Source organism: Lynx canadensis, chromosome D2 (genome assembly GCF_007474595.2).
Source record: "Lynx canadensis isolate LIC74 chromosome D2, mLynCan4.pri.v2, whole genome shotgun sequence".
NCBI classification, from domain to species: domain Eukaryota; kingdom Metazoa; phylum Chordata; class Mammalia; order Carnivora; family Felidae; genus Lynx; species Lynx canadensis.
In genome coordinates, this window is record NC_044313.2 from 79,962,279 (window position 1) to 80,079,335 (window position 117,057).

Below are 117,057 nucleotides of genomic sequence, written 5' to 3' on the forward strand. Positions count from 1 at the left end.
ACAGTACAAGTTGATGAAGTAGCCCCAAGAGTTCCCCAAACAGAAGGGACACAGAGCCACAGGGCCCATAACCATATAAGCGCCGTCTCCATGGGAACAGTGGGGTAGCTGATGGCATGAGGACTCACCCACAGGTACTCACTGAAAGTAGAGGGCCAGTACCCAAATGCAGCTGGGTTACCTTCAGCTCTGAAAGGACTTGAGCAGAGGCCCCGTGAACCCCTAAACGTCAGCTGCTGGTGCTCCCCTCTAGGAGATGGCCCCACTTCGAGGAGACTCTCCTGGGAATAAAAATCCATAGAAGGTAGGACGGGAGATAAAAGAGAAGGTCCAGATGAAAATGGGGGCTGGGACTGAATCAGGAGAGCTCACGAAGTGCAAAGGACAGCACTTCTGACCAACCCCCCAACCCTGTATACCCTGCGACCGCAGCCAAGGTGCAGGAAAATGAATTAGCAGATTATAGGAAGATCCCACACATAAGTGCACAAGCTCCCATGTGAGGTCCGTGCTGCTGGTCTGAAGGCTACACTTTAAAGTGGTAACATGATCACTGAGAGATCAACTTTTGTGTTCAGGTCCTCAGATTGGGAAATATTTTCTAGCAATGCCTGTATGGAACAGGATTCTGACATAAAACCACCCAGTAGTCACGTGGTGTGTGCTCTAACCCACATTGTTCTTGCAATGGGAATGAATCCAAGAGGCACGTTTATATGATGGAGTGGGGCAGAGATCATTGACGGGGCGTAACCTATGCAACTTGCAGTAAATTCTCACCTTTGGCACCTCCCACCCCCTTAGAATGCTGCATCACAGATATCTGGTAAAGCATCTGCCCGCTGCCGCCGCTGAGGTGTGCTCAAAGAACCTGGCTTTATGGACCAGAGGGTAAGTCATGGGAGTGAGGCTAAAGAGTCCATGTGAATGGCTGCTTTCCTGAACGAAGCAATGGAAGGGAAAATAGTACGCAGTGAATGATCATTCCCATTATTTTGGAACTGAAATGACCTAGAATCTCCAACAGGGTCTGACTTGCTTGAAATACTACAGATACATGGAGCGCCCGGTGGCTCGGTCGGTTAGGTGTCCGACTTTGGCTCAGGTTGTGATCGCACCGTTCGTGAGTTCGAGCCCTGCACTGGGCTCTGTGCTGACAGCTCAGAGCCTGGAGCCTGCTTCCGATTCTGTGTCTCCCTCTCTCTCTGCCCCTCCCCTGCTCACACTGTGTCTCTCTCAAAAATAAGCAAATTGAAATACCACAAATACAATTTTAAGGGATGGTCTGTGATGCAACAACTAACCCGCCCTTCGGAAAGCCTTCTCCACTAGGTGCGTGGTGCAGTCAGCTGAGCCTGGGGAGATGGAAGGAACCCATCTGTCTTGGGAAAGGTCATCTGAAAGGCTCTGATGACATTTTGTCTCCCTTGGGCTCAGCAGTTAGAGCCAACGGCTTCAGAGAAGGATAGAGGGAGGCAGCATTTTCATTGCACTGGTGAGCAGAATTCAGAGATTTATGTGGTATACAGAGTGCATGACTCAAACAATCTGCACACCAAAGTGCCCCAGATGACCTTGGTCGAAATTCCATTCTTACCACTGATAGAACGAACACATCTGAATAGAGCTTCAAGTATTAAAACAAAAAACACGACGAAACAAAAAACCAGGCACTTTCATGCTCGACCTCATTTCTGCATCCGCAAAATGGATTTCACGCTGACTTCACAGTCCGCAACAGAGATTAAGCGGAATAACAGTAAAATACCTTCTAAAGTACGCGGTAGGGGTAGGTATTTCCCTTACCCGATGGTGACTATCAGTTTACACACTATTTTGTAGGAACCTCGTTAACACCAGGTACATTGGGAATTATCTAATCTCTCATTATATTATGGCTCTGTACCAGGAGATGATTTTTCGCTGAAGGCGAGCCTTGGCGGATCCGTTTGGGCAAATACTAACAAATACGTGCACCCCGATCTACAACAGTGCTTGTAAAATACTGAGGAACCAGAGCTTTTAGACCTGTCAAAGTAAACAGTTCTTTGAAGCTCTTGGAGGCAAGTCTCCCAGCTAGGCTTCTGTTTTTTCAAGAACGAGGTTGCTGACAGCCAGACTTGAAAAGCAAGTACAACTTAATCTCCTCCCTCCAGCAGGTGATGAGGCAAAAATCAGCACTACCTGTTTGGAAAAGCTGCACGGGGCTGTCTGTGCCAGCCCATTTCCCTCTCAGACAGGCCTGAAGACTTGGCAACCAGGCTAACACAGAATCCCCGCGGCTTCCGGCTCCTTATAGGCACCTGGGAGTCTCAGGCACTGGTCTCAGCGAGGAAGAGGCCCCAGGGCATTGCTTCTATCTGTCCCAAGCAACTCAATCTGTCCTCAGACTCTTTTCCAGGCATCTTAGTAGTCAAACGGCCAAAAAACCTCTGAAAGCCAATTGTTTTTTTCCCCACCAGGGAGAGAACTCAGGTAGGGGAAGGAGACTACAAAACCTTTAACTGTCTAAAAATAGTCAAGTCAGGAAACCGGGCTCTCCTCGTGATCCCCCCAAGGCAAAGAGTGACAGAATGTCAGGGAGCCGACACTGCAGACAAGAAAGAGCAGTCTCCTGTCCGCGCCATCTTGGGAAGGCAAGGGAAAGAGCAGACATCAGGAAGAGAACTAATGGTCTGCCAGGGGAAGAGGGACTATGGCTAGGGCACTGCCAGTGTTCTTGCCATCTCCACGAAGACTGTGTCTCACCAATTAAAAAGAGCTTTCTCATCTGGAGGTATACAAAGACATACACCACCATCTGTAGAATCTGTATCAAAACTGGATTTTTTTTTTAGAAACAGAGTATCTGTTGAAAAAGTCTCCAAAAGCACCCATACTGTTAACGTTTGGTCAAAAGACAATCAGAACCGGGGCGCCTGGGTGGCGCAGTCGGTTAAGCGTCCGACTTCAGCCAGGTCACGATCTCGCGGTCCGTGGGTTCGAGCCCCGTGTCAGGCTCTGGGCTGATGGCTCGGAGCCTGGAGCCTGTTTCCGATTCTGTGTCTCTCTCTCGGCCCCTCCCCCGTTCATGCTCTGTCTCTCTCTGTCCCAAAAATAAATAAAAAACGTTGAAAAAGAAATTTAAAAAAAAAAAGACAATCAGAACCAAGGTCGGCAGCATGAACTCTAAAGAAAAAAGCAGGTAGTATCCATAGATTTCCACCCCAGCTTGATTTTCCATGTTAGCTATTTCAGAAATCCTGTACAATAGTCTCATGGAATTTTCTCATGATACTAGGAGTATTATTGAATTTGGAAGGCTATCATTTTAGTGAACAAACATTTGTTCTCCCAGTACATCAAACAAAAGCGTGAACACGAACTGCTGGAGTCTAAATAATGGTTCAAAATCCGGGAAGAGATGGAAGGTGTTGAGTTGAGACTAGTTTTAGAATAAGATGAAGAATCCCTCTATCTTACAATGTATTACTTCAGTAATGACCAAACAGTTTGGTTTTTTTAGGTAAACTCTACAACTTGGAGATCAAGAGTCACATACTCCACCTCATACTGAGCCACAAGTTCCCCATACGGCTACAGCTCTAAAAATTAATGTCCTCCCAGGTTGCTAGGTAGGATGCTCAAACTACAAATCTTTTCATTGGAACAACATGACTTTTTTTTTTTTTTTTTGCTGTGGCATTTTCTCAAAAATACTATTACACACACACACACACACACACACACACACACACACACACACACACTAAAAGATAGCTTAACAGGATGTGAACGTGCTTAAGAGTGGCCAGAGCGGCTGGGTGAGTGGAGGGAAATGCTAAGGGAGTGGGAAGAATGGTTAGGAGGGAACGCAGTAATCTGGGAAGTAAGTTCCAGACAGCTACATGTAGGCAAATTGTATGGTAATGCAAATATTTATTTTCAGCTTCCATTTGGCAGAAGACAGTCCGAATTCCAAGGATCATTAATGAACCACATGAAATACCCATCTTAGAGAAATATATTCTGAAAACTTACACTTACATCTTCTGGTTTGGTCGTATGTGTGGCTCCCAGATATTTAAGGGCATGCATGCATCAGTTCTGCAGGTGATAAGAGGAAAGCAACCAAGGGAAGATACAAAAGTTGGTTGTGCCTGGAAAAAAACAGCTCTTATTTCTTTACAAGTTCAGTGCTGCCTTCAGTGTTAAGATGACGATCAGGATTATATGCAAAAATAGTATCAAGTGAATGATGACGGGTTGGAGAGCAGAAACCTCAAAATGATAACATGACTATAAAAAACAGTAAGTACAACGCACACATACATCAAGTTGTAGATTAGACAGAAAAATGGCTCATGGCCACAGCCTGTTATGAATCGACCAAAATGTCAGAACCAGCAGTCAGTAAATTTTGGCTTAACTCAGTGATTTGGTCACCTATTATGAATGAACTTGTTAGCCAAAGATCATTTTTCGATGTTCAACTTTTTTACATATCCCATCCTGGAGAAGACCGCTGGATTTTACCATAAAATCTTCAGTTTCAGGCATATCCTAAATGGGAATGATAGCACCAGAATAAACACGATCTCTGTAGCATTAGCTAAACTGGACCACACTTACCTTCCAGCCTGAAGAATTCACTGTTAAGATGACTATATGGTCCTTTTAGCAATAAAATTAAACGACTCTTAACACATGAGACCTTTAAACTTTCAGGAGAAAGTCTGTAAATCAAAAATTCTTTAGTCGATGTGTCAGACACCAAGTAAATGTTAAGGGCTTGTAGGATAAGCCCCTTGGAAGAACTACGTCCATTCTATTTTATATACTTATATTCTGAGTCTAGTGTACATACATATAATGCGTACTCAAGTAGTGATGTATTGACAATATTAATTTGTGACAAATAATCAGGATCGAGGAAAATCTTCAAGAGAAGACACGGCAGTTAAAGTAAATCCCTCATTCAAGAATGAGATGTACCACATGTCCTTTCACAGAAAATTGAGTCCCCGCAACAATACTGCAAGTTTCCAAGAGTCATGCGGCAAGGGAATGGTGAGAATACTAAATTTTATGCTGGTTACCCCGAGGCACAGAACACAAAAAAGACCTTAACTGTCCTTATTTGGATCTACAAACAGGATGATGGACATGAACGCTGGTTATAGTATTCTCTTCTTTGCCCATTTACCAAAAAAAAAAAAAAAAAAAAAAAGAGAGAGAGAGAGAACACCAGACCTTTGCAGGGACAATCAGAGGCATATTGGTGCACCAGCAGTATTTACCAGCTAATCACCTATTTCATGAACGTAATTCATTTGAGGATCAATCATCAACAGATGGTCTATGCAACTTCTTTTATAATTTCAGTATATAGTTGTGATGCTTCTTATCTAGATTTTTAAGAAAATGCATTTCCATTTCTCTTAAAGAAGTGGAAATTTACTTGAGGAAATTTCTATCAGAATAAAACTGCCTTATATTGCCTGATTTAGTCAAAGCTGCTTGAAACTCCAACTTTTTACCATCATTTACTGCCTGTATCAACACAGCAGAAAAGACCTGATAATAAAGTCACAAGAATTCTGTTTATTATTATAGCAAACACTTTCACAGCATCTGACAAAACTCAGAAGTATCTGAGAAATGGGTTCAGATCTATGAAACTAAGCCAGCCAGGATGAAATCTTTATGGGGGGTGGGGAGGGGAAGGGGGAGAATGGAAAAGCAATAAATAACCAAAAGATACATTTCACATAGAGGCAAAATATAAAAAGAGGCAAAGTGATAGAATGAAAAAACAAACAAACCAAACTGCTAAGCAACCGACTAAGAAACTTTGATTCTTTCGTCTTACTCGCTGCTAATGGTCCCCTTTGTCCCTCCACCGTTACAAATGCAGAGCAGCTAAGGTAGTAATGAAAGAATGACCTCGCAAGACTCACCAGGAGGTCAAAAGGAATTACTGAAAAAGTGTTCAGATACTTTATAAAATATCTATTTTATTATACTCTGTCTTCCTTCGGTGAAGGTGTCCTTTGAAAATCACACTCTATTTCTTAATATCATTTCAAATCCTTAACTAGAGAGGCTAGCTTCTTTCAGAGTGACGCTCCCGGGGCTCCGCCTGTTTTCCGCGGCACACGGATGACAGCAGAGCCGTGCCACCTGCGGGAAAGCGAAGGGCAGCACAACCGTGAAGTTACGATCATCCCTGGGGCAGACGCTGTGACTCCAGCACCCTCAAGGATCACTGTGAAATCATATTCTGTGTCAGTGTGGGAGTTCTTCTACAAACAGGAAGAATCTAATTTCTGTCAACACGTGCAGTGCCGGCTATTTTTCCCAACAGACTTTTCCCCCGTAAGACAGCTGCCCCAGGAGAACCGCTGCTTACACATCCCTGTCCAGATTCAAAAAGAAACTCGACGTCTTTCTGTGAAAAGACAGCAATACACAAGTACTGGGAAAGCTTCCTGCAACCGCGGCTTGCCCAGCCACCCCAAGCGTGGGGTCGCTCCCTGACGGACGGAAGATCCTGTCCGGTGACTCATAGCTCATCAGACGTGTTGTTCACCTTTGGTAATTCACACTCGTCACTGGCACGACAGCTCTGGAGGAGGTCCCTGTAGTGCTCCTTGAGATCCTCATACAGGGAAGCAGTTTCCTGGGAGTGAGCCAATGGCAACACCTTTTCATTCAATAGCATCTGCACCCGGAACTCTTCTTTGGGAGTCTTCGCATTCTTACAATGGTAAAGCACAAACATGAGGTTCGAGGCATAGGGCACAATGTGGCCACTTCGGAACTTCCGATGCATCTGTTCCTTGTAATTGTAAGCTGTCAGGGGCTCCTTGTCTTTGAAGTAGCCCATGAGGGAGAGCAGTGGAAGAAGGGTCTCCGCGTGACCAAACTGCAGGACGACTGGAGAGGAAACTGGCTGAGACCTTGAAAGACAAATGGAGAAAAAATATGTGTATGTATTCATGTCGTGGAGGTAATATCTACAGTAGTGAGAAGGAGCACACAACGTTCTCACCTTTTCAAATCTTTATGTACAGACGCCAACAATACGGCTAAGGTTCTGTGTGGCTGAGAACTGAATGTTTTACACTCAGGGTTAAGTTCCCAGTTCAGGATCGCTGTGGTATTGCAAATCCATCTAAAACACTGCACACACGCTATTCTTTATATAGAGAGAAGAGAGTCTTTACTAGGAGATTAACGACCTCGAAGCAGATGTGGATTTCAAAAGCGTATGGCCCTTCCGTGAAGGAAACTGAGCACACTGGCCCTTAGTAAACACTGATTACTCCACGGAGGGCTTCTGAACGAACCTCAGGCGCTACCGTATCTATATCTGGGAAATGGGGACAAGCAATACTCAGTCAAGGTCTTGGCTAAAACCTGTCTGAACAGTGAATGGTAACTCATGTACTCCTTCAATGTTTTATAAGATCTGCCTTGGGCACTACATTGGGAGAGAACCGCAAAGGGTAGAGAGACAACCTGTTCCAGCCGCCCTGCTGTGTTTGTGGCTGGAGTGGAGTCTGCACAGGGCCAGCAATACAACAGCTTTCCACACCATGAGCTAGGTCACCTTTTTTTACTGCAAGTTTTCTATGTATGCCTTCTATGCCTTTTTTTGGTAAAGGCTTTTTTTTTTTTTTTTTTTAATATATATACAGCAGCAAATGACTTAGTTTTCCCCCAACTGTAATAGAAAGAATATAACTTTGCTCTTAAACAAAATCTGTAAATCTGCTCAAACACACTGAGCCATCTAATCGATTAGCCTGCCAGCCCCACACCACATTACACACTTGGAGCACCTGGGTTTCCCAGTGGACAGCAGCATTTGAGCAGGTTTGGACCTTCATGATTCCCCACAAATTCAGACGGAACTAGAGAGCAGATCCCAAACCCAACGAAAACATTTACAAATAACAGTAGGGAAAGGTTTTCTCAGTGAATCACCAACAGCCTCAGACGTGAACATGATCAGTGTCCGTGTGGAAAAGCGTGTTGAAAGAGCTCACATCTGGTCGTGGGTGCTAAGAGAAGTCACACCTGCAGGATGCAGAGAGAGCTCACACCTGGTGGGTGCAGAGAGAGCTCACACCTGGAGGGTGCAGAGAGAGCTCACTCCTGGAGGGTGCAGAAAGAACTCATACCTGGTAGGTACTGAGAGAGCTCACACCTGGTGAGTACTGAGAGCGCTCACACCTGGTAGGTACTGAGAGAGCTCACACTTGGCGGGTGCAGAGAGGACCACGACAGACTTCTCCCAGGGCTGGAGAAATCTAGCCACCGGGAACTCTCGAAACAGCCACTCCAAGGCCCCATTCTAGCCCAGAGGCTGCACACACTAGAAGCTGCTGGGAGGGAGTCAAGACTGAGTCGGACAGGGACAGCAAAGACCAAAAAAAGCGCCAGTCGGATCAAGGTCAGGGCAGCAAACCAGAACCAGGAGATCTCAGAAAGCAACCTGCCATTTTCTGAACAGCACACACATATAGTACCAAAGAAGGGAGACCCAGGAGGTTAAAGAAGCAACCTGACGTGAGCCGCCTTCTAAATATTCAGAGAAACTAAATGCACATTAAAATGAGCGATAGAAAAGTAAATAGAAGAATAAGGAGCAGAAAAACATCCCTACAAAAAATAAAAGTATACAGTACTAGAAATACTCAAAAAATACATAGAAACTGTAACATACTATTTCTCAATTATCCACTATTCTGAGATTAATATTCTCTAAAAGGGAATAAGCACTTCAAGAAGAGGGAGGTGGGGGGGGTTTACTCCCTCTTCTTAATTGGTGTATTTTTTAATTCAGTCATCTAAAATATTTAAAATCTGTATTTATTTCCAAGAAGCATCCCCTTGGGCCCAAAGTTACAAAGCACTATCATTTAGACCATAGTTATATTTGGTTTCATCTGCATAACTAGTTTTGAATTTTGCATTATTTGTCAGTCTTTAAAGATTGGGTGGATCTCAGATTCTTAAAAATCCACACATTTTTGGCTCCTCTTGAAAACCTAAAAGACCTGACAACATATACTCCCATAAGGCAATAATTAGCTGAGCAGGAATAAGGTTACTCCGGAGAGGACATATATACCCACTGCCCAGGACATCTATCACTGCACACTGTCTAACCAAGATGGATTCATTCATTACTTACCTGGTGCCTTTATACATTTGAATAAATGCAAGCCAAAGCTAATACCACTGTCATAATGTAAATATAATGGAACTTAATAGTAATACATAATAAAGTAAGTTATGTAAAAATATAGTTGACCCTTGAACAATGCAGGACTTAGGGGCACCAAACCTCTGTGCTGTCGAAAATCTGTGTACCGGAGCACCTGGGTGGCTCAGTCGGTTAAGCATCCGACTTCCGCTCAGGTCATGATCTCGCGGTTTGTGAGTTCGAGCCCCGCGTCAGGCTCTGTGCTGACAGCTCAGCGCCTGCAGCCTGCTTTGGATTCTGTGTCGCCTTCTCTCCCTGCGCCTCCCCCACTTGTGCTCTGTCTCTATCAAAAATAAATAAATGTATTAAAATAAATTAAAAAAAATCTGTGTACCACTTTTTAACTTCCAAAAACTTATCTACTAGCTTCCTGTTGATTGGAAGCCTTTTCGATGATAACATAAACAGTTAACTGTTTATCATAGACTACTGATTGACTGTATATAATACATTGACTGGAAGCTTTTCTGATAACATAAACAGTTGATTGCTGTTTTTTATAATATACTATTGACTGTATATAATACATGTAACACATTTTGCATGTTACAGTGTATACATACATAATGCAATATATTACATATTTTGTATGTTATATGCATTACACGCTGTATTCTCACAGTAAAGAAAATGTTAAGAAAGTCCTAAGAAAGAGAAATTACATTCACAGTACTACACTGTATTTATTGAAAACAAACAAACAAACAAACAAAAAACAACGCCCATATAAGTGAACCCACCCAGTTTAAATCTGTTGTTGTTTGAGGGTCACCTGCTCTGGTTTACGTTTTAAGTCATCTAGTACAAGGAAGCAACTGCAAAGCCAGGACAGGCTCTCATCCTGATGCTCCATTGCCGTTATCTACAGGATCCATCAGGATGGGAAGAGGTCAGGAAGGATCGCAGCAATACCTCCAGAGTCCTGCAGAAAGACCAGTCAGCAACTCTCCTCTCTTCCCCACTGAGGAACTCCAACAAATGTAAGACAATATACGATACAAAATTTTCTAGTTTCAACAAATTACAGCAATATTATCAATGAACTATTTTACATTCTTTTTCTCTATCAAGTCTTTGAAATGCAGTGTGTACTTCATGCTCACAGCACCTCTCCATACAGACCAGCCCCATTTTCAAGTGCCGAATGAACGAGCACGTGTGGCTCGTGACTACTGCGTGGAACTGTATACAGCATACCCACATAGGAGTATATGACAGACAGTGGTGACGACAGCCCCATATACTTGGACTCAAAAGTCAATCAGATAAAGAGAAAATGGAAAGAAAGGTATGAGACAAATAAGCACATGTACAAAAAAATGCGTGCTAGGGAAAGGGAAGAAACCAACACGGCTATGTACAAATCATGAGTCCAAAGTCGCAGTAATGACACCCAAGCTACAGAAAAAAATAAATTTAGGTTGTGACCCACATGTAAGTTTTAAACCTGAAGGCTCTTTACGTAGAAAGAGCAATCAAACTTCGTTTTCTGTTTTGACTTGCTTTACTGTCAGTTATATGTGAAAATCAGCTATTTTTTAGAAGAAAGTTGAGGAAAACTATGCTTTGAAAATACTCAGGAATTTTATGGGAAATCAAGTTAGTTTATATATTAGATTTACACAGGGAGCTCTGTTAACAAAAATTAATGTCTTCTGCCATTTGATACATCTAAATTAAAAAAAAATGTTTTACATTTATCGCAGCATTATTTATAGTGGCCAAGATAAGGAAGCAGCCCAAGCGTCCATTCACAGATGAATGGATAAAGAGGTGTTCTATACGTGTGGTATATACACACTATGGAATATCACTCAGCCATAAAAAAGGACCCATTTGCAACAATGTGGATGGACCTAGAGGGTATTATGTTAAATGAAATTTAAGAAACAAATGAACAAACAGGAAATAAAAGAGACAAAAAACCCCAGACTCTGGAATACAGACAACAAACTGGTGGTTGCCAGGGGGGAGGTACGCATGTGATAGATAAAGCAGATTAAGAGGTACAAACTTCCAGTTACAAAATAAATAGGTCACAGAGATGAAAAGTACAGCATAGAGAACATAATCGGTAAGGTAACGCTGTTGGGTGACAGATGGTGGCTATACTTATGGTGACCACTGAATAAGGTACAGAACTGTTGAATTATTACATTGTACCTGGAACGAATATAACACGGTATATTAATCATACTTCAATAAAAAAGTATTCCAGGCAAATAGTTAATTCACCAATAGTTAAATTCACCAATACAATAATAATAACTTGAGACAAGGATAACTACTAATTATGGGGCGAAAACTAACATAGCCTTCCCCAAAACAGTCTTAAACACGGAAAACACTAATTTGCTTGGAAATCCAAATGTGTATGTAGGAAATAAGGAACTTACAATTATTTGCAGGTTGTATTTTCTACAATAACCAGATAAAAATATTTTAAGCTTATAGGGGTGACAGGTCTGATCACTCGCTGCCAAGTGCCAGGTACCATGCTAGGTGTTTTTTGCTGTTTGTGCTTATCTGTTTTTAGAAGGGGAGGAAAAAATAAGAAAGGTTATAAAGATGAGAGAACAAAAAATCCGAATAAAACATGTTCCTGGCTCTTGCAGATTAGCACTCGTGTAAGTGTTAAGGGAACTGAACAAAGGGAAGCAAACCCTCCTGGCTGGGGAAGAGCTGGGTGAACTTAGAGGAGACGGTGTCTCAGCAGGGTCACAAATACATTCCTAGTAAGTCTTACAACAGAAATGCTGCCCACTGTGGCTCAGTAAAGGGTCACGGCTGGTTTACCCTACGACGTGGATATTATCATCGCCCGTTAACAGACGAAAAAACTGGGGTTAACTTACTTATCTAAGTGATCTCCTAACTCACTAGAAAAACACTAGCTATTGATTTGTTTCATCCACACCTGAAAAGAAGGATCGTTTCATGGGCTATATGTAAATCAGTCATAAATGTGTGTGCACAAATCTTTATTGAGCATACAAGACACTTAATTGGTTTGGTTTATGGCTTTTCAAAAATGTCAAGAAAGCAGACTATCAAAAATCTGGCTTAGAGAAATTTTATCCCATAGAGAAAAAGCTTATTAAATAGAAAAGAATGCCTTAGGATATTTTATAAAATATATTATCAACATGAACATAAAATTGAAACCCTGAAGTGGCCTAAAAATTCTTGAAGCACTTCCAAGTTTTACACAATTTTAAAAATCTCTTTCTTGATTTTGGCATTAAAAAATTTCAGGGGCACCAGCGTGGCTCAGTCGGTTAAGTGGCCAACTTCGGCTCAGGTCATGACGTTGCAGTTTGTGAGTTCAAATCCCATGTCAGGCTCTGGGTCAACAACTCAGAGCCTGGAGCCTTCTTCGGATTCCATGTCTCCTTCTCTCTGACCCCTTCCTGACTTGTGTTCTCTCTCTCACTCAAAAATAAATAAACATTTAAAAAAAAAGAAAAGAATTCAGAGCTCACTAAATGTCTAGGTTGGGTTAAGGTAAAAAGAATTTAACACACTCTTTTTTTTTTTTTAATTTTTTTTTTTTCAACGTTTATTTATTTTTGGGACAGAGAGAGACAGAGCATGAACGGGGGAGGGGCAGAGAGAGAGGGAAACACAGAATCGGAAACAGGCTCCAGGCTCTGAGCCATCAGCCCAGAGCCCGACGCGGGGCTCGAACCCACGGACCGCGACATCGTGACCTGGCTGAAGTCGGACGCTTAACCGACTGCGCCACCCAGGCGCCCCTAACACACTCTTAAATAAGGTAAGAAATCTAAAAGAATGTTAAGTATTTTTTGTACTAACTCAAAAGTAGTTCCATTAAATTATAGTTCACAATATAAATCACTTCAGTTTCCAACATAATTGTTTTTCTTCACTATTTTATGTTTTCCTAGCCAAATTCATCTTCGTAATCCTTAATGGTTCCAGTGTTAAAATTAAATGTAATAATGTAATCTTCTTCAAGACTCCCCAAGAAAGTAGAAGTAAAACATCTAACTTATAATTACGAGGTATAAAATTCCAAAGAATAAAGCCAATAATTTTTCAGCCATTTTATACTCTCTCGTATAAATCAGGGATCTCCTTATAGTTAAGAACGTCAGAATGCTTTTTTTCTTTTCTTACAATGATTAAGCAACACGTAAATTGATTTTTACTTTACTGTTTGAAACTCAACTGCCAAAATATCAAACTCTAGGTATATATTTTTTTAATGTTTATGTATTATTTTGAGAGAGAGAGAGAGCGCGACAGAGCCCGATGCAGGGCTTGAACCCACGAACCGTGAGATCATGACCTGAGCCAAAGTTCACAAGGCAAAGTGATACCCCCCAAATTGGAGACACAGACGGCGGGCACCGGGGCATGCTGAGAAAACCCCAACTGTTAGTGACGAATGGCTAGGGGCTCAATATGGGTGAGTCAGAGTTAAAAACATCGAGGGACCCTGGGGAGCACCCACACTTAGTGAGTGTTACCTCCAGGAACCCAGCCTGTGGACAAGTCAGAGTTAAAAACATCGAGGGACCCTGGGGAGCACCCACACTTAGTGAGTGTTACCTCCAGGAACCCAGCCAGGTCCTCACAGTGAATTCCTTCTTGTTTCTGGCAGGGGGAGGGGAAAGGAACCATTCTGAAAGACACGGAGCTTTCTATTCCTCTTAACAAGGCCTACCCTCAGAAGAAACTGTTCTACCAGAGTCTAACTTACCTAGGGGCAGGGAAATACCCGATTCTAGCCACCTCCACCCGTCCTGTGCCACCTAAGGATGGGGAAGTGAGAAGCACTGGTGCCGTTCACAGCCTGAGCCACAGACTCATCAAAAGGCTGAGACCCCATCTCAGGTCTACAGGACTCTACACCTCACCACCACATTACTAAGGGCTTATCTACCACAGGTCTTTGTATCCAGTGCGTCATGCCCACTGTAAACAAAAAAATTACAAGGTATACTAAAAGGCAGAAACATAGTTTAAGGAGACTGAAAAAACATCAGAGCCAGAATCAGGTATGTCAGATAAGGGTGGAATTACCAGGAATTTTTAACTATGATTAATATGTAAGGGCTTCACAGGCGCCTGGGTGGCTCAGTTGGTTGAGCATCTGACTCTTGATTTCAGCTCAGGTCATGATCTCATGGTTCATGGGATCGAGTCCCACGTCACATGAGCATGGGGCCTAAGATATTCTCTCTCTCTCTCTCTCTCTCTCTCTCTCTCTCTCTCTCTCTCTCTCTCCTTCTGCCCCTCTCCCCAGCTTGTGCATCCACCTCTCCCAGGATAAAAAAGAAAAACAACAACTAATATTAACATGCAAAAATGGATGGATAATGTACGTAGGGAGATGGAAATTCTAAGAAAGAATCAAAAAAGTACTAGACAGGGGCGCCTGGGTGGCGCAGTCGGTTAAGCGTCCGACTTCAGCCAGGTCACAATCTCGCGGTCCGTGAGTTTGAGCCCCGCGTCAGGCTCTGGGCTCCTGGAGCCTGCTTCCGATTCTGCGTCTCCCTCTCTCTCTGCCCCTCCCCCATTCATGCTCTGTCTCTCTCTGTCCCAAAAATAAATAAACGTTGAAAAAAAAATATATATATATTAAAAAAAAAAAGTACTAGACATTAAAAGCATGGTACAGAAGCGAGGAATGTGTCTGTAACCTGGACACAGATAGAATCTCCAAGTTGGGGCATAACAACAGAAACTTCCCAAACTGAACAGTACAGAGAATAAAGACTGGGAAAAGCAGAACAGAATATGCAAGAACTGTGGGGCCATCACAAAAGGTTTAATTAACATGTGTAATGGGAATACCAGAAGGAGATGAGAAAGACAGAAAATGATGCAATATTTAAAGCAATACTGACTGAGAATTTCCCCAAACCACAGATCCAGGAAGCTCAAATGCCAAGCAAATAAAAACAAAAAACCACAAAAAAACCACCCACTGTACCCGGGCATACCATATTCAAACTTCATAATATCAAAGATAAAGAAAAAAAATCTTCAAAGAAGTCATGCAAGCAAGACAATGAAGTATTTCTGTATTGAGAGAAAAAGCCCACCGACATAGAATTTTGTACCATGCAAAATCATCCTTCCAAAGTGACAGAGAAATAACGGCTCTCTCAGACAAAAATTGAGGAAATTTGTTGCCAGTGGACACGTCTCACGAGACATGTTAAAAGAAGTTCTTCAGAGAAAGGGAAATAGTTGTAGGTCAGAAACTCAGCTCTACATAAAGGAAAACAGTGAAGATGAATAAGTGAAGGTAAAATAAAAATGTTTATGATTTAAAAAAAAATTTTTTTAACACTTCTTTATTTTTTGAGAGACAGAGTGTGAGAGAGAGAGGGGCAGAGAAAGAGGGGAGACACAGATTCCAAAGCAGGCTCGGGGCTCCGAGGTGTCAGCACAGACCCTGACGTGGGGCTGGAACTCACAAACCGACAGATCATGACCTAAGCTGAAGTCGGACACTTAACCCACTGAGCTACTGTATTTTTTTATTCTTAACTGACCTAAAGATAATAATTTGCTCAAAATAGTAATAGCAATAACGCACTTGATTATATATGCGTGTTCATGCGCGCGCACACACACACACACACACACACACACACACGTATGTGTATGTGCAAGTAAAATGAATGGCAGCAATGACGCAAGGGACAAGAAAGAAGACTGGGAACAGTTTGTTACAAGGTGCGTGCACTACCCCTGAAGTGCTAACAGTGTTATCTGAAAGCAGACTGAGGTTAGTTGTGCAGGCATATGGCAAATTCTAGGGCGACCACCAAGAAAAGAAATACAGCTGATATGCTACGAAAGAAGAGGAAATGGAACGATACAAAATCCTCAACTGAAACCACAGAAGTTAGAAAAAGTGTGGAAGATAAAATCGGAACAAAGAACAAGGGCAAGAAACAGCTAACAGTAACAAATATGGTAGATATTAATCCAACTGTATTAATAATCACTGAAAAAGTCAACGGACAAAATATACCAACTAAAAGACAGAGATTGTCAGAGTGGACCAAGCACAAAACCCAACTACATGTTACCTACACGAAACCCACTTTCAATGCAGATTAAAAGTAAACTAACAGAGACAGATATAGCACGCTAATGAACACTGATCAAAAGAAAGCAGGAGTAGCTATATAAATTCAGACAGAGCCAAATGCAGAGCAAGGAAAGTTATTAAGGATAAACGGGGCATTGCATATTGATGAAGGGGTTACTACTCCAAGCAGACAGAATATTCCTTAATGTGTATGTAGGTATGTGCCTAACAGAACAAAATGCATGAGGCAAAAACTGACAGAACTACAAGAATAAACAGATAAACTCTCCTTATAGTTGGAGACTTTAACAATCCTCTACCAGAAATGGACCAATCCAGCAGGCTAAAAAGTCAGTAAAGAGAAATTAAGCTCAACAAGACCATGAATCACCTGGATTTAACTGACATCTGTAGAGGACTTCATCCAACAATAGCAGATTATACATTCTCCTCAACTTCACATGGAAGATTCACTAAGAGACCACATTTTGTGACACAAATCACATCTTAAAAAATTTAGAAGAACAGAAATTGTGTGACATTCGTTCAATGGAATGAAACTAGAAATCACTGACAGGACAACTGGAGAACCCCCAAATACTTGGAGGTTACACACCACACTTCTAAATAACACATGGGTCAAAGAAGAACTCTCAAAAGAAACTTAACTCCAAAGAAATTTGAAAACATTTTGAATGGAATGAAAATGAAAACACAACTTATCAAAAATTTGTGGGATGCAGTGAATACAGTACTTATAGGGAATTTTATAGCACTTAATGCCTATATTAGAAAAGAAGAAAGATCTAAAATCAACTATCTAAGCTTCCATTTCAGGAATGTAGAAAAAGAAAAGCAAATCAAATCCAAAGTAAGCAGAAGAAAATAAAATTAAAAATACGAGCAAAAATCAGTGAAATTTAAAACAGAGAAATCTTTAGAAAAAAAGGAACAATATCAAAAGCTAGTTCTTTGAAAAGATCAATAAAATCAATAAGTCTCTAGCCAGGCTAACTAAAGAGAAGGCACAAATTATTAATATCAGAAAGGAAAGAAATGAGATCACCAAAGATCCCATGAACATTAAACAGATAATAAAGGAATATTATGAACTCCATACCTGCTAAGTCTGATAACCTAGATAAAATGGACCAATTCCATGAGACACAATCTGCCAAAACACAAGAATAGATGATCCAAGTAAGCCTATATCTACTAAAAACTTGAATCAGTAATTAATAACCTCCCAAAAGGATTCCTTCCAGAAGGATTCACCGGTGAACTCTACCAAACCTTCAAGGAAGAAATTCTACCAATTTTCTACAAGCACTTCCAGAAAACAGAAGCAAAGAGAAAGAACTCCTAACTCATTCTGAGACCAGTATTACCCTAATACCAAAGTCAGGCAAAGATACCCCTAGAAAACACAACCAATCAATATACATGAAGACAGAAGCACACAAAAATCCTAAGCAAAATATTAACAAGTTGAATCCAACCAACAATGTATAAAAAGAATTATACACCCCAACCAAGTAGGATTTATCTCAGGTGTCAAGGCTGGCTCAATATTCAAAAGTCATGCGAACAATCACATCAACAGGCTAAAAAAGAAAAATCATGTTATCAAGAGCTTCAGAAAAACCATGTGACAAAATTTAGCACTCAGTCATGATCAAAATTCTCAGCAAACTAGGAACAGAGGAACTTCCTCCACTGGATAAAGAACATATGCAAAGAGCTACACTTAACATCATACTTAATGCAAAGCTTTCTTGCTAAGATCAGGTACAAGGAAGGCAAAGATGTCTCTTCTCACCACTAGTTTTCAACATCATACTGGAAGTCTTAGCTAACACTCCAAGACAAGAAAAAAGGGTATACCTATTAGGAAGGAAGAAATAAAACTGGCTTTGTTTGCAGATGACATGATTGTCTATGTAGAAAATCCAAAAAATCAACAAAAAACTCCTGGAACTAATAAGTATGTATAGCAAGTTTGCAGGCTACAAGGTTAATACATAAAAGCCAACCGCTTGTCTATATGCCAACAATAAACAAGTGGAAATTTAAAATTAAAAACACATTGTTGTTACATTAGTACCATCACAATGAAATACTTAGGTATAAAATAAAATATGTCTATGATCTATATAAGAAAAAGTACCAAACTCTTATGAAAGAATCAAAGAGGACTCAATACTGTCAAAATGTCAGTTCTTCCCAATTTGATCTATGGATTCAATACAATCCTAATAAAAATCCCAGCAAGTGATTTTGTAGATAACAACAACTGATTCTAAAGTTTACACGGAGAAGCAAAACAATATGGATGAGCCAAAACAACACTGAAGGAGAAAAAGAAAGTTGCAGGATCGACACTACTTGATTTCAAGACTTACAGTAATTTTACAGTAATCAACATAGTGTGGTCCTGGCGAAAGACAAACAGACCAATAGAAAGGAACAGAGAGCCCAGAAATAGACCCCTATTAATAGAGTCAACCGGTCTTTGACAAAGTAAAAGCTAAAGCTAATACAAAGTAAAGCAAAGCTAATACAACAGAGCAAAGACAATCTTTTCAACAAATGGTGCTGGAAGACCGGATGTGAAAAAAATTGCACCTAGACACAGACCTTGTACCCTTCACAAAAATTAACTCAGAAGGATCACAGACCTAAATGTAAAACTCAATACTATAAAACTCCTGGAAGATAACGTAGGAGAAAAACCTAGATGACCTTGGTATTGCAAGGACTTTTTAAATGTAACACCAAAGGCGTGACCCATTTAAGATAAAATTAATAATCTGGGCTTCATTAAAAGTAAGAATTTCTGCTCTACTAAAGACAATGTCAAGAGAATAAAAAGACAAGTCACAGACTGTGAGAAAATATTTACAAGAGACATATCTGATAAAGGAATTATCTAAAATATACAAAAAACTCGTAAGACACAACAATACAAAAAAACAACCAACCCTCTAAATTTAAAATAGACCCAAGACCGGGCAGGTCTTTAAAATGGGCCAAAGGCCTGAACAGAAAACCTGAGCAAAGAAGATAAACGGATGGCAACTAAGCATATGAAAAGGTGCTCAACATTATACATCATTAGGGAATTGCAAATTAAAACAATGAGACAGCACTCCACTATCAGCAGAAGTCCAGAACACTGACAATGCCAAAGGCTGACAACAGAAACTCTCATTCACTGCTGGTGGGAAAGCAAACGGACAGAGCCACTGTGCAAGTCAGTTTGGAGGTTTTCTCACAAAACTAAACATATTCTCATCATACAATCCAGCAATTGTGCTGCCTGGTATTTATGCAAATGAACTAAAGAGTTGTGTCCACACAAAAACCTGAACGTGGATGTTTACAGCAGTTTTATTCATAATTGTCAAAACTTGAAGCAACCAAGAAGGCCTGTTGGTAGGTAAAGGGGTAACTAAACTGTGGTGCATCCAGAAAATGACATACTACTCAGTTCTAAGAAGAAATGCGATATCAAGCCATCAAAAGACACAGAGGAAACTTCGATGCATATTACTAAGTAAAAGAAACTATTCTGAAAAGGCTAACTATCGTACAATTCCAAATATGTGACATTCTGGAAAAGGCAAAACTATGAAGACAGTATAAAGATCAGTAGTTGCCAGGGTTTGGGGGAAGGGAGGGATGAACAGGCAAAGCACAGAGGGTTTTGAAGGCAGTAAAACTATCGTGTAGGATATTACAACGGTGGGTAGATGTTGGTGTGTATCTGTCCAAACCCAGAGAACGTAGAACGCCAAGAGTGAGCGCTAACGTAAGCGTGGACTTTGGTGACCATGAGGTGTGTCAGTGTAGGGTAATCAAGTGTAGCGAAGGTCCCGCTGTGGTGTGGTGTGTGTTGGGGTGGGGGAGGGAATTTATGGGAACTCTGTACTTTCTGCCCGGTCTTGCTGTGAACCTAACACTGCTCTAAAAAATTAAGTTCGTTAATTAAAAAAACAAAGGAACAAAAACCACTACCACGAGAATACGGGTGACCAAAAAAAGAGTATATTCTCCCTCCAGAGAGCTAATACAATTCCCCTTTAAACAGCTGCTCATGCGTATACGTGTTTGCCCCCCTTTTAAGACTTACTCACATCTCAGTTTTCTTTGACAAAGTTAAGCAGCATTAATGTTAAATGGAAAACATATTGTATTTCTATCTTAAATTACATCCACGCACTAAAAGTAGGGACTTCGATATCTTCAATCAGTGGAGACTAAAGAGCTGTGGAGTTTGTGTGGACATACGCACAAAGGGTTTTTTGTTTGTTTTTCTAGCTCTAAAGATGACAGAGCAAATACCTAAGAGTGTTTATTTATGGCCCTATTTTTATCAGAAGCCGTTAAAGATATGTACCAGGTTCTCTAAAGTAAATCAATAATTTCTCTGAAGTTAAGTGGTTCTATTTCAAGAACACCCCACTCTTTGCTCTGTCTCCTAACAGAAAATAAATCTCAGAAATGCTCTGGGCCGTCCACTAGGAACTGATTTACATCCAGTGAGGCCCGCCTGCTACTGAAAGAACCAAATCCCCAGCTTCTCCTTGAATACACCAGAGTCCTGAGGCGGCGGGAGAACTTTGGTGGGTTTCATTCCCAAGCTTCTTCAAAGCAAAGCTGGCCTATGATTAAGCCCGAAATATTGGCAACGGGAAATGGGTAGGACGTGTGTGTGTCTGAATGAGGAAGTAAGGGAGTGTGCGTGTGTGTTGGCGTGGGGGGTCAGAACACGAGGAATGAGAGACTATAATGTGCGGGAGGATAAAAGGGGAAAGAATGTGGGGGGAAACACCACTTCTCAGTTTATTCGATTCCTAATTTAAGACCACGGCACATAATTTTTTTCACTGGACCGTTGAAGGCAATCCAAAGACACTACATCCCACTCTCTCTCTGGTTCCGTGTGGCCTTCTCTGTCGTGACCATCCCAGGAACAAGGTTGGGAGGTTCAGGGTGTCCCCACGGGAGGTACCACGTTCTCATCTGTAACAAAAGAACGCAGTCTTCTGGCGGAAAGACGTCAGTGTTGTTAGAGCAGGAGCCGCCGGGCCCTCGGTACCGAGGCACGGATTCGATACCTACTGAAGCCGTAAGCTTCTGGGGACACACGACCACTGAGAATCTGACCCACGGACTGGGACTTCATCCCTGAGAAACACACGAACCCACGGAACTGGGAGTACAGCCTTGGGAGCCGAGACTCCCCGCGCTGCGTGTCACGGTCTGACATCCTGAGGGACAGCGGGGCAGGTCCGGCCCGCACCTGTTTGTGCTTCCTGCACCACGTGGGCTCCGGGGAAGCCTAGTAATCTTACCCTAATGAGGCCTGTATTTCAAATGTCTGAGCCGATGAAATCTTTCTGTATTTTCCGTATTCTGATCCATCAACCAACACAGATTTCTTTTCTTTTTAACGTTTATTTATTTTGCGAGAAAGACAGCACACGAGTGGGGGAGGGGCAGAGCGAGAGGACGACAGAGAATCCAGTCCCAAGCAGGGTCCACACTGTCTGCGCAGAGACCGAACTCACGACGGTGAGATCACCACCTGAGCCGAAATCGAGAGTCAGGCGCCTGACTGAGCCACCCAGGTGTCCCCAACACAGAGTTCTATGATCCATTGGTCACGTTTGTCAAGTTCACGTCTATCCCTGACTTGTAACAACTATACTTTAGAATTCTTAGAACAGTCTCCCAAACAACAAGGATACAAAGACGTGAAATAGGATACCAGTAACTCTGTTCTCTTCTTTTGATAAAAATGCATTTTTATCAAATGCATTTTGGAATGTTACATTTTCCAAAACGTGACAAAACCACTTTTAAAAAAGAGGCACATTTTAGCTTTAAGAAGGAAAAAACATCATAGAAAATGTAAACTATTAATACAAATATAAGGAAACAAATCAATATTCTCTATTAACAAATACAGAGAACCACAGAAATAAGAAAAAGGCAAGCAGATTACCTAACTCTACCTAGCGAGGTAAGAATGTAGTTCTCCAAATTAACAGCCCCCTTTTACGTACACAAGTTGGTAAGGAGATTTTACTAAATCTTCAATAAAAAACAAAATTGAATTTGAAGTCTCAAATTACGTTGTTACACGAGGGTTGATGACTATGTATGTTCAATGTACGCAAAACACCTCAAGAAAGTACTTAAAAGTCACACAAAGAAGGTCAATCATAAAAACAACTGATAACTGCAGGTTTTTCCTCTACACGTACTCAGCTCAGATCTTCCCAAACTCTTAATTCATGTTTCACTGTCAACCAATATGACACCGAGTACGTTTTTAATTGCGATCCAGGAATTCAAACCCAGCTTCACACAACTCAGACAATTCCCATACTTACGTAAGGACACCAACGTTAAGTGCCAGACACAGGAGATGCTCTGGGAAAAAAATTACCAGGGAAAAGAGATATTTTTTAAGTCTGTTTATACATCTGACTGAAACATCAGCCCCGTGAGACATCTGGGGAAGCATCAGTATGACTGAGAGCTTAGCACAAATGTAGAACTAAAACAGCTTGAGCATAAAGTTTTTTTCTCAGGCAAAAATACAACTGAAATAACCCACTTTCAGCCAAGACGGAGCGACAGGGACCAGATTTACCTGAAGCCTGAAAATCTACATGGGGCAGTGGTTCTGAGGCGCTCAGCACGAGGCAGAGGAGGAGCGCGAAAAGCTAAGTGGCTCCCCCAGCTGCACTGTTTCCAGGCAGCAGCACGGGGAAGGGGAGCCCGGGCGGAGCGTGACCGCCTTCCCGTGTGGATGAGACAGGACCCAGGGCTCAGGGAGGCCACACTGGCCGGAATTCACAGGACCGAGTTCCAGAGAAGAGAGACCAGCACCTCGACGTTGCAGCTGGCACCGATCCGCACACAGTTGAGAAAACCATCCAAATCCAGGGAAAAACACTGGGAAGGAACAGGTGAAACCATTCCCAAAGCTAGCCCAGGGCCAGGAGTAGTCTGTTTCCCATAATGCAGACTAGGAAAACCTCCCAACGTACACGGACCAAACACACGCTCGGGGGCACCTGCCTCCATAGCAGGGCACCATCAGCCCAAAAAGGACATTTTTACAAAAACAAAAAGGCAAACCCCAGACTAGGAGAATATATCTGTAGGGCATAAATCTGAGAAATGTACCCAGAATATGTACAAAGAACTCTGACAACGATAAAAGATGAGAAACAACCCGCTTCCAAAACGGCAAAAGATGGGAAGACACTTCGGCAGATTACACTAGGGTGGTAAATGAGCACCTGGAAGGGAGGTGCACATCAACAGTCTTTAGGGAAATGCAAACACTACAATGAGGAGCTGCGCCCATCAGAACTGCACAAATTACAAAGACCTACCACACCAAGCGTCAGCCAGAATGTAGAGTGAGTCAGCTCTCACCGGTGGACAGGAAGAGTTTGGCTGATTCTCAAGAAAGGGAAACGTTCACCGACAGGGGACTCAGCTATTCTATGACTAGGTGTCACCCGGCAGGAAAGAAGGCACAGGTCCACAGCAGGACAACCGAAGTTCACAGCAGCTTCACGTGGAATAGCCTTGAACGGGAAACCACCTAACATCCACCGCAGGGGGAATGGATCGGCGAACTGGCGTGTGTCCGTATGATGGAATACCATTCAGCTTTAAAAAGGACTGACTGGGGCGCCTGGGTGGCTCAGTTGGTTAAGCGGCCGACTTCGGCTCAGGTCATGATCTCGTGGTCCGCGAGTTCGAGCCCCGCGTCGGGCCCTGTGCTGATAGCTCAGAGCCTGGAGCCTGTTTCAGATTCTGTGTCTCCCCTCTCTCTGACCCTCCCCCGTTCATGTTCTGTCTCTCTCTGTCTCAAAAATAAGCGTTAAAAAAAAAAAAAAAACACAAAAACAAAAAGGACTGACTGCCTAACAACCCCTAACAACGTGGGTGAATCTCCTAACCATTATGCTAGAAGTCAAATCAAAAAATGTATACAGTAGATGGTTCCATTATCTAAAATCTAGAAAAAATAGGTCACTCTAGAGAGTGACAGAAAACAGATCAGCGGCTGGCCTGGGGATGGGGGCAGGTGGAAAGAGTCACAAAGAAATCTTTGCACAGGATGGATATTCCGTTATCTTGCTTTCGCTGACGGTTTCACATATATGTACGTATGTAAAAACTCAGCAAATTGTATACTTTAAATATGTACCACTTAACTTTACATCAATGATAGGTCAATAAAATCTTTTAAAGAAATTAAAACGAGTATTAAGGGTGGATACACTGAGGTTACTGAAAGAAGTCTTCAGTGACCAACCTCAAGGACTCGTCCCATAAAGCCTTTACCAAATTCCAAAGTTCAAATTCATTCTCCTTGAGCGCTTTTTTAAAAACCGGTTTCAGGGGCGCCTGGGTGGCGCAGTCGGTTAAGCGTCCGACTTCAGCCAGGTCACGATCTCGCGCTCCGTGAGTTCGAGCCCCGCGTCGGGCTCTGGGCTGATGGCTCAGAGCCTGGAGCCTGTTTCCGATTCTGTGTCTCCCTCTCTCTCTGCCCCTCCCCCGTTCATGCTCTGTCTCTCTCTGTCCCAAAAATAAATAAACGTTGAAAAAAAAAAAATTAAAAACCGGTTTCAGTGCTGTTATATAAATATCCTCCAAACTAGGACATGAGCTCCCTGAGACAGTAACTTAGATGTACACCCTCTACCGCCTGCATAATACACGGGAGTCAGGCGGGCGGACGCTGAGGCCAGGCAAGCACTTAGAAGCAGTTGCTGAAATCTAAGAGAAAGATACTGGCCTGAACTGAGGGCGGAGCGGTGGGGTAAAAAACGTGGAAGGAACAGATCTAAATCTGGAAGCAAAACCAAAAAACCCCACAAAACGACAAATACAGAACGAACACGGTGAGTAGAGGTAGAAGGTGAGGGAGGCAGAGTCCAGAATGAGGCAGTTTGCGGCTGGGACGCCTGCATGACGGAAGCCCGGACTAAAAGAGGGACAACGGACGGGAGAGAAAGAGAGGACTGCAGACACTCCTGTGATGCGTACCGACCACCAACTGTATGTGCCCCGTGCTCGTTCTAGGCACCGAGGAGCGGACACCGAGATAAAGTTCCAGACACCACACACCTATGCTCTACGGAGAGTCCAAATTTTTTTCCCAAAACCAGATGGACATTGGCACAGCCAGACTAGTTACATTTTAATCTTTATTTGTCCAGTTTCTTTCGACAGGCAGCACTCCCAGAGTTTGCTGGAACATCCACCTGGACTCCATGGAACCCTGACTGCAGAAAGGGAGCAGAAAGACCGGCACACACGTCCTGAGGACTTAGAATCTGCACACATTTCCAAGAACTTTAAAAGACAAGCCCCCCTCCCTAATTCCCACGGGCCAAATGACCCAAACAGCTATTTAAAATCACCCGTTGGGACACCGGGGTGGGCCAGTCGGTTAAGTGTCTGACTTCAGCTCAGGTCATGATCTCATGGTTGTTGAGTTCAAGCCCCAAGTTGGGCTCTGTGCTGACAGCTCAGAGCCTGGAGCCTGCGTTGGATTCTGTGTGTGTGTGTGTGTCTACCCCTCCCCCACTTGTGCAGGCTCTCCATGTCTCTCCCTCTCTTGGAAATAATAAATGAATAAACTTTAAAAAATTATAAAAACTAAATAAAAATAAAATCACTTGTTGCCACGTGAATTTCAATGCTGCCATCTTATGTTAAAATATGGAACTACACAACGTTAAAAAGCCATACCCTTGTTCAACGGCAAAATCTGAAAATATCAAGATTTGAGAGTCAGTGAAAAAGTAGACAAAGTTAGTAAGTTTAATGAGAGTAACAAATATTGACAGCAGTCAATTTCAGCGTCTGAGATTATCCATGATGAAATCAAAGCTCTCATGAGGCTAAGCAATTACAGTCCAGAATATAAACCTTATTTTAAAAAAGAAGTGACTTATTGAATTACCCCGATCTAAAAAGATAAAAATATATCAACAGAGATAATGGGGAATGGGTACAGTAGAATAAAATCCATATAGTCTCATCCCTTTAGTAAATCCAGTCTTTTTTTTTAATTTTTTTAATGTTTGAGAGAGAGAGAGAGAAAGAGAACAGGGGAAGGGCAGAGAGAAAGAGAGACACAGAATCTGAAGCAGGCTCCAGGCGCTGAGCTGTCAGCACAGAGCCTGATATGGGGCTCGAACTCACCAACCATGAGATCATGACCTGAGCCAACAGAGGATGCCTAATTGAGTCACCCAGGCACCCCTCCGCAACCTGCTTTTCTAATCACAGCTGCTTAAAAGGCAAAAGCTGCTTAAATTTGCTTAAATAGTGAATGTACTTGTTTTAACTTTAATCCCATCACTGTGGTGATGGTTCAAGGAGGAAAATAAAAGTCAAGATCCTAATAAGAGTAAAGGACCCTGAGCTTGAAGGGCAGCTATACGCAGCCAAAATGCGGACCCTCGCCAATTAACATTGTTTGTAATCTCCAGTTTTTCTGTGAAGTAAAACCAGGCTCCTAAAATTATGTTGAAGAAGTATTCATAAACTCGGAAGCCGATCTCTGATTGACCGTGAACATAAAGAGGGAACAGCCTGCCTACGCAGTAGTACACGGAACGCAAACGTAGCCTGGGGGCTCCACCATGAAGTGAGAGACATCTCCCTCAGACAACAGGATGACAAAATACTGCTCATAAACATACACACAGACTCTAAACACAAATACAAAAAAGATTTTAAGAGTCGCAAAGAAGAAAGGTTAATGTTCTGATAGAATGGGTCAGAAAAATCTATTGAAGTCTCATCCTACCACTGTGTGTGTGATATTAATGTTGAGGGAGGCTGTGTATGCGGAGGGGAAGGTAGTTGGGAACTCTAGAACTCCCACTCCAAACTGGTGTGAACTTAAAACTGCTCTAAGACACAAAATCTATTAATTTTTTAAAACGCTATTATTCTCTTTGCTGAGCATATGTTGGTTTTCTGTAGAAGTATTCTTTTTTTTTTAACTGATAACCAATTTATTAAAAGGCCGATTTAAGCATCTGCAATGGTGACTTCCACCTCAACTCCTGGCTCAATACTGACGGAAGTAATCTGCTTAACAATCTCAGATGGACTGTGCAAATCGATGAGCCGCTTGTGGATCCTCATCTGAAAACGATCCCAAGTCTTAGAACCTTCACCACAAGGAGTTTTTCTTGTAGTGATTCTCAGAGTCTTGGTGGGCATCCGAACCGGTCCTTTTACTTTGAGATTCTTTTCCTTGGTGCCTCTGATCAAGTCGGCACACGCCTTCTCCAAAGATTTTGCGTCGCGGCTGGTTAGAGTGATTCTAAGTCGGTGAATCGCCACCTCCGGTTCCACGGGGGTCTTCCCGGTGTCTTTAAAAGCCATGGCTGCGGCTTCCTGACCGACTCGTTCCTCGGCGAGAGCGAACAGCGGTGAGTCAGGAGCAGGCGCGGGAGCCTCCAAAGCACCGCTCCGGCTGCGACCGCGTCTTCCTCAAAGAGAGCTGGAGAAGCATTCTTAAATGTAGCACTGCTCCTAAAATCCTATCAATCTGCTTTTTTGGACAGAAATATGATAGAAGTCTCTAAATATACCTTCTTCCCTCTATTTAAGAAGATTTAATTTTTTTAGCTGTTTTTTAAAATTTTTATTTAAAAAAAATTTTTTTTTAAATTTACATCCAAATGGGGCGCGTGGGTGGCGCAGTCGGTTAAGCGTCCGACTTCAGCCAGGTCACGATCTCGCGGTCCGTGAGTTTGAGCCCCGCGTCGGGCTCTGGGCTGATGGCTCGGAGCCTGGAGCCTGTTTCCGATTCTGTGTCTCCCTCTCTCTCTGCCCCTCCCCCGTTTGTGCTCTGTCTCTCTCTGTCCCAAAAATAAATAAACGTTGAAAAAAAAAAATTTAAAATTTACATCCAAGTTAGTGAGCATATAGTGCAATGATTTCAGGATTCGATTCCAGTGATTCATCCTCTACATGTAACACCTAGCGCTCTCCTCAGCAAGTGTCCTCCTTAATGTCCCTTGCCCACTTAGCCCATCCCCCCCACCCACAACCCCTCCAGCAACCCTCAGCTGGTTCTCTATATTTAAGAGTCTCTTATGTTTTGTCTCCCTCCCTGTTTTTATATTATTTTTGTTTCCCTTCCCTTATGTTTATCTGTTTTGTGTCTTAAATTCCATATATGAGTGAAGTCATATATTTGTTTTTCTCTAATTTCACTTAGCATAATACACTCTACATTGTTGCAAACAGCAGAATTTCATTCTTTTTGATTGTCGAGTAGTACTCCATCACACACACACACACACACACACACACACACACACTACATCTTCATTCATTCATTCATTCATTCATCGATGGACTTTTGGGCTCTTTCCATACTTTGGCTATTGTCGATAGTGCTGCTATAAACATGGGGGTGCATGTGCCCCTTCGAAACAGCACTCCTGTACCCTTTGCATAAATACCCAGTAGTGCAATTGCTGGGTCATAGGGTAGTTCTATTTTTAATTTTTTGAGGAACCTTCATACTGTTTTCCAGAGTGGCTGCCCCAGTTGGTATTCCCATAAACAGTACAAAAGAGATCCTCTTTCTCCGCATCCTTGCCAACACCTCTTGTTGCCTGAGTTGTTAACGTTAGCCATTCTGTCAGGTGTGAGGTGGTATCTCATTGTGGTTTGAATTTGTTTTTCCCTGATGATGAGTGACGTTGAGCATTTTTCATGGGTCTGCAAGCCATCTGGATGTCTTCTTTAGAAAAGTGTCTCTTCATGTCTTTTGCCCATTTCTTCACTGGATTATTTGGTTTTTGGGTGCTGAGTTTGATAAGTTCTTTATAGATTTTGGATACTAACCCTTTATCTGGTATGTCATTTGCAAATATCTTCTCCCATTCCATCGGTTGCCTTCTAGTTTTGCTGATTGTTTCCTTTGCTGTGCTGAAGCTTTTTATTTTGATGAGGTCTCAATAGTTCATTTTTTGCTTTTGTTTCCCTTGCCTCTGGAGGCATGTTGAGTAAGAAATTGCTGCGGCTGAGGTCAAAGAGGTTGTTGCCTGCTTTCTCCTCTAGGGTTTTGATGGTTTCCTGTCTTACATTTAGGTCTTTCATCCATTTTGAGTTTATTTTTGTGGTGTAAGAAAAGTGGTCTAGTTTCATTCTTCGACATGTTGCTGTCCATTTCTCCCAGCACCATTTGCTAAAGAGACTTTTTTCCATTGGATACTCTTTCCTGCTTTGTCAAAGATGAGTTGGCCATACATCTGTGGGTCCAATTCTGGGTTCTCTATTCTATTCCATTGGTCTATGTGTCTGTTTTATGCCAGTACCATACTGTTTTGATGATTACAGTGTTGTAGTAGAGGCTAAAGTCTGGGATTGTGATGCCTCCTGCTTTGGTTTTCTTTTTCAATATTACTTTGGCTATTTGGGGTCGTTTGTGGTTCCATACAAATTTTAGGATTGTTTGTCTGGCTTTAAGAATGCTGGTGCAATTTTGATTGGGATTGCATTGAATGTATAGATTGTTTTGGGTAGTATTGACATTTTAACAATATTTATTCTTCCAATCCATGAGCATGGAATGTTTTTCCATTTCTTTGTGTCTTCTTCAATTCCTTCATAAGTTTTCTATAGTTTTCAACATATAGATCTTTTACATCTATGATTAGGGTTAGTCCTAGGTATTTAATGGTTTTTGGTGCAATTGTAAACAAGATCAATTCCTTGATTTCACTTTCTGCTGCTTCACTATTGATGTATAGAAATGCAACTGATTTCTGTGCATTGATTTTATATCCTGTGACTTTGCTGAATTCATGGATTAGTTCTAGCAGTTTTTTGGTGGAATCTTTTGGGTTTTCCAAATAGAGAATCATGTCATCTGTGAAGGGTGAAAGTTTGACTTCCTCCTTGCTGATTTGGATACCTTTTATTCTTTTGTGTTGTCTGATTGCTGAGGCTAGGACTTCCAATAGTCTGTTGAGTTAACAGTGGTTACAGTGGACATCCCTGTCCTGACCTTAGAGGGAAGGCTCTCAGTTTTTCCCCATTGAGGATATATCAGCAGTGTGTCTTTCGTTGAGGTACGATCCTTCTATCCCTACTTTCTTGAGGGTTTTTATGAAGAAAGGATGCTGTATTTTTTCAAGTGCTTTCTCTGCATCTATTGAGAGGATCATGTGGTTCTTGTCCTTTCTTTTATTGATGTGATGAATCACATTGGTTGTTTTGCGGATATTGAACCAGCCCTGCATCCCAGGTATAAATCCCACTTGATCATGGTGAATAATTCTTTTAAGGCATCATTGGATCCAATTGGCTAGTATCTTGCTGAGGACTTTTGCATCCATGTTCATCAGACAAACTGGTCTATAATTCTCCTTTTTAGTGGGGTCTTTGTCTGGTTTTGGAATCAAGGTAATTTTGGCAAGACAATTTAATCTTGATTCAGCTACGTAAATACTTTTTTTTTTTTAATTTTTTTTTCAACGTTTATTTATTTTTGGGACAGAGAGAGACAGAGCATGAACGGGGGAGGGGCAGAGAGAGAGGGAGACACAGAATCGGAAACAGGCTCCAGACTCTGAGCCATCAGCCCAGAGCCTGACGCGGGGCTCGAACTCACGGACCGCGAGATCGTGACCTGGCTGAAGTCGGATGCTTAACCGACTGAGCCACCCAGGCGCCCCCGTAAATACTTTTTAAAAATCTGATCAGTCTTTTAGTATAGAGATAACCGGTCCCTGAAAAGCACCTGCCAGTTTCTTCACAATTACTGCTGTCTCTCCTTCCTCAGATAGAAAGGGAGGCAGTGGCCAACATGATCAGCTGTCATACAAGCTCAAACTCTCCTTCCTTTGACTGTTTATACCGTTTCACAATCTCACATGAACAGTTACACCATTAACCCGTGAATTTGATACACATTTCTATTTTTTCTAGATTGTAAGTCACAAGTGCAATGAGTCTGTCTTACTCATCATTGTTTGCTGGTCCTGAAACACTGCCTGACATGTATCATAGGCGTTTTAATTCACAAATAATTCACAACTCCGCAAATAAAGGAGTAATCATCCAAAAGAGGGTAAGAATTCCTTCATCTTGCTGACGGAAACATCATATTATACGAAGTGCTTTGAAGACATTATCTCATTTCATTATCACAACAACCCTGTCAGTCAGCAGACGCAGCCCCCTTTCAGAAGTGAGGAATCTGCAACATCAATAAAGCAGAATCAGGACTCCCATGAAATCCAAGTACCTGCCTACAGCATCACACTGCCTCTGTATTACCGCACCTGATCCCAGGAGCCATGCACGACAATTAGCCTCATTAGCTTCTGAGTACAGAGTTGGCTACTACCTAACGTAATGATTCCTCAATTAGTTCCATTTTTCCGTCTGTATTTCATCTGTGGGTAAGATAAACAAATTGTAAGAAAATAAGCTAAAAACTGGAATTTCACTTTAAGATAAAAACAAAACAAGGAAAACCTCCCAGCAGGTCATCTGGATCACTGTAAACAGGGCAACCTCAACTTGGAACGCTTTGTCTACAGACCACACCCAGGAACCAGCGCGTGTCAGAGATTGCCTACATGGCTACAGTTTCAATACTCTTTAACAACTCCCGAGAGTCAAACTTCATGACTCCCTAGAAATTCCATTCTGGGCATATACCCGAGCCAAATGAAAACGGGACCACACAAAAGTCTGTACGCAAATGCTCACGGAAGCATTACGCACGAGAGCAAAAATGTGGATGGGACCCAGATATCAATTAATGAACAAAATATGGTATATTCACACGACAGAATACTATTCAGCCATAAAAAGAACGAAATACTGACACACGCTACAACACAGATGAACCTGAGAACGTTATGCTAAGTCAAAGAAGCCGGTCACAAAGAACACATATTACATGATTCCACTTATATGAAATGTCCAGAAAACCCGAATCCATAGAGAAAGAAAGTAGATTAGGGGCTGCCTGCTGCTCAGAGCGTTTGGGTAAATGGGGAGAGACTGCTAATGGGCATACGGTTTCTCTCTCAGGGAGTGAAAATGATCTAAAATTAAACAGTGGCGACGGCTGCACAACTCTTGAATATACTAAAAGCCACAGAACTGCACAATGTAAATGGATGAACTACACGATATAGAAACTATTTCTCAAACCTGTTTTTAAAAAGTAACTCTGGGGCGCCTGGGTGGCGCAGTCGGTTGGGCGTCCGACTTCAGCCAGGTCACGATCTCGCGGTCCGTGAGTTCGAGCCCCACGTCAGGCTCTGGGCGGATGGCTCGGAGCCTGGAGCCTGTTTCCGATTCTGTGTCTCCCTCTCTCTCTGCCCCTCCCCCGTTCGTGCTCTGTCTCTCTCTGTCCCAAAAATAAATAAACGTTGAAAAAAAAAAAAAAAGTAACTCTGGCAGGCGATTGTGATAGTAGGGACGGCTATGGGGAAGGGAATGTTGGGAAGTCTCTTTAGCTTCCGCTCAATCTTGCTGTGAACCAAAATGGGCTCTAAAAAACAAAACTATTTAAAACAAAAACCGGCCTGTCCTGTCTATAGTAATCCAGATCATCTCATGGAACTGCAAGAGCCCTGATTTTTTGTTTTGACTCCTCAATTATTTTAGTGTATTTTATCAAGGCAGGGAGGCGAACTGATAATTAAAACACATTTCAAGCAATTACATGTCATAAGCATTTTGGAGTCATCCTGTCAAAATTTCTAAGGAAAGATTCGATTTTTCTGAGTTGCTAAATTCATTAAAAATTATTTCCACTTCTACCAAAAGACTATTTCATTCTTTCCCCCTCCTTTTTCCAACAGGCTTCTTTCAGTTAGCATCATATCTTAGAAGCCATTCATTTTGCTGCATCTGTCAGTAATTCATTCCTTTTCATTGCTGAGTAGTATTCCATCACACGGACATAAGACCTGCATTTATTCATTTATCAGCTGGTGGACAAAGGAATTGTTTACAGTTTTTACCTACTATGAAAAATACTGCAATAAACAGTCACATAAAAGTCTGTGCAGACATGTATTTTCATTTCTATTGGGTACTTTTGGACTAAATTTGCTAAATCATGGTAGATTTATGTTTAACTTTTTAAGAAGCCGCCAAACTTTTCCCAAGTGGCTGTATTAAATTTTACATTCCCACCCATAATGTGTAAAGCTTCTAGTTCCTACACATCTTGCCAACATTTAGGACAGTCTTTTTTCTTTTTAACTTAAATTTTAGCCAGTGAGTATGAAAAACACCCGGGCTTCCCCTCCTGTGTTTCTCCTCTACTCTCACACTACATACTCCTACCACTTCTGATACCAAACATGTGGGGCTTTTTCCCCACACCCAGCGATTCTGTGATAGCAGCCAGGTATCCTACAACTTAACTCAACTCTGACACCGTGTACCTGGAGCCAGTGTCAGATTCCACTCAGGACTCGGTCCCACGAGACTGCTCCTCCCTCCCCTTCCAGGCACCAACTGCAAGTATGAGTGTTAGTCCCAGGTTACACACAGCTTCTATCCAACTGGGCTACAAATCAAAGGATTTGTAGGCTTATTAACTTGCCAGAGCAGCTCACAAAACTCAGGAAAACACATTACCAGTTTATTATAAAAGGATACGATAAAGGATACAGGTGAATGTCCACATGGAAGCAATGGGTAGGGCCAGGTTTGTGGGATGGGGCACGGAGCTTCCACGCCCTCTTGAGGCATGGACTACATAATAGTTCACTCTCTCGGCACATCTACTTGTTCATCAACCCAGGAGCTCCCGAAACCACAAACGTTTTTTTGGATTTTTATGACATCTTCATCGCACAAGCATGATTCATCATTAACTCCATTTCCAATCCTCCTTCCTTCTCAAGAGAATGGGGCTCAGGGCTGAAAATTGCAAGCTTCTACTTACTCAAGGCTTGGTCTTTCAACGCTCATCCTGGAGCTGTCCAGGGTGCCACCCAAAGTTGCCTCAGAACAAAAGATACGCCTATCACCCAGGAAATTCCACGGGTTTCAGGAGCCCTATGTCAAGAACTTGGGGAAGAGACATATACATATATATATATTTTCAAATCATTTCAAAACCAGTTTGGGAATATACTGGTGGTATTTCACTGTGGTTTTAACATCTAATGATGTTAAAAGCATCTTTTCTTGTACTTATTTGCCATCCACATATCTTCTTAACTGTCCATTCAAATCTTATGCTCTTTTTAAAAATTAGTTTGTCTCCTTATTGGGAGGTAACATCTCTATGTATTCTGGATTCAAATCCTTAAACATATATGTATATTTTGCAAATATTTTCTCCAAGTCTATAGCTTATCTTCTCATTTTGCAAATAGTATTTTTAGAAGCATAAACATTTTTAAAAAAATTTTTTTAATGTTTATTTTTGAGACAGAGAGAGACAGAACATGAGCTGGGGAGGGGCAGAGAGAGGGAGACACAGAATCCGAAGCAGGCTCCAGGCTCTGAGCTATCAGCACACAGCCCGACGCAGGGCTTGAACTCGTCAACCGTGAGATCATGACCTGAGCCAAAGTCGGATGCTCAACCAACTGAGCCACCCAGGCACCCCAAGAAGCACAAAAATTTTTAATTTTGAGGAGGTCCATTTCATCAATTTTGCTGTAGATTGAGCTTTTTGGGCTTTTTAGCTATGAAATATTGACCTAATCCAAGATCACAAAGATTCACTTCCATGTTTTCTTCTAGGAGTTTCACAGTTTTATCTCTTGTATAGTGTCAAGTAAGGGCCTAAGTGTCATTTTAAACACATGGTTATCCAACTGTTCCAGCACCAACTGCTGAAGACTATCCTTTTTTCCAATGCATGACCTTGGCATCTTTGTTGCAACTTGACCATATAAGGGTTTATTTATGAGTTTATTTATTGACTTGATTCTATTCCATTGGTCTTTTTGTCTATGGCTATAGATTTATAGTAAGTTTTGAAGTGAAATATTTTTAAGTTTTTATTGTTCTTTTTTCTTTCAAAATTGTTTAAGCTCCTCAAGCTTCTTTGCATTTCTGTATACATTTTAGAATAAGCCTCTCAATTTCTACAAAGAGACCTACGGACTGTGACAGGGACTGCATTCAGTCTACAAATGATCAATCTATCTTCCAATCCATAAAGATAGTATATCTCTTCATTTATCTGGGTCATCTTTAATTCACTCTGTAATGTAATATTCATTTTGAAACATGAAGATAAACTTAACCTTAAAGTCTGGCATCAAATTATAATAGCAAATCTTACAAAAAATTATTCAAGAATCTTTCTGACACAATTTCAAGATTCCCAAAACACGTTCAACAATGAGACAGAAACAATGAACAAATAGAAAAGATCCGTTATCTTATGAAGTCTATGGGTTATAAACCACTCATAAAACTAAGTAGGAAAAAGTTCATGCTTACCTCAAAGATAGAACTTGCCTTGACTATTTTGCCCCACAAAAATCATTTGGTAGCAGAAACTAAATACTCAATTGAGTTTTCTCCCTAACTCCCATCAAACCCAAGAAAACTTCATGAACTGGAGCTACACACACACACACACACACACACACACAAATTCTCTCTCTACATGTATATATGAAAAACTTAATATTGCAAACACAAACACACAATCTTCCATCTTTCTGTCTCCATCTTTATAGCATTTTTGTCTCTAATTATGAATGCATAAGCTTTCATGGAAGCATATTTGTCAAATAAAATGGGGTTTAGACTCTATCAGGTTTAAATTATGAGAAGTTTTAAAAAAAAAACTTGAAAAGTATGATTAACAAAAGATTTTCCATGAGAGAGTCTTACTCAAAAACATTTTGCAATTCCTACCACAAGCCATGTACAATTAATTACACTATTTCATAACAGCAAAAAATAGAAACTACCAATGTCCACTGACAAAAGAGAGCATAAACTGTGGTATTTAGTTACTGAATATCACATATCATTGAATCTTGTACTATAGTAAAAATGTTTATTTTTTTAAGTTTATTTATTTTGAGAGAGAGAAAGAGAGAGAGAGAGAGAAGGCATACACACACGCAAAGGAGAAAGAGGATCCCAAGCAGACTTTGTGCTGTCACTGCAGAGCCTGATGTGGGGCTCAAACCCGCAAACCATGAGATCATGACCTGAGCAGAAATCAAAAGTCAGATGCTTAACCGACTGAGTCACCTAGGCGCCACATAAAATTGTTTATTTTCTGACTTTATAGTATAGGTAACAATATGATGAACACTATAAATGTAATGCTGGGGGTGGGGGGGGGGGCGGTGGGGAAGTCCCAGAAGACAACAGGCATATGACTCTAAGCAAAACCAAACATATTGTTTGCACACATACATTTACAATAAAAACTACTTTTAAAGAGGCAAAGCATTGATATACAGCAAATTCAGAACAGTGGTTATAGGGGACATGGAGTAGAGGGAACACAAGGAGGCAGGAAAAGGGAAGCACTGCAAATGTGAATTATTAGTAACGTTCTAGATCTTGGGTTGAACAAAGGGTGTATGTATCTCATAACTCACATATGTCATCTCATTCTTTTGTATGTCTAGTTATTATTTTTTAAAAACACAAGCAAAACCTATTAAAAAAATTTTTTTAATCTTTATTTTTGAGAGACAGAGAGACAGAGCACAGGTGGGGGACGGAACATAGAGAGGGGGAGACACAGAAACCGAAGCAGGCTCCAGGTTCTGAGCTGTGATCACAGAGGCCAGCACGGGGCTCAAACCCACGAATTGTGAGATCATGACGTGAGCCGAAGTCGGATGCTCTACCGACAGAGACAGCTACGGGGCCCAAAACTATTTTTTGAAATCACCCATTATAAAACATTTTCCAGAAGTTCAGTTGAGCATTTAAGAAGACACATTAAAAAAAATTAAGTTTTTACCTTTGTTTCTGTTCAATTGCTTTGTCCAAGTGTTGGAAGATATCCTGAAACAGGGTGCAGCTGGACCGACTATTAATAGTGTACCCGTATCCTCTTTTCCAATATTGCTTCAGATCATTTAAATATTCTAATACCTAAAAACGAAAATTTCAAAAATCGTTATTACATTTTTTTAACGTTAACAGATTCCCCGATTTAACAGTGATTCCCAGAAAAGATTACGTTGTTTAACTGCCATTCTACACAAAGTATGTCGAGTTTATATTTGCCATTTTAAGTCCATGACACATACAGATTTACGATGACTCAAAAACTCAAACCGTGGGAGTGTAGAGGAGGGCATGCAAGAGCAAGTGAGGAGCACTGATGCCATAACCCAGCACCCAGGACACCGCAGGACAGAGGGTTAAAGACATGCTCACTTCCCCTTTCTGCGAAAATTAAAGTGATAGCAAATATACATACAGAAAAAAGAAAAAAGGATACACATAGAAGGTTATTTATTATAGCACAGAAAGATGCCAACAGCAGATTAGGAACTTTTAAGAACTTTATGAAGATAGAAACCAGACAGAAGACAAGTTACTTTGGTTCGTGTGTCAGTACGGCAAAATCAGTAACGAAATTTGATCAAGAATATAGAAAAGGAATGTATACTGGCATAGTTGTTCTAAAGGGCAAGTCGGCAAACTCCATAAAAGCATACATCCCTATGACCCATTTAATTCCATTTCTTAGGAAGTTTTATTCACAGAGGAACACAAGAGAGAATGTGTAAGAATGTCTTAACACCAGCAGTGCTTATCGAATGGAAAAAAGATTCCTGGAAATACTGACATTTCATTAGTAGGCAGATGGTTGACTAAACTAGGGTATACACATACTATGGAACACTATGCAGTTATTTAAAACTTCTGTATTGTAGGGGCGCCTGGGTGGCGCAGTCGGTTAAGCGTCCGACTTCAGCCAGGTCACGATCTCACGGTCCGTGAGTTCGAGCCCCGCGTCAGGCTCTGGGCTGATGGCTCGGAGCCTGGAGCCTGTTTCCGATTCTGTGTCTCCCTCTCTCTCTGCCCCTCCCCCGTTCATGCTCTGTCTCTGTCTGTCCCAAAAATAAATAAAAACGTTGAAAAAAAAAAATTTAAAAAAAACTTCTGTATTGTAGATCTTCGTGCACTGATGTGGAAGGATCTCCAGGATGTACTGAATGAGAAGGGCAGGTTGAGAATAATAAATACAGTATAATACCTTGTATTACCAAGACATACATACCTACATGTATACATTATGCTGTTTATAGTTCTAAGAATGACATAGATTATCAACAGCAGCACAGAAAAGGGTTAAAAGGTCCATATTAAACTGACAGCAATGACTGATCGCTATGGAGAGAGGTCCTGGATTAGAATTGGTGATTAAGGCAGGCTTTCTCTGAATGTTAGACTCTGCACTCACGTATTTGATCAGATAAACACCAAAACTAGAGAACTAAAATGTGCAATTAAAAGAGACACAAGAGAAGCCTCTGTAGTAATTATAAGTTATTCTTCTCTGAAAAAGCCCCCAGAGAAAACTAGTAGTAGTTTTATTGTAACTTTAAGAGCAAGAGCCAGGGTAAGGCATTGCCATAATCCAAAAACAAAACTAAAGAGATATTAAAAAGGCAATTAAATCAAGAAGTTAGCAAAAAGGACAAAGTAAACATTTTTTTAAAAGGAAGGAATTAACATTAAAAGAATTAAAGTTCTGTCAAATCCATTCAAGAAAATAAAACAAAAACTGTCAGAAATAAAAAAGGAGATATGACTAAAGATTTTTAAAAAATCATACATGCACACTACTGAAACTTTATCTCAAAAAGATTTGAAAACGTAAATGAAATAAGTGGTTTTTCTAGGAAAATACAAATTACCCAAACTGACTCAGAAAAATCTGATCATACAAAATAGAGACAAAGGTCTACCTAAAACATACCAGGTATATTTGTTTTCTTTTCTTTTTAAATAATTTTTGTTAAGTTTACTTATTTACCTCGAAAGAGAGAGAGAGAATCCCAAGCAGGCTCTGCACGGTCAGCGCAGAGCGGGATACAGGGCCTGAACTCACGAACTACGAGATCCTGACCTGAGGTGAAGTCCAGAGTCGGATGCTTAACCAACCGACTGGGCCACCCTGGTGCCCCCAGGTATATATGGTTTTAAATAGGAGCTCTACGAAACCTTCAAGAAGGGTTAGTTCCTAATATTTAAATTATTCCAAGGTACAGGGAAAGATGGAAAGCTTCTGAACTCATTTTAGGAAGCTACTAGAAGCCTGTACCCAAACCTGAACAAATAAAGCCCTAAGGAAAGGGGTGAGGAAAGAAAATCCGGACCCTGCACTGCAATTCCTGTGCCCTCCACTGTGTCTCCTAGTCACTGCTACGGACACAAATTCCCCCTCACGTTCTAAACCCATCGAAGGAAAAGAATGGGCCCAGGCCAGTAGTACCACCCACAAAGGAGAGCCACTGCCATAAACCAGCCTCACTACAAACAGGCTTTAATGAATCTGAAATAAAACATCACCAAATAAAATTCAACAGCATACGGAAAGAAATGCCATATGCCAGGATGGACTACCTGATACCAAGCATGTCCTCCGGACCAAAAAACAAAATATGTAAAATAAATATTTTCAGTCATTGAGTAATCAGCACTGAACTGTGATCGCTGAGAGAAGAGAAACCAACCCAGCAAACCCTACAATTTGTTCCAGGTTTGTGCCCGGAGTCACAGGGAAAGGAATGTCAGGCAGAATCCTGCTGAGCAGAGGAGGGAGAACAGACTCTTAAGGGGCTGGAAGTAGCAGGGCAGAGTATCAGAAAGGAGGAAGCTGCCCAGAAGAGAGCTCCAGAAATCTGGGGGTCCCCTTGAGTCTGTCACTGAATGTTGTGGGCGTTACAAGCTGAATTCCAGAGCTATCACAAAAGTGGGAGCTCATCAGGTTCCAAGCAGCCTAAGTAAGAGACTTTCAGGGCACACTCAGACATCCACAGCTTCAACACAGACCCCAGAAACGTCACACTTTAACAGCAGAAGCATGTTTACAAGATTTGGTTTTGAGTTTTGTTAAGTTCAGATCTAGGGCATGAAACTCAGAAATAAACGTCAAAAGGATCAAGCTGACCCACAAGTAACTAAACTGTAAACTAAAACAAAATTCAAAACTCTTTAAAGTTATATGACAAGGGGCTCCTGGGTGGCTCAGTCTGTTGAGCATTCGACTTCACCTCGGGTCATGATCTCCCGGTCTGGTCCGTGGGTCATGGCCCTGCTTGGGGCTCTGTGCCGATAGCTCAGAGCCTGGAGCCTGCTTCGGTTTCTGTGTCTCTGCCTCTCTCTGCCCCTCCCCTGTTCATGCTCTGTGTCCCCAAAATAAATAAATGTTTAAAAAAACCCTGCTACAGATGAAACAGCCAGATGAAAACTGTGAGTAAATAAAGTATCATGAATTCCAAAGGCTTAAGAAAATAAAAAAGTCAAAAGCAAAAAAAAAAAAAAAAAAGATATGAAAAGAAGCATAATCACAGAAACAAGTTAGAACAACATCAAAAATAGTTTGGCATCACTATCTAGTAAATTTCAAGTTCTCTACGCCCTGTAATCCAGCAATTCTACCACACAGACAGAACTTCAGAAACGTGTGTGTGTATGCCCCAATTCACGTACAGAAGAATGTTCGTAATAGCCCCAAACTGAGAACAACCCAAATGTCTACCAACAAAATAATGGATTAAAAAAAACCTGTGGTAATTCATATAGTGGAATACAATACAACAATGAAAATAAGTGAACTATAGCTACATGCAGCATCTATAGGTGAAACTTAAAAACATGTTAAATAATAACTAGATAGACAAAAAAAGGTGGGTGATTTCATTATATAAACTGTTACTTGTGAAAAAAATGACATCAGTAAATATTAAATTAGTGTAATGATGAAAATCCAAGCACACAAGTAAAAATAGTGGGGAAATAATCTCAGATACAGAGGGGAAAATTTTTGTTTAAAAAATTGCAAGAGGGGCACCCGGGTGGCTCAGTCGGTTAAGCGTCCAACTTCAGCTCAGGTCATGATCTCGTGGTTTGTGGGTTCAAGACCCACGCTGGGCTGTGCTGACTGCTCAGAGCCTAGAGCCTGCTTCAGATTCTGTGTCTCTCCCTCTCTCTGCCCCTCTCCCGCTTGCACAGTCCTCTCTCAAAAATAAACATTAAAAAAAATTTTTTTTAATTGCAAGAAAAGTTTGCCAACCTCTGCAAATAAATCTGAAAACCTGAATGATTTTTATAAGAAAATATTAAATACCAAAACTGACTCCAGAAGAGACAGAAAATCAAGATATGCTCATTACGGTATAAAATATATACAAAGTTGCAAAAAGCTATCCCACAGAAAAATACCTATTTCATATGTCATCTATTTTTTTGAAAACTGCCATTAAATCAACTTTCTCCTTTATGAATCACTATCATATATGTATATATATATATATATATATATACATATATACACACACACATATATATAACTATTACAGCCATGTTCTTGTTTCTTAGATGCATACCCAAGTATTTAAGGGTGAAGTGCTTTGATGTCTGCCAAGATTATATGTGGTAGACAGAATAAATGGCTGCCCAAAGATGTTTCCATCCTAATCCCTAGACTCTATGAATATGTTATCTTGCATGATGAGAAGGAATTTGCAAGTGTGATTCGGGTAAGGATGTTAAAATGAGAAAGCTACCCTGGGCTATTTAGGTTGGCCAATGTCATCGCAAACATCCTTAGGATAAATATTTAGCGAGGACAGTCAGAGCAGAAGATTAGCCACAGAAGCAGAGGTCAGAGTGATGGGGGAAAATGTAGGTAGCCTCTAGAGACTGGAAAAGGCAAGGGACAGATCGTCCTCTTGAGCCTCCAGAAAGAACACGGTGCTGATATCCTGATTTTAGGCCTGTTAAGATTCATTTTGAACTTCTGACTTCTAGAACTGTAGGATAATAAATGTGTATTGTTTTAAAACCACTAAGTCTGCAGTAATTCATTATGGCAGCAACAGGAAACTCCCATATATGGAGAAAAGGAAATGTGGCAAAAAAAAAAAAGGTTAACAACCAGTGAATATAGGTGAAGAATGTGAATGTTTATTGTATTATTCTCACAACTTCTGTCAGCTTCAAATTTATCAAAGTTGCAGAAAAAAAAAAAAAAACTCTTCACAAGCAATAAACAGATATAAGGATAACCCTAAAAAAACAAAACAAAACAGGAAAAGCCAAGTAGTACAGAATCTTAGAATTACAGGGGTGTTCCTGAGTAATCCAACAGTTGCATCCTTTAACAGATAGGGAAATCAAGGCATAGGAAGAGGAAGTGTAACTTTACCCAGATCATGACCTCCAGGGTTTCTGGAGCATGTGACACTACATCTCCCAGAAGAGACGGAGGCACAAAAAGCAAGAGCAAATATTTAAGAGGAGAGGGACTCGGGAAGGGACAGGGAAGGAGGTAAGCAGGTGGAGAGAAGATGAGTCAGTGGAGGCCAGGCCGGTTAGGCTCTGAGGCACATCGGCACCACTGGCGGGGAGGGGCGGGGGGCGGGGTTTGGAGCTGCGGGAGCCTGCACCTCAACCGGAAGCCGCCAGGCCTGGGAAGGGAGCAGGGGGACACAGCACCTCCTAACGGGAGAAGGATGGCCAGCAGAGGCATGTGGGCACCTGCCTAATAGTCCACCAGCTGTAGTAACTAGTAGCTGTAGTTGTTCTGCTAAAAGGTAAATTTCCCTTTGACAACACTCATCAATCATTTGTACAGCACTGAAAATTACTGCTTTATCAACTTTTTGCCCTAGAGCAGTCTGGGTAGGGAGAAAAAGGAGGTATCTTGACACAGGTGAATGGGGACCAGAAGTTTCAGTTTATACCTATACTGGGCATAATTAATTAATTTTATGGTCAAGAAATTTCTTTTAAAATTTCTTGTTTTTAAGTTTATCCATTTCCAGAGAGACAGAGAGAGCAAGTGGGGAAGGAGGAGGAGGAGGGGGAGGGAAAGAGAGGTGGGAGGGCGGGGAGAGAGAGAATGAATGAATGAATCCCAAGCAGGCTCTGCACTGTCAGCACAGAATCTGACACAGGCTCAAACTCACGAAATGCAAGACCATGACCTGAGCCAAAACCAAGAGTCGGATGCTTAACCGACTGAGCCACCCAAGCACCCCAGTGGTCAAGAAGTTTCTAAGTGATGAGTTTTTGAACAGTTACAGGAGAGGAGCAGACAGGGAGGAAATGGAACGCACCCGTTACCCCTGGTGCTGTGTCCTAGAACAGCCACCCACCCAGGGCCCTCTCCTCTGTTTCCCACTCACCTGCTCTTTCCCGCGTGAGCACACTAACACATCACATCACCCTTCATCTGGCTGCTGGTCGCTTTGGTCTTTGAGTAACAGAACAAAGCATTTGTTTACCCTCAAATGTACATTAGCTCTCAGCTTAAGAGCCTGCTTCTATCTGGCAAGTAGTACCCTTCTTTTCAAAATTTGAGGCTAATAATGGATTTCTGCGTGGAGTACTGAACGCTTTGTGTGTATGTAGGAGACGATGAAAGTTTCAGACGTCCACGTTCCTGAATGATCTATACAGACACCAGCACTCTACCGGCTGGTGCTATTCTCAGTGCTGTGAAAACAATGAACTCTCCTACCCACCTCTCTGGCTCCCAACATTCCAGAATTGACCAGAATTCACCAGAGGCCTGTCTGCCCTTCTCTTTCTAGAGTCTGAAAGTCCACAGAAAGGCAACATGAATGAAGAGAAAAAGAAGGAAATAGGAAGCAGACAGACAGAAACCATAGACGAATTACTGCCATGGAACTCAATTTGTCACAAAAACTGTTATAAAAGAAAACTTGGATTTTAACAGCTCTGTAGTCCTTTCCAGCAGTAAAATCTGATGACAGGCAAAATAGATTTTTAACCGGATGGACCCAGAAATCACATCACCATGGAAGAATGTTTTCCAAAGTTTTCTGAACCTGAACTATTTATAAGTGTGTGGGCCGTATCTGAACAATTCATCTCTTTATGCAAGGAACATTACAAGTAATCAAAGGCAGTTCATGTTCCCTACTCTGCTTATTTTTTGAAAAGCTGCTTCAAGTAACAACAACAACGATAAAAATCATGCAAAAAAAGCAAATAAACTACAAAAGTAATACTTACCTTTGCATCATCTATGTCAAAAACATCACACCAAGGAGATTTAACACCTTTAATTGCCAGGTCAAATGAACAGGTAAAAAAAGCTACCTGAATTAAATCTGGGGGGGAAAAAGAAAGGTAAAATTTGTGAGTTACTGTTTTCTGTAATCTTCCAAAGGCTGAATGTCTACAGAATGTCACGGGCAGCCAGTCAGAGGACCTGGGCACGTCTAGCATGGAGAAAACACAACTCCGCTTCTTCCTGGCCATCACAGACGACTCACTGTGTACTATCCCTAACATAAGGAACTGTCAGGAAGAAACCACGAGGAGGTACAAATTTCAGTCCAATGAAAATAAGATGCTTTCTCTCTACAAAACGGTAACTTTTTCAGGTTTTAAAAGTAAGGTGTTTGTTAAGAGCATATTTGCTTAACGAACCCAACAAGAAGTTTAATCCAAGAACTTGTTAAACAGAACTTGCTTTTGTTCGTTTTAGAGGGCTGGAGGAGGGGACATAAAGTTATAAGCTTTCAGTCCTCATCTTGAAAATCAGCAGTAAGTTCTGAACAGTTCTCTTCGTTACACAATTCACACTGTAACTGTTACGAAGGAGTAGAGAGAGGATATAAAAAGGGAGAAAACGCAGAAGGCGGTGAGGAAAGAACGGGCAAAGTGGATCAGGTCAGGAGGAAGGTGAGACAAAGGTCAAGAAGGAGAGAAACAAGCAGGGAACTCACACACTGGAGAGAGGGGGGGCTAACAGCATCCGTTTTTCAAACTTGGCTGCTCACTCAGGCAGATTTCCGAGCAAGGTACCTGGATTTTTACACTGCTAACTAGCCGATTACATTTAGATGCACCTGGAATTTGACAAGAAGGAAGAAGGCAACAAGTCCCCGGGCCATGAAAGGTGGCTATGCCAGTACCAGATGAGAGCAGTGCTCTCCGGTCACGGCAAAATGGGTGACACTCAGTGTCAGAGAGAGAGAAAGAAAGTCCGCTGAGAGACTGCCTCCTACGTTTTACTTTTATTCTTTAATTTCAGAGTCTTTCCGCATTCCCAAGAAACCAGTTTTGATTTTAAAGAACTTCCCTAAAGCAGCACATAGTACAAAAAGAATATTTAATTGAGAATACACGTAGAAGTCACTTAAAACCTTTCTTATGTAAACAAAAGGGTTTCTATTCCTAATACCTAACATACCATAGTGACTCCTAAGTGCCAAGGACCTTTGATGAAAGAGCCGGACTCATTCACACCCAGAGTTCCAGTTCTGAAACTGCGAAAGTCAATCCTAATGATCTATTCTTCCACTAGAAGGGAGTCGACAGAAAAATCTCACCAAAAAACACTTACGATGATGACAGGCTATGGAACCTAACTCTGCCACTAATCATCCTGAGCAAGTGACTCTAACCTCTCAGGTCTCAATCTCCCCACCCGCAAAACAGAAATGTGAGGAAGTCTCTCAGGAGTTACAGCTCTGACCCATCTACTATGACCACGCTGATCTCTTGGTCAGTTTTGTGGAACCACAAAAATATTTCAGATGGATCAGAGATTTAAATGTTAAAAAGCTAGGGGCGCCTGGCTGGCTCAATCAGTTAAGTGTCCGACTCTTGATTTCGGGTCAGGCCACAATCTCATTGTTCGTGGGATTGAGCCCCACATCGGGCTCTATGCTGACAGCGTGGAACCTGCTTGGGGTTCTGTCTCTCTCTCTGTCTCTCTGTCTCTTTCTCTCTCTGCCCCTCTCTGGCTTGTGCTCACACACGCTCACTCTCTCTCTCTCTCTTTCAAAAATAAATAGGGGCGCCTGGGTGGCGCAGTCAGTTAAGCGTCCGACTTCAGCCAGGTCACGATCTCGCGGTCCGTGAGTTCGAGCCCCGCATCGGGCTCTGGGCTGATGGCTCAGAGCCTGGAGCCTGTTTCCGATTCTGTGTCTCCCTCTCTCTGCCCCTCCCCCGTTCATGCTCTGTCTCTCTCTGTCCCAAAAATAAATAAACGTTGAAAAAAAAAAATTAAAAAATAAAAAAAAAAAAAAAATAAAAATTAAAAAAATAAAACATTAAAAAACTAAAATAAAACAAAGGAGAACATAGGAAAACATAATAATCTTGGGTTAAGGAGGATTCCTAGGCAAAATACAACACTGAACAGCCATAACAAAAAGACATACATGGCTACGTCAAAGATGTAAAGTGTATAATCAAAGGCACCATAAACACAGTTAAAAAGTGTGCAACAAATTAAGAGAAAATGTTAGCAACATACGATACGGAAAAGACTTATCCTTTGTAAAGCAAAATTAAAGGACATATAATTGACATATCCATAACACATAAAGGGCACCAATGACCAATAAGAAAAACAAAAAACAATCCAATAGAAAATGGACAAGGTAATGAAGAGGCAATTCCCAGAAGGAATGCAAACAGCCAACACACATATGAAGAGAGGCTCATCCTCACAAGTAACCAAAGACATGCAAATTAAAGCTACATACAATTTTTCATTAATCAAATTGGCAAAAATCAAAATGACTAAAGGGGCGCCTAGGTGGCTCAGTTGGTTGTGTCTGACTCTTCGGTTTTGGCCCAGGTCATAATCTCGTGGTTCCTGATTTCGAGCCCCACATCTGGCTTTGCGCTGACAGCATGGAGCCTACCTGGGATATATTCTCTCCCTCTCTCTCTGCCTCCACTCCCCTACTCCCTCTCTCAAAATAAATAAAAAATTTAAAAAATGACTAATAGTAACCACTGTTGGATAAAACAGGAAAAGTGAGCATCTCATATATTGATATAAATTTTTCTACACTTTCACAGAACAATTTGGAAATATACGTCAAGAGGTAAAATATGCACTGTCCTTAACCCAACAACTCCAACCTACAGTATTTATCTTACAGATAAATTCTCCAGGGCAAAACCCAGACTGTAAGAATGTTCACTGTAGCATCATTCAAAAGAATGACAAACTACAAAAAACCTCAGTAGGAAAGTGATTTCCTATAAAAAGAATTTGCACTGTATTAGCTCCAGCTCCCTCCACCAGTAAAATCTGACGGGTTAAATAAGTTTTTAATTATCACTGACCTAGAAATTCAATTATATAGCCTGTGAAATAACACAAAATTCAGAACAAGACAGATCTGTATAAGACAGATACTCTACTAGGTAAAAATGATTATATACATCATCATCCCTCTACGTTTAAAAAAAAAAAAAGAAAGAAAAAGCATTTAAATAGCTACAATATTTTTGAGAAGTTACTCTGCCAGGCAGTGTGCTAACGCTTTATGTGAATTAAAGAATCCTTGCGATAATCCTAAAAGAAAGGTACAATTCCTATACCCATTTTACAGAGGAAAAACTATGGCCTAGAGATATTAAGGAACTTGCCAAAGACCAGAGAGTTAGTCGATAGTATAACAGGGTCAAGATTCAAATGGAAACAGCCCAACTCCAGAACCCATGATTTCAACAACCACGCTTAGAGCCTCCAGAGAGAAGTTGCTCTCAGCTACTCCATCAATAAAACACAACATCTGTTTCCAGTCAGAGACCATTGTTTTTACAAATTTTTTTTTTTTAATGTTTATTTATTTTTGAAGGAGAGAGAGAGCATGAGCGGGGGAAGAGCAGAGAGAGAGAGGGAGACACAGAATTCGAAGCAGGCTCCAGGCTCTGAGCTGTCAGCACAGAGCCTGACGTGGGGCTCGAACTCACAAACTGTGAGCTTGTGACCTGAGCCGAGGTCGGCTGCTTAACCGACTGAGCCACCCAGGCGCCCCTAAATATCGTTTTTTAAAAAATCTTCAGTCTTACCACCCACTAACAGAATAATGGCTAGACGCTACTATAGTTATATAATGGAATTCCGTACAGAAGTTTAAAATGTAAGACTAAAATCACACACATTAAATGAAAAATAAAAAGGTGAATTAAAATTGAATTTCAGACTGCTATCATAGTTTGACACCATTCACGAAAGTTTTAAAACCTGCAAAACGATATCCCATTTATGTACAGGAACCTAAATATAATAACTGGCATGGGATGATTTAAACGCTCAGTTCGTAACAATGGTTACCACTGGGAAAAAAAGAAGAGGAATGAAATCCTGAGAGGGACCAAAGGACCTCAAATGATTTAAAGCGACTCACTGAGGCATGTTAAAATTTGATAAAACTGAGTTGTGGGTATACTGACGTTCATTAGATTAGCCTTTATGACTATACGTTTAAATGGCTTCCCATTAAATAATTGATTTTTTTAAAGATTTTATTTGCAGGGCGTCTGGGTGGCTCAGTCGGTTAGGGATGTGACTTCAGCTCAGGTCATGATCTCACACCTTGTGAGTTCCTGCCCCGCGTTGGCTCAGAGCCTGAAGCCTGCTTTGGATTCCGAGTCTCTGTCTCTCTCTGTTGCTCCTCTGCTAGCACCCTGTCTCGGACTCTCTCTCAAAAATCAACATTAAAAAAAAAAAAATGTATATATATTATATTTTTATAATATATATATAATATATATATTATATATATATAATAATATAACATATATATTATTTTTTTAACAAGATTTTATTTGTTTTTTAAAACAAGATTTTTATAATATATATAATATATATTATATATATGTAATATATAATATATATATATTATTATTATTTTTTTTTTAAAACAAGATTTTATTTTCAAGCAATCTCCACATTCAATGTGGGGTCTGACCTTACCACCCTGTGACCCACAGTCACATGCCCTACTGACTGAGCCAGCCAGGTGCCCCTAAAATAAATAATTTTTAAAGCTCTATAGGTGATCTCAATGTTTAGCACCTTTAAGGAAAGAGAAAAAAATTCAATTTTAAATGCTAGTCTCGCATCTTCGCTATTTTGATGCTTACAAAGCATTCAGGCTCCATGATTCTAATCTTTTTCTCCTTCATTTCCTACTTCTAGTCTTTTGGAAACTTATTTACAACATACGAAATCCACAATCTTTGCATGCACATTTGTCAACTTCTGTAGTGTGATTTATAAATTCTTAGAAATCAGGGGAAAATCTTATTACTTTTTCTTAAGTTCCTATAGGTAGGTGACCACGTGCCCTGGCTTTCTACCTGCGTTCCCAGCGTAAGTATTAATAGTGTCTTTCAAGAGTCCCAGGTTGCATAACAAATTGCCAGTCAGCCCATCCACTGCAATACCTACTGAGAGACACAACTGTTCATTTTTTTTTAGCATCTCTAGGCTTAAAAGCCTCAAACAAAATACCCACAGCACTTTGCTTTTCACTTTCTAATACCCTCTTGAAACATTAATCTGGACGTACTTCTCAACAGCTTCAAAAGCTGAAAAATTAATATAATATTTCACTTGGGAGATAATTCAAAAATACACTTTTTGTTTTATAAAGTATGCTTACAGTTAAAGCTTTATATACCTCTGCCCTCAATAAAAAAGTTCCAGGATATTGCAAGACTCTTGTATATTAATTTACATACAGTTCAAGGAAGAATACGGGACACACAATTTTCTTGACCTAGAACATATGATCTTCTTAGTGTAAAATCAATTGTGGGCCTTTAAAAGGAATAACTTTATGCTTCCATATTTTTTCATTTTCAGACTTCAAGAAACATTTAAATTATTTCAGAGTTCAAATGAAAGATAAGGGGCACATTACCTGCATTTAAATTGTTGACTGGCACTTGCAAAGTAGCTGCGACCTTTTTTAAAATGTTCTGCATTTCTGGTCCCGTTTTGAAGGCTTCTACATGATAAAGTGCCGTGGCATTCTTTTCCACTTCAGTTAAAAACTTCTCACAGTGATCGAAGAACCTCATTAGTTTATCATTAATTCTTGGAGGTCCACACTCCATATCTGAGAGAAAAAAAATTATTTATTTATTATATATACCATTGACCTAAATGACGATCTCAAATTATTGAAAATTTCAAGTGTGAAAAAGAACACTAAAAACCTGCTTATTTATTGGCGTGTCTGAAATAAGTGCACACTGACCAAGGAAGGGCCAAACTGTGGAATGACCGTAATTCATGAGAGTCTGTGGTAGAGAAGACTAAAGAAACAGAGGATCAAATACAAAATAAAATGTTACCGCATGCAGTACTACACAATGAAAAAAGGTAGCTGAAATAAGTATTTTCTTAAAGAAAACAAAAATAGAGATGAAAATCATCAAAAGTGCAAAAGTGTGTTCTATTAAGTATTACTTCTGCCAGGCACAGAAAACTTGAGAAAGCAAATTCAAAATTAGCAAAATTCTTAATTACAAAGTGAGAGACGAATTCAACCGATCAAATCTGTTTTTCTACCCTAAGCCAAAATCTAAATAGGGTGTTTTATTTTCTCGATTAACGTGCCCAATGCTGTTACTTTCCAAAACATTCCACTTTGGACAAAAACTACTGACAACAGCACAAAATACAGGAACTGAGTTTCAGGTCTTCCATTTCACGGTGCTTCTAATTTTGGCTTATTTTATAATGAAAGTTCCCAAAGACCTTCTATTTAGGTCTTGGGAATTACATATTTCGCCGATTTGGCAGTGAATATGTATTGTAAAAGCATCTGCAATCATGCGTTAACTACCGGGTACCCTTTAAGCTTTTTCGGTCATATTCAAAACACATCCATTTCAGTCCTCATTTCTCCAACAATTTACCATGAAAAGAACACCAAGAATACTACTTCTGTCTACAAAATGAGAAAATGAATGAAGTTATTATTTTGCTTTGGATGTGGGTGTGAAAAAAATATATGGATGGATGTGTGTCTATCCATTTTCAGAAGATCCTGAAATGGATAATTTTGCCCACTTTAACTGCCAATTGGATTACAGTTCCAAAAACATCTTGACTTGGAAGTAAGTGACCTTTATCATCTTTCTCTGTGGACTCAAAATATGGTTTCCCAAGTGGACCTGGATATTTCATCCTTGCTATTATCTCATTACGGCTGCTCTTTAAACAGAAAACAAACAAAAAAAGCTATTGTCCTGTTTCTGTAAGAATACAAAACCTAACTCAGTGGCTTCTCTCAAAAGCCTGGATGTACACAACAGGCAAAACAATGGTCTATGGATTATAATGATGTAGCTAGACAAAGAGTTCAATCTCTAAGAACTCATCTCAGGAGGTCCAGGAGCCCCTTTTTGGTATATACTGTATATATTGTGCTACACTGAAGTATGTTCTGCTTTTAACGTTCAGCTCACAGATTTGTGGGGCATCTTCACTCATGTTAATCATTAAAAAGCACAATTCAACAAGTGACTAAACACAAGTCAGCCGACGGTTACCCGCACAGCAGTAACAGGACGCAGGAATGACCTCCTGGAAATGGTTGAGCTTCGTTGAGAATGCTACTGAGAAACGGCAAACCAGTCTACTCCTAATTTACTTTTCACTGGGGTTTAAAGCTAAACAATGTCTCACCTCATCTCTGACCTTAAAAGTGGCCAAGAAAACATGAACAAGCACGTTGTATTTTTCATCTTCATTTTTAAGTCACGGGACAAGTGGAAGGTAGAATGCAGGGCATAATGGCTAGGAGCCCATGTGCTGAATCACATCTCCCGGGCCCATACCTAGCCATATGAAAGTAGGCTAATTATTTAGTGTTTCTGTGTCTCAATTTCCTCTTCTGTTACATGGGGAGAAAATACTGCCAACCTCAGAGAGCTTTTGTAAGGATTTAGTGAAATAAATGTTAGGCATGCCTGGCACATAGCCTACACCGTAGCTGGCCTTAAGAGTATGTGATTAGTATCTGTGACTATTAAAAATTTTCTGAGGGGGGGGGCGCCTGGGTGGCGCAGTCGGTTAAGCGTCCAACTTCAGCCAGGTCACGATCTCGCGGTCCGTGAGTTCGAGCCCCGCGTCGGGCTCTGGGCTGATGGCTCAGAGCCTGGAGCCTGTTTCCGATTCTGTGTCTCCCTCTCTCTCTGCCCCTCCCCCGTTCATGCTCTGTCTCTCTCTGTCCCAAAAATAAATAAACGTTGAAAAAAAAAATTAAAAAAAAAAAATTTTCTGAGGGGGGGAAAAAAGGCACCGGTTGGAGGGAGAAAAAGAAGACACTGATTCCTGGCCTGACTCTAGTCCTCAAACTCACCAAGGACAATCAACAAGGCATATTCTGGGGCCCGGCTTCTTCACCTGCGGAATAGACAGTCTCTCTTATTTTGCAAAAGAGTAAGTGATGGAATAAATTAGGAGAGAACTGAGCGCAACCGTGAATCACAGCTAAGGGATGCTACTCTACAGTACATACAAGAACAAAACAGAGAAAAAAGTGATGAGGGAGCCTGGGGCGGGCTGAGGACAAAATGCAAGCTAGCACACCCCCCCCCCATTCTGCCCCCTGCAGGTGGGATCTGTGTGATAATCCTCAGGCTCTCCTGGTGACCAAGGACAAAGGACAGGAAAGAAAACAAACGGCTAACTGATAGAGATCACAGTCATACGGGACAGGAGTCTCCATCAGTTTACAAATATCTTAGTAAATACAAGAAAAAATCTTATCGAGAGCATAATCTCCAGAAACCTGTAGACTCAGTTTCCTGGAGCCCCAACATCCCCCTCCATAGTGATGTGGGGAACAAAGGCAGAAGGAAATGGTAGGTAACATCAAATTTCTTTATAAACCTGCAGCCCATGGGCAAATACTGGAGACAAATACAGAGTAGAACATTTCTCCAGAACCCCCTACTGCTAATGCCTTGCTAGAAGGAAACAACCTTAGCTAGACTGGAGTCCTCTGTAGCATCCAAGTCCCTCTGGAGGCCTCCCTTTTGACTTTATCTCCCCATCTCCGGAGTATAAAACCAGCCATTCTTCACAACCCCAGTGCAGCTCTTCCTGACCACGCGTCCTGTCCCCTGCTTTAATAAAATCACCTTTTTGCACCAAAGACGTCTTCAAGAATTTTCTTGGCCGTAGGCTCTGGACCACCCCACCATCAGCCAAAACCTCATCAAAAGCACAGCAGTAAAGAAAGTTTGAGAGTAGCTTCCTTATAGCAGGATGTGGGTCAAGAACCAGCACGTAAAAAGGAAAACAAAACAAAACAACCCAATAGTATCAGAAGCAAAGCCCGAGGAAGAAAAGTCCTAGGTTGTATTTACCAAGTGCGCGCGACTACACAACTATGGAACTAGCTGCCAGGGAGGGAGGAAAGGCGAAGGTGGGTACTCAGAGGGTGCGCACTTCTATTAGGGAATGGTGGATCAAAGAGTGCCCCCCTCCGTCTCCTTTCTGGTAGAACGCCCCAACACCTACGGCCGTGTCCCGCCCACACCTGATCAAAGGACAAATGAATGTGTGCTGGAAGCCGGAGGTCGCTAAGTCTTGAAGGGGTGCTGGGTGGGGGGCGGGCGAGGTGAACGGAGTCCGGGGAGGGGCGGAGGCTCCGGGGCACAGAGGGAGGTGAGGGGAGCCCGGAGAGGAGCCGGGGCTCCGGAGACGGGGGGAGGTGAGGTGAGCCGGCGGCTGGGGAAGACACGGAGCGCGGAGGAACCCAGGCAAGGGGCCCCGCCCCGGGCCCGGGCTGTCACCTGCGACGTCGGGCGGCGGCAAGCCGGGGTGGTAGTGCTCCCACAGCCCCTGCAGGAAGGCGGCGCCGCTGTCCACGCAGCGGTGTTTGGAGCTGGTGACCAGATGCAGGCGGCCGTAGTTCTCGAGGCTGAACAGGGCCGGGAAGAGGGAGGCCAGGCGCAGCGCCAGCTGTCGCATGTCCTGCCGCCCCTTCTCCACCAGCTGCCCGTCCATCCAGTCCGCGTACCACAGCGGCCAGTCGGCCAGCGCGGCGCCCAGGTCGCGGCCGCCGGCGGGGCCAGCGCGGCCGTCGCCGGACGGGCGGGCCTGCAGCAGGCCGTGCAGCTGCCGCAGTTTGCGGATCTGCTTGGCCGTGGGGTAGCGGGTGCCGTGGCGGATGAGGGCGACCAGCTGCACCGGCGTGCAGGCGTCCTCCAGCAGCTCGGGGTCCCTCCGCGGCGCCTCGGGGTCCGGCAGCAGCCCGGGGTTGGCATCCTCGTAGCGGGTCTTGGTGCCGAAGTAGGGGCTGAGCGCGGAGGCCGCGGGGTCGTCCGGCTCCAGGAGGGAGCAGCGCGAGAGCGACGAGAGCAGCGCCACAGCCAGGGCCGCGACCGGTGCCACGGAGACCTTGAGGAGGCGCGGGGGGCCACGGAGCATGGTGCGGCGCGGCCCGCGAGGGGCGACGTGCGGGCCGGGGTCGCAACTTCCGGCTCCGGCGGGCAGGGGGCGGGTCCGGACGGCGCTTCCGGCCTGCGCCCCCAGGATTCGCCGCGCGGCGCGGGCGCGCGGGCGGGGAGCGTCGAGGGGCTCGGGACGCCTGTGGGTCCGGTGGCGCCGGGACGGCCGCTCGCGGAGCTTCGGAGACCTGTGGCTGAGGGGCAGCCGGCGTCGGCTTGGCCTCCGGCGTGGGCGAGCTTCCGCGTAGCAGACGCCTCCCAGGCTGACTCGAGGGCGCCCCCGCTCTTTGAATTTCTACGGCGGGAATGCGTCGGGACTGAGCCCGAGTCTCCCGAGGCTGACTCGTGCCCCCGCCCCGCCCCGTTCATCTGCGTGTCTGAAAACGTCGCGTTTGAACCACCCACGGCCAGGGCACCTGAGGCGGTTGTTCAAAAATGTAGCTCCCCGGGCCCCGCCCCGGCGTGCCTCCCGAAGTCCCAGGCTCTTCTCCGGTTGCAGTCTGAAAATAGCACACGGCGAGGCGCAAGGGGGACCCGAAAGGGGCTCTGTCCTGCAGGAAGTCTAATTCCCGAGCCTTTGGTGGTATTGGGACCTGGGCCAGAGGAGGTGACCTCAGCCAGACAGCACCCCGGGATTGTGCTCGTTGATACCAGAGGCTTACAGAGCAGAGACACAGCGACCGTCATCTCCTGGGCGCACTGAGTCACAGCCCAGCAGGTTGACTGCGTTACTAAGTGTGAGCTAACCTGCTATGTGGAGCAAACTCTGCGCCCATGTAATTACATACTCCAGTCAGCGGCTGGGTTTGTTCATACGTTCTTGCTCAGAATCTTTGCTCCAAGAAAAAGGGAGAAATGATAAATCGGAACCACACTTTGGTTTCTCCACTTGAACACCATTTCGTGCGCTAGTTGGGAAAAGAATAAAGATTGAAGAAGTCCTACGGTGATGCGAATTGAAGGAAATTTGGATCCTGTTTTTGTAAGGTCGCTTTTCTTTCAAAGACGCTACTACGCTGCCCCTGGTAAGCCCGCGTCCGTCTTTACCTCTTTTCTCCTTGGTTCAGAGAGGTGTGCCTCTGAATGTTCGCCACTGAAGAAAATGGTGGAAAATCACCAATAGATTCTAACTTGGGACGCTGCAAATTTTAAGAGATTCGTAGCAGGAAGTCATCTTCACATGGACAAGTGTTCTTTTTTTGTTAGGCCATTTTGTAGAACGTCTGAATATTTGTGGCCACTGATCAAGAACTTGACTCAAATTAACATTTGGTGAACCTTTTCTTTGCAGACTTCCTAACCCTTACATTAAAAGCAAAAAAATTTATTTACTTATTTTGAGAGCAAGGGGTGGGGTGCATGCGAGCAGGGAAGGGACAGAGAGAGAGAGAGAGAGAGAGAGAGAGAGAGAGAAAGAATCACAGGCAGGCTCCACACTGTCAGCGCAGAGTTGGGCTCAGGGCTCCGTGTCACTAACGGTGAGATCATGACCTAAGCCAAAATCAGGAGTCAGATGCTTAATGGACTGGGCCATTCAGGCACCCCTAACCTTGACATTTTATAGGCTGAAATGCTTGATAATACTTTTAAGTGCATTCAGCAAGCATTTACACCAGATGCATTTTGTTATATTTTGCTTAATGTATGCGCCTAATAACGATTGCCTCCCATGACTGATCTTTAGATCTGTATGTGTATGTAACCACATACAGAACCACTGGCACACATTCTTTTACACTAAATTTGTCCCCAGCTTGATTTTTTCCTTAAATTAAAAAAAAAATTTTAAATGTTTATTTATTTTTGAGACAGAGTGGGGGGGGGTGGGGCAGGGGGCAAGGAGAGAGAGGAAGACGCAGAATATGGGGCAGGCTCCAGGCTCTGAGCTGTCAGCACAGATCCTGACGTGGGGCTTGAACTCATGAACCGTGAGATCATGATCTGAGCTGAGGTCAGAGGCTTACCCGTCTGAGCCACCCAGGCGCCCCCAATTTTATTTTCCTTCTCATTCTCATTCTTCATCTGCTAGTGTTACGCTGATTTATATATTTGTTAAACCTATTCCCATCATTTTGATGTTATGACAAGGTAACAAATGATGAAATTAAGCAATGCCTTCATGGTTTTTGCTAGGAAAAAGCCAGAGATAGTATAAAGAGGACAATGAATATATATATAGAAGCTTTAGATCCAGACTCCAAGCTCGGCCCAGCATTAACTGAGTGATCTTGGGAAGTAACTCAAGTCCTCTGAGCCTTAGTTTCCTTATTTGAAAATTAGGAATATTAGAACCTATATTGTGGGATTATTGTGCGAATCAGAGATGACATTTAAAATTCATATAACAGGGTGCTATAAATAGTATTTTTATCATTAATAATGTTCACTGATATTATGTATTATTATTCCTGCACTAAGATGCAGAACTCTCTAACAATTACAATGTATCACCTTACTTTTGAACATTAAAGTGAATGACTTTCAAAAGACATGCATCAAAGATCATTTCATAATTTTCTAATAATAAAAATCTTCTCATCTTACTTAAAATGTGTTTCTTATTTTTAAAGCAGTGAGTAGCTTTTGAGAAGTCTTTTTTTTTTTTTTTTTGGCATTCTTTTTTTTTTTTACATCCAAGTTAGTTAGCATCTAGTGCAACAATGATTTCAGGAGGAGATTCCTTAGTGCCCCTTACCCATTTAGCCCATCCCCCCTCCCACACCCCCTCCAGTAACCCTCTGTTTGTTCTCCATATTTAAGAATCTCTTCTGTTTTGTCCCCCTCCCTGTTTTTATATTATTTTTGTTTCCCTTCCCTTATGTTCATCTGTTTTGTTTCTTAAAGTCCTCATATGAGTGAAGTCATATGATTTTTGTCTTTCTCTGACTAATTTCGCTTAGCATAATACCCTCTAGTTCCATCTACGTAGTTGCAAATGGCAAGATTTCATTCTTTTTGATTGCCGAGTAATACTCCATCATATATACATATACATATATATATGTGTATATATATATATATGTGTATATATGTATATATATATATATATATATATCACATTTTCTTTATCCGGTCATCCATCGATGGACATTTGGGCTCTTTCCATACTTTGGCTATTGTTGATAGTGCTGCTATAAACATGGGGGTGCATGTGTCCCTTTGAAACAGAACACCTGTATCCCTTGGATAAATGCCTAGTAGTGCAATTGCTGGGTTGTAGGGTAGTTAGATTTTTAGTTTTTTGGGGAACCTCCATACTGTTTTCCAGAGTGGCTGCACCAGCCTGCATTCCCACCAACAATGCAAAAGAGATCCTCTCTCTCCGCATCCTCGCCAACATCTCTTGTTGCTTGAGTTGTTAATGTGAGCCATTCTGACAGGTGTGGTATCTCATTGTGGTTTGAATTTGTATTTCCCAGATGATGAACGATGTTGAGCATCTTTTCATGCATCTGTTAGCCATCTGGATGTCTTCTTTGGAGAAGTGTCTCTTCATGTCTTTTGCCCATTTCTTCACTGGATTATTTGTTTTTTGGGTGTTTGATAAGTTCTTTATAGATTTTGGATACTAACCCTTTATCTGATATGTCATTTGCAAATATCTTCTCCCATTCTGTCGGTTGCCTTTTAGTTTTGCTGATTGTTTTCTCTGCGCAGAAGCTTTTTATCTTGATGAGGTCCCAATAGTTCATTTTTTGCCTTGGTTTCCCTTGCCTCTGGAGACGTGTTGAATAAGAAGTTGCTGCGGCCAAGATCAAAGAGGTTTTGCCTGCTTTCTCCTCGAGGATTTTGATGGTTTCCTGTCTTACATTTAGGTCTTTCATCCACTTTGAGTTTATTTTTGTGTATGGTGTAAGAAAGTGGTCCAGGTTCATTTTTTGCCTGTCACTGTTCAGTTTTCCCAGCACCACTTGCTGAAGAGACTGTCTTTATTCCACTGAATATTTTTCCTGCCTTGTCAAAAATTAGTTGGCCATACACTTGTGGGTCCGTTTCTGGGTTCTCTATTTTGTTCCATTGATCTGAGTGTCTGTTTTTGTGCCAGTACCATACTGTCTTGATGATGACAGCTTTGTAGTATAGCTTGAAGTCTGGGATTGTGATGTCTCCTGCTTTAGTTTTCTTTTTCAAGATTGCTTTGGCTATTCAAGGTCTTTTCTGGTTCCATACAAATTTTAGGATTATTTTTCTAGCTCTCTGAAGAATGCTGGTGTTACTTTGATAGGGATTGCATTGAATATGTAGATTGCTTTGGGTGGTATCGACATTTTAACAATATTTGTTCTTCCTATCCAGGAGCATGGAATCTTTTTCCATTTTTTTGTGTCTTCTTCAATTTCTTTCATAAGCTTTCTATAGTTTTCAGTGTTTAGATTTTTCACCTCTTTGGTTATATTTATTCCTAGGTATCTTATGGTTTTTGGTGCATTGTAAATGGGATCGATTCCTTGATTTCTGTTTCTGTTGCTTCATTGCTGGTGTATAGGAATGCAACTGATTTCTGTGCATTGATTTTATATCAAGCAACTTTGCTGAATTCATGAATCAGTTCTAGCAGTCTTTTGGTGGAATCTTTAGGGTTTTCCATATAGAGTATCATGTCATCTGTGAAGAGTGAAAGTTTGACCTCCTCCTGGCCGATTGGGATGCCTTTTATTTCTTTGTGTTGTCTGATTGCAGAGGCGAAGACTTCCAATAGTATGTTGAATAACAGTGGCGAGAGTGGACATCCGTGTCTTGTTCCTGACCTTAGAGGGAAAGCTCTCAGTTTTTTCCCCATTGAGGATGATATTAGCATTAGGTCTTTCTTATATGGCTTTTATGATCTCGAGGTATGATCCTTCTATCCCTACTTTCTTGAGGGCTTTTATCAAGAAGGGATTTTGTATTTTGTCTACATCTACTGAGAGACTCATGTGATTCTTGTCCTTTCTTTTATTGATATGATGAATCACATTGATTGTTTTGTGGATATTGTACCAGCCCTGCATCCCAGGTATAAATCCCACTTGGTCGTGGTGAATAATTTTCTAATGTATTGCTGGATCTGGTTTGCTAATATCTTATTGAGGATTCTTGCATCTGTGTTCATCAGGGAAATTGGTCTACAGTTCTCCTTTTTAGTGGGGTCTTTGTCTGGTTTTGGAATCAAGGTAATGCTGGCTTCATAGAAAGAGTTTGAAAGTTTTCCTTCCATTTCCATGTTTTGGAACAGCTTCAAGAGAATAGGTGTTAACTCTTCCTTAAATGTTTGGTAGAATTCCCCTGGAAATCCATCTGGCCCTGGACTCTTGTTTTTGGGGAGACTTTGATTACTAATTCTATTTCTTTACTGGTTATGGGTCTGTTCAGATTTTCTATTTCTTCCTGTTTCAGTTTTGGTAGTGTATATGTATGGAGTTTGTCCATTTCTTCCAGATTGCCCATTTTATTGGCATATAATTTCTCATAATATTCTCTTATTATTGTTTAGGCAACAGGCCCTGCTCATCGTTTCATGTCTGTATGTTGGCTGCTCTTTGAGATAGTTGCCACCCATACTCAGTCAGCTAGTACCCAGGAGTTTGCATGGTATAAAACGTGGCTGCCCCTTGGCAAAGACCATGGATGGGTTGCCTTCTCTCCTATGGCGTTGTGAGCATGATAGCAATGTATTTGACAAATCTACCATAACACAAGAAGTTGAATGGAAAATTAATGGTTTGGGTTCCTTGAAGAGGTGACAGAGCATGGAACCAAGAGCACAGAGAACTTGATTTGGACTGAAACAAGAGGAGACCTTATTTCCCAAGAGAAGATTGGAGGGATGGATGCACAGGTTGATAAATTTTCTTGGTCTATCAGGAGGGAATTGATGGATTTCAAGCTGATGGCCTCAGTTTCCTCAATGACTTAGGACGCAAGACTAAAGAGATGGGACAGTAGGATTTAGGTCTTCAGAATATGGAAATGGCTTGGATTTACAACTGAGAGGAATGGGAAACACAGAAAGTTAGGTGGTCAGCTCTGGGAATCCAACAGAGCGTAGAGGACTTGAATTGCTTGCGGTAGTGCAATTTTATCCAGAAGTGGACGTTGCCTGTTGTGTCTCCCAGAGTGGAAAAGAAAAAATTTCAATTCTGTTGTTCTACATTATTCTAATTTGTCTTAAGCAGAACTTTTCTGGGACATCTGGATGACTCAGTGGGTTAAGTATCTGACTCTTGATTGCAGCTCAGGTCACGATCTCACAGTTCATGAGTTGGTTCAGGAGTTTGAGCCCCACATCAGGCTCTGCGCTGACAGCATGGAGCCTGCTTGGGGTTCTCTCTCTCCCTTTCTGTCTGTTCTTCCCCACTCTCTCAATCTCTTTCTCTCTCAAAATAAATACATAAACTTAAAAAAATGTAGAGCTTCTCTAATCCATCCATTATATTAAAGAATATGGTATTTTTCCCAGATTATTCATAGGATTTCTAAAATAGTCATTCCACTTTTAAGATTGCATGATGTCAAATATAGTATTTTAAGTTACATCTATAATGCTTTTAAAAAAGGTTCCTAAAGAAGATGGCTTTCTGATGCAGAAACAATAAAGAAAGGAAAAGGGTAAATACTATGGGGGGAAGGGTAGACTGTCTGTGTAAGCATAGAAAATATCGATTAAAAAAATGGTTTCTGGGGGCGCCTGGGTGGCTCAGTCAGTTCAGTGACTGACTCTTGGTTATGGCTCAGGTCCTGATCTCAGGGTTCATGAGTTCAAGCCTGCATCAGGCTCCGTGCTGACAGTGTGGAGCCTGCTTGGTATTCTCTCCCTCTCTGTGCCCTTCCTCCATTTGTGCTGTCTCTTCCTCTCTCAAAATAAATAAATAAACTTAAAAAAAATTTAAACCGTGGTTTCTGAAATTAGGCTTTCTGGTTTTCAAATTCCAGCTGCATCACTTAATATCTGTGAGATCTGGAGCAAGTTAAACTGTTGCCTCAACTGAGGATAATATCTATATCATAGGGTTGTTGATAGGATTAAAGGAAGCAGTTTACATAAAGATGTGCTATAGTTCCTGGCCCCAAATCAGTATGTAATGTTTACTGAGCACAATTAAGATGTTTCTTATTGTCGCTTTTCCTTTAGCCAAGTAAACTGACAATGGCCAGTTTGTCATAGATCTTTGTGATCTCACAACTACAGTAAGCAACTAACTTCGTGCCTGTGCCAAGAAAGCTTTAACTCTAGTATCATACTGCCCTGCTGTTTCACTTTTCCTTTCCTGGTCATTGATTTAGTGCTTATTTGTTTTTTATTGCAGTAGAAATAGCCAAAAGAAGAAGGGACCATATGTATGGATGGGGCTGGTACGATCCATGCTTCAACAGCAGTCCCTTCAACCTTGCTTGAATGTGGAGGTTCGATAGACCACCAGACTCCAGGGATAAACTACCTTGGCTTGAAAGGAACGCTATCATCACTGATAGCTGACCACTATGTTGTTCGCCAGCATATGAAAGCTACGCTGAATTGTTTAACAACGTTGTGTTTCAACTGATGAGTAGAAAACTTCACTGAACCATGCACAATAATGGAGGTGACCTTCTATTCTACATTCTCTATTATACCTTGCTATGGGAGTTATTTTGCAATGACAAAAGTTCCTGTCTAGTGTCTTGACACATCTTAAGATTTTGATATTGGGAATTCTTCCTTCCCATCGAATGTTGGTTCTAAATCCATTGAACTATTTTAAGTGTTTAAATTGCCAGTATTCTTTTTGTGCTTTGCTATTCACTTTCTGGTCCTGGTCTACAAGGATTTTCCTGTACATGCCAGTACTGTTGTTCAGAGACATCATTTCCTTGAGAAAGAAGTCCCCTCCAAAATGTCTTGTTATCCCATCACAAAGATGAATAATGTGTTCTAAATCCTGGTAAAAATTTCTCCTCTTCCTTGTGTTTTTCTTTTTTTTTTTAAATGTTTTTTCAACGTTTATTTATTTTTGGGACAGAGAGAGACAGAGCATGAATGGGGGAGGGGCAGAGAGAGAGGGAGACACAGAACCGGAAACAGGCTCCAGGCTCTGAGCCATCAGCCCAGAGCCCGACGCGGGGCTCGAACTCACGGACCGCGAGATCGTGACCTGGCTGAAGTCGGACGCTTAACCGACTGCGCCACCCAGGCACCCCATTCCTTGTGTTTTTCTTTTTTTTTTATTTATTTTTTTTTTTCAACGTTTATTTATTTTTGGGACAGAGAGAGACAGAGCATGAACGGGGGAGGGGCAGAGAGAGAGGGAGACACAGAATCAGAAACAGGCTCCAGGCTCCGAGCCATCAGCCCAGAGCCTGACGCGGGGCTCGAACTCACGGACCGCGAGATCGTGACCTGGCTGAAGTCGGACGCTTAACCGACTGCGCCACCCAGGCGCCCCATCCTTGTGTTTTTCAAGAACAAGCATAGACAACGGCAATAATTTAAACATCTTATTTTTCCCCGAAATGTTAGCTTTCCAAAATGGGAAGATCTCTTTGAGTGATTAGATCTTTAAGATAATTGGTTAGCTGACTTTAAAGCCATCGTTATTTCCTTATTCCCAAGAGCAGAGAACTTTCAGAGAAAAGTTTATTAGTTCTTCTTTAATACATTAATAAGTTTCACGTTGTCTCACTGGCCCACGCATGAACCAATCTTTCAGGTTTTGTCACTGTTTTCTTGTAACATAAACCCGTATTTCTTGGGTTGGGTTGCTTTGCCTATACTGTGTATCAGTAGGTGTTTCTAAGCTAGGAAAGCAGTGTAGGCATCTATGAACTCACATACTTGGTGGCAGCATCTTTAGTAAACAGGATAACTGCTCCAACTGAAGCAACCATTATGGTTCCATAAACAACACCCGTCTTTCCCCCGCCTTTTTTTTTGTCTTATATCTTGCACTGCCTTGTCTGATTCTGTACTCTAGGAGATAAAGCAGTTACTGCTAAATCATTCATTAGTTAATACCTTAGATGCAAGAGCCATGGTGAAAACTTGGTTGATTCTCAGATATTCATGCCTTGCATTAAGTAGACTGTCAGCAATTATTTGTTAAAAGGGTGTAAGTATGAATGAATAAATGACATAGAGCAGACAGTATGGGAAGGTGAAATGTGGTAATAATATTGCTTTGTATTTATGCAATGCAATTACCTTCCCAGCTATCCATGACATTGTGGATGTGGAAATCAAAACAAAGGTTAGGTGCCTTGTCTAAAGTCATCTCATCTAACTAGTACTTAGTAGAACCAGTTCTGGAATGTTTCAGTGGAAAGAGCCATCTTTGTGTTTCTTTTCCTGACACCTACCCCATTCCTTACAAATGAACAGTGACCTCAAAAAGTGTCATTTGTAGCTGGGGCTAAAAGTATAAATATTGCGTATAACGCTATAATAGTTACTATTAGTAAACCACTCAACATTCATTCTGCCTTTTTTCTTGGAATCAATGTGTGTACGTATTCACCTTCAAGGAAGGTCAGTCTGTCCCCACTTAAGGGAAGAGTCCTGATTGGTTTAAACCAATCCTGGTAACTATATTGTTCTTGCCAGTTTTGGTTAAATAAAGAGCATGTCAGGCACCTGGGTGGCTTAGTCATTAGGTATCTGAATCTGACTTCAGCTCAGATCATGATCTCACGGTTTGTGAGTCTGAGTCCCTCATGGGGGTGATCTCCAGCCATGCTTTGGGTGAGCTCATGCCCCACTTCAGGTGAACCCTGCTTCTCTCTCCCTCCCTCTCTCTCTCTGCCTCTCATAGGATTCTGTCTTTCTCTCTCCCTCTTTCTCTCTGCCCCTCACTCACTTGTGCCCTCTCTCTCTCTCTCTCTTTAAAAAAAAAAAAGAACATGTCATTCAATTCTAGGCACTGAGATATGAAGGACCATCTACTGAGCAGTTTCTGAGAAAGTTGTTTTGGTTCTAAAAAAGACGAGTGATGGGGCAATAAACACTCAACACTTTATAGGATCAGTGGATTGGAGATCCTAATGACTCAAAGGAGTATTGCAGTTGGCACAGTTCAATATTCTGGAAGGAAAGGAGATGGTATTCAGTGAATGAAATGCCTAAAATGGGTATTTCAAAGATGGTGGAGTACTTCTTATTGATTAAATGAGACAGTTTAGAATATAAGATTAAGAAAACTTAGCCAAGGCAAGTTATAGAATACAATTCTTTTAGAATTAAGGAGATACAAACAAAGAAACAAAAAACAGGCCAAGAAATCCTGACTCAAAATTTTTCCTCTGGTTCCAAATTTCTGTTCCTGCAGGATTTAAGCCCCAGTGGATCCTCACCTTCTAAAAGTCTATGCACTTCTCCCTCTATGCACCTCAGATCCCCAGCTCACTCAACAACTATTCCATGAAACTTATTTAAAAAAATTTATTTTACACCAACATTTTGTTTTTGATAGATTGGACTGATGGTTCGCAAAGACGAAAGAGATGGACAGCACAGAGATGCCAATAATTTTAAATATAATCTTAAAAAAAACTTCATTCTTAAAGTGAGTGAGAACAGTATACATAAGGAAGAGGCAACTGCCCTGGTCATTGTCACACCCAGATGTGATGACGGGACCTGCCGCGGGCATCTTGCAAGCAGACAGGAGCCAGCTTGCAGACAAGACCAACACAGCAAGATGACACGGCCGAATGTGGACCTGAGTCCTTCACGATACTGTGGAGCTGATCAAGTAACCCAGGAGTGTGCTTACCGTGGGCTTCCTGGCGTCTAAGGTAATACCCATCTTTACTGCTTAAACTACCCTTTGTCTCATTACTCTCCGCAGAAAGTCTCCTAATTGGTATAAGTGCCCATTAAGCCTCATTAGCCCCTTAGGTTAAACGTCCTGTTGTGCCTTTCTTGATCTTGCTGAAGTCACCTCTTGAGAATAAAAGCAAATCCCAGATGGTGACTTTCTGATCCCAGCTCCTTAGACCAAGGTCTCTCACTCAGAATGATCATGGTTTAGGAAGCATGAGAAGCACAGGGAAGAAGAGGAGGTGTGTGGGCGGTGACGGTAATCTGGGTCAGACAAGGTGAAGTGTGAAGGCTAAGCAGGAGATACAATTGAACCTCAAGAGAGAAGGCAACTCTCCCAAGCACAGCCCTAGAAAGCCAGTCCTAGGGACTTATGAGCCACATCTCTGGGGAGAGTGGTGGAATCCACGTTACCGTACTGGCATCACTTAGATCCATGCTTTTCCCTCAAGGGGAGGAATCGTTCATAGGATATCAGAGGACTCTTGTCATGCTTGTCTTCTTCAGAACCAGACCCAGTTATAAGGTGTTTCATGATGACATCATAGTCTAAAAATGAGAGGCTTGGTTTCAGTTTTTCCTGTAAATACTCAAGAGGCTCATGGCATTGGTCTCTCTCAGCTTGACACAAGTCTTAAGCAAATGGCCTTAACATCCAGTCTGGGGCTGTTCTCTCCTGTGACCTTAATTAAGCCTTTTTTGAACATCTTCATAAAGACATAGTAATATTCTATTTGTTATATGAGAGCTGTTCATGTGGATTAAGCAGTAAATCTAACAAATAGGCTATTCTTTCTCTGATGGCACAGAGGTATTTATTTATTTTTATGTTTTAGGCATTTAAGGAAAAAATTAATTCCTGGATATGTTAAATTGAGTTTGAGGGAAAAAGTAATAATAATAAGGATTAGAGCAGAAATAAATAGACAATGCAAAAACAATAGAATCAATGAAACCAAAAACTGTTTCTTTGGAAAGATGAACAAATTGACAAACCTTTAGTTAGATTAAGAAAGTAAAAAAAGAATACTTAAACTACTAAAATCAGAAGTGAAAGAGGAGATATTACTACTGACTACGGCAATAAAAAAACAGCATAAGAGAATACTAGGAATAGCTGTATACCAAATAAATTGTATATCCTGGAGGAAATGGACAAATGCCTAGAAACACTCAAACTACCAAAACTGGCTCAAGAAGAAATAGAAAATCGGAAAAGACCTTTAATAAGAAGATTAGATCAACAATCAAAAATCTCCCAACAAAAAACCAAAACCAAAAGCAAAACAGAACAAAAAAGTCTCCCAACAAAGAAAGGCCTATTAAATGAATAGAAGAGGAAAAAATACTTCTCAATTCCTTCCTTGAGGCTGGCATTACCCTGATATCAAAGTCTGACAAGACACTACAAGAAAAGAAAACTACAGACCACTATCCTTTACAAATATAGACACCAAAATCCTCAACAGATGCTAGCAAATGAAATTCAGCAGCATATAAGAAGGATTATACACCACGGCCAAGGGGGGATTTAGGCAATAGTAGGTCAGCATACAAAATCAATCACTACATTAATAGAATGAAGGTTGGGGAGAGCCACATGGTCATCTCAATTGATGTGGAAAAAGCACTTGAGGCGCCTAGTTGGCTCAGTCGATTGAGCGTCTGACTTGAGCTCGGGTCATGATCTCACAGTTTTGGGTTCCAGCCCTGCATGGGGCTCTGTGCTGACAGCTCGGAACCTGGAGCCTGCTTCCGATTCTGTGTCTCCCTCTCTCTCTGCCCCTCCCCCATTCATGCTCTGTCTCTCTCTCTCTCTCTCTCTCTCTCTCTCAAATAAAAATGTTAAAAGAAAAAGCACTTGATAACATCCAACATCCCTTCATGATACAAATATTCAATAAACTAGGAATAGAAGAGAACCTTCTCAGCATGATAAAGGCTATATATAAAAAACCTACAGCTAACATCATACCCAATGGGAAAGGATAGAAAGCTTTTCCTCTAATCCTGGGAACAAGACAAGAATGCCTGTTTTTGCCACTTCTGTTCAACATAGTGTTGGCAGTTCCAGAGCAATTAGACAAGAAAAAAGAAATAAAGTACACCCAAACTGGAAAGGAAGAAGAAAAACTGCCTATATCACAGATTACATAAATGTAGAAAACATTAAGAATTCATGCAAATATGCATACATACTCCCCCACATACTCCTTTTAGAGCTAATTAATGAATTCAGCAAAATTGAAGGCTACAAAATGACACAAAAATCAACTGAATTTTTATATACTAGCAATGAAAAATCTGAAAAGGAAATTAAGACAATTCCATTTGCAATAACATCCAAAAGAATAAAATACTTAGGAATAAATTTAACCAATGAGAGGCACAAAACTTCTATACTGAAAACTATAAAACATTGCTTAAAGAATTAGAGAAACCGATGGAGTTAAGATTGCAAAGCAGCATGGAGCCTTTAAGTTTGTCTTATTCCTGAAACTCAGCTAGATCACCACCAAATCACTTTGAGCACATAGGAAATTGATCTGAGGATTAAAACAACAGTCTGCATAACGTGAGCCGCAGAACTCGGTATGTACACAGTGTGGAGAGGTAAACTGAGGGAGGCAAAAGTCATGGAAGATAGGGAGCTATTTTCACAGAGAGAGAAAGAGAAAGGGACAGAATGAGGCGTATGGAGATCATGCAAGAAAAGCACCATCCCCCACCCCCCAAAAGTAGCTGGAGAGAAAGAGTGAAAACACTCACAGGGGACTGAACAAGAAATCTATTCCAAAACCACTGATGGGAAGAAAGGAGAGAGTTTCCATACCACCAGGATTCTACAAACAGTGGAACACAGAGTCTGAAGTTTTGGAGCTCAGTGCCTGGTGCTGTTCTAGTGAGGAAGTAGGGTGAATCCCCAGGAGCAGGCAGCAGGGTCTAAGAGGTCCACGTGTCACACAGGAGAAGTGGTTCCCCTGCTGGGAGGGCATTTGGTAGAGGCCCTATGGCCTCCCCACAGGCAAAGGTTCTAGCGGATCCTGGAGAGCACCCACGTTTGCTGGTATTGGGACAAAGACACCAGAGTGTGGTGAAACCTGGCGCCGGCTGTGTATTGTGGTTTGCCATAATCTCTGCCACTGCAGGATCCCACAAATGTTTTCTGGGGCAAGCTTGCACCGGCCATTGCTCAGTGATACCCTACCCCAGAGAGTTGGGGGTCCAACCCACAGGAGTCTCTGAAGTGTGGGGTTTTGAAACACAACCCGGTCTGAGACAAAACTCTGGAGGGAAGTGCTCCCTGGCAGGAGGATGGCTTGGACATAGACAGGGTAGAGGCGGGAGTGGATGGAAGCCTGAGACAAAGGAGGGATGTGTGATTGCGGGTTGATGAGGCCACAAAGTTCCTGTGCCAGAGGCAGGGGAACCGGGTGAAGCCATTTCCACCTTTCCAGTGCATGCACATACATGCCACACTGATTCCACCCCAGTAAGCTAAGCAGTGCCACCCAGTGGAGAACAGAGCCGTTACACCAAATTGCGCCCAACTGCACCCTCCAAGCACATCCCACACAAGACCAGCACAAATCACTCCACCTGCTTTGTATGCAGACTATAGAGGGCTTCATAGTGTCAGTTTTAGGGGAAACTGGATGTAACTTCATTTGGGTTTCATTCTGTTTGCTGGTTAGCTTACTTGTTTGTTTCCTTTGCTTTTGTTTTTGCTTAAATTGTTTTCTTCTTTCTTTTCTTTCTCTTTCTTGAATATAGAAAGAAAATTTTGTTTTTATTTTTTAATTTTATTTTTAAGTTTTTTATTATATTTAATTTCCTTTATTTTATTCTGTTTTATTATATACATTTTAAAAAATTTCTTACCCTTTTTTTTTCTTTCCTTTCCCTTTTTACTCTGTTCTATCAAACTTCTTTCAACAAGCAGACTAAACCACACCTAGGATCTAGCCTCCTTTATTTGATTTTTTGTTTTTTTTTTATTTAAAATTTTCGTTTTATTAATGTTTTTCTTCCCCTCAAATGACAAAATGAAGGAATTCACTCCAAAAGAAAGAACAGGAAGAAATGACAGCCAGGGACTTAACACAGACATAAGTAAGATGTCTGAACTAGAACTTAAAACCATGATAATAAGAATACTACCTGGGGTTGAAAAAAAGCAAAGAAGACACCAGAGAATCCCTTTCGGCGGAGATAAAAATAAAACCTAGATAGGCAGAAATTAAAAAGGCTATAATCAAGATGCAATCTCAAATGTATGCCACGATGGCAAAGATGGATGAAGCAGAGCAGGGAATCAGCGATATGGAAGATAAAATTATGGAAAATAATGAAGCAGAAAAAAAACAAAGGCAAAGGATTACAATACAAGACTTAGAGAACTCAGTGACTTATTAAAAAGGAATAACATCTGAATCAAAGGAGTCCCAGAAGATGAAGAGAAATAAAAGGGGACAGAAGGTTTATGTGAGCAAAGTATAGCAGAAAACTTCCCTGATCTGGGGAAGGACACAGACATCAAGATCCAAGAAGCACAGAGAACTCCCATTAGATTCAATAAAAACCAAACATCACCAATGCATATCATAGTAAAATTCACAAAATACACAGACAAGGAAAGAATGATGAAAGCAGCAAGGGGGAAAAAAGTCCTTAATGTATAAGGGAAGACAGATCAGGTTTGCAGCAGACCTATCCACAGAAACTTGGCAGGCCAGAAAGGAGTGGCAGGATATATTCAACATGCTGAATTAGAAAAATATGCAGCCAAGAATTCTTTATACAGCTAGGCTGTCATTCAAAATGGAAGGAGAGAAAAAGAGTTTCCCAGGCAAACAAAACTAAAGGAGTTCATGACCACTAAACCGGCCCTGTAAGAAATTTTAAGGGGGACTTTTTGAGTAGAGAAAAGATAAAACAAAATGAGAAAGAGCAATAGCAAAAAAGTCTGGAAAGGACCAGAGAACACCACCAGAAACACCCAACTCTACAGGCAACACAGTGGCACTAAGTTCATATCTTTCAGTACTCACCCTAAATGTCAGTGGACTTAAGTGTTCCAATCAAAAGACATAGAGTATCAGAATGGATAAAAAAATCAAGTACCATCTACATGCTGCTTACAAGAGACTCATTTTAGACCTAAAGACACCTGCAGATTGAAAGTAAGGGGATGGAGAACCATCTATCATGACAATGGTTGTCAAAGAAAAGCTGGAGTAGCCATACTTATATCAGACAAACTAGATTTTAAAATAAAGATTGTAACAATAAATGAAGAAGGGCATTATATCATAATTAAGGTGTCTATCCACCATGAAGATGTAACAATTGTAAGTATTTATGCTGCCAATGTGGGAGCACAAAAATATATAAACCAATTAAACACAAACATAAAGAAAGTCATTGATGATAATACCATAATAGTAGGGGACTTTAAGACATCACTTACAACAGTGGACAGATCATCGAAGCAGAAAATCAACAAGGAAACATTCTCTTTGAATGGCACGCTGAATTGGATGGACTTAACAGATATGTTCAGAATGTTTCATCCTAAAGCACCAAGTACACATTCCTCTTAAGTGTACATGAAACATTCTCCAGAACAGATCACAAAATGGGTCACAAATCAGCTCCAACATGTACAAAAAGATCGAGATCATATCTTGCATATTTTCAGACCACAACCCAGAAATGGACCCACAAACATATTGGCAAACTAATCTTTCATAAAGCAGAAAATAATATCCAATGGAAAACAGACAGTCTCTTCAGCAGATGGTGTTGGGAAAACTGGACAACAATATACACAAGAATGAACCTGGACCACTTTTTACACCATACACAAAAATAAGCTCCAAATGGATGATAGACCTAAATTGGAGACAGGAAGCCATAAAAATCCTAGATGAGAAAACAGGCAACAACCTCTTTCACCTTAGCCGCAGCAACTTCTTACTTGACATGTCTCCAGAGGCAAGAGAAAAATAAATTAGAGGCAAAAGCAAAAAATAAACTATTGGGACCCATCGAGATAGAAACTTCAGCACAGTGAAGGAAACAACCGACAAGAATGGGAGAAGGCAGCCGACAGAATGGGAGAAGATGTTTGCAAATGACATATCAGATAAAGGGTTAGTATCCAAAATCAATAAGGAACTTATCAAACTCAACACCAAAAAACCCAAATAATCCAGTGAAGAAATGGGCAAAAGACATGAATAGACACTTTTCCAAAGAAGAAATCCAGATGGCCAACAGACACATGAAAATATGCTCAACATGACTCATCATCAGGGAAATACAAATCAAAACCACAACGAGATACCACCTCATACCTGTCAGGATGGCTGAAGTTAACTCAGGCAACAACAGGTGTAGGCAAAGATGTGGAGAAAGAGGAACCCTTTTGCACTGTTGGTGGGCATGCAAACTGGTGCAGCCACTCTGGAAAATAATATGGAGGTTCCTCAAAAAGTTAAAAGTGGAACTGTGCTACAACCCAGCAATTGCACTTCTAGGTATTTATCCAAGAGATACAGGAATGCTGTTTTGAAGGGACACATGCACCCCAATGTTTACAGCAGCACTATTGACAACAGCCAAAGTATGGGAAGAGCCCAAATGTCCATCAATAGATCAGTGGATAAAGAGTATGTGGTATATATGCACAATGGGATATTACTTGGTGGTCAACAAGAATGAAATCCCTTCATTTGCAACAACATGAATGGAACTAGAGTGTATTATGCTAAGCAAAATAAGTCAGAGAAAGACAAATATATGATTTCACTCATATGTGGAACTTAAGAAACAAAATAGATGAACATAGGTGAAGGGAAACAAAAATAAGATAAAAACAGAGACAAACCATGAGAAACTCTTAAATGCAGAGAACAAACTGAGGATTGCTGGTGGGGTGTTGGGTGGGGGGATGGTCTGAATGGGCGATGGACATTGAGGAGGGCACTTGGGATGAGCACTGGGTGTTGTACGTAAGTGATGAATCATTAAATTCTAATCCTGAAATCATTATTACATTGTATGTTAACTAACTTGGATTTAAATTTTACAAAAATAATAAAGTAAAAAAAAAACTAGAGAAGCCTAAATAAATGGAAAGGCATCATGTGTTCATAGATTTGGAAGACAGTATTGTTAAGATGACAATATTACCCAGAGTGTTATGCATATTTGGTGCAATCACTATCAAAGTCCCAACAATGCTTTTGCAGAAATGGAGAAGCCCGTCCTAAATTCTGGGTCAAGGGACCCAGAATAGCCAAAACAATCTGAAAAAGAACAGAGTTATAGCACTCACACTTCCTAGTATCAATACTTACTACAAAGCTATCATACTCCAAACCATGTGACCCTGGCATAAGGAAGACATACAAACCAAAGGACTCGAGAGAACTGAGAACTCAGAAATAACCCTCAAATCTATGATCAATTGATTTTCGGGAAGGTAACTAAGACCATTCAGTGAGGAAAGGACAGTCCTTTACCAAATGGTGCTGGGGTATCCACATTCAAAAGTATGAAGTTGGACCCTTTCTTTGCACCATGTACAAATATGAACTCAAAATGGATCAAAGACCTAAATTTAAAAGCTATAAAATTTAAAAATTAAACACTATAAAACTCTTAGAGAAAAAACATAGGAAAAAGTCTTTATGAACTGAGGTTTGGCAATGGTTTCTTAAATATGAAACCAAAATTACAAGTGACAAAGAATAAATAATTTGGACTTCATCAAAATTAAAAACTGTTGTACAAAAAGAGCACCTTTAAGAGAATAAAAAGACAACCCATTGAATGGGAGAAAATACTTGCTAACCCTAACCCTAAGGGACAAATATCCAAAATATGTAGAGAATCCTTTAACTCAACAAGAATACAAAGGACTTAATTTTTTAAATGGGCAAAGGACTTGCATAGACATTTCCCTCCCAAAAGATATACAAATGGCCAATAAGCATGTGAAAAGATGCAAATCAAAACCACAATGAGATATCACTTCACACCTATTAGAATGGCTAAAATTAACACAAACTAGGGTTGGTTAAAATGTGGAGAAAGTAGAGCTCTAGTCCATCACTTGTGGGTGTGGGGAAATAGGTTTGAGAATTCCTTATACTTACATAAATGTGTTAAGAAAGCTTAGGGCAGAAAGTCACTGCCACAAGGTGAAAGTGCCCGAGGTTACCTAGCGAGATATTGTAATGGGATCATGAGTAACCTATTATATCACCTGCAGGAAATTACTTTCCATCTGATGCCAATATACTATTGTGCTTTGATCACAAACTCCTCTTGCCCCCCAGATCCTTTGCTTCTTACACACACCAAGTTAATGATTACTGTCTGATTGTTTTCTGAACGTTCACCACGTGTGTAAGGTCTTGTTTTCTTCATATTCACCACATGGGTAATATCTTGAGAGCCCAATAAATACAGAGATGAAACCCCTGTTCAGGGCTCTTGTTTCCTCCTGGACATTAGCCTTTCTCATATTCAATTCTGCATCTATTCTCTTGATGGACAAGAGAGAACTCCAGACTCATAGTCTGTGACAGTGGGAATGTGAAATGGAACAGCTGCTGTGGAAAACAGTTTGGCAATTCCTCAAAAAGTTAAACATAGGATTACCTTATCATCCAGCAATTCCATTCCTAGGTATGTATCCAGAAACAAGGACTCAAACTGATACTGACATAACAATATTCATAGCAGCATTAGTCATAATAGTCAAAAGGGGGAAACAACCCAAATGTCATCAACAGATAGATGGGTAAACAAATGTGGTATTATATATACAACAGAATATTATTCAGCAATAAAAAGAACAAAGTACTTACACATGCTACAACATATTGGATCCTGAAAACATTATGTTAAATAAAACAAACTAGAAGAAAAGGACAACTATCATAATGTACCACTTAAATATCTAAAACAGGCAAATTCATAGAGACAGAAGTAGATTCAAGATTTCTAGGGGCTGGGAGGAGGAGGGAATGGCAGTTAGTGTTTAATGGGTACAGGGTTTCTTTTTGGGGCGATGAGAGGGTTTTAGAGATAGATGGTGGTGATGGTTACACACCATTGTAAGTAATAATAATAATGCCATTAAATTGTACACTTAAAAATGTTTAAAATGGCAAAATTTATGTTTTGTATATATAGAGACATATACATTTTCTTATGATATCGATTACATATATATATATATATATATAATCACAATAAAAAAAGTTTGGGGATGCCTCGGTAGCTCAGTTGGTTAAGCATCTGACTTCGGCTCAGGTCATGATCTCACGGCTCGTGAGTTCGAGCCCTGTGTCAGGCTTTGTGCTGACAGCTCAGAGCCTGGAGCCTGCTTCATATTCTATGTTTCCCTCTCTCTATCTCTTCCCCAGTCATGCTCTTGTCTCTCAAAAATAAACAAACATTAAAAAAAAAAAAAGCTTGTCTTTCAAGTTGGTGAGTACATTGATTGGGAGTACGAAATAACTCACCCAGAGGATAAATATCATAATAGCTGTTTGCTTCTTGATTTAGCCTGATTACACAGAATACATATTTGCCATGAAATTGTAGTATGCTATTATATCAAAACATTGATAATTAACCAAAATAGAAAAAATATATTGAATCAGCAATGGCATTATTTTTATCAACTGGTTGCATCTAAAGAAAAGCAAACTTTATTAGTGAAAAATGAGAAAATAGAAAGTTTTGTGTAGATTCTGGGGAAATTTAAGGGCAGTTTCCAGAAGGTTAAATAGCCTGATTTATTTTATTTCATTTTATTTTATTTTATTTTATTTTATTTTATTTTATTTTATTTTATTTTATTTTATTTTATTTTATTATAATTTACTTATTTTTTTAATTTACATCCAAGTTACCATATAGTGCAACAGTGATTTCAGGAGTAGATTCCTTAATGCCCCTTACCCATTTAGCCCATCCCCTCTCTCACACCCCCTCCAGCAACCCTCTGTTTATTCTCTATATTTAGAGTCTCTTATGCTTTGTCTCCTCCCTGTTTTTATATAATTTTTGCTTCCTTTCCCTTATGTTCATCTGTTTTGTACCTTAAATTCCTCCTATGAGTGAAGTCATATGATATTTCTGTTTCTCTGACTAACTTTGCTCATTGTAATACCCTCTAGTTTCATCCATGTAGTTGCAAATGGCAAGATTTCATTCTTTTTGGTTGCCGAGTAATACTCCATTGTGCGTGTGTGTGCGTGTGTGTATATATATATATATATATATATATATATACACATACATATATATGTGTATATATGTATGTGTATATATACATATATATGTGTACATATATATATATATGCCACATCTTCTTTGTCCATTCATCCATCGATGGACATTTGGGCTCTTTCCATACTTTGGCTATTGTCGATAGTGCTGCTGTAAACACTGGGGTACGTGTGAAATGGCCTGATTATTTTAAATGACTGTGATAGTCTAAATAATAGCCCCAATCATATCCACATCCAAATCCCCGGAACCTGTAAATATGTTACCTTACACGGCAAGAGGGACTTTGCAGTTGTGGTTAAGTTAAGGGAAGATTGTCCTGAATTATCTGGTGTAACCAGGTAATCACAAGGGTCCTTCTAAGTGGAGGCAGGAGGGTCAGCGTGAAGAAAGATGAGATGAGACAACGGCCATGGCAGAGAAGGTGATGTGATGGCAGACACAGAGGCCAGAGTGATGCGGGGCCACACACCAAGGCATGTGGGTGGCCTCTAGAAGCCAGCCAGAACAGGCAAGGAAGTGGGTCCTCCCTCTAGAACCTCCGCAAGGAAAGCTGCCCGTGGATCCATTTACACTTCTGATCCCTAGACCTGTACGATAATGAACTTGTGTTATTTTAAGCCACTAAGTGTGTCATAATTTGTTATAGCAGCCACACGATTAGTACGAGGACAGATTTTACTTCCAAAGTCATTGTTGCTTTTTCAAGGAACAGTTTTATCACAAGCACAATTTTTATATCACTCAGTTAAGATCATGGGTTTAGGAAGGACTGTTACCCTTGTTGAAGATAGTCCTGGAGATAATTCTACCATTTACAGTGCATTTGCCAACAAAGCATTGTGCTAAAAGCTTTGCATGCTTTATTTTAAAAGTCCTTACCACCTTTTCAGGTAGGTACTATTATCTCCTTTTATAGATGAGAAAAAAGTCTCTCACAAGGTAAAGTAATTTATTTAAGATCATACAGTAGTGGTGTGACTGAGCGTGCACAGAAAGAGAATAGACAGGAGCTCAGCTTTTTCTGTTTCGGGTGTAGATTAAAGACAGTTGTTACCAGTAAGGGAATGGAAGTCTGGGAGAAGAGAAGGAAGATGGAAAGAGATGTTGGGTTGGGCAGTTGCATGAATTCAGCATAGCACGGCTGTGGTTCACACGGGGAGATTAGGAAAGCAGGAAGCAACCAGCCCTATGTTGGGCATCTGAAAGTCAAATATTCACATACCTTGGCTGTTCTCAAAAGAAAGATCCATTTTCTTACAATTTCTAGAAATAGAATGCTCTTGGTATTAAAACTACATAATGACATCGTTACGTGGTACATTAGACACAAGTGTTATTTGTTGAAGCTTTTTGTAATCGTTGCTGTTCATGTAATTGGAATGTATATGTTTTGCAAACAACAGAAAACCTAGAGGACCTTCTTTGTTGTTGTTTTGTTTAGTGTAATTAATTGTCAAATTGGCTAACATACAGTGTGTACAGTGTGCTCTTGGTTTTGGAGGTAGATTCCCGTGGTTCATCGCTTACATACGACATCCAGTGCTCATCCCAACAAGTGCCGTCCTCAGTGCCCATCATCCGTTTTCCCTTCTCCCCCACCCCTCCATCCACCCTCAGTTTGTTCTCTGTATCTAAGAGTCTCTTATGGTTTGCCTCCCTCCCTCTCTGTAAAGATTATTCCCCTTCCCCTCCCCCATGGTCTTCTGTTAAGTTTCTCAAGATCCATATATGATTGAAAACATGTGATATCTGTCTTTCTCCGACTGACTTATTTCACTTAGCATAATACCTTCCACTTCCATCCACATTGCTGCAAATGGCATGATTTCATTCTTTCTCACTGCCAAGTAGTATTCTATTGTATGTATAAACCACATCTTCTTTGTCCATTTATCAGTTGATGGACATTTGATAGTTCTGCTATAAACATTGGGGTACATGTGCCCCTATGAATCAGCAATCCTGTATTCTTTGGATAAATTCCTAGTAGTGCCATTATTGGGTCATAGGGTAGATCTATTTTTAATTTTTTGAGGAACCTTCACACTTTTTCAGAGCGGCTGCACCAGCTTGCATTCCCACCAACAATGCAAGAGGGTTCCCGTTTCTACACACCCTCACCAACATTTGTTTTTTCCTGAATTGTTAATTTTAGCCACTCTCACTGGTGTGAGGTAGTATCTCAATGTGGTTTTGATTTGTATTTCCCTGATGAGGAGTGTCATTGAGCATCTTTTCATGTGTCTGTTGGCATCTAGATGTCTTCTTTGGAAGTTTCTATACATGTCTTCTGCCCATTTCTTCACTGGATTATTTGTTTTTCAGGTGTTGAGTTTGGTAAGTTCTTTATAGATTTTGGATATGAACCCTTTATCTGATACATCATTTGCAAATATCTTTTCCCCTTCCATCGGTTGCCTTTTAGTATTGTTGATTGTTTCCTTTGCAGTGCAGAAGCTTTTTATCTTGATGAGATCCCAATAGTTCATTTTTGCTTTTAATTCCCTTGCCTCTGGAGACATGTTGAATAAGAAATTGCTGCGGCTGAGGTCAAAGAGGTTGTTGCCTGCTTTCTCCTCTAGGATTTTGATGGTTTCCTGTCTCACATATCCATTTTGAGTTTATTTTTGTGTATGGTGTAAGAAAAGTGGTCTAGTTTCATTTTGTTGCATGTTGCTGTCCAGTTCTCTCAACACCATTTGCTAAAGAGACTGTCTTTTTTTTCCATTGGATACTCTTTCCTGCTTTGTCAAAGATGAGCTGGCCATACATTTGTGGGTCCAATTCTGGGTTCTCTATTCTATTCCATTGGTCTATGTGTCTGTTTTTGTGCCAATACCATGCTGTCTTAATGACTACAGTGTTGTAGTAGAGGCTAAAGTCTGGGATTGTGATGCCCCCACTTTGGTTTTCTTCTTCAATATTACTTTGGTTATTCGGGGTCTTTTGTGGTTCCATACAAATTTTAGGATTGTTTATTCTAGCTTTGAGAAGAATGTTGGTGCAATTTTGATTGGGATTACATTGAATGTGTAGATTGCTTTGGGTAGTATTGACATTTTAACAATATCTATTCTTCTAATCCATGAGCATGGAATGTTTTTCCATTTCTTTGTGTCTTCTTCAGTTTCCTTCATAAGTTTTCTATAGTTTTCAGCATACAGATCTTTTACATCTTTGGTTAGGTTTATTTCCAGGTATTTTATGGTTTTCGGTGCAATTGTAAATGAGACTGATTTCTTGATTTCCCTATTTGTTGCTTCATTATTGGTATATAGAAATGCAACCAATTCCTGTACATAGATTTTGTACCCTGCGACTTTGCTGAATTCATGTATTGGTTCTAGCAGACTTTTGGTGGAGTCTTTTGGGTTTTCCATGTAGAGTATCACGTCCTCTGGAAAAAGTGAAACTTTGACTTCATCTTTGCCAATTTCGATGCCATTTATTTCATTTTGTTGTCTGATTTCTGATGCTAGGAATTCCAACACTATGTTAAACGACAGTGGTGAGAGTGGACATCCCTGTTGTGCTTCTGATCTCAGGGGGAAAGCTGTCCATTTTTCTCCATGAAGATGTTATTAGCTGTGGACTTTTCATAAATGGCTTTTATAATGTTTAAGTATGTTCCTTCTATCCCGACTTTCTATCCCGTTTTTATTAAGAAAGGATGCTGTGTTTTGTCAAATGCTTTTTCTGAATCTATTGACAGGATCATATGGTTCTTATCCATTCTTTTATTAATGTGATGTATCACATTGATTGATTTGCAAATATTGAACCAGTCCTGCAGCCCAGCAATGAATCCCACTTGATCATGGTGAATAATTCTTTTTACATGCTGTTAAATTTGATTTGCTACTGTCTTGTTGAGAATTTTTGCATCCATTGCATCAGGGGTATTGGCCTGTAATTCTCCTTTTTGTGGAGTCTCTGTCTGATTTCGGAATCAAGGTAATGCTGACCTTGTAGAATGAGTTTGGAAATTTTCCATCTGTTTCTATTTTTTGGAGCAGCTTGAGAAGGATAGGTATTAACTCTACTTTAAATGTCTGGTAGAATTCTCCTGGGAAGTCATCTGACCTAGAACTCTTATTTGTTGGGAGATTTTGATAACTGATTCAATTTCTTCACTAGTTATGGGTCTGTTTAAATTTTCTATTTCTTCCCATTTGAGTTTTGGTAGTGTGTGGGTGTCTAGGAATTTGTCCATTTCTTCCAGGTTGTCCAGTTTGTTGGCATATAATTTTTCATAGTATTATCTGATAATTGCTTGTATTTCTGAAGGATTGGTTGTGGTAAGCCCATTTTTATTCATGATTTTATGTGTTTGGGTTAGAGGATATTCTTGGAAGTGAGAAGCAGTGATGCTTAATGCTGCTTTATATATGAATACAATGAAACATTTTTTAAGAAATTCAAAAATTTTAAAGAGAGTGGATAAAAAATATTTGATGATTTGGGATGTAGATGAGGGATGGCTGGCTGCACGTGCACACACACACATATATATATGTATGTATATGTATATATATGTATGTATATGTATATATGTATGTATGCATTTTTTAAATTTTATTTTTTTTAATTTCAAATTAATTAGCATATAGTGCAACAATGATTTCAGGAGTAGATTCCTTAATGCCCCTTACCCATTTAGCACATTCCCCCCTCCCACAACCCCTCCAGTAACCCTCTGTTTGTTCTCCATATTTAAGAGTCTCTTATGTTTTGTCCCCTTCTCTGTTTTTATATTATTTTTGCTTCCCTTCCCTTATGTTCATCTGTTTTGTCTCTTAAAGTCTTCATGTGAGTGAAGTCATATGATATATATAAAGACATATGTCTTTCTCTGACTGACTAATTTCACTTAGCATAATACCATCCACATAGTTGCAAATGGCACGATTTCATTCCTTTTGATTGCCGAGTAGTACTCCATTGTATATCTATATCACATCTTCTTTATCCATTCACCCATCGATAGACACTTGGGCTCTTTCCATACTTTGGCTATTGTTGATAGTGCTGCTATAAACATTGGGGTGCATATGTCCTTTGAAACAGCACACCTGTATCCCTTGGATAAATACCTAATAGTGCAATTGCTGGGATGTAGGGTAGTTCTGTTTTTAATTTTTTGAGGAACCTCCATACTGTTTTCCAGAGTGGCTGCACTGACTTGCATTCCCACCAACAATGCAAAAGAGATCCTCTCTCTCCACATCCTCTCCAACATCTGTTGTTGCCTGAGTTGTTAATGTGAGCCATTCTGACAGGAGTAAGGTGGTATCTCATTGTGGTTTTGATTTGCATTTCCCTGATGATGAGTGATGTTGAGCATTTTTTCATGCGTTGGTTGGCCATCTGGATGTCTTCTTTGGAGAAGTGTCTATTCATGTCTTTTGCCCATTGCTTCACTGGATTATTTGTTTTTTGGGTGTTGAGTTTGATAAGTTCTTTATAGATTTTGGATACTAACCCTTTATCTGATATGTTGTTTGCAAATATCTTCTCCCATTCTGTCAGTTGCCTTTTAGTTTTGCTGATTTTTTCCTTCGCTGTGCAGAAGCTTTTTATTTTGATGAGGTCCCGATAGTTCATTTTTGCTTTTGTTTCCCTTGCCTCCGGAGACACGTTGAGTAAGAAGTTGCTGTGGCCACGATCAAAGAGGTTTTTGCCTGCTTTCTCCTCAAGGATTTTGATGGCTTCCCGTCTTACATTTAGGTCTTTCATCCATTTTGAGTTATTTTTTTGTGTATGGCGTAAGAAAGTGGTCTAGGTTCATTCTTCTGCATGTCGCTGTCCAGTTTTCCCAACACCACTTGCTGAAGAGACTGTCTTTATTCCATTGGATATTCCTTCCTGCTTTGTCAAAGATTAGTTGGCCATACGTTTGTGGGTCCATTTCTGGGTTCTCTATTCTGTTCCATTGATCTGAGTGTCTGTTCTTATGCCATGTTTGTTTGTTTGTTTTAAAGAAAAAGGGCCTTTCTTGATTCTTAAAGTTTGGACTGTTGACTCCAATGGAGTTTCTGCCCTCAGGTCAAATCCCAGGGATAAGAAGAATTGTGAGGCATCTGACCAAACAAAGAAAAGATAAAGTTATTATAGGATTTGGGGTAAGAGTAGAATTTGAGGGGCATATAAATGAAGCAGCGTTTGGGTAGACTGAAAGCAGATCAGAGGTCAACATAAGGTCTGAGAAGGAGCCACAGTCCTATTTCCGTGGAAACTACAAAGTTAAGATAGATGCAGAGTGGTATATCCAGAACCCCCTTATCTTAAGCTCTGTACCTGGGTTGGGAATCGAATTTGATTCTCTGGTCAAAGTGTCTCAGAATCTCCAGACAGAGTGGGATATTTTATTCTTAACGTAAAGTTTCAAATACCAAACCTTCTAATAGTCTATAGTTTTAGAGGACAGAGTTTTTTTAACAAGTCAGAAGACAATAATCACTCAACAAAGACGTTGTTATGACACTTGTCCTTGGGAGAAATAGCATGTTCTTGGGAGAGGTTGCTTCCTGTAAACTTTGTGGCTGGCTTTATCCATGTATAGTATTCCAGCCAGATAAGTGATGGAAGTGATTTTCACTATCTAAGCCCCTGCTAGTGCTTAGCGTAAAAGAGATAACCAGCCACGAGAGTGGAAAAGAACTTCCCAGGCAGGAAAGGGCAAGTGTGAAGGTTATGAACTGGAAAAGATCTTAACACATTCAAGAACCTATAAGCTAATACGATAGTAACACAGCAAATAATTAGAAATGAGATGGGAGAGATAGGCAGGGGTCAGATCTTGCAGGACGCTGTTAGCTTTATTAAGGATTTTGCATTGTATCAAAGAGCAAAGAAACCATTAAAGGGATCTAATCGGAGAAATTACCTAACCTTGTCTTTCTAAGACGGAGAATGCATAGTGGAGGCAACTGGTGGAAGCTGGTGAAGACAGTGGTTTTTATTCGGGTGACAGCAGTAAAGGACACATATGGAGAGATTCGAGATCTGGGGAGAGCTAAGCTAAAAGGTCTTAGTGAGAGTTTGAATGTGTAGAAAAGGAAGAGGGAGGAGTTAGGAGTAGTTTCCAAGTTCTGGCTGGAATATCCGAGTAGAGGGTGGTGTCATTAACGAAGATGTGGAAGGACGGGCTTCAAGGCAGTATTGACATGGCAGAGCGAGCACAGCTCTCTCTGTCTTCCATGTGTGTGACGTTCAAGTCAGGATGGCACGAAGGCACTTGGATGTATGCATTTGGGGCTCAGAAGAGACGTTCAAGTTGTTGATAAATATAGTCTTAAGCATCTCTATTTGAGGCCATGAAAAAAAGAAAGTAATGTTTGTTTGTTTGTTTGTTTGTTTGTTTGTTTGTTTGTTTGTTTGTTTAAAAAGAGAGAGATTCAGGACAAAGCTTGGAAAAACTACCAAATCCAGAGGTGGTCAGAAGGAGAAGAGCCAGGAAGGACTTTCTGGCATCATGAAAATGGCCAAATTCATTTATCAGAAGCTTACTTTGATGCTTTGGTACTATCTCCACTGTACCTGTCATTGGTTTCTTAGATGAATAAAAAATTGAGACAGATCCTGACCCAGCTTCTGTTTCTACCCACTGTTCCACATTGTCTGTATTCATTTTTACTTAGACATTTCCTTTCCTGAAATTCCTGTGACTAAAGCCAGTACAGGTTTATTTATTTGTGAAGAGCTTGAAAAAATGCAGGCATGCATGTGACATGTTATCACAGCACCAAAGAGATGGTTTAAATTTTATTTTAATTGTATGTTCTACCTACAGCATTTACCTGGGAATCCCAGACGCAATATATATTTTTCACGCTTCTGATCCTGTGCTCATGCTGTTCCCTCTGATTTGAACGCCCTGTCTTCCCTGTTTTTGACCAACCAAGTCGTACTCAACTTCTACAACCCCGCCCCAGTGCCATTCTCTTCTCTGAGCTGTTTGCTGTTCTAACAGGCACAATGAAGCACTCCCCCTCTACACCCCTCCCATCTTCAGCTTATCCTACCAGTAGAGACCTTGTCATATTTCATATTGATCAAGTATAGACAGGTATAGATCTCTCTGTCACTCTCATTAGACTGTGAGGCTCTTAAAGGAAGCAACCATATGTTACTCAACTTGACATCTGTGATACTGAGAACAACGCTCCTTGAATTTAGTCGCATGTAGTTGGGGGTGACGTGGCAAAAGATACCGTGGATGTACCTCTTTCAAGTTCAGATAAATGTTGTGACATATGCAAACAAAATATTCAGCTGAGTTTTTAACTTTAAATCCTATTTTGGCTTGTACAGCATGTAAGTTACATATATATATGCATACTTCTCCAGGGCTTGGAACATGCTGTTTCCTGCCTGCCATATGCCTCTCTCCTTCCGCTCCCACAATTCCACCGCGCCTTCCAATTTTAGTTTCAACCAAACTTCATCAAAGAAACTTTCAACGAACGTCTCTCTCCACCTCCAGGTAGCTTGCTCAAGTTGTGAGGTCTGCTGCCACCCTACACTCTCATTTTTATTAAAAAAAATTCTTTTATCTGTTTATTCATTTTTTTAAATTTAAATTCAAATTAGTTAACATGCGGTGTAGTCTTGGCTTCAGGAGTAGAACCCAGTGATTCATCTCTTACATAGGACCCCCAATGCTCATCCCGAAAAGTGCCCTCCTTAATGTCCATCACCATGCACTAAGGGGGGAGGGGCAGAGAGGGAGAGAAAGAGAATCCCAACAGGCTTTGCTCAGCGCAGAGCCCAATTCAGGGTTTAATCCTACGAACCATGAGAACATGACCTGAGCCGAAATCAAGAGTCAGAAGCACAACTGACTGAGCCACCCAGGCACCCCTGCACTCTCATCTTTAACTCTCATCTTTTAGTTACGCAGTGAGTGTTGCTTTATCTCTAAGACTGAAAACTCCAAGAGGGTAGGGAGAAAATCTATATCTTTGTTTTTCCCCGTGAGGCAGGGAGGGAGGGCAGATTTCTAAATTTTTTTGAAAGTAGACGAAAGAAACCAAATAAAATAATAAGCTCCCTGTACCATCACTCAGCCCTAGTAATCATGAACCCATAGCCAGTGCTATCTCTGCTGCACCCCTACCCATCCCCCACACCTTTATATTATCTTGAAGGAAGTGTCAGACATCATATGATTTTATTTGCAAATATTTCGGTATGTTTGAGAAAGCACTCCTTTTTATAACATAACCACAATGCTACTGTCACACCTAGAAATGAATTAAACAGCTTTAATATCATCAAGTATCCAGGAAGAATTTAAATTTCTAATTATCTCATCATTTTTAAAATGTGCTTTCTGGACTCTGGATATAAACAAGGTTCAACATCTTGAACTTAGTTAATAGTCCAAAGACATTAGCTTTTTAGCTTTTTTAAGCTACAGAGTCACCCTCTTTTTTTTTCTTTTTTTTTATTAAAAAAAATTTTTTTTATGTTTATTCACTTTTGAAAGGCAGAGACAGAGAGAGCACAAGCAGTGGTGGGGCGGAGAGAGAGGGGGACACAGAATCTGTAGCAGACTCCAGGCTCTGAGCTGTCAGCACAGAGCCCGACACGGGGGCTCGAACTCACTAACCGTGAGATCATGACCTGAGCTGAAGTCGGACGCTCAACCGACTGAGCCACCCAGGCGCCCCTTTTTTCCTTTTTGTTTCATACATTTGTAATTGTAGTGTAAACACTACTTTTTTTAAAACAAGTTAAAAAAAGATTTGGGTATATGCCCAAATCTTAATCCAGTCCTGGTCATAGTATTTATTTTGGTAAATATGGTATTTGATGAGTGGATGGATGGTTAAAAATGGGGTTCATGAATGAGAAATCCAGAGAAGAGATACCAAAAGAAGTAAAACTTAATAGCAGTCTGATTTCTATGATCTCATATTTCTGTAGTCTCCTCTGAATGTTGAAACTTATTTGATATACAACAAATACATGATTTTGAGGTAAATAGTATCATTCTTTGAAAATATCTAAGAATTTAATTCACCTTTGAATTCTTGTATCACTTCATTTTAACTACATCTGCTGGATAAAAATGGCCATTCAAGCAACAGAATGAAGGCAGCCTAAAAAGGGTTTTTATTGTTTAATAAAATTTACTACCCCCACCCCCCCACTTAAGAAACTGTCATTAGTAGACCATGCAGCCCCTATTTTACTATTGTTGGATGTATCAACTGCTCATGCAGGGCCTGATGAGAACACTGCAGCCTTTAATGCAATCAGATTCCTTGGTAAGGGATCATATCTTCTTACCAGGTGCTGACACTATAGAAAGCGGAAAGGAAGCCCAACAGGGACTCAACATAGACAACGATATTATTGAAAACAGAGCAACTACTGGAAGAAGGAATTCTCAGTCAACAACAGAGAAAACATGAAACAGAAGTTCAACTCAACGCTTAATTCACATTGTTAAAAACAAGACAGCAGGACCAAAATGGAGTCACTCACGGTAAGCCCATGTCATCACACCAAGACTTAATTACAGTTTTGATCTCTCCGAGAAATGGAATCTTAAACCAATGAATCACTAATCACCTGATCAGCACTAGTGAAGAAGTTTGCCTGAGAGACTCCTATGATCCCCTAAAGAAAAGTGACTGTGCCCCAGCCAGTCCACTTCCTGCTAGTATAACTTTCTTGTTACTGCTCCCTTCCGGCTATAAAAGTCTTTTATTTTGTACAGCCTCTCACAGCTCTTTTCTGTCTGCTAAACAGGATGCTGCCCATTTCGTGAATCACTGAATAAAGCCAAGAAGATCTTTAAAATTTAAATTTACTCAGGTGAATTTTGTTTCTTAACAACACTAACCAATGAGCACAGAAATGAAACTATTTTCCCTGAGATAATATCAACAGTACCTTTAAAGTTTATTATTATTACATGTTATAAAGTGCGAACTAAAGGTCTTCCTCTCTGGAGCCTCCCCCATTCAGATTTCCAGAGGTAAAGCCACTGTTTCTTATATATCCAGCCATTTGCTGTTAGAATGCAAACCTGTGTGTCTCTGTATATATCCATATGTGTGTATGTATATATCCATGTATACATGTACACACATGTATACATGTACACACATGTGTATACATATGTGTATATACACGTACATATGTGTATGCATGGGTATACACACATATGGACATGTATGTATATATGTACACACATGTGTTTATACATACATACAGGATCAAACTAAACTAATTCTTCTTTACCATATTATTATTTTTTATCCGTAAATGTATCATAGGTATTTTTCCATGGGAACATGTATAGTCTCATTCTTTTTAATGGTTCCATAGCATTTCATCATGTCTGGTTGTACCATAATAATTTATTTAATCAGTCCCCTCACGATGGCATTTCGACGTTTTTCTGTTACACACCACCTCCTTTCCCGGTACACGATGCTGCAGTGGTCAGACCTACTGTGTATAAACTTATGTGTAGGGTAAGTTCCTGAAAGGGGAATTTCTAGGCTAAAGGATGTTGTGCTGTCAACAGATGTTACCCAGTGGTTCTCTGAAGATGTTATACCAGTTCACACGACCACCACAGCTTATGAGAGTGCTTTATTTCCCTTCCCTCTGGCCAACACTAAGCATCATCCGTCTTTCTAATTTTTGCCTGTTTGAACGATGAAAAATGATTTCCCACTGCTGCCTTTTGTTTTGTTCACAAGTGTCAGCGTGGGGAAAATCTTAGTGACTGAGAAAACCATACACCGCTAAGTAGGGTACAAGAACAGAATGTGTTACAGTGGAACCACCAGTGTGAACCGTAAAAAGAAATCTTTTGTTGAAATTATGTATTATTTATTTATAAATATTTATTCTTGAGAGAGAGAGAGTAAGAGAGCAGGGGAGGAGCAGAGAAAGAGGGCGACAGAGAATCTGAAGCAGACTCCACACGGTCAGCACAGAGCCTGATGTGGGGCTTGAACTCCGGAACCGTGAGATCATGACCAGAGCCAAAATCAAGAGTCAGACACTTAACCAACCGAGCCACCCAGGCGCCCCGGAAGAATTCTTTCTTGTGGTAGTTCTGAGCACCACAGAAACAGCCCTTTTGCTCACCACCACCGCTTATGTTACGCATAAGCTGCAGCTCATATCCGGATCTGTAACATCATTCTCTACTAGAGGAAACCAAGGCACCTGAGGATATTTAATTTAATATCCCAGGGCAGGAAGCAATCAGGAGGCATCCAGAAATTCCTATGTTGTTGTTGTTGATGTTGTTTTTCTAGGAAGACAGGGTGTTCTCAAGATCTTTAGAGGCAATTCTAAAAAGCCAAGAGGCAATTTAAGGGGGTTCCTTATCACCTAGTTAAGCCAATTTGATCATAAAAAATTATAATAATTATGTCGAATTGGAACTCATTGAGTTTTTAAAGGACCAAGAGTTTATAAAACTAATGTGCAAAAGGAAAATTTATACAAGGTATAAAAATGATCATTGTAATACATAAAAAAAGTAAATTATGTTTAGCTTTATTTTAGTAAGTAGGATATTGTTTATTATACAATATATAATTTAATGTTAATTAGATCTATTTTTATTAAGTTTATCCATTCACAAGGAAGAGGTTAAGTTCCTGCTTCTGTCTGTATGGACAGAAAGGGTGAACCAATGTTTATGAATTTTTTCCAACAGTTCTGAAAAAAAAAAAAAAGAATTGTATCAAGGAAGGGCTGATCAACAAGGAGGGTCTCTCTGGGGAACAGGAGGTAATAGCTGATTAGCACCTCTAGGCATACACAGTAATCATGTAAATGAGAGTCCAATGGTGTGTTTGAAGATGTGCTTCGAGATGACAAATTGGACACATGCCCTCCAAAAACCTAACTGCATACACTCATTTTCCCATCTTCCGGGTAATATAACATTTAACTGACCCTATAATTATAATGAGGTACCGATAAGACATACATAAGTTTCTAGTGACACCAACAGACTATGTCAATATATCATTATGAAAGGATAAAAATTAGGTGCCGCCAGCCCACAGAGCCCCTCAATTCCAGTAAAAACACCAAGTTTTCTAAAATTTAAATCTATGCGTATGAAATGTATTAAGGATAGTGTGGCAGGCTGAATAATGATTTCTCAAGATGCCCATGTCCTAATCCTCCAGATTCTGTGAATTTCACCTGGTATGGCAAAAGGGATTTTGCAGAAGGATTAAGAACCTTAAGATGGGAGACCGTTCTGGATGTTCTGAATAGGCTGATGTCAGCACAGCCCTCCTTGTGTAGGATGTCAAAGGTGGAGTCCAAGCCAGAGGAGAAGGTGGCGGGATGCTGGGAGCAGAAAATGGAGCATTGTGCTTTCCAGACAGAGGCAGGGGCCGCAGACAGAGGAATACGGGAGCCACCAGAAGCTGAAAAAAGTCAAGGAAATGGATTCTCTTGTCAGCACCTCCAGATAGAACCTGCCCTGACGATGCCTTGATGTTAGCTCCTTGTGAAAGTGATTTCAGACTTCTGAAGTCCAGAACTGGCGGGGAACAAATTTTTGTTGTTTTGAACCACCAAATTTGTGATAATTTGTTACAGCCTCAATAAGGAACTAACAGATAGGTTTTGGGGAAAAAAATCCCATGATGTGATAGGTGAAACTCGGTAATAAAAATCTAATTACGAGTGGTACAAATGCGAATTACCTGCTCATGGGTCTCCTGTTCTGATCCCAGTTCAACCCCTCCTCTGAAAAATTTCAATCCCGTCAGCAACGCAGGAGTTGCCACCTTCGCTTGACCGAGATGGCATTCTTTTTCTCTTGGGTCATGGAAGATCACTAGAACCCAAGATGAGCAAGAAATAAAGAAATGGATTGGTGGTAGACACAGATGAGCACAGAGGGAAGGCTATGTGAAGATCCGCAGAGAAGACGGCCATCAGCAAACCAGAGAGTCCTTAGAAGAAACCAGCACAGCTAACCCCTTGGTCTTGAACTTCCAGCCTCCAGATCTGTGAGAAGAGAAATTTCTGTTGTTTAAGCAGCATCGAAAAAGAAAGTACCCTGGGTCCCTAAAGTACCTAGTTAGTGGTATGTTTTATGGCAATCCTGGCAAGGGAATATAAGTATCTATTGAAAATTAACATTTATTAAATCATGAAACAATTACCATTCCTCTAAGTATCTCTGTACTACTTATATAATGATACATTAAAGCATAAGGATTCAGGAAATATTTTTTGTGTTGCAAACTTAACATTTCAACTTATTATTTTTTTTTAATGTTTATTTGTTTATTTTGACAAGGAGAGAGAGTGTGTGAATAGACAAGGGGCAGAGCGAGAGGGAGAGAGCTACCAAGCAGGGGCTTGAACTCACAAACCGTGAGATCCTGACCTGAGCCGAACTCAAGGGTGGGATGCTTAACCGACTGAGCCACCCAGGCTGCCCCCTAACTTAACATTTCAAACCATTTAAAGTCACAAACATGATGTGTTACATTACACCTTAAGCAAAAAGAGGAAGAATACACAAAGATTACCGATTTGAAAACAAAAGTATTTTCAAGAATGATTATATCACAGAATTAATGTTTGTCTTATTATTGCTCATATTCCCATTCTTATTAACTTCTCAAGATCAAAGTTTTCCTCATCTTGGTACCTTTGGTCCACCATTGTGATGTGTGTGATTACGTGTTCCTTGCCATGTCTCCTCACGAGACTTTCAGGATCAAGCGATTCCTGGCCAGGAAACAAATACAGAATCGTCTGAGTGGATTCAGATGAAAACTGGTGAGGTACAACTTCAAGAGGAGGTATTGGAGAAGACCCAAGCTGGGTCAATAAGGGATCACACGTGAGATGGCACACGTATTTATGCTGCATGCAAGTCGCCTGCTCACGTTGTATCACTCTCTGAACATCACTACTACCTGAACAGTAGATAGACACGTTTTTATCGGCAAAGTGATTTTGTTCTGTTTCTATGCTTCTGCACCAGTAGGTTGGTTCAGTAATAAACAGGTGAGACCTTTGGTTGAAAAAAAGATTTTTTTGCCCATCTTGGGTTCTAGTAGTCTTAAGAAATTCCATACACATAAAGTCTTCTGACTCTCTTCTTCATTTTTGTTAACGTTTCATTGATTACGTTTTAAAATTTGTGTGTTGGCTTTGTGCTACAAGGCATTTCCTTCATTATTTTTCCACGTAGTTGATTTTTTTCCTGTAGTGCTTTTTTTTAAATTTTTTTTTTCAACGTTTATTTATTTTTGGGACAGAGAGAGACAGAGCATGAACGGGGGAGGGGCAGAGAGAGAGGGAGACACAGAATCGGAAACAGGCTCCAGGCTCTGAGCCATCAGCCCAGAGCCTGACGCGGGGCTCGAACTCACGAACCGCGAGATCGTGACCTGGCTGAAGTCGGACACTCAACCGACTGCGCCACCCAGGCGCCCCTCCTGTAGTGCTTTTATTCCCCCCAGGTTTTCTACCGAATTTTGACATTTGAAATCATGTATTAAGTTTCAGGGATTATTTTGTGCTCTCTAATTCTTTCTCCCTGAGAGTTCTTGTTACATTTTGGTTGGAGAGCTCTTCTGTTTCTTCTGTTATTTCCGTATCAGTGTGAGTCATCTGAGTGTCAAGTCAAAATCCTTTTTTTCAAACTGTTAGGTTCTCTTAAATGAGCAGAGGTGCCTTTAACACAGAACATTCCATGAGAAATACTGTAGAGGTATTCTTCTCTCCTAACTGGCAGAAAATTGATTTATAAGCTAGGAGCTCTCATGAGAGGTGTGATAAGGATACACCCTCTGTTCTCAAGTTTCTCTAGGGCGTTTCTCTCTTTCGTGTCTCACTCCTTCCACTCTCTCACTTCTAGTCCCTAGAATCACCTTCAAATAACGTGTCTGGTCACAGGTCCTCCTTGTTGAATGCTGTGCTCTAGGGTAAACCCAAACTAAGACACTTACCACATATTATATTCGATTCTGAACAAGAAGTAACAGTGGGAACATTTTTGGTTAAAAACAGTCTTCTCCAGCTTCCCTCAAACTACGCCCTCAAGGCAGCTGCATATCGCATGCAGAGATGAGTCTGTTATCACCTTCTCATGAGCCTTCATAGTGAGATGACCTGGGCTGGAGATGCTCCTGTTCCATGGCCCCTGTAGTGAGTGTATGTGATAGGATGTAATGCCTAAACTAGGGAGCTTTTAAAAGTTCTCTCATAATTTTTATTATCACCTTTAAAATTATATGGAAAAGCTAGATAATGTGTCACTTTTGTTCAGTCTACCTTGAGCTGCACATCTGGTAAATTGACTGATTTCAGTAGCAGGTTTAGATGGATGGAAAGATCAGGCACAGATCCCACCTGGACAAATAAGAGTCAGTTCACTTGAAGGACACAGAGGGAAGTCAACACAACTAAAATACATGGTCAGCTTTCCAAAACAGACCCAAGACATGCAGCTTCCTGGTCCCAAATGCCTCCCCAGAGGATGTATACTTGCAGATGATAACACCTGTTTAGTGAGGGTCCTATAAGATGTTCTGGAAGCAGAGAAGTCTCCTCAAGTGTAGTGTCACATACATACACGTACGTACGTACCTGTGTACATACATGTACCTACATACGTACATACATACGATGCAAAATGTAATTGCAGGGTGCAGGGTCTCTAGGCATGAACAAAGCCCTCCTCCATCACTCTCACTTTCTCCGGTCTAGTACAGGTGGAACTCACCCCTGAGGAAACACAGCAAGGGTCAGTTTTCCAGCCCTTTCCAAGAGGCATTTGGGCAACTAGTTAGACCAACTATAGGGCTTGGGTTGAATGGGTTTTCATAGCAGCCTGCATTTACCTCTGTAGCGCTTAGCACAAGTAGACGTTAAGCTCTGTGAGCACAGGGGTTTTTATGTTTTGTGCATTGCTGTATCTCTAGTGCCCAGGACAATGCCTGACACATGATAGAACCTCAATAAATATTTGTCGATAAATAAATGAATGAGTTAGAGATTATATATCTAATGCCTCTGTCCTTCCCTAGATCATAAACTCCACAAAATGAGGGATCTCTTACCTTGTTCACTTCTGTATCTAACAGTGCACCTAACATAGTACCTGCTTCACAAAAGATGTTGCATAAATTGTTGATAAGTTAGTGAATGTCTGCATGAATGAAATTTGGTAAAACCCATTCAGCTAAGATTGAACTAAAAAATAATTACATATTCTTGTCTCAAGACCCCCTTGAAGGTAAACATCTTGGGCTAAATAATCATTCAGTAATATGTCTTCTCAGCTTCTGGGACAAAACGTTTTGTTTACCTCAACACTTTGTCTCAACTGTTTATCTCAGTCTTGCCTTTCCAGAGAAAATGATTTTCTCTCTTGGATTATTCCAAAATACGTAGGAATATACATGTTTCCTTTCTGCCTCCTCCTTTTATAGATTAGTGTTGACTTTAAAATTTTTATTGATAGTTTAAAATTTATAATGGAAAGGAAAATACTGACAAGGTCTTTGGCTCTGGTAATAAGTATTACCGATAACTCAAAAAATAAAGCTTTTCTACATTACATCAAAATTCATCTCTTGGAAAATGATACAATATGGTTGACCGGAGATGAGGTAATTTTTCAATTCATTTGGTTGATGCATATTTCATGATCATAATATTCCTAAAATTAAATCTGGATACATAACAATTTGGAGCACCTTAATGCTGAGCCTTATTACTTGGGTGAGTCCCTTTTTATCAAACTGGAACTGTAAAAGTATTAAATATCATTTATCCTCAAGATGTAACACATCAATGGCTTACTTTCTGTCATTGATTTTCATAATACATCCTGCATGAAAAATATTACCAAAAGTGTTTACCACAAAAGTGAGTGAAACTTGAAGACAGGGAAAATTAATAGAATTTAAAAGAAAGTACTCAGAGGATGGGAGCCATTGATTCAAAAAGACTAGATAAAGGATTTACAGAAGCATCTTATAATGTTCAATTATTGGATCTTGGTAAAAATTCATTCTGCCTATGTGAAGAAGTGGTTGAATTATTCACAAAGAAATAGTCTGAGATATGAGTGAAGTTGGAGGTCACTATGGGCATTCCAGGGCAAGAGTATTAAGTCCTCTAGAGGAGAAGTGCAGGGTAGTTTCACAGAGAAGAGCCAGAGTATACTTCATTGTTGTTGAGGACTTCCTCTAAAATAGATTGCATTTATGATCCTATCTCTCACCTCCGAAACATGCCAAAGATATACAGAGCATATATTATGAGTATAAATTTCCAAAGAGTGGGGAGCCTGGGTGGCTCAGTCAGTTAAGCATCCAACTCTTGGTTTTGGCTTGGGTGATGATCTCACGGTTCATGAGTTTGAGCCCTGCATCAGGCTCTGCACTGTTGGTACAGAGCCTGCTTGGGACTCTCTCTCCCTCTCTCTCTGCCCCTCCCCCACGTGCACTCTCTGTCTCTAAATAAATAAACTTTTGAAAAATTTATACATTTCAAAAGAGAGGGATACTACAACCCCTTTAGTAACCTGTAGGTGTATCCGACTTTTCTCTCGTCTTCATTACACTTCTGAAGTGTCTTGAATTCCTGTTCTCCTTATCCTTTCATTGCCACGGACCCCATCACCTTCCCCAGAGACTATGCAGGTAGCTTCCTAAATGGTGTCCCTGTACCCAGGTCTTCCTCTCTTCAGTATGTCTTCTATCTTGCTGCTCTTTACATCCCTAAGTAAATAGCAAATCATGCAACCACCCACTTACAAATGTTTTATGGCACACCACTGTTTATTTTCTTAAAGTCCCAAAATGCTTAATTCATCTTTTGATCTGACCCAGCCAACTCTTCCAGCTTCACTCAGTAACCTACACCGCCCCCCCCCCGCCCCCTGCCAAGGTTGAAAGAGGCAACCTTCCTTAAACACATGACATGTCATGTTGTCAAGGCATTACCACTCCTTCCACCAGAAATGCTCTCCTTCCAACTCCTTCCTCTCTTCTTTGCTTGCAGAGATTTGGCTGTCCTTTCACAGCATCTTAAATGTCATCTCCTCTGTGAAGCTTTCTCAGGTCCCCATCTTCAAAAGGGACCGTTATTTCTTCTTGACAGTGATGACTCTTAGTTTAAATTCTATCAGAGCACTTAGCAGTGTGAATTTAAATGAGAATAAGACTCTGTAACTCTTGGGTTGAATAAGGAATGCAACAGAATCATAGGTTTATTACCTTTTTATGTATGAGGGGAGAAGAAGGACATTATGAAGCTCTTCATGCTTAGCTAAGCTTTCATGCGTAGAAATATTGCAAGCATTTATCCTTTTTAGAAAAGAGAGATCAATTTAAATGTTGTTCCTCGAGCAAGAAATTATTACAGAAGCCAGGCAGTCAGAATGACAGAATTCTAGTAATTATAAGGTTCTTTTCACAGGATATAGCAATACACTCAGCAGTCCAGGTGTCTTTGAAAGACTTTTCTGTTAAACCAAAGAAGATTAGAATAAGATTACATAGTTTTTATGCAAGTCTTCACATTGGGTAAGAGACTAAGAGTGATAATTTTGTGAATGGCCTGAATTCTCTACTTTATCACAACTGGCTTTACAGTATGGAATGATATATGTTCTTCTGCACATCTAAGGGAATATTTTCTTCTCTTTCTGAGATCATTTATTTTATTTTAAGACTTATTTTTATTATATTTTATTTTTATTTATTTTTAGAGAGAAAAAGAGAAAGTGCATGCATGTGCAAGCGAGCTGGGGGTGGGGCAGAGGAGAGGGAGAGAGAGCATCCCAAGTAGGTCCTGCGCTGTTAGCACAGAGCCCGATGTGGGACTCTATCTCACAACCGTGAGATCATGACCTGAGCTGAAATCAAGAGTCGAATGCTTAACTAACTGAGCCACCCAGGTGCCCCTCTTTCTGAGATTCGTATCACAAGAGGCATTCTCAAAGCTATTTGATTAGAGAATAGAGTATGCTTGAGAGTCTTAAACTTTACAGTATGGCAAAGAAAAGAGCAGGGCAGATGTTTGACAAATGGAATATAATGTTTGACAAATGGAACATCTGTTCCCTATGGAGTTAGAACTCAGTAAAGATTTGTCCTTAACATTGTTTAACCTTGTACTTCCATCCCTAGCATAAAGAGGCTGTTTGAATATTTGAATTGACTGAAATGTACCCTTGTTTGTCAAAGGGGAAGGAAAATATAATCATCCTGTTATTCAAGTCTCCAATGCAGTACATGATTTACAGAGAGTAGTTCAAACACTGATCCAAAGTGAGTATCTAGCACATTTTCCTAAGATTTGCCAGGAACTCAGGGAACAGAACTCAAGAGACTTCATTCTAACTCTGTTAATGTTTTCCTCTTAGTTCAGCAGGATTTATCATGTTCAAGAAGATGCTAGATTAAAGAGTAAAAAGCGGCCAATCTATGCATTCAGATTTCTTTATTCCTTTGTGAACACTGCCTTTCTTTGGCACCCACATATACCCGCTGAGTTCAGGGAACTTGCTTGAGTCTGGAGCCTCCCAATTTAGAATCTTTACCAGCCCAAGGTAGCATCCCAAACCTAACTTCTTTTTATGTATCAGAACTTACTGATTTTTTTCCAGTTTTCCCAGGGTTCTGCCAGCTGACTGCCTAGTATGATCAGTTGAGCAAATGCTGCTGTTTATCTCAGGTAACATTTGCGTTTGTGCTGAGGTCCATTAAATGATTCATGGGGGACATGTCAGGATCAGTAGAGACATTTTATGTTGGCGGGGCGGGGGGTGGGGGGAAGCTGTCCTGGGATCCTTAAAAATCTCAGCTTCTTAGTCTCCTCTTTAGTCTGGACTGGCTTGAAATTTCCATCAACTCAAGGCCTGAGGAGGAAACATCTTTCCCTTTTCTTAGAATTTCTTTTTGTAGGCATCAGCAGCAATGATGGAGTCCCTGTAATCTTTTTTTCATCAACCACACATAGGTAGCTCATACGTCGGCTTTCCACTGTAAACACTCCCATGATCAGGCTGTGAAGGGCCTGGTTACCATCAACACTTAGCAAGCTCAACCCAGTCAGCCCCCAGACATCAGCTCAAACAAATAATTTATAGGTGACAAGGCAGCAGGGGAAGTGAATCCAATCTGGAAATTTTCTATTTCCATTGTGAGAACACCCCTGGACAAATAATGTAACAGTACTGTGCACTTACAGGAGGGGGCCGTCCGGTATGAAACTTCATTATCTCAGCAAGTTACACACGAATAGTGCAGATGGATGGATGGTCATTTAATGATGGCTGAATCCTACCTTCCAAATCATACACAGTCTACACGGAATGCGGGGGTGAGAGAGGTCCTTCGTTCTCTTCAACCTGCCCTTGAAGGGCAGCTGCTATAGTCTCTGAAGGTCCCTCATTCCCTTCGTACCCTTTCCATCCTCCCTCCCCTCTCTTCACAGCCCCTGAGATCCTTAAAGCTAGTGATTCTCCATGTATACCCTGCGTTAGAATCTCCTAAGGATTTTCCAAAGATATGGATACTAGGCCCCACTCCCAGAGGGTCTGATCATTTGGGTCTGGGATGAGGTCTGGGACATGCTTTTTCCCCTCCTCCTTCTCGTCTCCCTTTCCTCCTTCTCCTCCTTTCCATCTCCTGTCTCCCTTCTCCTCCTTCTCCTTCTCCTCCTTCTCCTCCTTCTCCTCCTTCTCCCGTCTCCCGTCTCCTTTCTCCTTCTCCTCCTTCTCCTCCTTCTCCTCCTCTCCTCCTCTCCTCCTCTCCTCCTTCTCCTCCTTTTCTTTCTCCTTCTCTCCCTTCTCCTATTTCTTTTTTTCCCCTTAAAAGTACCCCAGGGCAGTGCACAGTCCAGTTGAGAACAGTCACCTCTTCTGTTCCTCTCACCCAGGGTTTCCCTCTTTCTCCAGTGAACCCTCCAATCACTCGATTCTATCAGGGGCCTCTCTGGGTAGAGTGAGAGTCCTGGAAACTGGGAGTGGATTTCTCGTTTTAACTAGACAGAACTGCTCTTGCCATTTCTTCTCCTCATTTTTATGCCGGAACAGCCACTCTCTCCTCCACGACTTTGAATTATTTGCCCAAATGTGCCCTTTTATTACTCTTGTTCCGTGCATGTAAGCAATAGCCTTTGTATTTGATCCTGCACCAACTTGACATGCATATTTCTGGGCCAAGAAAACCTGCCTTCATTTAGCCCTTTGTAATTATCCCAGGGATTTCAACAAGGTACCATTGACTTTCTACTCTATAATTAAGAAATGGAAGGGCCAGCAGCAATACGAAGTTTGCTTGCTTATATGTTTATACATGCCTGAATTTTAATTACTATCTTTGTAGCCTTTGGATTGGCCCTTCAAATCAGAGTTTAATTTGTAAATGCTTTTCTGATGCTCTCCAGATGTCCCCACTACGTTGTTGGATCATTCTTTTGGAATCTAAAAAATGGAGGCATTTCTTCAGCTCTAATCTTACCTTTGTGGTCGTTACTGCTGAGTGCTTCCTGCTGCTTTCATTTGCTGAATTTAACTTAAATCCAAGCTGGGTTTTGTTTCAGCACTGCCGTCCGGATCAAACCTGGGCTGATCTGTTGAAGTAGTGTCCTATTGGCTCAAGAAGAGAATTGCCAGACGCAAGCTGGAAAAACAGAACGCTCGTGTTCATTGTGGCCATCAGGAAGAGGCTCCTTTCTATTTGCTTTCTATCATAAAGTAATATAGTACCTCTTGGGCCAGAGCTTTAAATTAAAATAAAATAAAACCCTCCGAGTTTTACATTTGGAAATCCACAACTGAGTCTGCTGGGATAGGTTTTGGGGACAGGTGGTGGAGGAAATCCTGTGCCTGGTCCTAAGTGGCTTTGGGCCAGCTACTTTGCCTCTCTAAGCCTTGGTTTCCTCATCTGTAAAATGGGCTAATATTAGCTCTCTTGCAGGATTGTTGGGACAGATAAGTGAGATAAGGAATACTTGGCATTTAGTAAGATAAATAAGTAGAAACTAGTGTTCTTGTTTATATCCAGAAATAACAACGTGTGAGTTCATAGCAAAAACTTTACAATATATGCACCTGTCCTATACATCAAAGGCATTTTTGCCTAAAAGCACAAAGCTCCAAATACTAAGTACAGTTCTAAAACCCAAGCCGCAAAACAAAAGCAAGGGAACATGTCCATATAGCTCTGACCTTTTATCCGTTTCTGGGAGATACCCAATCTCCTTCTCACCTCACGAGTGTGATTTCCTTTCTCTCAGCCTGGAAAGCTCTTACTCAAGCTGTTCAGGTGGCTGACTTCTCATCTTTTAGGTGTCAGCTTAATGTCACCTCCTGAGACAGGCCCTTCCTGACCACCTCAGCTAAATAAGGCTCTCCCTTCCACTAGCCCCTGTTAGCGTGCCTGTTTATTTCCTTCAGGGACACTGTGGCAACCTGTATTGCTTTCCTTGTTTGTTGACTGGTTTGCTATCAGCCTCTCCCACTAAGACCGAGGGCCATGTCGGTGCTATGGAACATTGAAGAGCCACTCCCTAGGACCAGTCGAATGGCCAATAAATACTTGTTGAAACAATCAACTAATAAACATTGTCCAAGTCCCCCACTTCATAGATGAAGAAGCTGAGGTTAAAACATGATGAATGGCACTGAAATAGTAGGAAAGCCAGACCTCTAAGAGTCATTCGAGGGCCCTTGCCAGGGTGTTAAATCCTGTGTCCCAGACAGTGCCACCATTATATCCATAACCTCTCCCTTTCTCGACTCGTACTCTGCCCACTTGATCCAGTGCCCTTGGGATCCACTCCAGACTCGTTCTCTGGGTTCCTGCTGGTATACATCAGCCAGATCCTGCAGCTCCTTTGCCTCACATTCCTCTCTTCCCTTAGCAAACCCTGCACGTCTGCATTTGACTCATACTAAAATGTGATCCTAGAACTGGCTGGTGGCCAGGAGAGAAGGGGGCGAATTCTGAGCAGGGCCAGCATTATTTTGTAAGATACTCGATTCATTGGAAGCTTCTGTATAGTTGTCAAGCAAGGAGAAGTTCTTCTATCTTCCAACAAGGGAGTGGGCCACCTCTGTAGGTCCAGAGGGCTTGGGGAAAACTGGGTGATTAAGGTCCTTGAGTGTCTAACAGGGTCCGTGCTCCATGCCTCACAGCCCCTCTCCTTTCCTGTGGGGCCCCAACTCTGTCAAAGGGATTTGCCCAGGCAGAGGATTCACCTTCTCCAAAGTTCTGCCGCTCTTCATGAAGGCTCACCTCTGGTTTCAGGTCCGTCATCCCTCTGGTTGCCAGTGAAGAGGGCCTCTTTGAGAGCTGCCGGTGAGGCCCTTTGACTCCCACATTTGGGTTTCAATTGGTGCTTGATAAAACTGCTCCTGTCATCTACACTGCTCAGTACATCAGGAAAGATGTAAAAATCAATGCCAAACAATGTCTTAATCTATCCATTATGTGCCCTTACCAGGAACACTCTGAGCAGTTCTAGGAGAATGCCTCCCCTTGAAAGAATAAAGATCTATGATGTGAAAAATAAAATATTCGTCATTCTAAATTTGTTAATGAGAAATGATGAATAGAGATGTGTACTTAGGGTCTTCTAAGACCTCCTAGACGAATTGAATGAAGATTATAGGCTACAGAGGAGAGCTCCAGAGACGGGGTTTAACAATGAAAGGAATATGAATTGTTTTAGAGATACCATGACTTGAAACTATGGGAAATGTGTCCACCAGAAGATGAGGACGGACACGAATGAAATATGTTGCTTTCAGGATGACAAATGTCCAAGACAGAGAATATCTCCATCCAGAACAAGGAAACTGCTTGACCTGAAGATGGCTTCCTGGAAGACTGGGGGTCCGGGGCCTTTTATCTCAAAGGAGCTGGGAGAAATAGCTCCAGAGTTAGATTAAATGTAGGTGTCAGGATGAATTAGATGAACTGAAACTGAGAGTCATACCTATAAAACTCCTAAGTGCATATTAATTTTCACCAAGCTAATGTGAAGGATGAGGTAATGTTTGCAAGGATCTGTGCTTTACTTGCAACCATGGAACGTGGTACGTTGTGTATTCTGGGCTGGACCCTTGAGGCTACGAGGCTAACCAACGTTGGGAAGAGGGGAAGGTTGGAGAGAAAGGGACGTGGGAAGTCCTAAAGTCTGGGGATCTTTGGTTACATGCTGGGATGTGCATGAAGTAATGAGCATTGGTGTTAAGAGCATGGAGCTTCACAGGGCCATCAGCACTCAGCACCAGATAGGTGCCCATCGCAAGAGCTCACTGAGGGTTTCTGCCCCGACACAACAGCAGGACAATTGTCATGCTCAGAATAGCTTTCCTTCTGCACTTAAGGGGATCTTTTATGGAAGAAGATTCTGAAGGAGAGGCAAAAGAGAAAAGATTATGTCCTGGATGTTTGGAAGGAGAACTCCAGCCAACATCCCATGAAGCCCTGTGCAATCTCAGTACCACCAGCCTCTACGCCAGTGGTGGAAAGTTACCTAAGGGGTGGGAGCAGCTCAGGCTACTAGTTTAAGGTATTATCATCACTCTCTCTTTTTTAAATTTTTAAAAATGTTTTATTATTTTTGAGGGGGGGGAGGGGCAGAGAGAGAGGGACACATGGAATCCAGAGCAGGCTCCAGGCTCTGAGTGGTCAGCACAGAGCCCGACACGAGGCTCAAACCCGTGAGCGGTGAGATCGTGACCTGAGCTGAAGTTGGACGCTCAACCGACTGAGCCACCCAGGTGCCCCCACCACTATCTTTATTTCCTCTTATCCTCAGGCATCCTGGGAAGGACAGTCGTGGCCACCATCCTCCACCTAAGCGAAATGACGAGGGCGATTGGAACTGGCTTTGTGGACAGCCCGTATGCTGGGACTCACCGATGAGAAAGGTAGAGATCTGAGGGCGTGATCGAAATCTGGACAGCTGCAGAGAGAGTACACGAGGAGACACCCCCTTCTGCTTACCAAACCCTAGAATAATGAGACGAAGGGGCATCCCTAGAAGTTTGAAAAAAATGTTTGAGTATATAAAATGAGAGCAGTAAACTTAGAAACTCCTTACTCCAAGTAGTAGTGCAGGCTGGAAATATATAGAAGTCTGTATTTACTTAGACTATGAGGAAAGTGCTGGGAATGAAGTCACGAGGCTTATTGTCCGAACGGGAAGATAAATGTGAAACAATCCCCAAAGTAATTAGCTTAGTTTTGGGAAATCAGAAAAAGTAAATAAATTTAAAAAACATGGTGATAAGAAAGAAAGTCTTTTTAAAATATAGCAACATCCTGAATACGTAAATACTGATTTCCTTATTAAAGGTTTTACTGCCTTCAGTTTTCTCTGCAGTTTCCAGGCTTACCAGAAATAAGATGTGTGTGAACTTTTCAGATTGAAAACATGCTTCAATATAGATTTATCGCTTATCATGTCCCTTTCTTCCCTGAGAATGGTGATTATCAGGCAGGGAATTTAGGACAAAGGAGTCAGAAAATATTTATGAGACTAAGGAACAAAACTCCCATTCCAATTTCAAGGTTTCTTTTAAAAAAATTTTTTTAATTAAATTTTTTTTGATGTTTATTTATTTTTGAGAGAGAGAGACAGAGTATGAGTGGGGGAGAGATAGAGATAGAGGGAGACAGAGAATTGGAGCAGACTCCAGGCTCAGAGCTGTCAGCACAGAGCCTGATGCAGGTCTTGAACTTATGGACCTCGAGATCATGACCTGAGCCAAAGTCAGAGGCTTCCCGGACTGAGCCACCCAAGCACCCCATATATATATGTTGTTTAATTTACATCCAAGTGAGTTGACATATAGTGTAATAATGATTTCAGGAGTAGAATTTAGTGATTCATCACTTACATATAACACCCAGTGCTTATCCCAACCAATGCCCTCCTTATCCCAACCAATACCCTCCTTAATGCCGGTCACCCATTTAGCCCATCACCCCCACCCCACTAACACCCCTCCAGCAACCCTCAGTTTGATCTCTGTATTTAAGAGTCTCATGGGGTGCTTGGGTGGCTCAGTTGGTTGAGCGTCCATCTTCTGCTTAGGTCATTATCTCATGGTTAGTGAGTTTGAGGCCTGCATCAGGCTCCATGCTGTCAGCACAGAACCCACTTTGGATCTTCTGTCCCTCTCTATCTCTCTGCCCCTCCCTCACTCATTCTCTCTCTCTCTCCCCCCCACTCTCAAAAATAAATAAACATTAGGGGCGCCTGGGTGGCGCAGTCGGTTAAGCGTCTGACTTCAGCCAGGTCACGATCTCGCGGTCCGTGAGTTCGAGCCCCGCGTCGGGCTCTGGGCTGATGGCTCAGAGCCTGGAGCCTGTTTCTGATTCTGTGTCTCCTCTCTCTCTGCCCCTCCCCCGTTCATGCTCTGTCTCTCTCTGTCCCAAAAATAAATAAACGTTGAAAAAAAAATTTTTTTTTAATAAAAAAAATAAATAAATAAACATTAAAAGAGTCTCTTAGGGTTTGCCTCCCTCTCTGTTTTTATCTTACTTTTGCTCCCTTTCCCCTATGTTCATTTGTTTTGCTTCGTAAGTTCCACATATGAGTGAAATCATACGATACTTGTCTTTCTCTGCCGGACTTATTTCACTTAGCATAATATCCTCTAGTTCCATCCACATTGTGGCAAATGGCAAGATTTCATTCTTTTTGATGCCGAATAATACTCCATTGTGTGTGTGTGTGTGTGTGTGTGTGTGTGTGTGTGTGTGTATGCCACATCTTCTTTATTCATTCAGCAGTTGATGGACATTTGGGCTCTTTCCATACTTCGGCTAATGTTGATAGTGATGCTATAAACACTGGGGTGCATGTGCCCCTTCGAATCAGCATTTTTGTATCCTTTAGATAAATCCCTAGTGATGCAATTGCTGGGTGATAAGGTAGTTTCCATTTTTAATTTTTTGAGGAACCTCTATACTATTTTCCAGAGGGGCTGCACCATTTTTCATTCCCACCAACAGTGCAAAAGGGTTCCTTTCTCCACATCCTTGGAAACATCTGTTTTTTCTAAGGTGTTAATTTTAGCCATTCTGACAGGTATGAGGTGTTATTTCATTTTGTTTTGGATTTGTATTTCCCAGATGATGAACGATGTTGAGCATCTTTTCATGTGTCTGTTAGCCATCTGGATGTCTTCTTTGGAGAAGTGTCTATTCATGTTTTTTGCCCATTTCTTCACTGGATTATTCCTTTTTTTGGTGTTGAGTTTGATACTAACCCTTTATCTGATATGTCATTTGCAAATATCTTCTCCCATTCTGTTGGTTGCCTTTTAGTTTTGCTGATTGTTCCCTTTTCTGTGCAGAAGATTTTTATCTTGATGAGGTCCCAATAGTTCATTTTTGCTTTTGTTTCTCTTGCCTCTGGAAACATGTCAAGTAAGAAGTTGCTGCGGCTGAGGTCAAAGAGGTATTGCCTGTTTTCTCCTCTAGAATTTTGATGGTTTTCTGTCTGACATTTAGGTCTTTCATCCATTTTGGGGTTATTTTTGTGTATGGTGTAAGAAAGTGGTCCAGAGTCATTCTTCTGCATGTCTCTGTCCAATTTTCCCAATACTACTTGATGTGGAGACTGTCTTTTTTCATCAGATATTCTTTCCTGCTTTGTCAAAGATTAGTTGGCCATACATTTATGGATCCATTTCTGGGTTCTCTATTCTGTTCCATTGATCTGAGTGTCTCTTTTAGTGCCAGTACCATATTGTCTTGATGATTACAGCTTTGTAATACATCCTGAAGCCCAGAATTATGATGCCTCCCACTTTGGTTTTCTTTTTTAGGATTGCATCGGCTATTCGGGGTCTTTTCTGGTTCCATACACATTTTAGGATTGTTTGTGCTAGCTCTGTGAAGAATGCTGGTGTTATTTTGATAGGGATTGCATTGAATAGTTACATTGCTTTGGGTAGTATTGACTTTTTTTTTTTTTTTTGAGAGGGAGGGCACGAGTGAGGGGAGAGAGAGAGACAGAGAAAGACAGAGAGAAACAGAGAATCCCATGAGGGGCAGAGGGAAAGAAAAAGATGGAGAAAGAGAGAAGTGGGGCTCCAGCTCACCCGATACAGGGCTCAAACTCACAAACTGTGAGATCATGACCTGAGCCAAAGTCAGATGCTTAACCAACTGAGCCACCCAGGTGCCCCTATTATCGACATTTTAACAATATTTATTCTTCCAATCCATGAGCATGGGATGTTTTTACATTTCTTTGTGTCCTCTTCAGTTTTTTTTTCATAAGATTTCTATAGTTTTCAATGTATAGATATTTTACCTCTTTGGTTGGGTTTATTCCTAGGTATTTTATGGTTTTTGGTGCAGCTGAAAATGGGATCGATTCCTTGATTTCCCTTTCTGCTGCTTCATTATTAGTATATAGAAGTGCAACTGATTTCTGTACATTGAATTATGTCCTGTGACTTTGCTGAATTCATGGATCCGTTCTAGTAGTTTTTTGCTAGAGTTGTTTGGTTTTCCATGTGCAGTATCATGTTGTCTGCGAAGAGTAGAAGTCTGACTTCCTCCTTGCCTGTTTGGATGCCTTTTATTTCTTGTGGTTTTTTTTTTCAATATATGAAATTTATTCTCAAATTGGTTTCCATACAACACCCAGTGCTCATCCCAAAAGGTGCCCTCCTCAATACACATCACCCACCCTCCCCCCCCCCCCACCCCCCATCAACCCTCAGTTTGTTCTCAGTTTTTAAGAGTCTCTTGGATGCCTTTTATTTCTTTGTGTTGTCTGATTGCTGAGGCTAGGACTTCCAATACTATGTTGAATAACAGTGGCGAGAGTGGACATCCGTGTCTTGTTCCTGACCTTAGGGGGAAAGCTCTCAGTTTTTCCCCATTGAGGATGATATTAGCGGTGGGTCTTTTGTATATATATGGCCGTTATGATCTTGAGGTACGATCCTTCTATCTCTACTTTCCTGAGGTTTTTTATCAAGAAAGGAGGCTGTATTTTGTCAAATGCTTTTTCTGCATCTATTGAGAGGATTACATGGTTTTTATTCTTTCTTTTATTAATGTGGTATATCACGTTGATTGAATTTGCAGATACTGAACCAACCCTGCATCCCAGGAATAAATTCCACTTGATCATGGTGGAATTATTTTAACATAGTGTTGGATCCGGTTGGCTAGTATCTTGTTGAGAATTTTTGCATCCATGTTCATCAGGGAAACTGGTCTTTAGTCCTCCTTTTTTAGTGGGGTCTTTGGTTTTGGAATCAAGGTAAATGCTGGCCTCGTAGAATGAGTTTGAAAGTTTTCCTTCCATTTCCATTTTTGGAGCAGCTTCAAAAGAATAGGTGTTAACTCTTCTTTATATGTTTGGTAGAATTCCCCTGGAAAGCCATCCGGCCCTGGACTCTGGTTTGTTGGGATCAAGGCTTCATTATAAGCGTTTAAACACAGTTAATGATGAGTTAACGCTGTCTATAAAACCAAAGATGCTGCTTACTTGGCTAGGCCCAATCAATATATGTTTACTGTTCTTTTAGCTTTGCTTCATGTACAGAGGCACTTTATTTCTTACAAGAAATCAATGTCTGGAACCACAAAAATAACTGTGAAATGGTTTTATTTAAATCAGCCTTTTCTCATTATTGAACATTTCATATGAATAAATTAATCTTTATGCACACGATGATGACCTATCTGAAATAGCTTCCCAATTCTTTAAAATGTCAAAGGCATTTCCTAGCATAAAAAATACTAAAGGCATTTGCTATCACATGGTTTATTGGTAGACTGGGAAAATCAATCTCATCCTAAGCAAAAGCAGAAATATTATTAGCTGAATCAAGAAAAGTGAGACATTTTGCCCATGAACTCTTTTTCTTCCAATAATATATCTATTTTGGGAAATCATAAGACTGGAGCAAGACAAAAATGTGGGAGGATATTAGGCCTCTCTAACTAGCTATTGTTAAGTATTAGGAAATGAATGTAGCTTTTATCTGTGACTTTTTCAAGATCCATATGAAAAGAAAGTAATATGTGAAATAAAAAAGCTATGCCCATTATTAATAGCAACCGTCTGTCTTACAGAGAGTGACTAGGAGTGTCACTCATGGCAGTTAGTTAGGGGAGAGACCGGATGTACCTGGTTCCCCCTCGGGCGCTCACTTCCTGTTCTCGCTCTAAACCGCACGCAGTGTGCTGCGCACCACCTGCGGACGCCCCAAAGGTTCTGCTGGGAGCCCAAGAAACCCTTCACTTTAAAATGTGAAAAATTGGGGCGCCTGAGTGGCGCAGTCGGTTAAGCGTCCGACTTCAGCCAGGTCACGATCTCACGGTCCATGAGTTCAAGCCCCGCATCAGGCTCTGGGCTGATGGCTCAGAGCCTGGAGCCTGTTTCCGATTCTGTGTATCCCTCTCTCTCTGACCCTTCCCCGTTCATGCTCTGTCTCTCTCTGTCCCAAAAATAAATAAACGTTGAAAAAAAATTAAAAAAAAAAATAAAATGTGAAAAATTTAAGGGGCGCCTGCGTGGCTCTGTCAGTTAAGCCTACGACTTCGGCTCAGGTGATGATCTCGCGGTCTGTGGGTTCGAGCCCCACGCCGGGCGCTGTGCTGACAACTCGGAGCCTGGAGCCTGTTTCAGATTCTGTGTCTCCCTTTCTCTCTGCCCCTCCCCCACTCACACTCTGTCTCTCTTTCTCCGTCTCTCTCTCTCTCAAAAATAAGTAAACGTTTTAAAAAATGTGGAAAACTTAAGGGCTGATGCCCCCAATTTGCCCCTCACCCTCAAACTTGCTTCGCCTCTAGTTCTAGGATAAATGAGTTTATTTTGAGCCTTAATTCGCTAGGACGGAAGGCCTCCTGTTTTTGTTTTCTCACGCTGAGCATATTTACCAAGTTTCTTATGTTGGAGAGCCTGACCCTATTGCATACTGCCTTTCTGTCCCAGCAAAAGAGCTTTTCCATTGTGGAGGGAGCTGTTGTGCCACATTTCCTACAGCGTCGGGGACAATTCTGAGCGTCTGGGATTTGTTTCCGTAGGTGTTCGGCTTTGTGTGTGTGCTTGCTTGCGTGCACGTAGAAAACAGAAAATCTAGATTCAAAGAAAAGCGCTGACAGTGTTTAAAGTGCCTCTTTCTGAGGACTGAGATTGCCTTCAGTATGTTCCTCTTTATTTTCTGGAGGTTTTGCAGTAAGCATACCGTACTTCATGGTGAGGGGGAAAGAAAGCTATTTCCCTCAAAATGATTGAGCATTTTGTATGAGCACAGTACTGTACTAAGTAATCTGAGAAGTAAAAAGAACAGACTTCCTTCCACTTAAAGCCTTTAACAAGACATAAATCAGTTGATGTACTATGTGATCGTCTTTTTATTGCCTGTTCCGTGTCAGATAACTCATTTTACTTCATGCACTCTATTCTCCCTTAATCCAGTCATACAGAAAAATGTGTAAGTTCACTTGATGGTACATTATTATTCAGTAATTTCAGATGATGTTGGTGACAAACATGGCGATACATATTTTATAGTAGCAGATCACAAACACAAGATAAACACGGGCGAAAAAAAGGTATGCGTAACACAGAAAGCAGTCTAGATAGTGATAATTGTTTCCTACCTTTTAAATTGACTATTAAGAGCATGTATCCTTCCCATAATGAGAGAAAAATTAACTTTTAATGATTTTAATAAATTGACCACCCAAGAACAATTTTGTCCTAGCTTTGGGGCACTGGTACACAGTGTAATGGACATTTAGTGAACAGGGAGACCAGGGGCGCCTGGGTGGCTCAGTTGGTTGAGTGTCTGACCCTTGATTTCACTCAGGTCACAATCAGGGTTGTGGGATTGAGCCCCCAGTCGGGCTCCATACTCAGTGTGGATAATAATTTTATTTCTCTAAAATAAAATTAAAAAAATTAAAAAAATAAAAGAGAAACCTGTGTGAGACAGTGAAGCCGGAAGAGGCTTCAAAAAACAACATAGGGGCGCCTGGGTGGCTCAGTCGGTTAAGCGGCCGACTTCGACCCAGGTCATGATCTCGCGGTCAGTGAGTTCGAGCCCCGCGTCGGGCTCTGGGCTGACAGCTCAGAGCCTGGAGCCTGTTTCAGATTCTGTGTCTCCCTCTCTCTGACCCTCCCCTGTTCATGCTCTGTCTCAAAAATAAACGTAAAAAAAAATTAAAAAAAAAAAAAAAGCACATAGGGTGCGGTCCTGGGTGGCTTAGTTGGTTAAACGTCGACTTGGTTAAGCATCTGACTTCAACTTAAGTCATGATCTCAGGGTTTGTGAGTTCAAGCCCCGCGTCAGGCTCTGTGAGCTAGGAGCCTGGAGCCTGTTTCAGATTCTGTGTCTCCCTCTCTCTCTGCCCCCTCCCCCACTCACACTCTGTCTCTCTCTCTCTGTCTCTCTCTCTCAAAAATAAATAAACATTAAAATAAAAATTAAACTGGGGAGTGTTATGCTAAGTGAAATAAGTCATACAGAGAAAGACAGATACCATATGTTTTCACTCTTAAGTGGATCCTGAGAAACTTAACAGAAGACCATGGGGGAGGGGAAGGAAAAAAAAAGTTAGAGAGGGAGGGAGCCACACCATAAGAGACTCTTAAAAACTGAGTATAGACTGAGGGTTGATGGGGGGTGGGAGGGCGGGGAAAGTGGGTGATGGGCATTGAGGAGGGCACCTGTTGGGATGAGCACTGGGTGTTGTATGGAGACCAGTTTGACAATAAATTTCATTAAAAAATAATAATCAAAAAAAATAAATAAAAACTTAAAAAGCAACATAGGGCTCCCTGAGTACTTCAGAGGAAGGGTGAGATTCCAGAAGGATACGGAGAGAGGACGTCCTAGAAAGAGCTTGCACAACAGCACTTAGACCTGGGCCGTCTGTGAAATAGGGTAACAGCAACTCGCGCATACAGTGGCTGTTTGGATTAAGCAAGGTGGTGCACGCATGGTCATCTGGGCAAGAGACACTCAGGAAATATTAGCCAGCATGATGATGGTGACAGTGAGGAGAGAGAGGAGAGGGACTCGAGAGAGAGTCCAAAAGAATGAACGGCAAACCTGGTGATAGTCTGCTTCCTTGAATGGAAATAAGAATGCCAAATCGTTGGAGAACAGGAAGCTGGAGGCACCGTAAGGATGTCCTGAAGGAAAGGGACGGAGCAGCAAGAAACTGAAAGCAGTTTCATCCCCAGGACGGAAGGCCATCGGGACTGCTCGTTCTCTCCAGGACTTCATATGGGCGCCAGGCCTGGGGGTAAGAATGTTTCATCTGGCGCCGGATGTAGTCGTGACCCGGTATGGAATGCAGGTGGATGACTGTGCAGATGCCAAATACTGTGTCGTGTGTGCTTGCTCTTGTTAGACAATTTGCAAAAATAAAAGAGGCTTGAACCAGGGGACCGATGCTTCAGCTCCTGGAGAGACTTGGCCCCCTGCTTTTCCAGTTTTTTTTTTTTTTTAATTTTCTTTTTTCTTTTTTAAAATTTACATCCAAGTTAGTTAGCATGTAGGGCAATAATGATTTCAGGAGGACATTCCTTAGTGTCCCTTCCCCATTTAGCCCATCCCCCTTCCCACAACCCCTCCCGTAACCCTCAGTTTGTTCTCCATATTTATGAGTCTCTTCGCTTTTGTCCCCCTCCCTGTTTTTATATTATTTTTGTTTCCCTTCCCTTATGTTCATCTGTTTTGTCTCTTGAAGTCCTCATATGAGTGAAGTCATATGATTTTTGTCTTTCTCTGACTAATTTCACTTAGCATAATACCCTCCAGTTCCATCCACAGCTTTTACAGTTCTCACCGCACCTTTGGGACCTGTCTCTCTACGCCAAAGAGACCTTTGTTGCTTCTTCTCTCAGATATCAGAAGGAAGGTGCCCGAGCCAGAACCGTAGCTGGTGTGCAGGGAAAGTAATGGGTCAAGTTTAGGACATTTGGTATTAAAATTTTAGTGGGATATTTATCAAATAGTAGTAAATAACTATGAAATCTTGTGGGGGTGCCTGGACCACAGGGTTAGATCTGGGAATGGTCTGCACAAAAGCAAGCATTGGTTTTGGTTGCCTTGAGCCTTGGTGTGGTTTAAGGTAGGAGAGGGCACGAGAAGCCAGCTCAGGAGGCAGAGGGAGAGTGGTCAGCGGGATGGAGAATACAGCAAGATGGAGCCGGCACCAGGGACACAGGAGAGGCAAGATGGTCTCTAATGTCCTCCACTGTTCAGGCAGAGGAGTCTGGGGGGAGTTGAGTCGATGCGAGAGAAGCCACCAGCCGGACACTAATTGTGCCACCACCGCGTCCTGCCACTACTATTCTTGCATCCAGTTGCAGGACCCGGTGATGGAACCTCTGTTCACTTTGCTGGTCTGTTCAAAGGGATGCCCTGACTGTGAACTTGATCGCTGAAGGCCAAATGCTGGGGGCCATTACATTACTTACCCCTGAAGCACTGTATGTAGGTCAGCAGTTAGTTTCGAGAGAAGAAGTTCAGAGTCACTTAGGCAAGAGGCCTCGCGGGTCAACTGAATACGAACGAGGGAAACGTAGAGCTCAATTCTCAAAGAAGCAGACGGAAGCCTCCATCCAGGTCTTTTCCCTTTCCACTGCTTTGTCGTTTAGGGATTGAGAAGCTGAGTTGGGTAAAAGGTTGCGTAGAAAATGAAAAAGGAAGCTAGAGACGTGGTGGAGAGACAGGATCTTCTATAGCCCCCAAAGCCCAGCCGCGGTACCGTTTTTCAGGCACTTTCCCTGTCCCAGACACTCTGCTGACTTTTCACACACTAACTGACGTGACCCTCACAGAAGCCCTGAGGCGGTAGTCTCATCAGCCTAACCGCTGCTGAGGAGACAGGTGAGGGGCCCAGCAGCTTGCTCAAGGTCTCCTGACGGGAGCAGCCCAGGCAGCACGTGTGTCGGGGGGGTCCTGCCGCTTACAGTGGCTCTCTCACTGTGCCTCACCGCCTCTCGGTGCCGTGGCCTCAAAACCACCTCAAGAGGAAACCACCTGCCTCCTGGGAAGCGGAGAATGATCCGCAAGATGGCTGCCACCGGAAAGTATGAAAGTTAAAAATTAGCCAGAAGTAAGAGGAATAAACTACTGACACAGTAGTGGATTACTCTCAAAAGTATTATGCTAAATGACATATCTGATAGAAGGTTAGTATCCCAAACATATAAATCACTTATCAAACTCAATACCCCCAAAATGAATAATCCAATTAAGAAATGGACAGAAGGCCTGAGTAGGCATTTCTCCAAAGAAGACATACAGATGGCCAACAGACCCATGAAAAGATGTTCAAAATCACTCATCAGGGAAATACAGATCAAGACCACACTGAGATATCACCTCACACCTGTCAGAGTGGCTAAAATCAACAACTCAAGAGACAACGGGTGTTGGCAAGGATACGGAGAAAGGGGAACTGTCGTGCCCTGTTGGTAGGAATGCAGACTGGTGCAGCCACTCTGGAAAGCAGTATGGAAGCTCCTCAAAAAATTAAAAATAGAATTACCTTATGATCCAGTAATTGCACTGTTAGGTATTTGCTCCCAAAATACAAAAATACTAATTCAAAGGGATACGTGCACCCTGATGTTTATAGCAGCATTATCTGCCATAGCCAAGTTATGGAAATGGCCCAAGTGTCCACTGACTGATGAATGGATAAAGAAGAAATTATAGGGGCGTCTGGGTGGCGCAGTCGGTTAAGCATCCGACTTCAGCCAGGTCACAATCTCGCGGTCCGCGAGTTCGAGCCCCGCGTCGGGCTCTGGGCTGATGGCTCGGAGCCTGGAGCCTGTTTCCGATTCTGCGTCTCCCTCTCTCTCTGCCCCTCCCCCGTTCATGCTCTGTCTCTCTCTGTCCCAAAAATAAATAAACGTTGAAAAAAAAATTAAAAAAAAAAAAAGAAGAAATTATATATACAATGGAATATTACTTGGCCATGAAAAGAATGAAATCTTGCTATTTCTGGCGATGTGGATGGAGCAGGAGAGTATTATGCTAAGTGAAATGAATCAGTCAGAGAAAGACAAATACCACAGGATTTCACTCCCGTGGAATTTAAGAAACAAAACAAACAAGCATAAGGGGAAAAAAGCGAGAAGGAAGCCAAGAAACAAACGCTTAACTATAGAGAATAAGCTGATGGTCACCAGAGGGCAGGGGGTGGGGTGCTGATTTGCTGTAATGAGCACCGGGTGATGTATGGAAGTGTCGAATCACTATTTGTACACCTGAAACTAATATTACACTGTATATTAACTAGCTGGAATTTAAATTAAAAAAAAATTTTTTTAAGTATTATGCTAAGTGAAAGAAGCCAGACACAGAAGACGTCACATAGGATCCCATTTATGTAAATTCTTGAAAGGCAAATTCTAGAAAAAGCAAGACGATAATGACAGAAAGCAGGATCGCTGGTTGCCTGGGGCTGGGAGGGGACTAGGGAACCGACTTTTTAAACAGAAAGAACTTTTTATCATGATGGAAAATTCTACATCATGGGTGTGGCGGGGGTAACTCGACTTTGTCAAAGCCCATGCAATTGTGCAGCTGAAATGGGTGAATTTTATTGTGTTAAGATATGTGTCAATCAAATGCGCCACAAGAAGTTCCATTTCTTTTCGTGAATGTTCTCAAAGAAGTGTTACCTTTAAGTTTTGTGTTTATTAGTGTTGCCTGTTTTAGTGAAGAAGAATGTTTTCGCAATGGAGAATCATCGTTTGGAAACTACAGTGGTGCTTCTGGGGGCAATTTTCAATCAAAAGTGATCAAGTGAACACAGCAAGAGCAGACTAACCGCACACAAATGTAACTGTCTACGGTCTCCTGGTGACAGCAATGTAGGATTTCACTTGATGAATTCATTCAGCAAATGTTCATTGTGTCGAACAATTTAAAGCTGCCATTTTTGTAGGTCAAACCTGGTCATCTGTTAGCAATTCCAAATGGTTCAGTCTAATAGAAAGCACCTTCTGTGTGCTCAGGTAATATCCTGGGAGCTGCGGGGGATATAGTGTTACGTGAGAAGGACCAAAGTCCCAGCCTTGCATTCTTGCTTGCATTTCTGGTCGCCCAAGACATGAATGAGCAGAGGGACGAGATAACAAAGTCATTCCAAACTGTGATAGGAAAGAAGTAGGACGAAATGATTGGCCCTCACTTGGGGTGAGGTGAAGGCCACTTTGGAAAAGATCAGAAAAGCTGAGATCATGACATGGAACGTCAGGGGAAGGTCGGTCTAGGTAAAAGGAACAGTAAGGTGAGCGACCTTAAGGTGGGGTGGACGCACACGGGGGCTGGGCTGAGTGAGGAGTTGTTATTACAGTAGTTCAGGAAAGGAAGCAGAAGTGAACCCTGCAGGGCCTCGAGGGCTTGGAGAAGGAGGATGGGTTCTATTCAGATTTGGGGAAAGTCACGGACGGACAGCCTTTTACCAAAAGGGCTAAGGTGATGCAGTTTGTGTTTTAAAATAGAGCTTTGCGGGCAAAGGAAATAAACATGCCATACCTCGATTGTGGTGGTTATAGGACTGTCTACATTTGTCGCAAGTCACTGAATTGTAAACCATAAAAGGTGAATTAATTGGTGAGCTTTACTCTATGTCGATTACACCTTCATAAACCTAACCCCCCAAAATAAGACAACTCTGAGCTCAAGCACTAAGAATGGTTTCTCTGGAAAATGTTTATGGGAGGGGTTTTGGGTTTGGGATTGTTTGTTTTTGGTGACATTGTTTCTTGATCACTTTGCCTCCTTAAACTCTGCGCATGTATGATTTTTAGCAGAAGATCACATTTAGAAAAGAGAACTCTGGCTACTGGATGGAGAAAAGATAATAAGACAGAGTCAAAGATCATAGACACACAGGGAGGCCGTTGAGGGGACTGTGGCAAGAGATCATTGTGGCTGAGCCTGGGGTGGTGACGGTGAAAGCAGGCGATGGAGAGAGCATAAACAGTCCAGTTCCGCTGGATTGGACGTGGGCAGAGGGAATACGGAAATGGAAACGGAGGACGACTTTTAGGGTGGGGATGTCAGCATGGATGAGGCAGGGTTGGCAAGAAGGAGCCGTTCAATCAAGGTTTTTGGACTTTTAAATATTTTGAAATGCCTATTGTTTATCTGAGTGGAGGTGTGAAGAAGGCACTTGGCCATATGAGCCCGCAGCAGAGGGAAGAGAGGACAGGGCTCGGGCTCATCAGTGCCCCGTGGTATCTCCCGCCCTGGGCCTGGTCGAGGTCAAAGGACAAGGGAAAGGCTGGAAATAGAGCAAAACAGAGGGCCCTGGAGCACTCCAGATTTGGAGCTTGGGTAGCAAGGTGGAGATAGCCGGGCAGGGGAGCACCACATGGCCCGCTCCCAAGAAGGGTGTATATTTAACCCTTTGAGTGTTGAATGTGTGCATCTGTGCGGGCTGCCACACAAAACACCAGAGACCGGGGGTGCTTAAACAACAGATACTTCTGTCCTCAGAGTTTGAAGGCTGGGATTCTCAGATCAGGGTGCCAGTGTGGTAGGTTCCTGGTGAGATGTTTCTTCCTGGCTTGCAGATGGCTGCCTTCTTCCTGTGTCCTCCCATGGTGCAGAGAGACAGGCAGACAGGGAGAGAGACACAGAGAGAGAATGAAGAGTAAGTGAGAGATTTCTCCCTCTTATGAGGCCAAAGTCCTCTCAGATTAGGGCCCTGCTCTTATGGGCTCATTTAACCTTAATTATCTCTCAAGGACCTTACCTCCAGGTACAGTCACAGTGGAGGTTAGGGCTTCAATATATGAACCGGGGGAGGAGACACAGTTCAGTCCACAGAGACCTGTACGTGGACATCATGGTGACCTAGAGTACAAACCATGGCCACAGTCTTGTTACGTGGCCAAACTGCAAAATGATGACCTCGCTGTGAGCCTCCAGCTATTGCAACAGTGCAGTGGCCCATCATCCAAAGCCTCCCCGCCCTCCACAGCATGCTTGTGATAAGTGAGGACGCTAATAACAACAACAACATTGATGATGACATTTGTCGTTTGACCACTGTGTGTCCGGTACTGTTGTCATAAGCACTTTGGCATTGAGTAGCTCAGCCTATCCTCACAAGCCTTTGAGGTAGATATTTTATTTACAGCCAAGGGGGCACAGGCCCCAAGAAGTTAAATAACTTGCTCAAGATCACAATGTTAATAAGTGGCAGGAAAGGGCTCCACGTCCTGCCGCCTGGCTTTAACCGTCTGGACTATTAACCACTGTTCTAGCTCTGACTTTAAGGGTCCGCTTAACATTTACTTAGATTCCATGGAGTCACTGGGGCTGGGTTTAGCAAGTATCTTCTCGTGGTCAGTTCTGTCATCTCTGAGAGTTCAACAAGTGGCAAAATTCAGATCAAAGAAGTCACTGGGCATTTTGATGTCAGCAACCACCAGGCCATTAAATTTCATGGGGGATATATTCGTGTCCTAGGGCTTCCGTAATAAAGTCCCTGAAACTGGATGGTTGGGAGCCTGAACTCAAGGTGTCAGCAGACACACGTTCCCTCTGAAATCTGTAGGGGAATCCTTCCTATCTTCTTAGCGTCTGGTAATTTGCCAACAACCCACATTGGCCACTTAGCCAACACTGACACAGAGTACACGTGTAAGAAGGTGTTTCTTGACTTGTGGCTACGCAACTCCAGTCTCTGCCTTTATTGTCACATGGCAGTCTTCACATGATGCCTTCGTATAAGGACATCAATCATACTGAATTAAGAGCCCACCCTTCTCCAGAATGACCTCATCCTTTTTATTGAGATAGAATTGACATATAACATCATATTAGTTTCAGGTATACAACATGATCAAATATTTGAATATGCTGAGAAATGATCACCATGACAGATCCAGTTAACATCCATACCATACATGGTTACAATTTTTTCCCCTTATGATGAGAACTCTTAAGATTTGCCTTCTCAGCAACTTTCAAATATACAATACAGTCTTATTAACTATAATCACCAGCACGGTGATTACATCCCCGTGACTTATTTATTTTATAATTGGAAGTTACACCTTTTGATCCCTTTCACCCATTTCACCCATCCCCCATTCCATTGCCTCTGGTGACCCACC

General features: G+C 41.4%; 2 protein-coding genes and 1 long non-coding RNA gene across 8 annotated transcripts; 1 reads left to right on the top strand and 2 right to left on the bottom strand.

The window, feature by feature from the left end:
* Positions 1-3,901: 3,901 nt before the first annotated feature.
* On the bottom strand, positions 3,902-54,883 carry MINPP1 (multiple inositol-polyphosphate phosphatase 1). 4 transcript variants are annotated; one of them, XM_030334426.1, is made up of 6 exons: positions 54,171-54,862; positions 50,279-50,476; positions 44,607-44,704; positions 37,345-37,478; positions 17,452-17,502; positions 6,880-6,941 (listed from the first exon to the last, which is right to left on the bottom strand). In XM_030334426.1, exons 1-5 carry the CDS (start codon positions 54,805-54,807, stop codon positions 17,469-17,471), a joined length of 1,101 nt encoding a protein of 366 aa, XP_030190286.1. In that variant the 5' UTR covers positions 54,808-54,862; the 3' UTR covers positions 6,880-6,941; positions 17,452-17,468. The 4 variants fall into 4 exon arrangements, 3 of the variants coding, with proteins under 3 accessions (XP_030190285.1, XP_030190287.1, XP_030190286.1); XR_004344232.1 differs by lacking the exon at positions 17,452-17,502 and adding an exon at positions 9,997-10,178 and having other exon boundaries at positions 6,885-6,941; positions 54,171-54,863; XM_030334425.1 differs by lacking the exon at positions 17,452-17,502 and having other exon boundaries at positions 3,902-6,941; positions 54,171-54,842.
* LOC115527049 (40S ribosomal protein S20-like) lies at positions 27,377-37,091 on the bottom strand. 3 transcript variants are annotated; one of them, XM_032595174.1, is made up of 3 exons: positions 37,080-37,084; positions 35,505-35,507; positions 27,377-27,803 (listed from the first exon to the last, which is right to left on the bottom strand). In XM_032595174.1, exon 3 carries the CDS (start codon positions 27,774-27,776, stop codon positions 27,417-27,419), a length of 360 nt encoding a protein of 119 aa, XP_032451065.1. In that variant the 5' UTR covers positions 27,777-27,803; positions 35,505-35,507; positions 37,080-37,084; the 3' UTR covers positions 27,377-27,416. The 3 variants fall into 3 exon arrangements, 2 of the variants coding, with proteins under 2 accessions (XP_032451065.1, XP_032451064.1); XR_004344233.1 differs by lacking the exon at positions 35,505-35,507 and having other exon boundaries at positions 27,377-27,498; positions 37,080-37,091; XM_032595173.1 differs by lacking the exon at positions 37,080-37,084 and having other exon boundaries at positions 27,377-27,883.
* Positions 54,884-55,116: 233 nt separating the features above from the next.
* LOC115527052 lies at positions 55,117-86,707 on the top strand. Its single transcript, XR_003972833.1, has 4 exons — positions 55,117-55,852; positions 62,114-62,389; positions 65,249-65,573; positions 86,215-86,707. It is a non-coding gene; the product is annotated as an uncharacterized LOC115527052 (long non-coding RNA).
* Positions 86,708-117,057: the final 30,350 nt, after the last annotated feature.

Coding starts and splice junctions, on each gene's coding strand:
- LOC115527049 (XM_032595174.1), bottom strand. CDS start 27,776: ATGGCTTTTAAAGACACCGGGAAGACCCCCGTGGAACCGGAGGTGGCG.
- MINPP1 (XM_030334425.1), bottom strand. CDS start 54,807: ATGCTCCGTGGCCCCCCGCGCCTCCTCAAGGTCTCCGTGGCACCGGTC. Junction 50,477..54,170: donor GCCGCCGCCCGACGTCGCAG/GTGACAGCCCGG, acceptor TTTTTCTCTCAG/ATATGGAGTGTGGACCTCCA. Junction 6,942..37,344: donor GCAATTGAACAGAAACAAAG/GTAAAAACTTAA, acceptor TTGTCTTTCAAG/GTCTCAGCCAGTTTCCTCTC.